Source organism: Pseudopodoces humilis, chromosome 6 (assembly GCF_049639895.1).
Source record: "Pseudopodoces humilis isolate 2021_Gansu_Grassland_sample_001 chromosome 6, ASM4963989v1, whole genome shotgun sequence".
In the NCBI taxonomy this organism is placed as follows: Eukaryota; Metazoa; Chordata; class Aves; order Passeriformes; family Paridae; genus Pseudopodoces; species Pseudopodoces humilis.
In genome coordinates, this window is record NC_142205.1 from 31523031 (window position 1) to 31624150 (window position 101120).

Sequence of the window (101120 nt, forward strand, 5' to 3'; positions counted from 1 at the left end):
GCAGAGCATTCTGGGCTTCTGCTTTTCATTTCCTCCAGGCCCGGCGGTAGCAGGGAAGATGGGGTGCGTGTCCGGCCCTCAGCCTGTGCTGCCCCTCACTGACAGTTTGGCACCGGACAACGGCCGGAGGTGGAGCAACTACCGCAAATCCCAAACGGAAAATGGCGTCCTCACGTTCCCAGTCTTCCTCCTGCCTTGCCAAAAGCCGTGGGAGCCGAGGCCCAGCTACGGAGCGGCGCCGGGTGCCGGCACAGGCCGGGCAGGGCTGCGGCGGGCCCCGGCACAGCAGCAGGGGTAGATCCGGGGCCGGCGGTGCCAGGAGCTCGGCACCAGCGAAGGCCGCGGCCGCGCTCCCTTGTGGCCGTTCCCGGGCGGGCCGGGCCCGGGCCCGCACGGCCCAGCAGGCTTGGCCCGAGCCGCCTTCGGGCGCGGGGCTGCCGGGGGAGCTGGACCGGCGGTGCTGGATGGCGCTGTGCTGCGAGCGGCTGCCGCAGGAGCCTGCCGTGCCAGGTAGCGCTCCCAGCCAGCCCGCTCCGGCCGGCAGCTCCGCGCTTGGGCCAGGTGCGGCTTCCATCTCTTCCGCGGCGGACTGCGCGCACACAAGGGTCATGCCGCCCTCACTGAACGTTTCCTTCGGGCGGTCTTCACTCAACTTTTCCGTTTTGTAACACAGCCTTCTCTTTTATCTTAGTCTTTTGAAGAACATATTAAAAGGGGACCCGGCCAGCTTCAGACCATTATTGTATTCCACCTCTTAGGGGACAGCCTCAAACGTGTGTCTGTTTTTAAGCAGAGAACCGCTCCTGTGGTACATTGGTGGCAGAAGAGGAGTTGCTGGTGAGAGAGGCAGGTGGAGATACTCCAGCACCTTTTCTGGATGGACAGCATTACTACGAACAGGTTGTGCTTTCCCTCTTTTTAGTAAATATTATAAAGCAATTTTCAACACCTTTTCACCGAAACGAGACACCTTAAAAAAACCTACAAGAGGTGCCCTATGCCTGTTTGTATCCCATTAAAATCACCAGGTGTTCCCCCTAAATATGCTTTTCCTACAGTTTCCCCAAGCATCTAGAGAGGTCTTCCAGTTCTCTCACAGGTCTCCTAAGGACCAGAAAAGCAAGCAGCAGCCTATCCTCACAGCTAACTTCCAAGCCAGGTCAGGTTTTTACATTTTACATTTTACTGCCCAAATACAACACACTTTTTTTTTCAGTTAAAGTAAGTGTGAGCCCCAACCAAGACACAGCTTTCAGTCTTTGTTCCCCACACAGGAACCGGAATTTGTTGGAATTTATTGTCTTCATGATCTCCATCCCTGCCCACTTTGGCTAAAATTGGTCATCCAAGTCTTCAAAAGTAAATGATCAGGGAACAGAGTAAGACTGCCTGGCAGGTGAACTTAAACCTCAACTTCCTGTGAAAATTAGAACTTAGTTCAGGAAGATAGAGAAGAATGTAGTACAAACACCGAGTCAGGAATTTTCCAATGTGACATGCAGGGATTCAGTACTGTTTACAGTGCAGCAGTGGTGCAGTGTAAATCAGTCTCACGGTTTGCAGCAGGAACAGGATAAGCTCACTCAGGCTTTTTTCTTTCTGGGCCCTATCCTTAATGTTTTCATTAATGAATTACCTGAGACTAACTCCATGGAACTGAATGAACAGACTCCTGTCTGTTTCACTTGACAAGCTGGCTTAGATGTCCACGATAGATATTGTTGTACATCCCGTTGTACAACAAATAAATACAAATAAATGTACAAATTTATTCTTTGAACAGGTTTTAATTTTCAGATTTTTTAATGTATGTCTGTAGTGCCTAAAAATGCACATGCTCATAGCACTGTACTGCTGGATATTAGAAAAAAACCCACTTCCTAATCACAGCCCTATGTCTTCTTCATATGGCACTAAATTCCCAGGAAGGGTGAGATTAAATGTGTACTTCTTTTTCTGATATTCATGACAGCTAGCTGTAAAAAGAAAATGGTCTTTTTTTCTTCAGTTCTTTAAAACTACAAAGTCCCCACAATCAAAATGGGCAAGCTCCCAAGACAATTAGTAGTTTAAGATAATAACTTGGACAGCGTTTATAGGGGACGATTGGTCATTGTGAGGACTTTTGACTGCTGAGCTGTTGCTTGGTTCTAAGCTTTTACAGTCTGACTTTTTTTTTAATCAAAACACACAGAAAAATTGAATTAAAAATATAGAGAAGAACATTTTAATTTCACTATTGTTTTTACTTAGTGTTTATGTGTAAAAATATTTCAGTTAGGACACCAGGCTCAGTTAACTGTTGTATTACAGTTGTTTAGCTGTAGTTTTAAATATGGTTGCTTCTTAGACTTAATGTGTAAGCAAGTACTCTCTGAGATTCATTCTTAGGAGTGAAAGTATCTCTGTTATTGCAGGTGATAACTCCATAAGAAATGTATGGCAGACATCTGATTTAGTAGTCTTAGTGAAACCAACCCTTACCAGAGATGTAAAAGCAGACTGTTAAACCCTTGAGGTGTAAGAACAGCTGGCCTGTGTTAAAGGATGTCAGGTAGATGGGTCAGGGACTCTGAGTTAGACTTTATCTCCTCAGACTAAAAAAATGGCAGTTTGTGGGAGGGGAGAGTTTGTCAGAATGGCTTTTGGTTGTATGACTTTCTTGTGGTTGTTAACCTACTGTCTCTGTTTTCTGCCAGTTCTGTGGTTGCAATTTTTTGTTCTTTGTTCATGAGAGAAATACTTCAGGTTGAAAAATTGTAAGGCTGTATATATCATAGAGTTATTGTTTGCTTTCTCTTTCCCAGGGGTTGTATGAAAAAGCATTAAAACAATTTGAAAAAATCAAGGATACAGATTTTCAAGCAATGTATCAGCTTGGTGTAATGTATTATGATGGACTTGGCACTAAAAAAGACCCTGTGAGTAATTTAGCTGCACACTTTTTATTTTTCTTCTAATATTAGCTCATCATTACTAGGAGCTTCTTTGTAAGCATGATTATTTAGTTTAAAATTAACAGCCTTTTCATTTAGTTGCATAAAGTGCAGATGTTTACAGAGCATCATTAAAGAGCAAGGGCTCTGGGTGAGGAAGTTCTCAAAAATGGCTATAATAATAATAGGAATAAAATAATACAGTAGTTTCTATTTTAAAATTAACTTTCAAGGGCTTGGTTGGACTTCATGTGGAAGCTATGTTAAAAAAATTACTTTAAATTTTTTACTTTTTAATATGCAATTTATGTAGATGAAAATAAAGTGAGTCCAAATGGAAATCAAACAATTGTATTTCAAAGCATAAAATCTCTGGCAGAAAGATATTTTCAAGGTACTTTCTATTCTTTTAGCATAGATGCCAGAGATGATTGTGCTTCTGCCAAGATTGGCAGTAATATTTTGAAATTAGACACATGAAAAATTAAATTTGCGAGAATTTGAAGAATTCAAACTGAAGAATTATATTACAATAAAGGAAGACAAAGGAATGATTTGCTACAATAAGGAGAGTTAATTTGTTGGTGAAGATGATCTTAAAAAGTGGCATGAGAAGAGAATACAAGCATTAGGAATAAAAGGGTAGATTATAAGACAGAAGGCCAAAAAAATTAACTAAAGAGTATATTAACAAATGTGACTCCTATCTGGTGCTTACAGCATTGTCAGCAGAACTGAAAACATTCTGATTGAAGTTTAGAGGTGGTTTATTTTTTTCTGTATGCCTGCATAATTACCACATTCATTCATTTGCAAAGAAACATTTTACCAAAGTTTCTTTCTTTCTTTCTTGTGCATTACAGTATGAAAGCTGAATAAAATCAAAACCTTTTATAAAGGACCATTTCTAGTGTATTTAAACAGGGTGTCCATGCTAAGTCCTAACACTGTAAATCTTATTTCCAAAGTACTTCTGAGGCCCAGCAGCTCATATGCAATGTTCTCCATCTGCTTATTTAACATTATCAGTTTTGTCCTTTATGAGTCTAAGGTATTTTAAATGCAGGTACTTGGAAGTGTACTATGTATCACTTTGCCTTCTTGTTAAGGTTGTTTTATTATTTCAAATACATTATGCAATATTAAAAAGTTCTCAGAATTCTGAAATTGAAAATTTTCCAAGTGTAGGATGTGACAATCATTTATGCAAGCACAATATTTTTGGGAAAAATCTTGTCAGTGAAGAAGAGTAATATATTACTCAGATGAACATTTACAAGGAAATGTTTCACGCTAAAAATCTGCTGGGGTCAAAAATTTAGGGGCTGTCTAGTAACCAAAGATCACTTCTGCTTTGGTATGACAGTGTTTTTCAAGCTGTCCTGACAGTATGCCTCAGCATTTCTTCAAAGGGGAAAAAAATTACCTGTCTTGCCGAGAAGTTAGTGCATCTCAGGTTATATATTTCATCCTCTTCACAGTCTGAACATAATAACTTAAATGGCTCAATTTTAGGAAAAGGGAGTGGAATACATGAATAAAATACTCAACTCTGATTCCCCAGAAGCAAGACACTTGAAGTTTGCAGCTGCATACAATCTTGGCAGGGCATATTATGAAGGATGTGGTGTTAAACATTCAACTGAAGAGGCTGAAAGGTAAGGGCAGTCTGTGCTTTTCCTGAAAAATTTTAAGATTGTGTGTTTCTTAAATGTTATTGTCCCCATTTTCTTAGGTTGTGGCTTACTGCTGCAGATGATGGAAATCCAAAAGCAAGCATAAAGGCCCAGAGTACTTTAGGAATGCTTTATTCTATGCCAAGTCTAAAAGATCTGGAGAAGGTAAAGCCCACTTGTACCTTTTGAAATAAAAATTAGTCATGATTAATTTTTAATTTCAGAGAAATAGTACAGTGGTATATTTGACTCTGAAAGTTGTATTTTGAGTAGACATTATCATCCATTTAAGCCTGTGTGAACAGATGGCCAGAATTCCTAGTTTTGACTCACTTGACACTGCTAGCTAAGATTTTTTTTTTTTTTGTAGTGAGAGTATCAGAAAGAATGATAGATTAAAGTTTTGTCAGCTTTGGTAATCTTCATATTTCAAGCAGGTAACACTGATTGGCAGCTCTGATAGTAAATGAAGCCAGTTTAAAAGCCTTACAAGGATTCTTCTTTATTTTATGTTTAAGCACTTTTTACAGGATGGTTAGTGTAAAAGCTTTTATAGAAACAATATACAAGAAAATCAGCTAAGTAATTTATACTCCCATCTTTGTGCCTCTTGTTCAGGCTTTTTTCTGGCATTCAGAAGCATGTGGCAATGGAAATCTGGAATCACAAGGAGCACTTGGCATTATGTATCTCTATGGACAAGGTACACATCAAAACACTAAAGCTGCTTTGGAGTGTTTGAGAAAAGCAGCAGAACTTGGAAACATCTATGCTCAAGGCCATCTAGTGGAATATTACTACACTAGAAAATTTTACTCAAAAGCTGCTGCACTAGCCAAAAGGTAAGTTTTGTTTTACTTTTCTTTAGGGTTCTTCATGCAAAACCAGATAAAAGAGATTTAAATGATTAATAAAGATGATGGTCTTATCTTTCAAGCTCAAGAAATGTTTGAGATAATGAATTGCAAAACATCTTTAACAACAGAATAGCCAATGACAAAATAAATACTATAAGGTTCTCAATTACTCAGTATGATAGAACTTTTCCTTCTGATCCTATAAAGCAAAACAGCCATAAAATAGAATCCAAAGCAGATGCCCACATGCAATCCTGCCTTCCTTGTCCAGTGTCTCCTCTAGGCTCCTTCCTTCACCATTCCCTTTAACCCCTACACTCAGTGTCAAAGAACCCCACAGGTTGGAAGGGATATCCGTGATCATCTGGTCCAACCTTGCTTGGCAGAAGCACAGTCTAGACACAATGGCCCAGCATTCTGTCCAGCTGAACCTTAAAAGTGTACAAAGCCAGTGAATCCAGCACTTCCCTTTACCTGCTTTTCCGTCACTGGTATGTTTCTCCCTTGGTTTTGAGCAGGCTCAGAAGCTTGGAGTTAAGCCATGGGCATCTATGCTCCACTTACTTCCCTTACCTTTAAAGGGGATGAACAAACACTTCATTGTGCTTCCAGGAGAGCATGCTTGAAAAGTTCCCAGCACTCACTAACTCCTTTATTCTCCATGGAAGCTTCCTATGGAGACCCTCCCAACTGTGCTGTGAGCTGAAGTTTACTGTTCTGAAATCTAAAACCTTTGTGTTGGTAATAACCCTCAGAGTGCTCAGCAGGATCCCAGATGCTCAATATCGTGGTCATTGCACCCAAGACTATCACTCACTGAGATCCTACAAAGTAGATTTTCTTGATTTGCGAGTAGCAAGTCAAGTAGTGCCTCATTCCAGATTTGGTTTTGGTTTTTTTGATTCTGACATTTGCTTGAAGCAGCACTACTCCACTGCTCTGTTTCAGGAACTTTATGGGTGTCCTGGGAGATGCTATATTCTTCTTGCATCTAATGCCTGGGTAGTTCAAGTCACCCATAATATCCAGATTCTGTTACCCAAAGCTTACTTAAGGAACCCAAGCACTGTCTTGTTGGTCTTTACTGTCTTGATTCAGAGGTCAGTAACAGATGCTTAAGACCTCTCAAGACCCCTCTGATCCTGGCCTAGAGGCATTCAATAAGGCTTCCAGAATTGCCATAGTTGACTTCTCCACATTCAAGGTTCTTCTTAACTCAAAGCATGACTCCTCCTCTTTTTCTTTTACAAAACAGCCTATCTGTCCATCAGAGTCCTCCTGCCACGTAAGCTGTTCCACCATGCTTCAGTTACTCCTAGGGTTGTGTGAGTTTGAGTGGGTGCAGAGCTCCAGTTCCTCCTGTTTGGTCCCCAGGCTGTGTGCACTGTCCACATACACTTGAGGTGGTGTCTTCTGGGCCTCATCCTGGGAAGCAGCTAAGGAACATTTGTTGCTGCTCTGGTTGGCCTGGTTTATTTCCCAGTTAGTTGGAACATGGCATAAGTGCAACCACTTCAGGTCCACTTCTGTATCTTGAATTAATCAAGCAGGACAAGAGCACTATTGGTGCAATGTTCTATGGCTGACGAACAGCACATTTCTGTGTATTGTTTCAGTTCACTGTGGAACGTGTTCACAGAAATGTATGAAATTTCACATACATTTCTGTGAAGATGTGCCACTACATTCAACATTGCTGTGACAAACCTCCAGAGTTTACCACTGTATTGTTAAAAGTTCAGTCTGTCAGTCAGATTATTGATTTGCCGGAAATAAGATGCAGATAGATTGACTGCTTGCACAAGTGGCACACAAAAACATGTTTGCTTTTTGGGGTATGCGTACATAGCTGCTGCTGCAGTAGTAAATATGTCACAACTTACCATCTTACAGAAGCTGCACTTTGTGTACTGTATGCCACTGCATAACAGAAGTTCTGGTAATTCAGTAGTTCAGCTATGGATGCTGTTTGCTCTACTCCATGCTGGAAAGGATTGTTTCTCTCTGGACTGCTGCCTTTCTTTCTTCTGCACTGTCAGTACATGATAACTGTTTGGTCTGGTCTAGCCTGTCTCGGTTGGAATTAATCCCCTCCAGTCAAATGCTGCATGGTAGATTGTCCAGACAAATAAAGTGCACTTCATCAGCTGCAATTGTGATTGCAGAAAATAGCAATGAAATCCCACAGTACTGTCAGAGGTGACCATTTCTGAAATAAAACACTGCAACCATACTTGAAACAGTTCCACTTAATTAGAGTTGAAGTTAGCCTTGAGGCAAAAACCCCAACAGTTCAGCCAGTAGTATCAAGTACCAATACCTTTTCTGCTAAAATTTGTCCGATGTTCATAGCAACTACGTTTGTTACATTATATACATAATGTGACTGTGTACAGTATAACCTTGCCTAATACTTAGTCAGCATTACCTACTGATACTTCACTTTAAATAATTTAGTTATCCCACACAGTTGTACTTACCAATTGCTGCAGTATTTTCTTCAAGTCAGCTGTGCTGAAGTAGAATTTTTGCCTCACTTGACTGGATATCATTATTTGCATCAGTATTCTGTAGATTATCTTTTGGAAAGGAAGGGAAAAATGTTACATATCAGGAAAAACAAGAGGTAATATATTACTGTTGTTTTATTTGAATGTTCTTGCTAAATAATAACAGTTGTGTTACTGTATTCCTAATGGGACTAAATTAGGTGATCATTCTCAACACATCCAAGTGATCTAGCAGGCAGTGATGTGCAGAGGGTCATCGAGAACAATCTTCCATAAACACTGGTTTATAGGAAGTATCTAGAAACTGAAATTACTTGCACTTTTCCTTCTTCTGTCAAGTCTGTGACTCTGACACAGCTAAAATGATGTGTAAAGAAGCATATAATTACTCTTTGGTATCTGGAAAGGATATGGGGCTTGGGGGTATCTGTTTTAAAACAACAGAAAAAAATCAATTCCCATTTAGGTATAGCATTTTCTAATATTAGTGACAATACTAGATAATTATAGCTTGATAGTTAAAACAACATTCACTTTGTCCCTCTGATTCTTAAAATGGTTCTTAGTAAAAACATGCTGAGACTAAGATGACAGCAAGCATACAGAAGAAACTAAATAATTGAGCTGAGACAGTGATAAGTAGTTTTTCTGACAGAGTTTTATAACCAGGGGCTCTCAGTAAGTCTAGGATTTTCAGATTACTATGATTTGCCAATATCCTTGTAAAAACTGGAAATTTTCAAACCATAGAATCACAGAATGGTCTGGGTTGGCTCTTTAAAGATCATCTAGTTCCAGTCCTGTGGGCAGGGACATTTTCCACTACATGAGGTTGCTCATGTAATGAAATAAGATTAAATACGGGCTTTGTCTTTCTTCCACATATAATTTCCATAAAATAATTTAATGGGAACAATTAGCGTAAAATATGTTGCCTTTTATAATTAGTATAAAGTATGGTGAAAGTGACTTCAAAAGCTGTATACTTGTTTGCTGTTTAATATCACAATATTCAAATAAGACTAGCTTAAAATCAAATACAAAATAGAAGAATCCACATAAGATACTGAATACATGTAAATTTCAGCTTATTCTGGGTAATATTGTAAATAGAAAAGAGGCATTGTCAAAGTCATATATGGTCAACTTTAATTATTGCTTGATCTAGCATTATCTAATGTAATGCTCTAAATTCCACAACAGGGCTACAAAAAATGATGAGATCAACATGCTAGCCAAGATAAGTGATTGTCACCCAACATATGTAGCCAAGGGGGCTGCTATGGCTGCTTTCTACTTAGCTAGATGCTTCCAGCTTGGCCGAGGCACACAGAAGGACCAGGATGCTTCTGAGAGGTACTATTCTAAAGTAAGTGGAGAAAGTCTTACAGACTAGTTTATATCTTGTGAAATTGAGTGAAGCCTTGGATCTGAGTCTAGTCTAAACTTGCTAATTCCTTAAGGACTCCAACACTATGTTTAAAAAAAAACCTTTTCAAGAAAATGTAGAGCGATAGAAGTGTACTGAAAACCACTGAAATAGCCTTGTAAGGATGCTATCTGCCCACTTGCTTAAGCAAGCAATATAACCAACAACAACAACAAAACCTATGGTAATCACCACAGCAAAGAGCTTGGTAACTTGCAAGATAAATTAGATAAATTATTTGAATAATTCTATACCAAATTAATTTGCTTTCTGTTATTCTCTCACAACTGAAAAATCATAACTTTTCCATATCCTTTAGATTCTGGAACAATTACAACCTTTATCAATGATACTTAAATTTGCCATAACTGATTCTCATGTTTATTTTTATACTTACATTTTCCATGATAGCTGAGAATCTACTGCTTTTTCTGGTCAATATACATGGGGAAAAAAAAAAATCACATTTTTTTCAAAGTTCTAAATTTGAAGTAAGACTGGTGAAAAATGAGCTTGAGGAAAAATACTCCTAATGGCCTCTAGAAGATTAATCTGTTGATAGAAGATTAATCTGTTGAGTAATATCAGTAATGCCTAAAGGCATCAAGACAAGGTAATTACACCAGCTGAAGGGAATGTAGCAAGTTGGCATCTGTGCTTCAGAGACTGTATGGTTTCTGTGCATGTAGTGCCCATTTGTTTCTGCAGGTACAATACTTTGGTATCCATCTTGGTGCAATCTAAATGAATGGAGAGTTATGTAAATGATAAGTTATCAAACAATTTTTATGGGTCTTTACTCAGGGAAGTCACTGAAAGAAAAGGCTCAGCAGAGCAGGTGATCTGAGTTGACATTTTAAATATTTTGTTCTCCCACTGTGAAAAATGTTATAGAGGGTAGGATGACGAGGAGGATATTATGACCACTATTCCTAATTAAGGCATTGAAGAGGTCCATCAGGATTAAATTGCTGCATGGCTCTGTAGGAGTGTAGCCCTTCCCACTGTCTTTTAAAGTGTAGCAAAACTGAAAGAACAGTATGACATACCTGAAAGAAGACTACGACCTTCACTCATTATTCACTTGCTGTACACCTGAGACTGGTCTAGGAATGTCACTAATGTCTCACTATAAAGAGATAGTTCCTATGACTGGGGTCACGTGTCTCTAAATCAATAGCAAAAGAGAAGCAACAAAATAAACAAGGAAGCTCCCTCAAAAAGTAACTTTAAAAGAGTTGTGGGGGTATCCAGGGGTTTTTTGGTACCTGGAAAATTCTCATGTTAACTGTACAATTACACTTACTTAAAGTTTTACTTGTTTTAATTGACTGCTCAGCTCTGGTTTTGGCCTACCATTCTGAGAACAAGTCAGTATTGTAAGAGATGAGACAATATGGGCATCCCTAAGGGTTCTGAAATAGATTATGGCTGTGAGTGAAACTCATCCAGTCTGTAAGCAGATTTATTTTTCCAGCTGTGGTGCATATGCCATGCCAACACATAGAATTAAAAAAAAATAAACTCAAGATTAACACTATAGTCCAGTATGCTACTTTTAAATACTTTTTTTTTTATTATGTGGCATCAGAAAAAGGATTCAAATGCAAATATGTTAACTTCTCAATACTTCAGCAAGTTGAACACCTCAGATTTTTTTACACTTAAAGACTTATTAATCTCATATTGATACCATACAATTTTATTGTAGCTATAAACCAGAACTCTGATACTCTTTGTTTTTAAAAGGCATGCCATCTGGATCCTGCTGTTGCTTCTCACCTTGAATCGGCAGCTAATCTTGGGAGAATTTAGTGTTTCTTTTAACTGACTGGTATATAAATATATTTCCTACAATAAACCATCATTAATCTCCAGAAATTATAGACTGTTCATGACTTACAGCTTGCTTTTCAACTTTCTGTAAATCATTATTTAAAGCAATTCACTGACTCAGTTTGTCTAAAATAAAGAGAAAGTAAAAAGCTCACACTCTCTAACTCAGATGAAGCCAAGACAGATTTTTTAAAAATCGTATTGAAGATTGAAAGGTTTATTAAGGACATTTCACTGGGACAGCTGTATTTTTTTCATGTCATATTGCTACATAGCACATGAATCAAAACCAAACCAAATAAAGATTGTTGTTTCCTTTTTGCATATATATTATTTAAATTTAATATTCTGAAAAGCTTCAACCCAAACTTGTTTCATTTTCACATACAGCCCACTCACAGGCCACAACCATTTTTAAAGCTTAACTTGTTAGTGGTGCTTATACTTTCTTGCCCATACTTTCTAAAGCATCTAGATTTACTTAAGATTCTTTATACATTTTACTTTTGGATCACAGAGACTTAGAGTTGGAAACTGTCCAGCAGAACACCAAGCTTTACAATTCAAACCATACCAGCTTCTAAAACTAATAAATACTACTTAGAGAACTGTGGAAAAAGGAACCCCAAACATTAGTATGGAAATATTCAGTATATGTCACAGGACAAGGCCTGTTTTCCTCAGTCCCTCATATTGCATTCACACTGCCTCTGTATTAGAAATAGTTGGAAATCTTTTGGTTAGGAGTTTGTATGTTTGAACAATGTCAAGCTGGATCTTTCATCAAAAGATACTTTGATTAACCACTAGGAAAGCTTACTGATTGCTATGGTAAGCTTGCACATATCTAAATGCCTGTTTACTTGTGAAACTTTATAAATGCAGAATTTGCCTTGCTTCTTAGGACTGTGCCATGACTTGAAAACTTTTCTGAAACTGTTGGAAGAGAAGGCTAGATGTTACTAAAAATGTTGATTCAAATAGATCATACAGACTGTATGTACCTTACAATACAGCCAGTCATAACTGCAAGTAGTTTTTCTAAGAGCACAACTGTACCAAATTGAGAAGAAAGTAATGAGTGTCAGCTACGGATTTTTGATGATGTTTAATTATTTAGATGTGCATTAACATCATATTTACATATTTTTACAGAAATTAAAAAAAAAAACAACCACTGAAGACAGTTTTCTTTCCTTGTATAAAATAAGGGAAAGATTTAAAGGTTATTTGAAATTGGGGCATTTGAATAAAACAGCCCTGAATAATATCAGGGAAGTTACCAGAATGGTTTAATTAAATGTCTACTTGATCATTCATAGAAGCAGTTCATAAGCACTAATCTCTGAACTAACATTTGACACAGGCATTCTGTTAGGACATACCAGTTTACAATACATAATTTTGACAGAGACTTCAAAGCAATGTACATATTTCTTATGAAACTAGTGTGGTCAAACTCATTGATCTGTTGTCAGTACAGCCTCATTATCAAGTGCTGCGATCCAGTTGTGATATTTATTGCTTACAAATGCTTCAAAATGCTTCAAACTACAGGAAATCTTTGGTAAAACCAAAATTGATAAAATTTTCACAATAGCTTTACATGTAGTATTGCACGACAAGGCTTCCTCAATACACAAGAAAAGAAAAGGAATGCTCAGATCCTCAGTGAGGAGATTAGAACTGTACAACATTCATTAGTTTACCACTATAAGCAAAATTTCTTTCCATAAATGTTTAAAATATCTTCTGGTTTCTTTCAGCATATATGAACATTTATTTTTCAATCTATATTTGAAACAGAGGAGTAGTGAAATATAACAATTTAAATAAAAATTGGCAGCTATACAGCATTTTTTTTTTGTCTACTCTACGACAGCATCAGATCTTTTCAAGTCTGTTTACTTCACAAAAAACTCAAGAGGAAAGAAAAATGCTAAAAATAATCATAGTCCTCAGCCCTCTATGGAAAAGAGGAAAATAAGTTTCATGTCTATTCTTGAACATAGACATTTCTCTAGTGGTCCAATTGTGCAGATTCAAACCTAAGTGGCATTAAGCTGCTCTAAATGAGCTCTCAGCTCAGGACACAGTTCAGTTAGCAGCAGTTCCAGCAAAACCTGAAAAACAGAAAAGAGTTAAGATGATGCAGGTGCTGACCAAATAAGAATTTCTTCTTCCTTTCTGTCATTTTTAGATAATCACAAATAACCTAGGCACATAGGTTTGATTACATGCAACTACTTTTCTTTCATCCAGAAGTTAGCACATGCCCTACAGATACCATGGGAAAAGTCTTAAGGAGTCAAGTGTTAAGGGCAGCTCTGTTCAGATGGGGATTTCCCACCCAGTATAAACAGGTGCTGTTCTGTTAAAGACTCCATAGCATCAAAAGCAAGCACCAGGGCATGCACATTTTCTCTGGTGCTGGGGCAGCATTGTGTGACAGGCTGCTGTCTGGAATATGCCAGAAGCACTCAGATCCAGCTGCATATTCCAACTAGTCCCAAAAGCTGAGTGGAACTTTCAGAGGGCTATCATGTCCTAACTATAAGCCAGTCCTGGAAGCTCTCCTTCTCTAAGGTATTTTCTAAGCTGTATGAAGAAATTAGTTTACATCTTATGAAGGAAGTCAGGCACATTGGATGTGGTAGAGGATCTCTTTTAGACAAAAACAATGCTGCTGTTAAACAGTTTTTTGTTATCCAAACTTAGTCAAGTGATCAAACCTAGAGCATCTGACTTATTAAAATAATAAATAAATCTCTACAAAAACACATCCCCTAGGCTTTAATACTGAGTAAGTAGAGCTCGGTAAGCAACTGGATTATGAAGTTAAAAAGCTACTTTTCTGGTTACTCACATAAAGCAGATGCTTATTAGCCTTCCTCTCTTGCAATGCATTGAACACTTTGACTACACCATGACGGGCATTTTGTTGTCCAACAAGATTCTGCAGAGTATCTGCAACAAACATTACTTCAGTTTATATTGTTTCACTCATGCTAGGCAGAACCTCTGGCCAGAATCACAGAATCATCATTCTACTACCCAAAATCATAATCTTCAAGGTTGGAAGAGACCTTCAAGATCATCTAGTTCAACCATAAAGACCAGTAAACAAAGGAGGGGAAACAAAGGCACTGCACTTCATTACCCTGTGGCTACAAGATACCCACAGTCCCTAACACTGTGTTTTAAAAAAAACTGCTTGAAGAGAAACCCTTATTCACAAGTTACTCAATAGATAATTGTGTGTACATCTTAGAAATTTTAAGTGTTCTAACATGAGATATCAAATGTCTTTTCAGTAGTTCACCTCACTGAGTCAAGTCTTATCTCACATGTCATTAAACCATTCACTTTAATATGCCTTCAGCCACAAAGACACAATTTCTACAATATTTAAAACAAATTTAGAACTAGAATTGCCTCTCAGTCTTCACAGAGGGTACTTCCCATAAGAAGGCAGTTAAGAGAACTCTAAATCAATTATTCACATTTTGGGTTAAATTAGAGAATAAATAGTGATTCAGTGTTCCATCATTCATCTAAGGTGCATTCAGCTATGTCCTAACATAGCTCAGAAACAAACAAACCAAATCAAACAATACCATAAACATATAAAACTACAGAAGGCTCTTTAGGTGAATACATGAGTATGTAACACAGGCAGTAAATGGAGAGTTGTTTACACATCAAATGACAAGTATTTTACATGCATACCTACTCCTTTTTTCCAGTAAAAGTTGATTAAAGTACCTAATGCATGGGGTATATGACATATCTAAGTGAAGCCATAAAATAGCTCATTCTCTTCAGATGGAGCAGAGAAAAAGCATTCAAGCTATGTTTAAGTGCATTTCCAAGTGCAAAAAGTAATGATTTTGATTCTTTTCAGTTAGGTGCCTTTGGGTTTATGTGATCTCTGGGAAGTCAGAAATACATAACAAGATTTCCTGTTCTGTCTGTGGGACAGGATGGAGCATCTCAGAACAGTGCCCCAGAAGCATGCTGTCTGAAAAGGCAGCTGCTCAGGCTTGGCAGATAAGGATAGGAAAGGAAAGTATTGAGGAAACCACTCCCATCTAGGATCTTCTCCTGCCCAGCCTGCAGGTCTCAGTGCCCTGAGACCTCTTATCAGAAATAGACAGCACAACACTGACAGCATGGGACAATCCTCTCTCTCCAACTCTGAAATGTAAGAGGAAGAAGTAATTGGGGTGGTGCCACTCTCCCTATTTGGCAAGTAATTCCAAGTAGCAGAGCCACATACTTGCTCACAGAGAACCAACAGAGAGAACTGACTGAGGTTCCTCGAATATTATGCACAGAAATACAGCAATTTTGATTTTGCATCCACCAATAATATCTGAATCAAAGCCTTTTACCAGTCAGGCTGGAAAGGCAAAGACTAAGACCAAAATCATCCTTATTTATGCAAATAACCATAATTTAGAACTCTACAGGAAAATAATTTGATTAACCAGTTTCCTTACTAGTTATTAAATCTTTGCTTAAGCAGAATCGAAGTGATCTCACCTGGAATGTTTTCAAGTAGTTTTTGCTGTGCTCTCTGTTTTGTCTCCTGCTTTTGTTCATCACTCTTGGCTCTTGGTGGTGGAGCTAACTTTCCGTTTGGCCAAAAAGCATCTCGAAACACACCAATGTAGTAAACAAGCATTGGTTCACTGAACATCCAGTGTACAGTGTCACGGATTTGCCTATGAAGAAGTGTAGAAAGAGAGCCCATCAGAGCTAGTCTTCCATGTTTCATCCATATTTCTTCTTTTTACTCCTCAAAGTAGTGGAAGAGATTCTTTCTCATGTAATTTTGCCAATATATCTGAGTTGATTTCATTGGCATCACAGCAGGTCATATTCAGCTCTGAGTGCTCTAGGATCTAGGTCACTCCACATACCTGACTTAGAGAAGGCTGCTTTTCAATGTAATCCACAAACATATGTTACAAATTACAAGTACTACATTGAAATATACATCAAAACTATATTTCAAGGGTGGGCACTACAAAGGCTCCGCCAGGAAAAGTCACAAAAATCAGGTAACTAATTGTAGCAAACTCCAAACTAGTTGCCTGCGGAGATGTGCCTGCTAGGATAAAAATAGACAGATTTGATAGAAGCACAGTAAGTTCCTTCACAGATAGCAAAGCACATTACTGAAGGGATTACAGATAGAGATAGCAGCCTCCTCCTGTAGCTGCACCACTCACTGTAGCCTTCAGCACCACAAGTCTAGGGTAGAGAGCAAGCTGAATTCAGTACTGCTGTCATACAGCCAAACCCCTTAAAATTGATAAACATAAAATCAACTTACATGTAAAAAGCTACACAGGAACTTTGCATGCAAGCTATGATCACACATTCTCTCCCATTCTGTCCTCCTTCAGGCATTTTCCAGTTATCAGCAGGGTATGAACAAATGAACCAATCAATTTAAAATTCAGTGAGTGGATACTGTCTGAGACCAGTCCAATTTACTGCTATATAATATACATAAGAGGCATTAAAAGCCATGCTGGCATGTGCAAATTTAGTCACTGACTGGATGAAAAACAGCTTGTTATGCTGGTAGAACACTTCTGAAATTTGTTTCTGACCAGGGATACAGCTTTCCACACGGAGGTGTTTAAAGACAGGCATTCTCATAGCTTTAGGCAAGCCTCACCTGGCAACATAAAGATATTTCACATATCTGTGTTTTCACTAATAAACATAACATAGCTGTAGATTGAGCTGTGGAAAATAAATGCAGATTATCATATCCAACAGAATGTCCAGATTATTTTTTTAACAGTTCTGCTGTCGGCCTTGTTTTCATAGAATGATGACAAATGTTCAGTTAAAGCAACAGCTACTTACTTGTTGATAGTTCTTCCAAAAGTGACTTGTACTAGTGCAATTAATGTTTTTCTGACCCACTTGAACACTAGAACAATGAAAAATGAAAAATAATGATCAAAAACTTAATAACATTACAGAACCCATGACCACGTGCAAAACCTTCCCCCTACTTCCCACTGAACCAAACCCAAACAACCCACTCCTACAGTAAACACATTGTTATAACCCTTTCTAAGATTCCATTAATTGTACAGAGGTTTTGTTTTTCTTGATTACATTCCTTGTACTGTTTGCTGTATGGTTTTTAAGTCTTGCAGATTATATAAGCATACATATAACATACATTCTAGGTTATACTGTAAATTTTTATACGTAAGAATATTTCAAGTTTATCGAGCAATGCAACTACTCAAAACCCTTTTTCTACTACAAAAAAAAACAAATGTCCTCAAACTTCCCACCCTTTTCAGATCTTAGTATAGAGTACATACAGCAGCACCATTAAAATTCTGAAAACATTTTTACTCAAACCAAGCAGTCAGCTTTCCATTACAAATAAAGGAAACAAAAGTGAGTGCTTCCTAGTAATTACTGGTAAATCTTTCTTTCTACTGTTCACCATCACAATAAAGTCTATATTTGGAAGATACATCTGTCATTTTTGGAAGGTGCCACATTTTGCAGTAGTTACCCTGTAAATAATTTTACAGAGCATCATGTGTGGCTGCACATTCAAACAGAAACAAAAATAGTTTTCTTTATTATCATAATTCAGTTACATAAGGGGGGGTGGGGGGTGGAAATCCAGTATTTAAATATACCAGAATTCTAGCATCATTTTCATTATAGAAATTGCAGAACTAAAATGCATATATAATTAATTTAAAACAAAAACATTAATCTTAGTGTCCTGAGGTGACTTTATGATACTGGTATCCCCAATCGTCTGGTTTATGTTATATATTAAGTTCTGCACCTTTAAGACTGGCTTTGAGAGCAAGAGAGGGGGAAGAAGAAGCGCGCAGTTTGTGTTAAGGAAAAACATCACTCCCACACATCCCGCTCCTGGACTGTGGTGTCTGCAGCACGGACAGACAGTGGGACAGAGCTTCTCTCTGGCTTTTAGTTAGTTCTAGCTAGCTGAGGCAGAGGAGTTCCCTGGACCTTTGTTTGTTTTTTTCCCAATTTTCTTGTATCTGTGCAAGCCTGCTCTGGACTGAACACCCAGCTAAACCCCGGGAGCTCACGCCTGTGGCCCACCGGGGCCTGGGCCTCGGCACTTTCCAGCGCCGGAGGGACTGATAAAAACCTGAGCGAGCCGAGCTACACCACATAAAAAGGACTTTTCTTCCTAGACTTGCCATCCCATCGAACAGCAAGAGGTTTTATTATTTAATATTACTCAATTTCTGTTAAATAAACAGCTTTTTCCACTTCTCTCTAAGGAATTTTTTTATTCTTTTCCCGGACCAGTTAGTGGGGAGGGGCATTTCCCTGGGGAAATCCCCATTTGGAGTTTTCCTTCCTAATTTGCCCTAAACTAAGACATATACAGTTTTTTTGGCGCCCAACGGGGGCAAGAGAAAGTGGAAAAACCTGTACTGAGTGTTGGTTGTATTTATTCTGTATTGGGATAAAGCAGTCAGTAGTAAATATGCAAATATTTAATTAAGATACTAAAAGTGTATTAAATATTAACATAATAGTGTATAATGTAATTTGTATAACATTAAAAATATTAATTAAATTATATTTCTTTGTCAGACATGTTCTATAATAAAGCCATCTTTCCTTCCTCAAGAATTCTTACAATCTAACAGCCTATTTACAAAAAGCATACTACTGTCCTTTTTTCCCTTTTTTTTATTTTTTCATGAAAAATTTAAATATATTAAGTGCAAATGGTCTCTCCCACCACTTATATTTTTATAGCCATTTTATATTGTAATTTCACTTTTGAATGAAAGCTCCAAAGTTATGAGCTACTGAAGAATAGCTTGGTTCCAAACTGGCAGTATAGATTGCAAGAATGTTTCCACTTATTGAAACACAAAAAAAATCTGAATTACAAAGTGCCCTACAGAGCCAAGAGACTCCATTAGCAATTGAGCAGGTTTACATCTTACTTCCTCGCAGTTCAAAAATCTCTCCAATCAGCATGAAACACGGTTCAGCAAGAGAGTCCTTCTTCCCATCCACCTCCTCTCCATAGTCTGACAGGTCACTGTCCTCTTCTGTTTCTTCCTAGGAAGAGAAGGACAACATGAGTATGTGCTGTAGTTCCCCAGCCTTCTTCCAGAATGGATTTAGTTACTGCCAGGCTCTGGGGAAGGAGCATAGCCAGTCCTCTCAAAAAACAGCATTAGAGCCAAAAACTGCTGCTGGCAGGATCTGGCAAACAGCAGCCTCACTGGGGAATTTGAAAACTTCCCATTGGCCTAAAGTGATGAGGGACTGCACTGCTGGAATCATCAGCACAGCTGTATCTTCTGCTTGCAGCCTTGCCTCAGTAAACACCTCAATGCTGCCCAGATTTTCAGAATCTACTGCCCTACCAACACCAGCTGGATAAAAGAAGGCTGGTGATGTGGGAGTCGTGTACTGCTAGGAAACAGGTGAGAGCTGTAAGCAGGAGATGGCACTCAACAGTGTTTGTGATTGCAAAGCCTCCTCTGACACAACACCCATAAAAAACCATTCAGAATGGGGAGCTAGCCAGCTGGAGCTGTTTGCTATGCAAACAGCTGGGAAGAAAAGGGGAAAATCTGGTTATTGCACAGGGAGAAGCAGGTAGCTGGCTCTCCAGGAGAACTGACTGCCTTCACAGCTGAAGCCACTCAGCTGGATCAGATACAAACCAGTTGTCCTTGAAGTAAGATGGAAACCAAACCCAGCAGTGGAAAGGGAACTGGCCGCTGCAGAGACAACCAGCATTAATGAAAACTAGTCCCAGGCAGAAACACAATATTATCACACTTAGTGATCTGAGCTGGAGGATAGCCGGGCACTAAAGGGAGAAGAGTTATTCAGATAGATTCCCAGAAGATTACTGGGCTGAACCACCTCAATTCTGGCAGTACCATTTATTCAAGAGTGAAGGGCAGAAGCAGGTTGGTTCTCACTGTCATGAAGATTGCTTCAGGATCAGGACTAAGACACCTATCATTACTCCTGGCAGCCAACACATCCCTCTGCTTTCCTGGATCTTCCCCTGCCCACCACCTATGCTTCAAGCAAAGCTAAAGAGAAGCAGACCTGACCTCCACTGAGGCTGGTGCAATGCCCCAGTCTCTGGATCAGAAATGGTCAGAATGATGTGCAAATTTTCTTCTTCAGCCTGGTTTTCAGAGATACCAGTCATCTCTTCCTTTCATCCTCATCATTTGATCATCTAATATTGGTTTATTTTTCTGCTATTCAGTGAACCTCCTGTCATTTAGAAAATGCAACAAGAACTGTAAATTCTTACACTGCAGTGCATTTTCTATCGAGTAAATTTATAAACCTAAAAGCCCTTCTTTCTAGATGATATCAACTGCATTTTTGCTCTGATTTGGTTTTGGTCCAGAGAGCTAAGAAATACATTCTAGAGTGAACCCTGTCCAAGGAGTTGTATATATAAAGAAAATGCTGCAGTATCTAATCCTGAAAACAACACTCAAGAGGCAATATTATTGCTCCAACATATATTTGCAAAATGTGAGATGAGATAGAGGCAAAGAGAAAGCTGAATGATAGCATTCTCTACTACAAAGTCCAAAACACAAACTAAACCGGGAATCCTCAGTTACAAAAAGAACACTATTATACCAGCTTTACATGTGGTTTAACACAACTAACTTCATTTATGACTTTGTACCAAATAATTTAATTCCAGTTTAAGTGCTTTAGGAAGGTATCCAAGATGGTATCAGTGGGGCAAGACTGAGCTGACCCAAAGCTCTTACTGAAAGACATGGGAGTCCAGGAAACAGCAGAGCTAATCCCAGACTGCCTCACAATCCATCTCCCTCCATTTTATTTCATTATTTTCACTTTAGGACAATGGTTTGACATACTCATTCAGAGGGTCTAACAGTTCCCACCATCTGTATTGTGTTGTCTTATGTGTAAGCTTAAGGAAAGAAGGGAGAAGAGAGGGAAGAGAAATGTGAAGCAGGATGGTCTTTGTCTGCATTTGCACAGTGCCTGGCATAATACACTCTACCCAAAATTAAGCTCCTAGTCCCACAAGTAATAAATAGTATTAAATTTAAACTCAGTAAGAAGTTATGTTCCAACTCCTCTGTTGCCACACTCTGTGGGCATTTTTTGCTCTACTTCCTTTTCAGTAATAGGTGCATAATTTCTGCTTTGTTTATTTGTTCTTTCTCCACTCACACACTAGTATTAAAAATTCTCTTTCCTTCTCCTGTATTTCCTAACTATTTCCTCCTACAGACTCCCATAATACAATATCTATGCAGCCTGGCTTTGTCTTGAGGATGTTTTTCAATTAAACAGCAAAATACAAATAGCTTCACACTTCAATGCTTTTATGCTACTTCTTCCTAACAGTCATTTTAGTGAAAGCACTTTGGATTTTAGAACTCCAGTACTTCTATCAAAGTATAAAACTAGTTCCTCAAACTTTCTTTATATTTATTACTCTGAAATGAGGCACATGCATTCAGCATCTAGATGCAAACACAGTATAATTTTTAAAGATAAATATATATTTCTGAGGTGCAAGACCACCTTTCTCCCTATTAAAAGGCAAGAACTGTAAAAAGCCTAGTACTGCTCCCCAAATTCAAATTATCCTGCATAAGACCTATCCACTCCAGACAGCTACAGCATGTAAGAAATTAACTGTTTCATATGAATTTTGTATAACATATAACTAAAAGCAGGAAGAGAAACAGGTCCTTGAATGTTGCATTATCTGAGTGCCATGGAATTATGGTCAATTTAGTCAACGAGCTATTTTAGTCACTAATCTATTATTCATTGCATTTTGATAAACAATGGGCTTTTATGGCATAATAATACATTCTCCAACTGGTTTGCCCACATCAGCTCCTGCATGCATTTGCAAATTCCCTCAGTAAGACTGTACTATTTTCCAATAGTTTCTTGTCAAAACTAGCTCTCCTTCAGAAGTTGTCCTGAAATTATTAAGGATACACAGCTGTTCTTGCCAAGAGAATATTCCCAAGTGAGAATTATATTTACCTGCCAAAACCCCTCTGAAATACACATGTCCAGAACTCAAAAAGTGGAAAATTCTGCTATAAAAAATAAACATTCCCACATGAATGGCAATTTGTTTATTTGTGATAGCTTACACATTTGCCTATATGCATGTACCAAAAGGCAGGAAACCTATTTTTTTAATAAATGTCTTTTCAGTTCAGAGGCTGCTCTTATTTCTGACTCTTTGTTCTCTTACAGTAAATTACAAATGACCTTTGGAAATATTGCCTGCCATTCCAATACTAATGACTCTCCCTGCTTACTTAGGATAAGTAATTAAATTTGGGAAGATTACTTTTCTACCACTTACCTCCTGATGAGAAAACAAATCACCAGGAAGTCGTTCTAAAAATGAGGAGAGTGAAAATGATGACTTCTTTCCTTGCACATCAATAACTTTGAGGTGCTCTGGGGAGGGGCTCAAGAAGGCATAAAGTGCTTCACTCTGGCAGAGTCTTTCATCAGAGAGTAATTTCTAAGAAATAAATATAGTGACATATTACAACATAGCAACACATCAATTAAATATTTCTTGTTAAGGAATATGATGGTGTTGAAGCATCCAATAATACTGTTTAAGCCTCAGCTCAGAGGTAGTGTGGGCAAAACAAGTCCCTATCTCACAAAGATACTTTAAGAACATATTTTTGAAGTACTGGAACTAATAAGAATAAAGCTTTTAATCTTAAAACTTTCTTGTTTTTTAACAGTTTCTCATTTGTAAGGAATTTGTTGTAAAGAGTTTTAGCTGAAAGTGGCAATTAATTATTCATAATTCCTTAATTAATCAAAGTTTAAATTAGCTTACCACTAGAGGAATGGTTGACTATCAGTCAAGCTCATCTCAATTTCAGCCATTTTGGACAACTTTGGTATTTACAGTATCAAAACTTACATTTGACCTATTTGTTCCAGGCTCTTTCTTTATGCAATAGAGAGGCACCAGCCTCTCTATTCTGTTTAGATATCTGTTGGTTTTGTCTTTATTTTCTTACCTGCAGAAAGTTATTAAGCTGGTTCTTGGATTTCTCCATGAATTTCTGGTCTATGGATTTGAAGGGCAGCTTGCTGAGAGAAGGCAACTGAACTTTCTTTAATGATGGAAAACACTGTGTAGGAGAAAGGAGAGCTCAATTAAGGTGTATGCAGAGAAGAAGACAGGTGGTTCAGAATGGAAATGAAGAGACTCCTTTTTGCTCTCATCTCCCTTTCACACCCCTCTCAAGAGACGTTCCATTTTCCACTATGGGCTGACACATCTAAACCCTTTCCCTTTACAGCGCATTATCTATTCCTTATCAGACAGAAAGGTTAAAGCACTGTGAAAAAGGTCCCAAACTTCTCTCTCCCCAAAAGCTATTGTTTCTAATACTTTCCTAGAAGCCAGACATAAAATCTCATTCTTACAGCAGGTTCTATGACACTACAGAGCATATACCATTTTGAAATGGGGTTAGTCCAGGAAAACATTTTTAAGGGGAAAAAATAATTATAAATCAGTTCTACAAACATCTGTTAGAGACCAGAAATATGCAGATAGAAATCTAGCTCTAAAGGGCTAAAAGCCAAAAGGCTGACATCAAAACTGTCAGCATTAAATTTTTATCATTCTGCCAAATTTTGATAGTTTGTATCTTTTCCCTCCAGGAAAAGATAGCCAGGATTCGTACCTCACTCAGTTTGCGGTGTAGGTTCTGAAACTCATTGAGCTTCCTGGGAACAGTCCAGTTCTTAGTTTCAGCTCCACCAACTTCTTGTAAACTCACCATGACAGAGTAACAGGGCACTTGTTCTCCATTCTCTTCTAAAACCTTGTGGGGGAAGAAAAACAGATAGGATAATCTCTGTTGAAAGTAAACAGTGGAACATTTGAGCTGCCAGATGACCAGCTTGCAAACTCAGTCATCAGTCCCACACTTCACTTGAGATTTGAAAGCTACATATGGAGCAATTCCCTTAATGAACTAACCTTCACCCAAAATGCTGTGCCAGTCCTGAATAAGGCCTCCAGCTAACCACTATTACACTTTACATAGTTTTGCAATGCTGTCCCTCAGCAAAGTCTCCCTGACATGTCTTCTTCAAACAGCTGACTGTATTTTGGTTTTTAAGGTACTTACCATGTAGCTTTGTGATTGCTTATCAATATTCCATGTCTCCTATCCGCATTTACCTGAGTGTTTTCCCTTTATTTCCACCCTCCCTTCCCAGTGCTTCTGCTGAGGCTCACCCACACGCCAGGCACAGCAGCTCTGCAGCTGGGTCCTGCAACAGCTGGTGCTGTTACAGAGCGATTTCTCTGCTCACTCGAGCTGTTCTCATTGCAGAGTTCATGGTATCCCTGCACTATTTCTGAGGGACTCACAACTTTACAAAAATACTACTGAATCCAACTACAGTCCTCAGCCAGAGGAAGGAGAAGCAATTAACTATATAGTGCAAATGGGAAGCAAAGTTAAACATCTTTTTTGAGACAATGGCTGCAGTGTGAGCAAACTGTTTCTTAATTTGATATGAGAATTGACATAAAAATTTCATCCTTATGTCCTATTGGTAGCAAATTTTTTTTTTACTTATTTTGAAGAGACGCCCAAATTGATTATGAAAGACAAATAAGGGAAATGCATAAAATATTTCACTCTAGAATGCTTGTCTTTATACACATGCAAATAACCAAAGGTAATTATAAAATACAACTCCCAGTCTTGTAGAGCAAAGTTATAACTTTAAAGCTTTTTTAAAAGAACATTTAACTAATTAGGATAAGAATAAACTTTAAAATTCATATAGTTATGACCTCTTTTCTGAGAAGCCTGACCAGTAGAGATCTGACCACACAATGCTATTGATCAATAATTTGACAAGCAACTACATCACCATTGTAAAGGCCATGTGGCTGAAATGTACATTCGTATTTTTAAGCTATTCAGAGCTGTACATTGATAATATTCCCTATGATACATTCCTCATAAAGCTGCACAAGGACCACTAGGAAGCCAAGTCTGAGGCCCAGATTTCACAAATCTCTGTCAAAAAGCTGCAGCAGCACTCGGACAGAATACAAAGCACCAGCCTGAATGCCTGCAAATGTGCCTGGTTCTCAGCACAGCTATTTGGAGAAGTGCCTATCTCCTGCCAGACTACTGCAGAAATAGATGCTTGAATGGCCTCCAAGATACAGGTCAGAGAGACATGGTGCAGAACAACTGGGATTGTCTGGGGCAGTCCCTGCGCTGTCTACCCTGAGCTAGATTGGATCTGTGTTTGTAGGTGACTCACAAACACCTCCTGGCTGTCCTTTTTCAATACTGGGAGATCAGTGCTAAAATTGCTGATTTGAGTCACGCCTATGATTCTCCATGCCAAATTTGTTCCCAGGGCAGGGATTTGCATGTGTAGGGTCATCTGCACAGTAATTGTCAGGAGAGAGCTATCCCTCTGAAAGCACGTTCGCAAAATGGGAGGACTTAGTACTCCTGCTTCAAGTAAGGGTCTATGTGCAGAATCATCTATATTCCAATTACTAGATGTAGACACATTACAGCCTTTTTTCAAGTATCCTCATACAAATACTGAAAATGTTCAGCATCTTAGGAATGCAAATTTTTTTATCAACTTAGGTACTTGTGAATTTGTTTTTCCAAATTAAAGAGTCAACTAGAAAACAGAAAAATGAAATGTTAGGAGGCCTTCTAAACCAGGAGAGCCAGTCCTTTGGTGTTAGTAGGCACCATGTCATACAATTGCTATCTTGAGTGAATTCAAACTAGAGAGCCCCATTCCTCTGATTCTCCCTTTTGCTAAGTTAAGCAAACAAAAGTGCTTTCAGAACCACTTCTCATGCAAGAAGTTCCTCATTCAAATCCACCCTTCTCAAGGGACACAGCACCTGCACAGCGACTGTGAAACTTCCTCATCCTGAGTGGAAACTCCCCTCCTAATGTATTCAAGAGTTGCATTTACCCTTGACAGACCTGCAGCCCACTCAAGATGGGCTGCACATCCGAAAGCCACCAGCATATCTACTGTTTCCAGCCAAAAGGTGTTCCAAGGGTCAGAGCTGAAGCCCAGAGGTCCTGCTGAACGCAAACCTTGCATGCCACACCATGACACTGCACTTCTAATACTCCTACCCAAAACATGATCCAGCTTTTTCCCAACCTTCCTAACCCTTTTCTAGCCCTGTTTCTAGGGGCTGCTGGTACAGTGCCAAGTACAGGGGGAAAAATCACTTCCCTGTTCCTGCTGGCCACACTATTTCTGATACAAGCCAGGATGCATTTGGCCTCCTTGGCCACCTGGGCACCCTCCTGGCTCATGTTCAGACACCTGTCAACCAGCAGCCCCAAGTTCTTGTCTGCTGAGCAGCTTTTCAGCCACCTCTTGTCCAAGTGTGTAGTGTGGTAACCACAAGAAACATGGCATTTTTTCACCTTATTCAGATCTACAAACTCAATTCTTATGAAAGAAATAGATTTTTTAAAAGATGTTATGCTCTGAAACAGTCTTTTTTTGGACAAGGGAGACAGAATGTCTTTTACCATTTTAAATTATATAAGGCCAAAACCATTAAAGCAAGCAGATCAAGTAAGGTTATTCAGCTCTAAGTTATATACCTGTAATGAGGAAGAGACTCACAGAATTACACAATTTGCTGTCATAGACCCCTCAATCTGCATGTTCCTGCTTATTTTTCAACCTCTACCAATCAACCAAAACACTGAGTCTCCAACGTAGATTTTTTCAGAAATATCAGGTACCAAAAGACACCTAGAGATTATATTATTTACACTAATTTTTAAAAATATATATAGTTCACAGACATAGATTTAGTATATTTAAATGACTCAAAACTCTAAAGACTTAAAGATTCAAGCTAAGAGATTACAAACAGGAGTTCAGACAGTTTTTCTTTCTTAAGTATTGTTTTTGTGCCTTCTCTTAACTGATTTAGTAGATCAGTTTAGGTCAATGACTGGCTATTACACTTTCAGGTCAAGATCTATAGCAAAATTCACTAAGCTTTTCTGCTGAACAATAGGGCCAAGGCTTTCTCTTTCTAAGATCACAGAGCTATATTCTGGGATTGGCAACTACATATTTTGCAGACATAAAAACTATGTCACCTACTCGTGCCCCCTGAAATCATCCACTGCAGCTACAATATTTCCAAGCAATTAATTAACAGAGATAACTACAACAGCCATGTTTTCTCCAGCCTACCCTTTGAAGCATGGAGCTGCAAACAGCACAATTAATGGAAGCCTATATTTAATTACCTAAGTTATAGCTAAGGCAGCAAGCAATTAAAAGCCTCTTCCAACAACCCTCTAATTTAGCCAAACCACCTTCTCCTCTGGTAATGAGAGAGATGCTGGACAGCTGTATATGGTTACATATTTGCAGAAAGCTGCCATTCTGCAATTTTTCTGCACCCAGAGTTTACCAGATTTTAAGGCCAGGTTTCAAAAGCTACAAATAACTTTAAAGAAGACAGCTTAAGAACTTTTCGGTTCTCAATAGTGTCACTTGCAAACAACATTAAAAGAAAAACCAAATGCAGATGTTTTCATATGGAGAATTTGGTTTTAAAACTGGCACTTTACATTTTTTGACCTGTTAGATTTATTTCTTCTTTTACAATGACTTTAACTGTTGACAGACCTATCACTGGCTTGCAAGAGCTTAAGACACAGCCAAATGAACTTCACAGCACATACTTTTTTCCTCCAACAAACTATTACCTCAAGAAAACTATTTATATTCATTTCAGGAACACTTTCTTAATGGCAAGCCAGTAGAAAACAAATTAATCTTTAGTTCTTTGTAGTGATACTGTCAAGAAGATTACTTATGTATGTCAGCCTACACTTACTACACAACAAGCATTTACTCAGTTCCTTTCATGGTAAGCATTAATAGAGAACCAGAAAATTGTGATACTTTTTGTCTACATTACAATTTTTACATGCATTCTACAATTTTCTACCTATGCCCAAATGGAACAGCAGAACAAGACAAAAAAAAAAAGTAAGAACTTCTTCAATTTACAGATATAAAGCACTTTCTTTCTGGGCATTCAAGCCCCTTGAAACTGTACAGCCATTAAATACAATAATACAAAACACAAGAAGTATAAGCACTGCATCTTTGAGACATAGCAGAGACACAACTGCACCCAAGTGCAATAGCATGGTAATATAGGAAGAGACAGTTCTCATGAAAAACAGCACCCCTAAGATAGCAACTTACTTTACTCAGTGCCAAAATTTGTTTATGTACATGCAGGTAATTTTTATAACTCAATTACAAGAGTGTCTGAGGAACAGAAACTCTGTGTATGCATCATAGTAGCCACTAGGGAAAGAGAAGAGGAGCTCAGAAGAGGCTAGGGTTCTTTCCCCCACAAGTAAATTTTAAGTATAAACAAGCATAAGGAAAGTATCTATACATTTTTCGTCTGCTTTTCATTCAAGTTTGAATAGACCTAGAAGATAAAAAGCCAGAAAAAAATCCCCTACCTCTCCTGAGACAATGAAGGCTTTCCACATGCCAAGATTCTCACACCACCAGTCTGTTCTTGCAATGTGCAGCTGAAGGTCACTGTGCTCTCTCTCCATCAGAGTAATTTCATCCTTCAGCTTAGAAACAATCTGCAGAGAAAAGTTTATTCATTACAATTTGTAGGAAAAATCTTGTGCAGCACACAAGCTTTATGTCTTTAGAGACACTGTTCCAAAAGAAGAGGTACAAAAGCAGAGGGAGAACAATTAATGTGGATTAAAATTTTAAAAAAATAACAAGTGAGGGAATCGATGATGCCTCCAACTTCTATAGTACACAACAATCTTCAAGGTCAACCCTCACACTAAAATAAAAAGCAAGTTACAACTATTATCATACTGCCGGCATAAAAGACACTTGAGATAGGATTATATCTTACATATGGTATGTTTTATGAGAATTTGAAATTGCCATTAATGAAATACAGCTTACTGAAGACATCTTTAGCATTTTCAGGTACACATCATGTGACTGAAGAAACTGGGAATAGATTTCATTTCTAGTAATTTAGCTGTTAGAAATCGCTCAGAAAGTTACCACTTATTTCATTTTAGTTTTGAGAAGACAAGGATTTGTTATTGTGGAAAGCACAAAAAGTAGCCAAACATCCTGCCAGTATGACAAGAGAAGGTGGAAATATGCATAAGATGTGACATTAGAAACACAGCAAAGCAGATGACACTTTTCCATTTTTAAATATGATATACCACTTAGCCAAGTTTACCAGTTCTATCACTTACACAAGTGGTATGTTCTACAGAGCTACAGGAATTCTATCTTGTTCAGAATTTTTGTCTCATGTCAGATGTAAGATATTATCCATGCAACAGCTGTATAACAATTTTCTAACAAATACCTCACTTTCAGAATAATTTTATATTTATTTGCTATCAATGCTGAGGCTTCTCTACAATCACCTTACATTGACTCCAGCAGCATCCAGGAACGTTCAAATACAGAACACGTGGTAAGATTTTTATCATAAGTAAACAGCTGTTACATTTACAAACCAAATACTGAGACTTTACAATAATACTGGACCCATTTTACTATTCTGTTTCAGAGATGTGTATTTTTCAAGACAAAGAATATATTATAAACAAAAACATACATGGAAAAACACACTACACTTTAGCAGGGGTACAATCCCCACCTCCCAAAAAGCCTAAGTATAGAAAGAATATAAAAATTATGGTTTCAAGAAAAAGAAAACATTCATGTGAATGGAGCATTATATAAAGGTTTAGTTATACAGAATCATAGAATGGCTTGGGTTGGAAGGGGTACACCTTGCAACAGTTGCAAATATTTTCAGTTTGCAGTACCCTCTGGCAGAAGAAACATGTGGAAGGGACAGAGGGAATGAAGCTAGCCAGGGTGGCCTCAAACTCTAATGTCTACTTCTTTCTCCTGGAGGTAGCTATGCCCAGAGCTGGGGCAGCACAGAATGAGTGGGGTGTCAACTCCTTTTCAGACAAGCATCTTAGCGCTCACCCTGAGTGAAGGAAAAATGTATAGAGAAGCCAGGTTCTGAGCAATGACTAATAAGCAGGTACAATTTTGTCATCCCTGGCAGCAGGATTTTAGGAAAACATCTTGGCTACTTGTTCATCTTGCCCACCATCTACCATCTGCAACTGAATCCCATTACACCTGATAAGATAGACCCAAGTGCATTTAAACAACAGGCCTGTAATATCAACACAAATAAGTTGGCCCAAGCTATGTGCAAGTCACTTGCTTCTCCTGAGTATACTCTCAGATGGCTTACCTGTTTAACTTTGCAAAGAGAAAAGGATTATTTTATGTTTGCCCTAGCCCAGAGATTTAAAGTTTCATATCCTTCAGAATTTTTCCTTTGATAACAGCGTGCTTTCTCCCAGCTCCTAATAAAGGAATCAGTCCCTCCTAAAGGTTTGGGGTTTTTTATCCCTTAGCTGAAGGAAGTTCCAGAGCTGGCACTGCAGAGGAGGGAGTTGTGCTGTGTCCCCAAGAGCCGGTGCCAGACACAGGAGCTGGCCAGCCCCCCCTGGGCAGAGCCGCAGCAGCGGCCAGCACCGGACACTGCACAGCAGGGAGGCAAGGGAGAACACCCCTTGCCACCAACAAAGCAGCAAGACCATGGAAGAGTGATCATTATTCCATGGCCAACAAAGCAATATATATCACATTCACAATTTTAGTTACAATAGCTTTTAGATATGGGGAAAACAAACAATTAAAACTAAGTTCTAGTTTCACCTTCTATTTAACAAGTTGACTGAAATAACCATCTGACGTGTCCAAAATGTGACAAGTGGATTTTACGCAAACATACACATATCCAAAAAATAAAATAAAATAAAAAAAAAAATAAAAGAACTGAAGACACTACTGGTATGTACCTTTTTGTCGGGTTTTGGTGAATTACAAATGGAATTTAGAGCCTGTTTCTTATACTCAAGCTTGTCATTTAGCTGGCGAAGTTTATTTACAGCATAACTGGCTTGTTCATTAATTCTTGTGCTGCCTTCTTCAGTAGCTTCGTCACAACCTTGGCTCTAGGAATAGAGGATTGAGGTAATTGCTACATCAATATGAGAAAAGACACAGTTATTCATAGAACGACAGAATGTTTCAGCTGGACAGGACCTTAAAGATCACACAGTTACAATCTCACTGCCATTGCCATGGACACTTTCCACTAGACCAGACTGGTCAGAGCCCCATCCAGCCTGGCCTTCAACACTGCCAGGGGAAGGAGGTGGGCTATTGTTTGCTCTGTAAGATTTTTATGTATAAGAACACTTCTCGATACAGATGAAAATGTAGGTATAACAGATATTCCAACCATCAGCAACCTGAAATGTCAGTCTGTTGTAAAAAACAAAACCAAAAATCCCCATAGACAATACCTCATTACTATTTCTACTACAGTTATTTGGCAACCATGTAAAACTGACCTTCAAGCTAAGGCTTTAGTGTAAATGAGAGATAGAGTTAAAGTTTGTTTTAAAAGCAAAAACAGCTTAGTAGTCATGATCAATATTCAGAGCCAGATAGAAGAGCAAATAGTTAGTACTGAGCTGAAAGATAATGAGGATGGGACAGCGGGGAACAAAATCAAAAAAAAAAACCAACCCATGCTTCTAACCAACAGTCCTGCCTCCCACAAACCTTCACAAAACAGATTTGTCATCCTGTAGAACAATCTAAACCAAGTCTTTTAGCTTTCTACACAGATTTTACTGCTGTTTTTATAAGTGTTAATAAAAATGTGTTAAAAGCACATATGCCTTACCCTAAATTCATACTTCATTTGCATATATTCATTCAGACAAACCAATAGCTTTTTCCATCTTGTGTACTACAGGCATGCAAAAAAATAGAAGACTTCACACCTTTCAGTGACATTCTTCTTATCATCTTCTGACATATAGCTCAGACTCCCCCTTCTTACTGTACTTCCCCAAATAGACATGAAGACCTTGAAATCTAGCAAACAGCACTCAGCTTTTACTGCTGCTGTGTTCAATGATCTTCGAGGTCTGTTTGTGACTGAGTATATCTAAATTTATCTGTGAGATGCTGAGTCTGTTCTCATGAACAGGGGTTCCATGTTATTTAATGGTATTCCAACTAAATAAACCATATCCTTATATCATGAAGAAAAAGCTAACAGAAGGAACTCTCATACTCTTGTAAATTCTGTGACTTTTAGAGGAGATAATCCTATTGTAAATTCCATCGTATCTTTTATCTTATTAAAAAAAGGGCTGAGCAGCAATAACTAATCTCCTTAGCATGATTCTCAAACATAATGCAGAAGCAGTCAGGAATTCTAGGCTAAGAAATCCATGCCCTTTTCCAGTTCTGCATTTGCCTGCTATGTGGCTGAGTAAAAACCCATTAACTCTATACATTGTCCTTTCTTCTGTCTATTCTGCACGGACTATAAACTCATAGGGTCGGAAACTTGCCTCCAAGCATGTATACAGACCTCAGCTCAGAATGTTGTCTTCTGACACTACAGTAACACAAATAATAATAATTAACAATACTGGGTGTTATTTAAAATGCTAATGTAAAGAACCATAAAAAAACCAAAACCTTACAGATATTGGGAAGCACAGAAGTAAAGAAGGAATCAAAAATGCTATTTTCAGCACAGAAGAATTAAAAGACTTTTCATGTGAAGTTCAGTGCTAATAATCAAAGAATTGCAATTAATTACAAATCAGTGAGGCTGTGTTCCCAGAGGTAGGCTACATGATTTCCCTGTCATTAACTTTTCGGACACTTAAAGCAAAAAAACACTGCTGAATCACTAGGTTTATCACAGAAATGCTAGAATACAGAATCAAGTAAACTGTATTCAAAATACCAAATTCAACAAACAACCAGTTCACTCAAAGCTGAGATCGTAATGGATTGCACTGTCTTCCCCGATTGGTAAACTGATAATGGCTTCCATTTCTGTGAGTGACACACGTCAGTCTTATTTTAGTGATCTGACACATGCAGCACCAATGCCATCATCAGATCCTCCCCTCAAAGTGCTGGATGCAAGCACTGCCTCCTTCTGCATTTCTACCTCTGACATTTATCCAAGTAGAAACACTCGGAGGTTTGTGGTGGTTTGTGGAGGTTTGTCCCAGAAACTGAAAGTGGCAACAAGACAGGAAAGAAAGAGCTTGTTCCTCTTGCAGCAGAACCAGCAGTCTGGCCCTTTCCAGATTGCTATCTTGTGACTTGATTTTCTCACATTTAATCTCATCCTTTTGTCCTCACCTCCACGAATGCACAAGATGGCTTTTTATCTCTTCAGCTATAGCACTGAAATTTATAGATGATTAACACTTGTGATGCCCACAGTGCCTCAGGAAGTAAGGACATAGACCCAAAACGCAACCTAAACCAAAACCAATCTGTATTTGCTAACAATATGTATTCTTCCAAAAACATCTAATTTCTAAGCTGTAATTTCTGATATATGGGGAGGAAAAAAACCCCACAAACTTATTAGCCAGTACTGCATTTTCCCCAAAATTTGAAAGAACACAGGAAGCTTCAGAAAGACTCTTACAATTTGTTTTCATCTCAAAGACCCTGAAGCATGGCATAGAACCATTAGAACTGCTCTATTCAAGAGATACTCAAGCAGTATATACAATTTCATTCTTAATTTGTTGTTAAAAAGGAAAAAAAAACCAACAAAAAAACCTACTTTGAATCTTGTAAGCAGACTTAGCAATATATTAGTCTTTAAGGTTTCACAGCTGACACAGACATCATATCTGGCCCATACATATCCAAGGATTCAGAGGAAGGACGGATGATACCGATGTCAAAAATCTAACTTTTTGGCAGCTACAATAGATGTTATCAGAGAGAGTACAGGTAGCCCTAAAGTGTTGTGTCAGCTTTCTTAGAAAAATCATTATCTGTGTTAGACTCTGAATAAAGCATATGAAGAAATAAGAAAGCACAACCTTCAATGCTTCAGGAAGTTCTGGACAAAACTGTTAAGAGCCATTGTGCAAAGTCTCAGTGACTGCAAGCACAAGGACACAAAGTCTTTGAAGTACCCTACTGCCATCAACACAGAGCTATCAGTGAGAAAACTAGAAAAACCATCTTGAATATTTTATCAAGGAAAAGAATACAGGGAAAAACAAACACTGAAAAGATTCATCAAGCTCTAAAAGCACTTATTCCAAGTAATTTACTTATTTATCTCTGCAGATTTGCTGATACTCAAACTACAAAGACTAGAACAACTCACCTACAGAAATTAAAGTCATTTAAGCAGTAAATACAAAAGCATTGGGTTCTGGAAAATTGTTTCTAGATAGCAGAATGCAGAGCTGCACTTCTGGATTCTGCTTATTTGTTTATTTAAATCTGGTTTTGGGCAAACTGTTACATTTCATTGAGTTCTGGGCAAGTTCACATGTAAAATGAAGACATCCATGCTGATCTGAAGCAGCAGCCTGACTGAAAGAGGCACTCAATAGTCTGAGACGTGCTCTTGTCAAAATGATCTTGGATAAACACAAGTTCCCCTGACATGACTGATTTAGACAACCCAAGGAAAAAGTCTGCCCCAAGAAGTGTTGCCATTGGCTTATTGCTTATGACATTTTGAATGCTCTGCTTTACTATTTAGAGTTCTTGTGCTAGATTTATCTTCTAACACAGCCTATTAATGTATTCAAATAATCAATAAAAACCACTAAGGTTATATTTTACATGGCTTTTCCTTCTTTTTTGTGTAATCTTTAGTACCTATTTAGTATGAAGGAAATGCATGGGAGACAGGGATAATGTCTGTGCAGAAACCTTCTGATGCTTCAGTGAGAATTTTTTCACTCAAAAGCAGAGCAGCTGAGCTTATACAAAGTATGTTTTGCATTCTCTGTTTCTAAGGAGCATAATGAAAGATGTGAAATACAGAAGGCTTAGGAATCTGAAATATCTACTTCAACTAAATTAAAATTTAAGTAGTCTGTCATTTTGTACAATTTCAATTCAAAGAGCATGTAAACAAACAAGTTTTACCAGGTGAAACTACAAGAGTGATGATATTTATAAACGAGGAAAAAAAAGAAGAGTAGTCCAAAGCTCAAGGACAGAAGATGCTACTACATGCTTTTCTCAGGACAGTCTCTCAGGTCACTTTAACTAACAGTGAAAGAAACTGTGTGACTCACCACTTCATCTTTGTCCTCAGGAGTTAGCTGAGCAGAACTTCTTTCTTCCTCCTTCTTGACTGATCTCTCATATAAATCACTAACAATGAACGAGGGGTAGTATCTGTCCTTTAGAGTTTCATAAACATCTGCCTGAATTCTGTAGAATACTTCAATGCCTTTATTTCCCACAAGACTTTGCTGTATTTCCTTATAAAGGGATTTTTCCACAGGTATTTCTCTGCTTTCCACAAAAAAATTCTGGTAAATTTCACTCACCAGTTGAGGTATTTCAGCCTAGGAAGCAAGGGAGAGGGAGGGGAAAAAAGAATAATGAAAAGATATTGAAAATATCAAGATGACTCAGGACCCAGGTGCACAATTTGAAGGATAATCAAGCTAATTTCCTATCCAAGTGTATGAGAAGACATCGGTAAACCTCTTACTGAGATTGAGACTGCTGCCTGCCTGTGCACCTCTGCTAAGCAATCAATTTTGCGAGTTAAGTATGGATATTTGTTAAGCGAAGAAACAGCTGTGCCCTAAAATTGCCAGAGCTTCTGCACCCGCTCTTTTAAATCTATGTTCCAAAAGCTGGCTAAAAGGAAGAAAAGTGCTAGAGCAACAGTGTGGTCACCATTTTAAATTCAGATGGTAAAGCTTAGCTGTATCAGCCCTCCTGTCTTCTGCTGAATAGAATCAATTCACTTAATACATGATTAGCATTAATTTGCAGGGAAAAAAGAAACAAAAAAAAAAAAAAAAAAAAAGAAACAAGAATAGAGGAAAAGCACAACTGAGGAGACATTTACCAGTAAAGGAGGCTGGATATTTTTACTGAGCACAGTAAAGAGCACAGGATTGAATTTTCCATTAATGAACAGGAAAAAGAGAAAGTAATGCAGCACAGCCCATTATCAGCTCCCTCAATTACCATCTCCCTAAATTTTAAAGAATTAAAAAGGGTTTCTCCACTCCCTCAGTAGGGCACCATGTTCTTACGTGCCTCATGGGACAATACCACGGCCACATGACTGCAGGATACTACCTTTTTGTAAGCTGCCCCTGTACTGGCAGATATATCCATATGTACATACATGTTGTTTTGAACAGGAAGAGAAAAAAATCACAGCTGAAAGGTCATAAAATTATTTCTAGGACTTTTTCCAATCATGAGAATTTTGCAAATCAAAACTTTTCACAGTGCCTGAAAAACTGTTTTCATCAACACTCAAAGCTTGAGTTGGTTGGTAATCATTTCTTCAGAGTGTATTAATGGTTCACTACTCATACTCTACAATTTGTCTCTCTGTTTACAGGATGCTTTATGTTGTCCAATAGACTGGGATAACAGCAATAAAATTACAGTGAACAAAATGTTAACTGAAAATCAATAATGAAATCTGTATTTCATGCTAGAATGAATCCTGAAGGCTTAATTGTTTCCCCCAAAAATCCACCACACTGGTCACAAACAGCAAATTTGTCCCTACAAATTCTTCCTCTACACCATTGCTTCAGAGTACTCATTGCAACTTTAAGTGATATTCTCTATCCTTGTTTCCAAGTTCTAATTCCTACTTTGTTTTAGACAAAACTCCAGTATAGCATTGTTTCTTCCCTCTAGCTGTAGTGTGGCATTCCTGGAGATACTTAGCTGCTACAGATTAGGGAGAGGTCTTTTAAAGCAATATGTCTCTTCCAAAAAGATTTAAGAACAATTTCATTGACTTGGGCTACTTGTACTTGGCAAGATGAGAAGCTTATGTACAGAATATCCAATTGGAATGTGGTTCTAGGTTTCACATGAACCGATACAACTAAAGCCTGCATGTTTTTTCCCTGGAGGAGAGGGAAATAATTCTTTTACTTCTGCATATCAAATATTCCTTTCAATTGTTGTTGTTACACCAACAAACAATAAATCATCACCACGACAGCCCACAAATTTTAATTGCAATATTATCCTTAAATATTGACATGAAGCAGTTAAAAACCCCCAAATTTCTTAGAACCCATCTTATGCTATTGATATTTTAAAATCATAAAGACATTTTCTAACATCAAGATCACAACAAACAGTGTCATCAATATACAAAGCCATGTATGTAGACTTGCAACTGCTTCCACCTTGTTAGCACTCTTCAGATTCTCCACAGACTCCCAAAGGCCAATCAAAGCCATCTTGTCCATCCTCTCCATGTAGATCCGGAAGTGTTCTCGGTATGAAGGGTTGGCCAAAATTTCTTCAAACTGAAGAATCTGAAGAAGGGAAAACTAAGAATAAAATCTGGGGAAGTGCCTAATTCTAACTCCTTTCCTTATAGGGAAAATCTTTTCACTATGCATCCCACAAACCTGTCCTAGATTAAACTATACCGACCACCTACAGTAATAGTTTTGCTTCATTAAAAAAAGAGAGTTTTGAGTACTTAGAAGATAAATTCATCTATGCTTCTGTCAGATAGTAAATACCTCTACATCTTTCTGATCAGGATACATTTCAAAGGACTAAGACAGCATTTCAAGTCACTCATGAAATGCTGTTGTCAAAAATTTAACATCTAATGTTCCTGCAAAGAAGAGGAGCCAAGCTGAAAGCTAAATGATCTGTTCTTTATTTGTTTCAAACACCAGCAGTTTTCATACCACAGCCCACAGAGCTTTGGGATGTATCTCAGTTATTCCCAGAAACACAGTGAAAGATGGAATACCTTACTGCTAGGACATTTGGTGACCAGTTCCCACTGTCATTGAAAAACATCTGTCAGGAACGAGTACGTTCTGTGATAGAATGGTTAGGGCTTTTCCTGAGTGAGGGAGGGTGTACACCAGGCAGTAAAGGAAATGAAACACAGATTTCCTGTACCCATGCAGATGCTGCAGCCTTTAAGAAGTTGCATTAAAACGAAATTATCACCTCCTTATCCTCTACTGTTTTTGTGAATCCAGACCTTTTCTTTGAGACAAACACCTGAAAACAGAACACTTCCCTGACAAAATGATGAAGAATTCCCACACTGAACCACATGAATAAGCTCTCTGAAAAACAGAACCAATTTTCCAAATACCTCATCAAAACCAAGTAACCTTTTCTCTCCAACCCTCTAGTCTTGCAGTTGAACCAGTTTTCATGTCACTTATTCAGTGCCATTACTTATATCACCAGGAACCCAAACACACTACCCAGAGTAGTCTCTCTCTCTCTCCCCCTCTGTATTACAGGCACCAACTAACTCACACATTTTTCTTTGAAAAGAAAAGGTCCTTAAGCACTGGGCCTAATGAGTCTTAGAGCAAAGTTTATTTGGTATGGAGCAAGAGGTGAACTCTGAGATTGAGGCATTAATAATTTCTCTAACATGGGTTTTCTAACACCTAATAATAATAATAAAATTCTAGTCAGCATCAGAATACCTCCCTCTTTGGGAGGACTGCTCATTTTCCTAAACCCAGTACCTGTGAAACTCTACAACTAAGTTATGTATAGGAAAAAGAGTTTCCTTGTCTCAAGCTACACATGAGGAAACCACTTACATGGGCACATACACAATTACAGGCACAAAATCAGTGCCTTAAGAAACCAAGCTAAACATGATGCTTTAACAACTGTTTTTTGTCTGAAACAGCTCCTCCGAATTTTGGGCAGTGTTTAAGTAAATTATATTTGTCTCATATGAAATACTCATTTACATCTTTAAAGTTCCCCTGTGACAATCATGTGCCATTCTTCTCTTTATCCTTTACCATACCATTATCTTCTGGACATGACTTTGGTCTTACCTTTATTTAGATATATGAGCATCTGCCTTTGCAAGCTCACTCTATAATCCTCACTGAAAAACAGAGAGTACTTTGTTCAAGCTAAGTTTAATACAGAAATGGTGATCAGGCTGTCAAAAAGAACACAGACATGGAAATTTTAAGGCCAGTCTGTGATTTAGCCTAATTACTATGCATCATCATATTTTCTATTAAATTATTTTACCAAGGACAATGATTTAAAATACAAGTGCGAGAGCATCTTCCAGACCCTTGAATAGATGTTTTCCCCACCCCAGGGCTGTCAGGTCTGAATAACTGCAGAGTTAGTAAATCACAACATGGGGCATGCGCTGTCACTTCTTGAGTGAGGGGTCACCTTGGTCTCTATGCTTCTATTATCCAAGCTATACCCACTCCAGCTGCCAGCAAGGAGGGTAACTAATAAAAAACCCCTCTCAGAAGTAACTGGGGATAAGTGCTGCTGCAGGGGCAAGGCAAGTGCAACCATCTCTCCCACCTAACAAAGGGGCCCATTGCACCAGTGCCCTATGATAATCAAAGCAGTGGTGCCTAGCAAGAAGGTTACACTAATCTCCTAATAGACATAGCACAAACTAAAACACATAAATAAATTAATGAGAAGAAAAACTTACTCTCCTGCAGAAATGATACCTCTCAAATGTTTCCTCGATTTTTCTTTAAGTCTGGACTATCCTGGAATCACTAAATATGTTACCAGTGCTATACTAAAACATTATGTTACAGCTGCAATGCCAACAACAATAGACACAAGAGGATTTTAGTTTAGAGGTGAAAAATCATAAAATGCATGTGTGCTGGTGTTGGCTGGGGTGAAACAAACTTTGATGAATTTAAGATATTAGACAAACTAAAGCCTTAATTAAAATTAATCCTTGGAAAGTTTAATTAAAATAGAGAGGCCCTACTAGAATTAGGAGTTAATCATTAGCTAATAACTAATTGTCTGTCAATCTTACGTTTGTTCAGCTGGGCTTGTAATGAGAAATGAAGGATCTTCTAAAGAACTTCAAGAATTTAAGACAATTGCAAACCAGAAACTAATTGGAAACATGAAACTAGGAGCACAGCCAGGGGTTCATTTGTCACTTTGTATTGAAAAGGTAGAAAGGTGAGAATGAGGTAGAGATATATTTCTTCCTCCCTTCTATGACCCTTCCACATAACGAGACCACCAACTCATTTCAAGGAACAAACTGCACATGCTTAATTGCTTTTTCTTAATTAGCATAAGAAGCAGAGAGTGGGCAGTAACTGAATTATGAATATGTATTTGTATTTAATGTCTCAGCAAATAAAAAGTCTCTAATGGCCTTCATTGGAGGCCGCGTGTATTAAGGGGTGACCCTTCACATTGGCCCAGCGCTGCCAATAAACATACACTCTGTAACCCTAATTGGTTAAAGAGTCCTTGTCAATTATAGTTGGATACTGATACTAGATCATATCCATATTTTAGTAAATTAGGGGTAAAGTTAACTTTCTTAAGAAGCTGGCAGGGGCTATGTTTTAGATTTGTGCTAAACACAAGGCTGGTAACATAGAGATGCTTTTGTTATTGCTGGTCAGGGCTTCCCCAGAGCCAAGGCCTTTTCTGCTTTTGGTACTGCCACACTGGAGAGCAGCCTGGGGGTGCATGGAAGGTTGGGAGGAGACACAGCCGGGACCGGTGACCCCAGCTGACCAAAGGGATATTCCAGACCATGTGACATCATGCTCAGTATGTAAAGTGGTTTGGAGCAATGGCTTTGTCCTCCCAAGTCACTGTTACTGTGATGGGGCCCTGTGCTCCTGGGGATGGCTGAACACCTGCCTGCCCATGGGAAGCAGGGAATTCATTCCTTGTTCTGCCTTGCTTTTTGTGTGGCTTTCCCTGTTAAACTGCCTTTATCTCAGCCCTTGAGTTTTCTGGCTTTCACCCTTCTGATTCTCTCCCTGATCCTGCTGGTGGGGGAGTAAGCAAGGGGCTGTGTGGGGCTTGGTTGCTGGCTGGGGGGAAACCACAACAGTCCTTTCTTGGCACCCGACTATTCTGTAGATCTTCCTTCCTTTTATGATTTAAAGAAGAAGTTCTGCAGTAATTTTTAATCCTCAGCAAAAGATCATTTTATGATTCAGTATCACCATGGATTAGAGCACAAAGCTCTAATCTATGTTGGCACATACACAGGCATTAGGGCACGTGTACACCCTCAAATCTAATATCCAGTTAGCAGATATAATCTTAGAATTATCAGCCTCCACAGCAACCCTTCAAATCCTGTTAACTCAAGAGCAGCTTCCGGGTTTGGAAAAACCAGAAGCTTTAGTGTCGCCACATCAATTCCCTGTTTCAACAGTAATGTAACTTGTATATCACAGCTGGTCACAGGATCTGCCTAAGACTTGAAAAGGGTTAGGTTTTTCTATTTTTTTTTCTTTAGTGGGCTGCTTTAACCAGCATCCCTAGCATGTGCCCACAGAAGAGATTTGTCCCTGGCCCTACAGAGCTGAGACTTGGTCATGTTAAATCCCTAAAGACAGTCATAACCTCTCTCTGGACAGGAACATAGAACAACTAGGTAATTTAGGTCTGCACAGGCACCAGGCACAGATTAGGTGCACTGAACTGTATTTCTTTGCAACACACCAGATTCCTAAACTACATTGACCTATAATGAACAGCCCAAATAAAGCCAGTAACAGCACTGCAGATGGTTGGGATGAACAGCATTTGGGTCACTAGAGGAAGTTTTCTGCTGGGATAACAGCATACTGTCAGACTGCAGAACTTCTGGTTGATGCTTTGGATTCTTTCCTTTTTTTATTTATTTGTAGAGGCCAGGAACAAATGGAATGTAAAAAGCAATACTGATAAATAACTTTTTCCATGTTGCATTTTAAAAAACTCTTAACTAATGTTTTTTCCATATATTGACTAAAATTAAAGCCTGTATTTATCTTGTTATGTTTTAAAAAGAGGCAAGTCATCAGAAGACAGTCTCTGCCACATACAGCAATGTGAATTAAATGCAATAATTATTTGAGTATCAGGAAGTATATACTAACCACATGAGGTACCTGACTATTTTACTGCACATACACTAATGTAAAAGTCCCTCCCTTGAGACTTACATGTTGACAAACATACTTCTGTCATAAGAAAACCCATCGCCAGGCAATTGGGTGACAGCAATTGAAGCTTCTTTTCTTAATATTCCCAAATTGTGTACCATGATGTATACAGACACAACATGATCTTACAATTTGAAGCTCAGAAATTGCCATGAAAATCTGGTAAATCACCAGTTAAATCAACATCTGTCCACAGATGCAGTGGAAGCAAGATCTTCTGCACGAGTTTCATGTTAGTCCTCAGCTAGATTATGAACATGAGCTCTTTTCATCTCAAAATACTCTCAGATGGTTTCCTTGCTATTTCATAGCTAGTTAAGGGTCAGACTCCAGACCCCCTCCTAGAACCCAGATCCACAAAACAGCTCCACTAAGAAGATGCTGTGACTCCATATGTGAAATCTCACAGACAAGGTGGCGTGGCAGTTGTGCTCAGCACAGCCGAGGAAAAAATCATTCACTGAATAAACAGAGACAACAAGAATTCAATTAATTACTGCAGTACTGTGCAGGCACAGTTTCTAAGAAAAAGGACTAAAACAGCACTGGCTATAAAGAGGTGCTTTATATATTACACTTAGTCAAATTGCATTTTCTCCATGGGCAGAGATTAAATCAGGATCAGAAGTAATGACATCAATAAGAGAACTGCAGATTCAGAGAGTAGCTGTGGTTTGTTTGTCTGTTTGCTTATAAGCATTTGGTTATGATTCACATATTTAGGATTTCCCTACAGAACCTGGATTCAGGTAAATTAGATGGGTGAAACATGTACAAAATCAAATGAATAAAAATCACAAGACCGCATAATCAAACAGAACACTGACAGCTCCAAATAATTCTTCTCCATATATAAGCCCATAATCAGAACATGCATAAAAGACTCTTTACCAGCAATGTCATTACTCCCCTACTATGGCAGTCAAGAAAAAGCTTTCTATAGGATGCATAAGTGAAACCAAAGCTTCTGCACTACTCTTAGATAAAATATTAATTCAAAATACCATCAAAAAATGCCCATTTCTGACTTATTTCATGCAAGTTGAAGAAAGGAAGGCAAACATACAATTTCTTCTTCAAAAGCTAGTTCTTCACTTGAGATGCTACCTTAACAGAAAAGCTGGCACAACATACTCTAAGAAGTCCAAGGGCCATCAGCTGCAACCTACTAATGTATCTGGATCTACTAAATCCCAAACAATGCCTTTCCTTTTTGCTTAGAAATAACACCAGCTGCCTTGAAATAAGAACCCAGACTGCAGCTACCACAGTGCTGGAAGAGGATGGGGAGAAGCAACAGTGCAGAAGGACTGCTTCGTCAGCTAAGCCTTGGGCATTTTTCTGTGCTCAGAAGGGGACAGCATGGCCTCCATCTCTCAAGCAGCCTCCCACAGCTTCTTTCCTGGCAACAGAGAATGAGGGACAAGGGAAGGGAGAAGAAGTTTTCCTATTTTCCACGCTGACATGACTTTAGAGGAGTTCTGGGGCTTCAAAAGCTTGGAAGAAAAACTACCTCAGATCCCACTGTTTACACCATCACCACAACAAATGCCTGCACAAGAAGTCATTATTGCTATTAATAGTACCATTAACTCAATATTGAGCTGCTCGCTGGAATATTTGCAGGATATAACCCCAGGTCAGCAACTCCCACTAAAAAACTCCACTGGTTTATGAAACATGCAGCATCAACTTCAGGAATTCCTTTGATTTTAATTATACTGTATTTTATCATATTCCCAACCAATCCCTGCCCCTATCAAGTGCACCTTCACTACTGGACTCCATTCTTGAACAATCTTATGTCCTCATGTATCCTTATACCCAGAAAAGTTCCTGACATCTCAGCAGGCATCAAAAGTGGCATCATTGGCTCACGCAGTGCTGCCACATGCTCCTGTCTCTCTTTTTTCTCTTGGCACCACTTGCTACACCCAGCTTCAGGAAAGAGATCAGGACTGCTTTGGCACAATGTATGATGCACCATCTGAAATCATGCTTTAAGGACAAGAAAGGAGTAGGGAATCATCATGTTCCAGATCTTACTCAAGAAAAACAAAATATAAAGTAGGAACTATTTATCCATTATTCTACTTTTTCTAACATGCTACTAAGTTACAATTATTATAATGAACATTAAAGATCTCTGAATGAAAAGCTATCTCCTACCTACATGAGAAACACAATCTTTTCATATTTGAATACATCAGCTACTGTGCGTTGCCTAAAGGGAACAGAGTAGATTACAAAAGAAGTCATTAAATTTTTTTAATGTTTTCAAAGCTGAGTAGTCACTTTATTTTTGTAGATGCTGGCCAACACTATAGCTACTTCTAATTCCAGACTACAGTGGTATTGAAAACCAGCATTCAGTCACAGCAGCTTTACCAATGTTTTTCTGCAACAACTGCCCTGAATTTTGTCAATTGCCTTCTCTAATTGTTTACTTTTGAATAATTCTGGATTTTCAAAACCCATACATATTTCCTAAAGTAAGTATCATGAGGGCCAGAGACATAGAACACATATGTTGGCAGTCTTATTTGAAAGCAAGTTGCTAACTTTCACAAAAGCTGCTGCCATGTCCTTATTAACTCCCTACAGGTGGTATGCCTGAAAAATCACACGTGCTTACAAGCCACTCAATCCTTTATGAAGTTTCATATTGCACAATATTCCAAGCTGAGTGATCAATGTGTCTCTTTGGGTACTTCAGTAATCTTTTCCCCAGGTAAATAAACCACGCAGCAATTAATCTCTACTTGACTCCTGGGGGAAAGGAGGGATTAACAATAGTGAGGTAACACAATTCAGTGGTAACACGTTTAGAAAGACCTTCAGACAATGTGATTTATACCTTCTGACTTGGAGGGCCATCACCTTCATCAGAAATGCCATCTTCCTGCTGATCATAAGCAGGCCCTCCCAGGAGCCTTATTCTCTTCTCACATTGCTTCTTTGCCACTGTCAGCTGATTAATATATCTCTTCACATTGCGAGCCCTCAGTAGGTCAGCTTTCATTGCTGCAGTTTCTTTTCCTTTTGAATCTAAGAATAAAGCAAATCAGAGACAGTGTTTTACAAAAGGAAAACATCATTGTACCATTGCTTCTGTGAAAAGCAAACCAGAGGCAGTATTCTACGACATGAAAATATCGTTGTACCACTGCTTCTGTGATCTGTCTGATCAAAGCATCTGCCATTCATGAATCAACTATGCTCATCAGTACAGATACTGGCAAGTTTGTATTTGAAACAGAATGATGATTTTGAAACGTTCTGCAGTGATAATTCAAGGATTTACACAAAAGAGGAAAAAAAAAAAAATCCTTATTCAAATGCATAGCAAAACCTGACCCCTCCAGCTCTCTTTTTGTAGTTTGTTGGAAGACACAGCCCAAGAGCTCTACTACAGGAAGTATGTTTATCAAATGGCATTAAGGAAATTACCTACAGCCATGGCACATGATAACACATGGAGCTGGTGGTCTATACACCTTACTGAACATAGCATTGACTGCCTGGAGTCATGAGGGACTGGGGTCTCTTCCCCCCAGCCCACACATCTTATTTGTAAACCCAAAGTTCTTGTGCCTGATGTGAACAGCACATCATACAATATCCCCTCCCTCCAGACAACTGACCAAAGTTCATTTAAAATAGTCAGATGACTAAGAAAAAAGAAATCTTACAATGCCATGTCAGGACTGCACAGTACTGTTAAAAAGTAACATAATGTGAAGATGGCAGTCAGCTGAATAAGGCTTGGCAATAGCCAGTGTAATGTTTGTGCATTCTACATTCCATCCTCTTCAGCTAATTACCAAAATAAAAAAAGAGCAGCAGATAAAAAAGCTATAAAACCCTATTGTGTGAAAATCATGTTTAATATCTGCAGGATGCAACTGATTCCCATTTATATACTAGTTTTATTTTCCTCTTGCTCTATGATAACACTTTGGGCATTTTTTGGGCCACAGCTATTGCTCAGTAGCAAAGTACTTGGCTTTTACTTGGCTCTGGATTATCTGATTGCTCAAAGATAAATAGTAAAGATCTATTCCATTGCGTTTGCAAAATATTGAATGCTAGCAAAATCATGGTAGATGAAATCAGCATTCCATTTTCACAAGAGTTGCTGTTAAACAACTACATAGTTGGGTTTGTGAATGCACACAGCAAAGAGAAAAGTTCTCAAATTATTTAAAATCCCTAATTTAAACAAGTTTCTAATACATTATGGCAACTTCTCCTTTTACAACTGTTTTTACCCTTGCATTTCCCTCTCAAAGCCACATCTAAGTAGTGCATGTATCTCTAAGTTTTGTCATTTACATACTGAAGGACAACTCAAGGTACATGGAGCTTCCTGAAGTTATACACACAATTGAGTCCAGATATTCTCTCATCATCTTTGCCCGTATTTTTAATCTCACTTGATTTGTTTCATGGATTTATGTTGGTAAGGATGCTTCCTGATACAAATACTCTTAGTATTTTAATGGATGAGTATCATTTGCATCTGAGCTGCAATATAATAGTGAACTAAAGAGATGATACTCATTGAAGCAAATGATAAAATCACATCACTAAAAAAAAAAAATAAAGCCATCTGTTTTCCTGGCATGTTATCTCCACAGGGAAGTCAACAGAGCATTTAATTTAGTGTTTCAGCTCCCTAAACAGAGGTACCAGTATTAATGAGAGAAAAGGAAAGGAAAAGACCTTAAGGGGAAAACTATGTTCTCCCTCAAATCAAAACATTTACAGCTATTAAAAATACAGGAAGAGAAGTTTAAAGTGATGATTAAACCCCAGCCTTTTCCCTGCTGCTCTTGACTCTAAGATGATTTTTAGAAGTTATCAATTCTTTCAATAGTTTAAATGTTTTGGGCTCAAATGCATACTTGAAATCCTACAGCACAGTGCAGTGATCATTCGGCCTTCTTAAAACAAAAGTACCCTTCTTGATGGAAACAAGGCATTCTTGAAGGGTTTTCAAAGTATGCATGTCTACTTTACCTGAAATCTTATCATCCTGTGACTGCAGCAGGTCTCCAGGAGAGATTAATGAGCCTACCGTTTCCCATTATTATTTCCTGTCTTAACAGAGATCCTTCAAAACATTTACCTCAGCTCTTCATATACAAAAGGAGCCACTCCACCCAAGCATCAGTCAGGGCAGTTGTAAAGATCATGCTGCCAGCCTGTTTCTGCTCCATGGATAAACAGGACTAGTCAGCATGAAAGCCTGGCAGTGACGTCCTTCACAAATAAACAAGAGGCTGATGAAAAGCAGAGCAGCATAGAATGTGGCTAATGTGCTACAGTGCAGGAAAGACAGCATGGAAGCATGGAGTAGCACTAACACTGAGCATCACTTCCCTCTTCCAAATTATGAAAGGTAAGCTAGCAGAAATCAGGAGGAGCATTTAAAGCTCAACTGGAGAAAACCAGTGATCCACCTAACTTTCTCCAAACCCTAATCTGCTTTTGAGATTTTAGAGATTTTCACACCTAAACTGCTGTGCTTTTGTCATATTAAGCACTATCAAAATGATATTTTAAGTTATAAATACTTCTCTTTTTAATCTATTTTTGTCTGATTCCACAATCACCAAAATACCAAGACAGAATTAAGAGTGATTTTTCTCATTTCTGAGTACCAGGAAAGATGATACTCAGATACCACGGCATAAACTAAATAAAACTAGAAAGGCACAAAAGGAAAGTCTCACATGCATTCACACACCCTCCAGCAAGCTTCAATAAATGGAAAATAAGTAGATTTATGCTACTAAGACACTGTTTCACCACAATGCAAGGGGAAAAAAGCGTCCTTTGAGTAACAGTAACATTGTTGCAGTTTGGGTATTTTTCTAAAAAAAATATTATTAAAAACAAACAAAAATCACTCCTTATCAGCAAGATTAGAAATATGCTACTTTGGGATTTCCTCCCCACAAACTGCTACACGCTTACCAGCAGGAACCAAGCAGAGCCTCCATCTCCAAAGGAGCAAAGTGTCTTTTACTAACTTCCTCCAAAATAATTCTCCTTACCTGGGGAAATTTTGACAGGACATGCACTACCATGAAGGAACTCAAATCCCAAAAGGGTACTGTGCACCTCTCCCAAAGGCAACCAAAAGCAATTAGTACCAAAAGCAGAATTTCAAACTCTGCTTATCAATCCACAGTTGTAGATAACTCAATTTGCACCAAACAACATTAAAATAGAAATGGTGCAGATGAACTCAAACTTACCAAGTAATCAAAGCTACGCTACCTGTGCAAATTGGTTGATTCATTTTTGCACATCTGCAATAATTTCTGACAAAACTTCCACATTGTCCTCTATATCACTCATAACTGTCTCGATTTGACCTAATCTAGAAGTATATACCCAGATACATCCCCAGAAGTATATCCTAGAACCCACCAAAACAATTCCTGAAAAATAATTTCTCACACTTAATTTTCTTTCCTCTTCTTTTTTTTTTTTTTTCCTGTGGTGGCTTTGCTACTTGAGCAGGTTTATATCAATTAAACACATCAAACTGAAGCACATATTCACATCATCCATTTTTAAGTCAGAATATGGGGCGCTCCAAATTGTCACACCAAAAAATGTCTCAAAAACTTCATTACCCTAAAGCACACTAAAGGATACACAAAAAGAATGTAAATTTGCTTAAAACAGAAAATTTAATTGTATTTTAGACCTGCATGATCCGTGTCCCCTGTCTTAGCAGCACCAGCAGAAGGCAGAGATTTCTCATTTTACCTGCAAAGTTATACATGGCGAAAGCATGAATAAAACAGAAAATACAAGTTCTTGTTCCTTTATAGCTTTGGTAACTACACATCCATGACACCTGGCAGTGTGTACAACAGCACTGACCGACCTGACCCGTCAAAGGAGCAACACATTTGCCCCCCTTCAAATTTTTTGCAAGATTTTTTCCAAGAGCCAGCACATAAAGGGCCTCCTAAATGCCATGCTTAGTATTTAAGTAGTGAACATCAATTTAACATTTTCATGTAAGCAGTAACTGGAACCTTATATATAACTTACAAGTCTTTACAGACCTCCTGCAAATCTTAGAAACCTTGAATTACAAGTTTTCAACACCTATGTAGGCCTGAGAAAGCATTTATTCAATTCTGTGAGAATGGGAGAACCTTTAGGAATAGCAAGCACTGTTCTTCTACTACCCATGGTCCAAGGAAAGGGAAAACCAGCTCTCCTGTGGTCTGACAAGAGATTGAGTAAAAAAGTGTTAAATCCCAAACACTTCTACAAACAGATCTGGGAAAAAGGACTTAGAGGGACACCATGTACAAATTAGGCACTGATCATTAGCAATGCACAGTACAACACAGCCTCCCAGTCACAGCAACAGCTGAGAAAAATAAAAAATAAGTAGCACTAAGGTAAATCTGAGCCAGTATGTACTATATAGTAAAATAACATCCACCACAGATAGCCTCTGTCTGCAGGGCCTTGCAGGTCCCTTTGGTCACATCTACCTGACCAGTCAGCCTCTTCCCTCCCTCTTCCACTGGTCAGCATCACTCCAAAACCGAGGACAAGATGTATTACCATCACTAGCAGACACAAAGGATCTCAGGAGAAATTTCCTCTACAAAGCTGATTTGAAAATCACAAATAAGAACAAATAAATGTACCACAGACTCTGTAGCCTTTACCCTCATCCACATGGATTCCCTCTGCACATATTTCTTGAGCATGACGTGTAGGCACAACGCCAGCTCTTTAAGCCTTGCCAGAAAACTGTGCAAAAATAATTGTGTATGAATGTTTATTCCTGTGTGGAGGATTCAGGTCAGGGGGAGGAATCATAATACAGTTTTGACATAATTAAGTTACATGCCATCTATAATCTACTGGAACACACAAGTACCGTTTTACTTCACTTTAAATTATCATCTTGACAAAACCCACATCACAACCCACATAACTAAGCTAGCCCGCAGCCCCAAATCCTTTTTTTAAAAGTCCCTTTTTACACCTTAACATTCAAGCCTCTTTCAGAGCCACAGCACCTGAGAGGCCTGCCCACAGACAGTTCTGTTTCTGTACCACTTGTCAGCTTTGCTTATAAAAGCAAATATCTAGAGACACAGTGGGAAGGCTCAGCAGGAGAAATCTTCTGCTGCAAGGCAGCAGATCTCTCCACACAGAAATGGCTGCTTATTCGATCTGTCTCACAATTCCTGCTTGAAAACGAGCAGTGTTCTCAACAGGGATGCTCTGGAGTCGATTACACTGTAGTGTCTGAAAAACAGTCCCATCCAGTCATCCAAGAGTGGTTTCCAGTCATGCTGTTAAGTCATGTGTAAGGTAGAGGGCATAGAAAACTAAAAGGCAAATCAAACAAATCCCTTTACAAAAAAATCCTTTATTAAAAAAAAAATCTGTTGAGAGATTTGCTCTGTGTTGCCCTAAGAGAAGGTACACACTTTTTTTGGGTTTTTAGAAGCAGCTAGTAATTGCTAAAATTCTGCTAGGATCCTGTAATAAAATATCAGTATGAGAAGAATCAGAAATGTGTCTGTTAATATTAGAATCAGTGTATTTAATCAGCTTCCTATTCATGTTACAGCAAATATCAAGTTATTATAGCAACTTACTTTTGTTGCTATTTCCCATTTGCTGCTTTTGAAACTTTTTCTTTACAAAAATGAAGATTTACTCTTGCTTCTAGAAACTTATCATCTGTCATCCATGCTATAATGCCCAATCCAGGTATTTGTCCTCTTACAAACTGCTTTAGTAGATCAAAATGCAGTAAACATTTCCAGATAAGCATTTAGAGTCCTTCAAAATCTTTAGCAGATAAGATAGATTTTGTGAAAAAAATAAAACAAACCAAAAAACAACTAAAATACTTAAAATTTAGCTTGAATCTTAATTGGTTCAGTATTTAGAATTAATCCATATCAAAAGGCAAGATGAGGAGAGTTGTTTATAGTTAAAGGTGTAGAAGGATGTGATTCTTTTTAATCACAACACATGTGACTATAGAGAGGGGTACCATCTGAAAATACCAACAGGTAGAAAAACCAAACAGAAATTAAACAAACAAAAAACCAACAAAACTACCACCAAAACCAAGCTGCCTTCTATGATCACTGCTTGAGTGATTATGACCATTTTGGAAGATACACAGGAAGACACTGTTGGAGAAGCGAAGTAAGGCAGATACATATACACACAAAATTCTGTGCATTTGTACCAGTGTAAATGAGGGAAGTAGTGCAGTGTCAGCATGCAAGGTAACAGCTTTATTTACAGTGGCCTGCACTGCTCTAAAATAAACTATCTACACCTCTGGAAACAATAATGCTGTGCTAAGTTTCTTATACAACTTTAGCAATGGCCAAAAGCAATTCTCCTGGCCACAGCATCCACCCACAACTGGCATCATACTGTAAATATCTCGCATTACTTTGTGGCTCAACATTTTAGACCTTTGACTCTCTCAGGGAGTCAAATGCAAAACTTACTGCTTAACATGAATCAGATGCTTTTGTACATTTTCATTTGCACTGTTAGGTTCACATACAGGAAGATTCAAGTGATAGAAATCTGAAAAGGAAAAAACCTTATAATGTGACATTTCTTAACTGAAGAGGATTTAATACAATGACATTTAGAAATATCTTAAAGTACTTTCTGATTTTATTAGAGCATCCTAACAGCAAAATATTTTGCCAATAGGTGGCACCAGCACTAGTTAAAAAGTGTAAAGAACCCTGACCTTACCGAGCAACAAGCTCTCCTCTCCCATCTTACTGGGCACCAACATTAAGTGCATACTTTGGTATCACCAAATAAAATAGTAAAAAGGTCAGGTAACTGTAGCCCCTGTGAGAACTCATCAGTCTGAAATCTGGTCCTCAGGCTATTCATCCTTTAATAATAGACACCTAATCTTTTTTTTAAGAAAGAAATATCTTTGGTCAGTTTTAGAGACTTAATTATGTCTCCTAAACCAATAGTAAAGGCTCACAATCCTGCTCAGGAGTACTTATTGCTAGTCATGTGGTTGTACAACACTCCTTTTTCTAAGAAAAGTGCAAATAGTAGCTAAGCAGTCACTACTACAGACTTTCGGCCCCCTCTGCTACACTAACTGCTCCTCAGGTTTTTTGTTATACCTTCTTCTATTGACAACACTGGATCAGGAAGCTCCTGTATTTCAAACTGACAGAGGCTGACACCGCTCTCGTGTGGGACCCCAGTTGAGTGCTGCATCCAGTTCTGGGGACCTAAGCACAGGAAAGATGTGGACCTTTTGGAGCAGGTCCAGAGGAGGGACACAAAGATGATCAGAGGGATGGAACCAAAAAGAAAGGTTGAGAGAGCTGCAGCCCTTCAGTACTTCAAAGACTGTAATAAAGATGGGGACAGATTTTTAGCAGGGCCTGTTGCAATAGGACACAGGGGCAATAGTTTTGAACCAAAAGAATTATAATTTAGATTACATAAAAGGAGTGTCTTCTACAATGAGGGTGACAAAACACTGAAACAGGCTGCCCAGAGAGGTGGTACATGCTCCATCCCTAGAAACACTCAAGGTCAGGTGGATAGGACTCTGAGCAGTCTAGCTGAAGATGTACCTGCTCATTGCACAGAGGCTGGACTAGATGATTTTCAAAGGTCCCTTCCAACCCAAACCACTCTATAATTCTATATCCATGTACATACTATCTACACTTGCTCTACTCTTACACTTTGAGAGCGGACATCAGGCTCAACAGAATGCTGGCCAGCAAAGTTAAGCTGCTCTAGTTGAACACCCAGGCACTAAAGAAGCAGTTGCATTTTCAGGACTCAACTTTGCCACAGGAAAAAGGAAATAGCCATCAGTAAGACTATCTCTGGCCAGGCTGGGGTCAAAGCTAAGAGATGTCCTTGACACAAAAGGCAAGAGCTCAGCAGCAAAGAAGGGACTGTCATACTCATCCAACTGCCATGCTCACACATCACTGCAGGAATGCACCATGTGCTGGGGGAAAAGATTAAAAAGAGAAAAACAGAAGGAGATTGTGCAGACACACTTTCATTTTGCGTAAAGCTTACATTTAGTTATTCACCATTAAATCCAGGGGTAGCATTACGCTGTAGCATCCAGAAAAGGAAACATCAAGATGTGATGCTAAGTAACATGGTAGTCTGTTCAACAAGATTTCAACAGTCTTTATGTTAGCAGTCAGTTGTGCTGGGCTTTTTTGGTTGGCTTTCATTTGTTTTAAGAAGAGCACCACAGTTTTTCCTCTAAACTTTTCTTTTTAAAATTCAAGAACATATTAGATTCATTATCACATTAGGTAAAATGTCTCCACTTTCTCTAGGAAAAATAAGGCACAAAACATTCGTCAGAATTAGATTTTACCCCCCTACAGTTTTGATAGCCCTCTTAAGAGTTTAGATGAACTCTTAACTCCTAAGAGTTAAGATGAAAACATGAGTGGAATAACTGAAATTAAAAATCTGCCTTAAATTTGTGTGAACAATAAAAAGATTGTATTTGCATGCCTCTGTTGGGCATACTGTTTCACATGTGTCAAGCAAAAAACATCACCTTCTTCAGAAGAGTTGGCTGTTTAATAAACAAAAGGGTCCCAATGGCTAACAGAGTCAGCAGTGGTAATCAACCCTTAAATGATATACAAGGTTACCATAGGAACAAACCAAAAATAGAAGTCCATATCATAATACAAAACTTCAGTGCACCAGCTGGTGAAATTTCTGTTAGGGTTTTTTTTGGTTTTTTTTTTTTAGTACAGGTAGAAATCAAGAGCCCATAAAAATGCAAAATCAACTTGACCACATGCCACCAACTCTATAATATTTTTGTACCTGTTCTGCATTACCAGACAGTTGTAGCTTCAAAAAGCATCTTCTGTTCAGTATATAGAAGCATAGATATTTAAACAGAGAAACTCAAGTGAGATAGATGAGAATTAATAAATAATTAACTGTAGGAACCATGTTTTGTATAAAAATATTCCCCAAATCAATTAATGCCTCAAAAAGACCAACAGTAGCACAAATGGAAATACAGGCTTAGCAAGATTTGATTTTTCATAATGTTCTCAGAGTTAAATTCCCTGTTCTTATTTTATTACTTTATGGCACAGACTTCCCATTCAATTACCTTTTATTTGAAAAATATTAATATCTATTTCTATAACATACATTTGAATAAAAAGTGATGCCTACTTTTTCTGTTATCTTGGTTTGACACAAGCAAAATATCCTACTGGAATGCACATTTAGCTCTATTTTAGAGTACAAACAGAAAGCATTATGATTGTTGACAACCTTGCACTTTCTGAAACTTCAGCATGGACCTTCAAGCTCTTCATATTGCCCAGAATTTCCCCACCCCACTGTATGATCATTTTCTGTTTCCGCATTTTTCATTACACTTCAATTACTTTTTAATGTTTTCCTTTCTGATATAAGGAACCAGAAAAAGAATTTATTTTTTTAACCTAGAGAGAGATAGAGATTTCATGAGAACCTAAAATCTTCTAGATTTATTTATAAAGAAATTGATTTTACTATCTGTTTCCTTTTTATTATGCATTGATACAACTAAAGTACACCTGCCTAAGCAATGATTTGGTCTATAATTTTGCCATTAAGATCATCTCCTAAAGATATACCTCAGTTTTTACATATTTTGAGAGCCATAAAAAGTAGTATATGTAAGAAATGCAAGTACAACTGTAACATGCACTGATTTTAAAAAGGCAGCCATTGTCAAATCATTGCAGAAAGATTTAAGAGAACTCTTTTTTGCAACTCAAAAACATAATAATAAACATAATACATTGAAGAATCAAAATAAAGTCTGACTGACAAATTATGCTGTATCATTCCTTCTTCTGTGTTCCAAAAAGAGAAGAGACAGATTTTGAAGAACAGATTATATGAAGAAGGAAGTGGAAATATGATTATTAGCATATGAATTTGTAACATAAGAAATCCCAGTTGCAGCAACTTCTGAAAATAAGTGTATCATAGATGTGACCTTCATCATGATCCAACATCTTAGATGAAGACAGGTTGGGGGGATAATCATACCATGTGAGCTTCTGGAATATTAAGAAAAATTAAACAGAACCAAAATACTAAAGGTATAGCATTCCTAAAATCTGTCTAAAAAACTCACACACACTGATTGCATATATATGGCGCGAGTTCAAACAGCTTTTCAAAATCAAAACAACAGATGTGACTTTAATGGAATCTTACCTTTCTGTCTCTTCACTTGGGGAATGTTGCTGATTGTGGTTGCCTGAACTATTTCCACTACAATTTGATACCTAATTTTAAAAACAGTAGGGAATAAGGGTGGAGAGAGAAAGGAGAAGAAAAAAACATAGTATTAATTTTTTACAATGCGTTCTTCATACAGCACACTTAAGAGTTAACAAAGAACAAAATACTTCTACTTCCTCCTCACCTAGAAACAGATTAATGTCACAGTATACCTGCAACCTAAGGAGCACTGTGCACACGGAGCAAGGAAAAGAGATTATCTTGAAACAAAAAGGAAACATTCAACAAACAATAACACTGCCCTCTTCTCTCAACTGATGGCATTGCACAGACAGGTAATAATCAGTAAACACAATATAAACTCACACTCTGAACATTAAATATAAGTTTTCTGTAGGAAACCAGGATGATTGTTCAGTTGAAAGAAAATAACTGTCTGTAAGGTTCTTCCAGCTAATCTACTCCATACATATATGGAACATATATGAATTTGTAGAAAAAACAAATTACACTAAAATATGTAAAACATCAAAATGCTGCATTCCAGGAATAATTAAAACATGTTTATAACTTAAAACTATACTACACAGTAGCAGACAGTTAATGCAGCTAGCAAACTGAATTTTAGGTAAAACTGATTTTGTAACTAATAAATACTATGCACTTAACTGTCAGTTAAGTCTTTCATAAATGTCAAGGTTCTGGTCGTAACATATCTGCTTTCAATGCACTTACTTTGGTAGCTATTAATTTTGGTAAGAAAGAAGTATTCCAGTCAATTTGCTATCTATCAAGTTAACTCTTAGATGAAAGCTGAAGCCTCCTGGAAAGGCTGCTATTTTTGTGACTACTTATTCTCCATTTAATAAGGAATGTGTGATCCTAAAAACATATTTCCCTTCTTTCATGTAAACTTTTTTCACCAACATGACTCAATTTCCCCCATTTCTCTTGTCTCCTATAACTCTTTCAGGATTGTGACTGTCTCTGGCTCTTTGTATACACAGTTTTATATGCAGGGCATACACTCACAACTATGTTTCCACATTTTTTTTCTGTAGCAAATTTTTCAATTATCGAATTGAAACCTGAAAACCTATTTGAAAACCTGTATTTTTGTAACACTACTTCCGTTTGCCATTACTGTATTTTGATTGTTTCCACCCACCACCACCAGTGCCCAGTCTGTCAGAGGAAGAACAGCCCCATAGTAAGGGTGGTGGTGTGGTGTGTAGGAAGTCCCACAGTTAATTCTCCACTCAGACAAAGACTTCCCAAGTTGTTCAGGGTAGCTTAGACTTTTGATGCATTGACTATGTGATCTGTAAATGCACTGCAATGACACTCATTCACCTCACTCAGGTGTTGTAGGCTGTGAAATCATGAATTTATCAAACAAGGTACAGACAACTAACTGCACATGGAAGGTAATTCCCACTTATCTTGCAACTTTTTTCCTTCCAGATTTATGCCCATTTGTTCACATTCACCATTTCACATGGTTTTATTACCAATACTTAACACAGCATCTTTTTTCCTGTTCAATTACTTTAAGTATGGGAGATGCTTGGAGTTACATGCCCAAAGATTCTATGTAGTCTGTTACTCCTAAGCACCAGGCTATTGCTGCAACTACTCATTGGGAGTGCTGTACAACACTGCACCACGGAAACATCCTCATGCTACACTGACAGAACATGACCCTTTTCTCCCTGTAACTGTTCCAAATATTCTAGCTGCTAGATGTTCTGTGGTTGGTGAATAAACATCTAAAGACATTTTAAACGTGATGTATTAATTTAATTTCTAAGAAGTGACTGTACTTGATAAACTGGACCTTTCATGGTCTCACATCCACATTACTTCTTTCTTCCCTATTCTTTCTTATATTCATTCATTTCTCTCGTTTCTTAGGTAAAAGATGATATAAAGCCGGTAGTAATGGTCTTTCTTACCATGAATTGTGACTTTTTGCTGCTGTAATAATAAATATCAGAATAAAAACAATGCTGATCCTGAGAGCAGAATAAAAACTATCCAGCTTATTTCCTTACCACTATTTTTTCTCAACTCAATGTTTTTAACTCAGCATGTCTCTTATCTCTGGTCTACTTCTGACAGAGAAAGTAAATGTTTCACATCTGATGTGAAAGAATTCATCTTTTCTTCCTTATTTGTAGCAGAATTCCAATTAATCCATACTGACTTCAGTCTGAGGGGAAACGAAGGTGAAATTTTACCATTTCACTTTTTCTTCTTGAAAGACAACACTCTCTGTGAAAACTTGGTAATACAGGAATAAAAGTCTGCCTCCCCTCATGACAAGCATCAAAGAAATGAAACATTAGGAAGAGTGAGTTTGAAGGACATTTGTGAATAACCATACAATGTTCCTTTCTGTGAAAGCTTTGTTGGTTTGTTTTCCTCACCCCATTCCTCTCAACAAAATCAACTTTTCAGATGGTAAAGGCATGATAGGAAAACAAACAAAAATCCCCAAAACAGCTCCCCAGAAATCAGCAACTTCCCATTTATGAAAATATTGTCTCCCCTGATTTCTCGATAAAAATTAAAGGGATATTTCCACAAAAACAGTAATTATGTTCAAGAGATTAAGTGACTAAATATTAGTGGTTCACTATAGATACAAACAAATTATGAAACAAAGTTCTCCAAAATTAATATTAAGTAGTTACTGCAATTTAAATATTTAAATATTTAAATACATTCCAAAAAGCAATGCAGAAAATCACTACAATATTTCTTCTTAAGGTAGCGCTTGTAAGCTAGGAGCAAAACAAGATTCAGAAAATCCTAGCACCATTATTATCATTTCAGGGAGAGCTGTTTGCACAGCACAGAGCTTTACACTTGCTTACAAGGAGACCCACATAACCTCCCTCTTTTCCAACTTCCTGGATGAGAGAAACACACACTTTTCACCCACAGGTTTCCACTGAACCAGCCAGAGCTTTTCCCTGCCTTCCCCACCAAGAATACCTGGCTATAATCACAAGAAAGCCTAGCAAAACTCTGTTAATGAAATCAGCCTGCATACATCAAGGAGAACCCAGAAGTCCAGGCCTTCTTGACTGTGGTCAATCAAGAGTCTGAGGAAATGTTTATCAGTGTCTCATGGCCTCTTGAACTTAGCAAGGTATTTTATCTTTATTTTATTAAATAGATAATAATGAATCTGCAAAGATAAGCATGACAGGAATGTTTAATACAAAATAACGAGTTCCCAGCAACTGTAGGGCCTTCAGATAAGTTTCCCTCCAAGCTAAGCTTACACGGAAAATTGCTACTGCTTGTGTGTGCTCTTTACCAAGATGCTATCTGTCACATTACAAGTAACAGGGGGAGGCTTAGAGTTCATGAATGCCATGCACTAGCTTAGAACAGACACTGAAAAATTATTTCCAAATAAAACAAAGAAAAGGAATTCTTGATAAGCATAATTACCCAGAATAGCATCAAACTGGGAGACTCTGTTTAAGTAAAACATGCCAGTAATTTATTTGTTATAAGAGAACTGGAGGCATTTTCCCCATTCCCATCACCCCAACAGAATCTTACTGTGCTCCTCAGTGATAAGTACACAACAGCTTATTTGTTTCTTCCTCTTAACTCCTTCTTTATAGATTTGCCCTGTGGTTCAGTGTTGTGAATTATAGCCAAGTACCACCCATTTTGTTTTTGTTTTTTTTCAATCCATATAGGGACCACTGTTTAGCTGTGTTAATGCAAATCTGCAAGCTTTCACTGGTTAATTATGAAAGCTTTGCCAAATAGACTACAGAAATTTGAGATGACTACAGGTTGGCCCATCTCTGTCTTAGTACTCCCACAGTGCTGGAGCACAAAGAGAATGGGAATGCCTTCTCCCACAGGAAATGCCCTTCAACCACTGTCCAAGAGACTGGCTCTGTATAAACAGAGGAAGGAAGAACACTGCCCCCAAAATCAAATACTATTCATCTTCAAAAAGAAGATACATTTTCTCAGACAGTTTCCATTAAAATACTGATCAGCTCAGACTGATCAACATTTTGTAGCGCGTAGAGGAACACATATCAAGATGATGGCAGTTGGACTTCATAGACTAGAAAGGAATAACCTAGGTGCAGCCAAAACCACATTATTTCATAAAGCAGATCTGCTCTCTGGTATTAAAGAATGCAATTTAAAGTGACCTATCAGCTAAAAAGAGAACACACTAAGCATGAATGTGCTTGAACAACAACAACATAAGAGTTTGGTTTCTTTCGAAACAAGCAAATCCATTAGTGTGATTATGCTAATAAATGTGTCAATTAGGTTTTAGGCAGAGTCTAATAGAGACTAATTTCTGCTCTCAGGAAAGGCACACTCTCCCAGAGTAAAGAGCAAATTTTACAGCAGATGAACAATAAGTAGCCAAGCAACAGAACCATTTCACCATCACCTAAATGAATTTTCCTATATCAGAAATGCAAGTGGTTTCAGAATCAAAGAGACAAACAAGAGGAAGTACGATGTTATTTACGAAGCCAGCATACTCCATCCCAGTAAGCCACCTCTCGGCCTGATCAAGCCAAGCCTATCTATCAGAAGTTCAGGGTCACAAGAGATGACACAGAATTCAGCAAATGTAATCAATATGCATGTGTATTTTAGATGTTGCTGCAGTCATTTGGGAAGAGAAAAAGCTGGCCTGCAGCAGCAACAGAGGTGAGTTGGGAATAGGAAAAACTACCAGTTCTGGCTGGTGGTAAGAGCTTAGGACAAACACTCCAAAAATTGTTACAGGGATCCTCCAAAGCTTTGCTCTGCTCAACAAAACCAACGCAAGGACATCTAGGGAGGTTGTACAACAACAGTATATCTCTGTTCCCTGCTTCCCAGTCAGTTGTTCCTTATCCTTTCACATAAATCAGAAATCAGAGGAGAAACAGCTGTGAAGATAAGGCAAGCATAAACAACTGATTCTTGGGCAAGCAGGCATGAGATGCAGGTAATAACTCATATTAAGAGGAAAGAAATAAAGAGAAAGAGATGAGACTAGGAGTGGAATTAGTCTAAGAGTGAGCAGTGATGCTATTTGCATTAGAAAACAAGACTCGTGATATGTAGGAGCTCAGTGATGTTTTTTCTGTTTTTAGCAAATTCTGTAGAGCTCATTAATAAGGTTAAGAAGGATGCAACTGAGAAACACATCCCTGCAATAGTCCAGGAAAACCTCTCATCCAGTGGTAAAATGTGCTGGAACTCAAACCCCTTCTTTCCATGCCACAGAATCACAGCAAGCTGCTCTGAATGCTCAGTGTCCCTAAGGTCACTAGAGTTCACAGTCACCAGACCACCCTGAGCAGTCATAATTCATAAAGATAACGAGGAGAAAACCATCCACACTAACAGGAATTCAACATATTTCATCTAACTCCACAGAGGAAAATTACAAAGAAGAGTTCAGTATGCCTTTCATACATTTCAAGCATTTATCCATTTCAACAGCACAATCATCTCCAGTACACTACTAAGCAAAACTTTTATGCATTTTCTGCCACTGAGCTAAAATGCTGATTACATTAGAGATCTAACAAATGTTGTAGCTTATCATCCTTACTATCCCTACTTCACCAAAAAAAAAGAAATCTAAAACTAAATTTAAAAAGAAAAATCACAATTCATTCAAATCTTAGTAATGTGCTGGAAAAGAAGCATGTTCAGTTTTGAATGAGCTACAGTGAAACACTAAATACCTCAGCTGTTTCAGGAACTCAACATCGGAGCTGCTGTTAATGAGCTTGATGAACTCCTCGTAAGAAGGAGCATATGTGTAGTCTTTCTTCTGATGCTCATTCATCTGTTCTCTGTACTCCAGCTGGCTGAGTAGCATTCGGTTAATGTAATCTGGATCACTGAGCAGTTCCACCACTGGTTTCAGCACTGGAGAGTAATAAAATATTATATATTATATATATATTATAAAAAAATATTTTAGAACAAAATCCTTATCTTGAAGAATAACTGCAGTCTTGCAAATGAAAACTACAGATAAAAGGCAAAAGTAAATATCCAAGTTGATAAACATCAAAAAAATCCAAAACCAGTCTTCTGGACCACACAGTACGTTTGAGATTGCATATACCTTCTTGATAAAACTGGTTATTCTATTACAGAAATTGATGTACATCGACAAAGCTGAGCTCTATTTGGAATATTCCAAGTGTTTTTGTTCTTTATGCTGTGTGCTCTGAAGTCTATGACATTATAGCCAGTATAAATGAAACTAAACTGGATTGCGTAATATACTTGGGACTTCAAAAATTTCTGAATTTGACAGTGACAAAAAATGCATACCATATCTATAAAGTGTAGCTCATAAAAGCAAACTAGAAATCCCCCAATTTAAAAAAACACACTGGATAAATCAAAGTGTAAAATAATGAATTAAATATAATATCATGATTCAGTTATAGGATCCACAGATTTAAGGATGTGCTTATTCATCTGAATGAAATATAAAAGGCCAGAATTATTCATATAATCACTATAAATAATGCCAAGGAAAACTGCAAAAGTATTCCTCTATGGAGAAATAGAGAATGAGAAAGGACAAATTGTATTTTATCCTGAAATGTGATAAACAGCCTGGCATCAAATCATGAGAGTTAAGTAAGTATATTCTTGATTTTGTGAATATAGTGTCTTACTGGCTTATCACAGAAATTAAATTTCAGAATGTAAAAGCAAAGCATCAAAGACATGACAACTTTGTAATTGCTAACATTGTACATGTACAAATGGTTAACCATCTCTTATCTTTCATCTACCTTTTGTTGCAAGTATTTCTGCAAGGACTATGCGCAAGCTGACAGACTGGACATCCTTTGAGGGTAGGAGACAATACACCAGAACTTGAGAACATTTTTGCAGAAATCTTACTTCTTCATCAGAGCTCCTCAAGCAGGAGTGCAGCAAAAAAGGTCTTGGTGGATCTTCCTGCCTAGAGGGAGAAAAATAAAAGAAGAGAGAACTTGGGTGCCACTTGTATCAGAAGTCATCTATGATCATCACTTGCTAATTGATATAATGCTGCAGCATGAGCACTGGGTGGGTGCTGTGTTGAACATGCACAGCAACATGCTGCTGGGTGAGTAAGCCCATGATGCACACTGTGTTGTTTGCAGACTTCTCACAAACAAGTTTTTGGATGACAGCTCTGAAAGAAACAGGGAGCAAATCTCCCTCACCTTGACTGTGTGCCAAATACTCTCTAGTTTACCTCCTTGCAGGTGCCAATGGTTTTCTGGACTTTTCCGAACATGTTTGACTGAACTCATTAGTGCAGGTCACAGCTGTGTCTTTTCTTTATACAAAAACTGCTGTAAAAGCAGAGACAAGGTACCACAGCAGTTCTTTTATGGCCACATGCCTGATGCGCTCCAATCCATTTTAACAACAAGGTGACCAAGCCAGTGGTTCCAGACAGACACAGTGTCACCTGAGAGGCACCACAGCAATTTACAAAGGCAGCCAAGACTGGTCATCAGTAGAAGTCTCTCTAAGGTGCAACAAAGGCTTGTATCTGTCATGTCTCATACCAGAACCTCCTCCTATTTTCTATAACATCTGCTTTCCTCCCAGAGCTGGAGGCTGCCATCCTGATTAGGTTAGGTTGCTGTTCTAGTCAACTGATCTACTCACAGAGCTACTCTAAGCCCATTGCCTCTGTTTGTGGAAAAAGTGACCAAGAACTGTATATAGTCAAACCAAATGTTTTCAGTTAGACACCACTTACAGCCAATAGTGACAGACAGTATTGTATAATAACTAATTTTTGCTAGTCAGTTCAGGAGGTTGAAAATATGTTGGAATAGTAACAACTCTGATTTTGTTCTACTAATACAATAACTAGTCTTAATCAGACTAAAATTAGTTTTATAATTAATTTTCAGAAAACAAATGTAAAGATGACATTTGGGTTTGATTTGTCTAACACCTTTAACTCAATCACAAATCAAATGTTTTGTTTGCAAACACAGATCATGAAAGGTGTTTCAATTGTTAGAGGTAAGACAGATTTCAAAACAAGTCCCTTGGAACATCTTGGATACAAATACTCTTTTCTGAGGAGTAGTGGTTCACAAAGATGACATGTAATCTTCAGTATCAACCAGTCCAGGTGGTGCAGCTGACTGAGCTCAGAAAGCTGTTTATCTTGTTCTGGTAGGATCTTTTCTCAGTGACAGCTGAATACATAACTATTTTCCTCAGTGCATTTCTACTCCTCTTGCATACTCCAGACATATCCTGAAGCCTCCTCTACACCACATCAAACATTCCCTGTCATGTTCTCCCTCAAAGGCATTCATTATTTATCCAAACTTAGACGTGTCCTAGGCAGATTACTGACAGAAAGTCTGGGTCATTTACCTACAGCCACCTCTTAATGTGGAATTAAAGTCTTCCAGACAGGTTGGTGCACCCAAAGTCAGCCACTTAGAAACACAGCCAGAAGCATATGCAAAATGCTGGCAAACAGGATGACTCACAGTGAACAGAGAATTATTAGGATACAAAAAGCTCTTTTAGATCATCAAGTCCACCACTAAACCATGTCTTTAAGTGTCACATCTACATGGATTTTTAACACTTCCCAGGACAGCCCGTTCCAATGCTTGACTATCCTTTCAGTGAAGAAATTTTTCCAAATAATGTAAACCTCCTTTGGCACAGTTTGAGGTCATTTCCTCTTTTCTTGCTGCTTGTTACCTGGGAAAGGACACAGACCCCCACCTGGCTCCAACCTACTTTCAGTCAGTTGTAGAGAACAATAAGGTTTCCCCTGAGCCTCCTCTTCTCCAGACTAAACACCCCCAGCTGCCTCGGCCACCCCTCATAAGCTTGTCTTCCAGATCCTTCCCCAGCTTTGTTGACCTTCTCTGGACTTGATCCAGCACTTCCATGCCTTTCTTGCAGTGAAGAGCCCAAAACTAATCCCAGAATTCAAGACACAGCCTCATCAATGACAAGTACAGGAACTACTGTAGTAATTCCTGTAGCTGGCACTGAAGTGATTCCTGTGTGTTAACAACCATGACACAGAGTTAGAACTAAAAGCAAATGGTGACTGCTTTTTGACCTGTGAACATACCCCATCTTTTTTGGACACCTTATTTCTGGAAGATCTTGCATAGTGATTAGTTCAAGTTATACTTTCACAGCACATGCAAAGCATTAAACAGAGCCATAATGCACAGAAAATTTCTGAACTGAGATTAGCCTTCTTAGTCTTCAACATCTATCTACAAGTCTCCTGAGGAATGCCAGTCTGTTTGGGACTACAAACACACTGGAGCATTAACTGTACCTACAGTATCACCCATGCAAGAGAAGTCTGTCTCCCTATTGTAAAAATTTATTCCCAGTCAAGACCCAACACATACAGCATTGCTGAGCTGGACCTATGCCAGGACTTTTCTGACACACAGTCAGGAGAAGACAAATGGAAAATGGAACAAAATAAATAAGCACATAGGTAAATATTTTGTTCTTACCCTTCTAATTTGTCTAATGTGTTTCTGCCTACAGGAATGCAAGGTGAGGGGAGCGGAGCTGCCTACTTTCCAGTTTACAGGCCATTCAAGAAAATCTTCACTTATTTTCCAGGAGTTATCTCCATTACCTAAGAAGATATGACTCTCTAGAACAGGTTTTCCTAGCTAAACTATACCTACATGTGATCTAAAAAGCAAAAGGGAAGATATTTACGAAAATAACAGAGAAACAAAGTCTTCAGGAAATTCAACTCTAAACAAGCCTTGCCTGTCAGTGCCAAACAGTTCTGTCAACAAATCCTGCAGTGTTCATCAGTGTTGGGCAAGAGAAATAAAAGGAAGACTGAAAGCAGGAGAGGAAGCTTGGGGGGAAGCTTAACAGCTACAGAATAAATCAATATGACAGTGATAAAACAGACAAGACAAAATGCACTGGTTTATATCCTCCTTTGCATGTATACAGGAAGCTTTACAGTTCTATTTGTCTCAATATTACCATTGACGAGCTTGCAGGGAAATACTGAGTGTCAACAAAAGGTCTGGCCAGTAAGCAGCTGCCTTTTTAACCCAGGTTTACCCTTCACTGATTGACATTAAAAAAGAGAGTAGTGAGCAATCCCAGAAGTATTAACACCACTGTTCAGCTACCAAACCATGTCTGTTTACTACCTTGGAACAAGAGCTAGGATGTCCTGATCAGGCATATTCTAAAGGCTTGATAAAAAACCTGGATCTTCAGTTCTGTGAGAATGTGGCACTGTCCATTTTGCAGAGACCAACAGGAAAAGCAGAAACTTAAGTGCAATCCACATACATGTACACAAAGCAGAGCGCTGCTACATCTCTGCAGTGTCAATAAAGATGTTAAGCACTATTAAATAACTCCAATAGTAACACAGACATTCTTTTTTTTCCTAATTCCAAACATGTATTATTAGCACTGTGTGGTTGGATTTTCCAAAGTAATCACATTTTCAGATCAGATTCCCTTAGTAATCACAGAAAACTGAACTAAAACTGTGTGCAGATATTTTTAGACAGAGCTTTAAAAGCCCAGTCAATTAGCCATAAATTCTGAGCACAACTGTGTGCAGTGAACTAATATAAATGTGGCGTTCTAGCAAATAGTTCCAAAACAGACATGATACAAGCTCTGTAAACCAGGCTCAATTAATCTCCTTTGGACAATATTCGAATAATGGCAAGTGGCAACTTAATTCATTTGTGTCTTCTTGAACAATTAAGACTGAAGTAATAGTGACAGTAGTTGTCTGTCAAGATGCAGGTGACTTCAGTGATTAAAAGCAGTAGACAGAACATATGCTCTATACAGCATTCTTATAGATCATATCCATCTTCCCTCCCCCATGAGCTACAAAGCCAGCCTTAACCTTGCCCAAATTCTTTTTCTGTAATTTTACAAAAAGCCAACTCTGAATTTTTAACACTATCCAATACTTTTATATAGGGTCAGAAAGCAAACAGATTTCCTTCAGCTGCCCCTCAAAGCACTGGAAGATTAAGCAGCAGAGTACAAATATAGATCCATAAATAGGACCTGCCAAAGTGAATTCCTTTGTACCAAGTCTGTTCCAAGCTGTACTTTTCTTTGGGAACAAACTGACACCTACGGTAACTATCCTCTGCTTGGAGGTTGCTTCATGCATTTACTGCCTGTGTATCCCACTGAGTGTCATCAGCATTAAAACTTTACCCTTTACTGCTGCAGCCTACAGTTCATCTAGCACTTTATAATGGAAAGCATAAGACCAGATTTGCTGCAGTATTCCTGAAGAGAAGCAGTTAAAACATTACCAGTCCTATAGAAGTATCATCATTTCCTTCTCATACTATAAGTAACTCTGAGGCAATATCAACACCTTTTTAACAACAATACTTCATTTCTCAGAAATACAGGACCTATGGCCATTTCCTAAGACCAGACTACCACCTGAGCTTCCAGGTTTCCCAATACAGCAACATCATGGAAATATTTTTTCCTGAGAATCTACTCTAGATATGCATATTTTTGACCAGGACCATCTGGTAATTGTCTGTATTATACAGACTCAGGAGTATTAAGACTTGGTATTTGTAGCTGGATGTATGCACCTGACACAAAGCATCTTTGACAAAAATAAGTCAGTTTGGTTTGAAATTAGGCAGTAAGTAAATTTACACACACACATCCTCACCCCTAAAAAAAAAAACCCTTGTGCCCCTCAAGAAACAGCCAACCAATAAAAAAAAAGCCAAAATGATGCAAAGCAAACAAACAAAAAACCAAACCAAGCAACCAACCAAAGAAAGCCCCAAGAGGTCTGTAAATGTAACAATTCATCTACAGGAAATTACTTAAGGGAGGGAGAGATAGATAGATTAGACAGACAGAGTTTTTCCTTCAGCCTTGACATTTCTTTCAAGACACAGCCTTGCAGAGCTCTATTTAAGTCTCAATCAGTACCATTGTGAGCTGAAGCGCACGTGCAACTCTAAATAAGTGGCATCAGTATATTGAAGATTCATCATGCATTTTCATTAAACCAACTCTGAGAACTACCAGAACCACAAGCAGGCTGCATCTCTTCATCTATATCAGCCTCAGAGATGTAAGCTTCTTGACAGTGCAGCAAAGTAAAAACTGCTTGATCTATTTGAGTCCTCTAAGACAGAAAAACAAAAATTTAGACCTTTACAACCCAGAAAAAAAGTATCTACTTAAAAAAAAACAACAACAAAAAACCAAAAAAACAAATCACATAAACCCTAGAAAGCACAACAAAAAATAGAAACAAGATACCAGAAACAGATTTATCAGGGTAAATCAGCAAGTTTTATAAGTAATTTCAACTAATGTTGCATAAAATGGTGCATAAAACCCATTATTTATACATGCCACAGTTATCTCTTTCAGGAAAAACCATTTGACACATTGTATTAGTAATAGAAGCAAAGAATTTATGAATGGCTTACAAACTGCAGTATAACCACATCAGCACCAGGATGTCCTAATTCTTATTATGGTGTCAAGGTTATAGTCAGTCATTAAGAGGAAACCCAAAGTTCCCACATTGAGGCTTGAAAACAAATGGTGAGCTTTAGACCTGCTGCTACCCATGGGTTGAATTTAATAACATGCTCAGGCTTTGGTTTTTCATGACTAATTTGCTCACAGCACTTTCATACGTAGCTGTTCTCATTGCAACAAATATCTACAGCTTCATACTAATCCCCTTGATACACCTTTCCAGAGGCTGACTGTGATAACCAGCTCTAAGTATTTCTGGTTCCTGGCAAATGGAATAATAAAAGAAAAACAAGACCTGTGGGAGGTGTTTATCCAGACAACTTGGATGCATCTATGGAATTAACCAAGTTAAATCTCAAGTGTTAAAACTCCCTCTGTATCAGTCTGCCCTTGATCAGTTTGTGATGGCATCCCCTTTTATTTTTACTATCTTATCACAATACACACTGTAATCACAAAAAAATCTGTTATATATTCTATACATGCCAAGGTATTCACCTGGGCCAAGAAAATGAAGAGTTATTTTCTCTCCTTACCCTGTCAGTAATACACAGAAAACAAAAGGAACATGATCAAAACATGCATGATACAAACTTTAATCCCCAAACAGCTTACCATACTGATCACTCAAGCAGCAATTTTCCCACAACACGTTCCCCCCCACACACTTTCCAAGATCATTGAGCTATTAACTAGAGGTTCTGAATCAGCATTGGTAGCAGCCTGCAGACCCCAAGCATTCATTTATTCATTTTGCTAAGTCATAACTTATGCTGTAAGTCTGGGCACAAACACGCACAAAAACACTTCAGTATATCCCAACAGATGCTGTGCAGTAGATAACTGGCCAGAAGCAGCCTGCAATACCCCATATTTATGTTTGCAGAAACCAATTCTTCCTCTGTCTCTGGAGTCAAAAGTGCCCCAGCTGTAGGTTAAAGTGAGAACACCCAAAACTAGAAGATATATGGGAAAAAAAATAAAATTAAAAAATAAAATATTACTAATAATAAAAATAAAACCAATGTCATTCCACCTCTTCTTTCTGGGGTTTGTTCAAAAAGCACTGTTGTCATGGGGTTCAAGACACAATAATTAACTATCTTCCAATCCCACATGTCTACTCTGCTGGACTATTCTGGGTTTATTTTCTTCCCAATGGCTAGTATGGCACAATATTTTGGATTTGTGCTGAACACAGACTGATAATATAGAGATGGTTTTGTTATTGCTGAGCAGCACTTGGACAGCATCAAGGCCCTTTTCTGCTTCTTGATTCACCCCACTGCTGAGGGTGCACAAGGAGTTGGAAAGAGACAGGTAGGACAGGTGAATACAGCTGACCAAAGGGATATTCTAGGCCAAGTGGCATCATGCTTAGTATATAAAGGTGGGGAAGAAGAAGGGGATGGATGTTTAGATGATGTTTTTTGTCTTCACAAGTCACTATTAAGACGTGATAGGGCCCTGCTCTCCTGGAGATGGTTGAACACCTGCCTGCCCATGGAAAGTGGTGAATGAAATACTTGTTTTGCTCTGTGTAAAGCTTTTGCTTTACCCATTAAACTGTATCTCAACCCACCAGTTTTCTCACTTTTATCCCAAAAGTCCTCTGAGCATGCTGGTGGGGCAGTGAGTGACTGAGTGGCTTGAGTGGGGCTATTGCTGGCTGAGGTTAAACCATGGTACCTACTTATCTAATGCAGGCAAATCTTATTTTGCCTACGCTGTACCCAGCAAAAAAATAGGGTTTTATTTATGAAACATTAATAATTTTGTAAATATTTAGAGCAGTTATTCTTAACCCAAAGAAAGGGCAAGGGAACTCCCTCTTCCTTTCATGTGGACAGCTACACAAAAAGACATTTACTATTTGTCTGCACCTTGCTTAAGTCTTTCCGGTACTGAGTGTTTCATCCAGAACAATAGCTGCTTCTACTTTCAACAAACATATCATGGTACCAGAGCCAGCCCACATTCCTGGGATCAGATAATTCCAGCTCTCAAAATGTACACTGCCACCACAGACAACACTGCACCCACATACCAACATGACCATTTCCATCATTATACACCACCTTACTCAGCTCACAGTCCACCATTGATCACAAAATGGTATTGCCAGTATTCAGCTTGCTTATATTCTAGTTAAAGTAACCAAGGAAAGACTCCTGAACAAGATATGAAAAAAAGAAAGAATAAAAGGTGTTGTGAAACATGAATGGCCGAATACTAACCTCTTTACCCTTGCAGGATGCACTTGCCTAATCCTGTTACAAATGCGCTCCTGATCTTGTACATGTGGGAAAAGAGCAGTGGCTTCTAAAAATAAATCCAAGTCTGAGATTTCCTCCATATCTCAAATTCATAAACTAGCTAATGCTGGACACAGGAAATTATCATATTCCATTTCTATACACCAAGCCAATACCAGAAATTAAATAGTATCCTATCTAAATTATTCAAAATGCCACAAATTTTCTCACTGAAAATTGACAGTTTCCTTTGAAACCCCAACTGAATCTTAAAGTACACCCCAGTGACACATAAAAGATGAAAAATTTGGGAGCTGTCTTGCCTACAGCTTGCACTGCTGTGTGTCACTTCAGACAGTTCTGCCCATGGCTAGAAGTGTCTCTGCCCTTATTTCACTCTGTAGATGTATGTGGCATGCACAGGAAAGACAGCTGCTGTTAAAGAAAGCCAGGGGATAAAACAAAGAAATGGGAAACAAACCTAACACTACAAGGTTCCTTTCTCCCAGTGCCTTCTCTCCAACTAGCCACCATGAAAGTGGACTCCCCTCTTATGAAAGAATCATAGAATGGTTTGGGTTGGAAGAGGCTTAAAGATCATCTAGCTCCAACTCCATGCCATGGGCAGGGACACCATCCACTAGACCAGGTTGCTCAAAGTCCCAGCTAACCTGGCCTTGACCCATACTTTGAAGGGAGATAAGGTCTCCCAGCACTTTTCTTCATTTCTGGCCTCTGCTGGCTATTTACCTTGAGCTGTTTATCACTAAGTGGATTTTTGATATGGTTAAGCCAGAGGGAAAGCAGGAGCAAAAGAAAGGACTGTAGCACCCTTCCTCACTCTGAAGGGTCTTAATCTATTTTTATCCCCTCAGACACCCTGGTTAATCACAGATTGAAGTTAGTCAGTGAAAGCAGAAAAGTAAAGAAATTTGTGTGTCCAACATGCACCTAGTCACAAAACACATGAACTTTTCTCTGAAAAAACAAGACATCTATCCTCCTGGGCACAGATGATTCCTTTCTGCTATATCAGTGGATTATCTGTTATCATATAGGAAAACCAAGACGAAGTGGCTCAGGTGGCACCTCCTCCAGAGACAGTATTAGAGGTATTAAAACTTCATAAGCTGCCATACAATAGACAAAATGCCCTTTACCATCATGCTGCAATATAAACTCAGTGGCAGAAATGATGGAGCACTCCAAGAGGTATCACAGCAGGATAGATACTTCTCTGTAATTACAGCCTCTGTTCTACTATACTTATTACCCAAAACTAACTGGGTTCATTATGAGATACAGAGAGAAATGTGAATGCCAATTTACATTTATCACTGTCTTTAAAACATTAACAGAAAGCAAAGCAGATCAAGAAGATCTGTGTTCCCTACCTTAGGAAGATTAATTCTTCCTGTTTGAACTGTGGCAATCGCACTGTGATTCAACACAGTAACAGCTGAACACCACACAGATTTTCACTCACTCCTGCACCTTCCCACAGTGGGATGAGTTAGAAAATAAGAAAAAAAGTATAATTTCTGACTTTGGGGTGACCTAATTGCAGCCTTCGGGTACCTGAAGGCAGCTGAAAAGAAAGGTGAAGAGAGATCATTTACAAGAGCCTGTAGTGACAGGACAAGGGGGGATGGCTTCAAACTGAAAGAGTAGGTGTAGACAAGATATTAGGAAGAAATTCTTCCCAGTGAGGGTGGTGAAGCACTGGAACAGGTTTCCCAGACAAGTCATGGATGCCCCATCCCTGGAACCGTTCAAGGCCAGGTTGGATGGGGCATTGAGCAATCTGCTCTAATGAAAGGTATCCCTTCCCACAGCAGGGGTATGGAATTAGATGACCTTTAAGATCTCTTCCAACCCAAGCCATTGTATGACTTGAGACAAAGAGTTTAATAGAACAGAAAAGGGGGGGGGGAATATAATAATAATAATAATAATAGAATATATAACACAAATTATGCACAATGCAAATGCTCAACACCTGCTGGCTGAAGTCCAGCCAGTTCCCAAACAGCATCTCCCAGACAGCTTTTACCTCATTTATATCCTGAGCACGACACCATACAGTATGGAATATCCCTTTGACCAGCTGGGGTCTGCTGTCCTAGCTATGTCACCATCCAGCTTCTTGTGTTGCCCACCCCCTCCGCCTCCTCTCTGTCAGAGCAGTATGAGAAGCTAAAGTCCTTGACTTAGCATAACACTGCTTAGGAACAACTAGAACACCAGTGTTACCAACATTATTCTCAACCTAAATCCATAATACAGCACCATATCAACTACTAGGGATAAAATTAACTTTATCCCAGTTGAAAACCAGGACAACAATATAGAAAATAATTAAAACCTCCCAAGCTAGAAGTGACATACTTTTTAGTTCTCAGTCTATAGCTTAAAATGTCAGCAGGTTCTAGCACGGTTAACTCCATAGCAGTAGGCAATTTGTACAAAACTCAAATTCTTGTTAAAACTACAAATTCTCTCAAAGAAAAAACACTATCAGAATATTTGCTGCACTTTCAAGTTTATTACATGCATGCTCACGTCACTCAGCAGCACAAATTCCATCTGTAGTGTATGAGCACCATGTCACCTTTCTGCTGACTTTGCAATAACCTGTACAAAACATTTAAGCTGTCTCTCCATCTGCTAAGAAATGGTGAGCCCTGTGCAATTTCCATACAGCCCCATGGACTTTTTGAGCAAGTTTGGATGAGCAGCATGAGAATATTCTAGTGCTTTACAACTTGCATCATGCAGCATCATGCTGCTGATCTGTCAAGCATATTAAAACCAGACCTTTCTCCTTGTGAATTCACAGCCTTGCAGTCTGCAAAAACAGTCATTGAGTCCAGTTCCAGCCTCTATAAATTGTTCAGTTAGAGCTGTTGGGTTGGTTTGGTTGGGTTTTTTCTAACCTATTATACTCATTCTTGATAGGACTTTTTTCATTCCCATATTGATGCAGTCTGTCCAGAGTTAAGGTGCATTTACTGTTTCCAAGTGAAAAAGTTAACCAGAAAATAACCAAAAGAATTTCTTTAAGTTCTACATAGTGGAAATAACATTCCAACAAAGACCAGATGAAGAGGTCATAATTCTCAGCAAGTAAGAAACCTCACCAACAATCAGCATTAATAATACTTAATAATTCCTCAATTCTAGGTCCTACATCCCCAGCTTTAAACAGAAAAACATTCAGATTTAAAACCAAAACAAACAATAACAAAAAATTCAACTTCCTCATTCTTTAGCTGTTCAAATCAAATTCTTCCCAAAAGCAAGCACTTTATTCTGATAAAGAACAAGTGCAAGCATGACACTTAAAAATCAAGGAGCACACTTAGGAGTTTTATCTGACCAAGAGATTTCTACCTCATTGCAGAGCTGAAAGAAAGTAGTACATAGAACCCACTGCAAGATCTGCTGCAAAGTACATACCCCTTAATTTCTTGTTTTCTTGAATGTAACCATCCTTTAGTGTCTTTTTTTTCCTATGCATTAGGTTCCATAAAAATTAGCTAGGATCTATCACAAATATACTAACGGTGTCTTCTAATACAGAAGAGAAAGAAGTGTCAATGGCAACAGACTAATCACTGACAGAATACAATTGTTCTTTTTTGTCTGAAGGGGTGTCAAAAATATTGGATCTAACTGTAGATAAAAACTTCACAGAATAAAATGTACAGTCTAAATCTGAATGACCAAAGTATATTCCAATTAGAATCAAAATGCAGGTAAGTGCAAATACAAGACCAAATTCCATGCACAATTATACAAATTGTGCATTCAGATGTGGGAACTGCATAGACTAAGAGATTTAAAATAACCATTTGGGTAGAACTCTCATGTTCAGGGGAAAGCTGGCTTTTTCAAGTGGACAAAGAGATCCTTGCCAAAGAAGAAATTCATTAAATTAGCAAGATAACTTAAGGAGAAAATGAAAATACAGCCAACAATTTTTCCACTATAAAAATCTTGTTACTGCAGGACAGGTCACCTACAGAAATCACAAGGCTTTGCCTCCCAGGGCTAGAAGAAATGGAAAATTGAATGGAATGACTCCTGGTGCTGTTCTGGGAAAGGTGCAAATATCTATCTTCTTGTCTGTTGACTGCGCTGACAGTGGCCCTTCCTTCCCTTGCATGTTCACAGTACTTTGCAAGAGCTGCTCACACAACCCACCTCCTACTGTGAACAAAGGATTCATGGACTAAACTGAAAAGAGTAGTGAATCCAAACTCTTAGAAAAAGGAGTCCAAGTCTTTCCTTACAGACGTCCTGAAGCCTGCTTGATCTCTAAAACTGGTAATAAGCTTGAACTGTTTTATCAGTTTCCTACAAAAGGATTATCCACAGTTTTCATCCCTTTAATTCAGCACATCTGTAAGTAAAGAGAGAAGCAGAAAGTTCCAATGAAATGCAGTTTTGTTTTTACCTGGCATTGGCTCCTTTAAGGTCACAGAAGTGTGAGAGTAAAGCTTTCACCACATCGTTGCAGACAACTTTAACTACATCAACGTGACTCAGCCTCTGTCGCAGCTGCTTGGCAATCTCCCAAAAGTCTTCAGAGAGCAGCTGGTACAACTGCCCCTCATCTCTGCTGAGTTGCCCATACCAGGACAGGATGTAATCTCTATAGCTGTAGTCAAACACTGAAAGGAGAAACAAAACAATAAATAGCAAAAGGACAAGGCACACCAAGATAGGAAAAATGTAGTCCTCCATCCTTCTCAAAAACTGGTATGGGTAATAGGCTCTACACCTTCACATCTACTTCTTGCCAAAGAAAGTCAGGTTGGCAAGGTTACAGCAGTCTGCACCTAACAGGTTACTGCAGGTCACTTTGCAAAGCAAAGCTTTTAAGTGGATTTGCTCAGTCAGGTTACCAGCCACAACCTCAGACTAATACCTGTCTCTCAGCAGTGGCTTTGGTTATATGAACTGTCATATAATCTGACTGTGTCTAAAATGTTGCAAACTGAAGTCAGCTTTCTTTACATAGGAACTGAATAGACTCCATTCCAATGTCATGGCTAGAAAGGGGAGGTGGTAAGATTTTTGGATTTCCAAAGACATATACAACACAGAGCACCACCACAGAAAGTACATTATAGGATCAGAAGTGTTAAGAGAGAACAAGTGGATTAGTGAGACCACATGAACTTCAAAAATGACTAAGCATTCCAAACCATACTAACAGGTAATAACCAGTATTACTGTAATTGCAAATCCCATGGCAACACTGTCTTCTACCATTCTGACCTTGCTTTTTGACATTTGTGTGTCACCAGTTTTACTGATGTTTCACTCCAGCAAATGTCCCTGGAGGTCTAAGAGGGAGCAGGAGATGTTCAGGGAGAACATATGAACTATTGAGCAGTTGCAGCAAGATGGGGGAAAAGCTGGGGTTGTAAGTCATTTTGCATCTACCAGAGGGATAACAAAAAGGGGAGAATAAAGTTATGTGCCTGCTAATTTGAGCAACTTCTTTACTAAACAAGATGGTTTCAAACTTTCAAATCAAAAGTCCATCTCATTTGTCAGTGCAAGCCTGTGGTGCAAAGTAATCATAAGACTCCACAGTTTCTTACCTTCCACTTTGATAGAAGTTGTTTGTTTGGTAAATTATATAAATTATTAAAATCTCCCTGGCACTGGCAACAGTGAACTAATAGCATACTATTAGGACAAAAACTTAAATATTTTCACCTGCCTTTTCAGGCAAAACTACAAACATAACCTTAATAAAAACATTTCCAGGGAAACGGCTAAAACTGATAGAAGTTTCTAGTCAAATGCTTGACAAGCAACCTTACACAAGTTTATAAAGAATGCAGCAGAGTCACTTCAATGAGTATGCTGAAATATATAGTTAAAAGCCTTTTGCTAAATAATTTCAAGACTTTTAAATTAATAATTCAGAAAAAAATTCCACAGTTCTGTAAACAAATACGTAACAGGTTTGAAGATTTTTTTTTCCCCCTAATCCAGGAGAGAAAAAAGTATGCAGAGCCATATAGCAGGATTGGAACTTCCAAAATACTTTTCTAAAGTATATGAACTATTTCACTGAAAACTCTCACCCACAAATACTACAGAGTGATAAAACAGTTATAAAAAGTAGTGGTCTTCTGATGAGCAAGCAGAGGAATAATCTGTTAAAACACCACAGAATAGAGGGAATAGCACTTTAAAATCTAACATTTTATTACTTACCTCAAGTCCTAACAATACACATTTTAAGAATCTATTTTTCCACTGCTGTTCCCATGTCCTTCTGTAGCCACCTTTTTCTTATAGCTTACTCACTCTCTTCTGTTGCAAGGTCTGAAACACTGTGGAAAGCTGATCACAGTACACATTCTTCCCTTTCATCTAATCCCTAAGAGACCAATAATTTCTCATGCGCGCTTGCAACACACTGCATTGTGGTGTTTTTTCAATCAGCCCCACTAGCAGGTAGTGACTTTTCAGATTTTACTACAGAATCCTCCTCTCTATCCTTTGCAAGGGTGAAAAGTAGCTGTTTCAGCATCTTTTGCCCAAGAAGTCAAGCCATGTTATGGAGTGGTGGCTCCTACAGAAATCTGTTCAACAGAACTCTACAAAGCAAGAGCACAAGAACAGAACTCGCATCCCAATTCCTTAAGGATATACTGTCTTTCAGACAAAATCTATTCCTAATGACTCTTAATTTATAATTATTTTTAAGCAATTCCACTCCAAAATGAGCTCAGTTTCCAGTATTCTACATAAGACATTCTTTTTCATTCCTTTTAGCTATTCATGAATTCTGTCACATTCAATGCAAAACAACCACAAAATCTATTGGCAATATCAAGTTAGAGACAAAAGATCATCAATCATCACCAAAAATCAACCATGCAATTATGAAATATTTCATTTGTGTTTAACTCTGCCAGTTACATACTTTCAACACCTTGAAAGGATTAAGGTGTTAAAAACACTGCTTTAAATCCTATTTCCCTACACCTGTGCTTTACAGCTTTCTTACTTCACATGTCTTCTGTAATTTCCTTGTCACTTCTGAACCTTACTACTCTTCCTGCATCACAACAGTACTTTTCTCTATAAAATTCAGGGTTCTTTAGAGCCCAGGATGCATGTTCAAGTGAGCAGTGAGACAACTTTTAAACAAATAAAATTTAAAAAGGATATCAGGCACAGACACTAACAACAGGCAGTTAAAGACTGAGTAAGACACTTCCTTGTGTCATCCTGGCCATGGTGTGCAGCTGCTGCTTTAGTTTCATGCCCACTGATGCAGCTGGTGCCTTTTCAGAACTCTAAAGAAATTCAGAAAATAAATATAACAATTTTATAGAGAGCAGCTTGCTCTCTTCAGAGGAGGATTCTGCTCATGCATCTATTCTCATTATTTTTATACTACGTGTTCTCTAAAACATTGAAAACAACAGTCAGAAGACAAGGAAGGAATAAAAAAATAAGCAGAACACATTCAGGACAGAACCTTACTCCCATTAACTCATCTACTACAAACATAAAACAAATTTGTTCTGATCAAATCAAATGCAGTGACCACAATGACTCTGGCACAAAATTGTAGAAACTTCTACAGTGTCTTCTAAATTCATTTAGAAGACCCAAGTCCCAAGTTGTTACAATGTGATTAAATGCCATTCCCATGTGAAATTAAGTTAAGTTTGTTCAATTACTCTTTTTAAATACCGCAAACTAGAAGAGTGTTGGGAGTAGAGCCAGAAGCTTATGTGGAGATTTAGTGAGGACACCCCTCTGGACCCTTCCTTCATTCCTAATCCTACACATGTCCTACAGTAAGTGCTATCCCTTTTTCCACATTCATTCAAAGGTTCAGTGGCACCACCAGGGTCTGCAGGTCAGACAGGCTTCAAATCTGGAATTTGCAGAGCTTCACACTAGACAGTTTTTATATTGCTAAGATTCATTATGCAACTTTATTAAAAATAAAAATCAGAAGAACAAGGATTAAATGCCTACTCTTTTTCTTAAAGCAATATTAAAGAAGCAGCATAAATATTCTATGCAAATGCAGACACAGACTTCCAAGTCTCAACAAGAAGTAACTGTTCTTTCCAGAAAACCCTGGAGAAGCCACAACCACTACATTAATTTATAGTCAAATCCAAAACACTCCTGTGACTGTATGAACAAATGAAGAAAAGGTATAGCTACAACACTGCCTTGAGTTATTCTAGAGAAACAAGCATTGCCACCTGTAAAAGAGAAATATAAGGGTAATGTGAATTGTTTTAGGATCCTGCAGGAAGAAACCGCCATAAAAAAGCCAAGAATCATTACCAGAATTCTGTGCTACTACAACACTAGATCTAACATTCATGATGGGGTTACAATAAGATATACTTTTAGAAAAATACTTTCAATAAAAAACTAACGGAAAAAGATTACAGACTACACCACAGCTAAGTACCTGTCAAAGTACTGTTCTAGAGAAGTAAATACTAAATGCTTATTTACTTATTATAGCCACTACCTTTTTCCCCTGCCAAAAGCCAGCTCAGACCAAAAACATCCAAACAACAAAAAACAATGACAATAAAAACATGAAAGAAAATTTAAAACCCCTACATTAAAGGTGGGTTTACAATTACTAATGAAATTACTAATAAATACTCTGAATATTCAGTTTTATAATTTCCAAGACATTAACATCTAAACTGAAAGAGAAAAAGGCCATTATTCACTTACTGTATTTTAGATTTCACTGTGTTTTAGTTATACAAGTTAAGAGGATGAGGTTTTATGCTTAATATTAGCTTTACTAAAATTCCTCATGGCCACTAAATCTTTACTTAGACTATGGCGTCAAAGGCTGACAAAATTATGTCTAAATGCCATCATTTCAGTGATTAGTGAACTAGTGATAGTGGTTTAAAGATTTCAGTGCTCTTATAAAGTTTGTGTTTGGAAAACCACTAGCATTTCTTGTTTTACTTCCACAATCAAATTCTATGAAGCTACCAGGTTTAGCAGGCTAGATGCTATCACTGTGCATGGATAGATCGGCCCAGTGCAAAAGGAATCCCTGACAGTCTCCCAGTTCCCCAAACTCTGGGCCATTTTTATTAAAATTTTCCTGGCACTTGTGTCTTTACTGGTCTTTTATGCAGAAAAAAAATGAAAATATATAAACAATAGAGAAAAAAATGTGTTTAAAATATCTCAGAAATGTAGTAAAATAAAAAAACCAGACAAATTTATATCCAAATAATTTTACACACACACCCTTTGACATGAGTTCTTGGTTTCAAGTGTTTGAATAGCAATATAGCAATAGCAGAGAGAACAAACTCAAATTGTTTTGCTGATATTGTGGACCAAAAAAAATTTTTGAAAACTGTTTTTTGAAAAAATTAAAAGAATAAAAAAAAACAAAAACAAAAAACCCAACCGCTTTTCAAATAGAGAGCTGCAAGAGTTACTAGCAATTCTTTTTCTAAATGTCAAAATACACATTTTAAGTTGGGAAATGAGACAGTTTTTTCCAATCTTTCTGTAATGGGAAGTACAACCTTACATCCCTAACAGAGTTAGATCCTAAGGGATCAAAACACAGACGGACAAGATCTAATCAATAGAAAGAATCTAATTAAATACCCAAAATATTTCCAAAAAGATCACCTCCAAGCAGTGTTGAAGGAAGAAAACCCACTCTGAAAGAAGAGATGGCCCTCTGGCAGGAAATATTTTAAGACCTAAGAAACAGGTGGATTTTCACAGTGGAACAATGTCACCAGTAGAGCTCTGCCAGGATTTGAGCTACGGCCTGTACTGTTTTACTTACTCATAAATGACGCAGTAAAACAGCTAAGTGATATGAAGACCATTCTTCTAGGCACTACTAAAACTGCAGAGACAAAGGCTGACCGTGAAAAACAACAAAAAGACCACAGGACTTGGAGCAATAAAAATGGAAAATGAAATTCAGTTCCTGGGAGGCCAGCTACCCTCACAGCAGATCAATCTCCTGACAACTGCAGCCTCAACCCAAAGCAGTACACGCTGTACAAAGCGGCATGAGTGTGACTGGGCACAGCCTCTCAGGAGACATCTCACCACACTACGGTGTGGATGGAATGCAGACAAGCAACAGGTAGCACTAAAGGGTATTTGTAGAAGTGGCTTATCTTCTCTTTTTGTAAGATAAATGAAGGTCAAACAAAAATCAAATCAATCTCTCAAGAGAAAAAATGAAAAGCACTGAAAAAACATATTTCAGTGTTAGCTACTTAAGTACTACCAGATGAAAAGGAGACTTGGGGTTGACAATAAAGGCCTTCTCTTTCTGCCATATTCAACAAAGAAAATCTCTTTGTAACCTTATACATACTCTGATTTTGAACACTTAGATTTCATAAAACACAACACACTGTGGCAGTCACAACTTTCCCCTACCTTATATCTACAGCTAAGACAAGTATCCTATAATTAAAAATGAAGCACCACTCTAAAGCACCAACCAGTTACACTACTTTGCTCTTAATGAAAAATAAAGACATTTAGGGTTGGGGCAGTAAACCAACATATACAAATGTTCCTTCTTGGTCATGTTTAGTGTGAGACACGTTGTGAAAGGATGATTCTCAACAATTTTATTACATGGGCTGCAGCAAGACAAGAAGCCATATAAAGACACAGGCAACTATTATCAGCCAGTGACCATCACAGGAGAACCATCGAAACATCTAATAGTTATTGAAACAGGACTGATGGTTGAAACTGAAACATGGATGATTCCTTCAGTTAAAGCAAGGATATGACTGCTATCTATCCTTCCAACTACATTAAGAGAATATGATGGGAACATCAGGAAAAATGCTGTAAAGCAAGTGGCAGTTTTAAGTGACACAGAAACTCAGGTGAGCCACACTAAACTCAGAGAGAAAGGTCCACACAGACTGGCTATAACACCAGCAAAAACATGGCATGACTAACAACAGGCAGTTCTGGAGGGGTGCAAGGTAGCTAGCAGCTAACAGTAAACCCCAGGCAAACAATTACACAATGATGAAAAACAGCGGGAGAAATCAGAATTAACCAAAGGGCTGTCTCTTCATACTCAGCAACAGCATTTCCAATATCAGATAACATTACCTATGCATCTCCAAGGTAAAGAAAAGTAAAATCTGGGTTTTTTTAAAAAAAACAAAAGACAACCACACAAAAACCCTCACACCCCAAAACTTCAAGAGGCACTAGGAGTCCAAACTGGCCCCCAAGATTAAAACCTCATTACAAATTAATGTCTCCTAGCTAAAGCATTTTGTTGAGTAGTGCATTACATCTAGACAGCAAAAAGTTGTCAAAAATTCCTGGGAATTATAAATACTTTAATCCTAATCAGTGCAAGATTGGAAACACAAAAACAGATGGTATTTTTTTTTATATCACTAGTAATAAAGTTTTATATAACCACAAACTTGTGGGGAGAAAACAAAAAAAAAAAAATAAAACACCATTCACATCAAGACAACTACAAATTTCAGAACTATCACAGGCAAAAAGTCCTGTCTATTTTCATAGAAACTGATCATTTTGTACTATAAAAAATGAACTACTGCTTTAGGGACTGCATTCAGTATTTCAAACTGATTGCATTCAGTACCTCAAGATGACTCAGTCACCTTTCAAACCTAAACCACTTCGTATGGTAGAGCAAAAAGTACAGTCTCAAAACAGAGAAGTTGGCTTCATCACTTAGGCTGGAAGAAATAAAACTAAATCTGACAAGTTTGCTCTCCAAAATTCAGAGTGAGATAGGAAGGTAAAAGCTACTCCGAAAAAAAATAAAATTTCAGAAAGGCACGAGCTGTCACAGCATAAGGTACTTAACTAAAAAATGAATCATTTAAGTAACTTTCAGCCTTACTGAGTAGGGATGGCCTCATGCATCCAACTCCATGATGACATAGATAGGTAGTGTTCCAATTTTTTCATTTTTCTACATATCCTGCTAATAGCTATTCATAAAAATAACTTTAAAAACATAACACATACCAAGGTGTCATAAGACAACCAACTCATTTAAAGCAATTATAATTTTCAAAGATACTCTCAATTTATGAAAAAGATAGGAAAAAGTGCTGCAAAGAAATCTTAAAGGAAAAGGTATTCAAAATTAGATAAAATATTTACAAAAGACTGATATACTGTATCAGCCAGAAATACAAATGTTGATTTTAGAGTCAGTTTTAAAGGCAAGAATTGCACTAAATGGGAAGACTGTATGCAACTGGCTACAGGATTTCTCAATTCAGGAAAACACAGTCAAGAATATTTAAAGTGTTATCACTTTGATTTGTGCGTAAGTATTAAGGACTATATTTCAAAGTATTTCTGTAAAAAAATAGCCACTACAATGACAAGGTATCAGTTGAACAGCAAAAGCAACATAACATTACTTATTACTGTGGTTTTCTTGAGAAGACTATGACCTTGCCACTGTATTTTATACCATGGAAAAAAATTGGGTCATATTCTAAAGTCTTGGAATATTGTGCAGCTATGGTTTGCTAAAATGACAAGAGATATTCAGACTCCAATGCACCTAAGACTCACCTTCCTTCAGTGCTTTATCCATATTGTGAGAAATAACCACTCTCCTTGACTGGATTGAATCATGAGAGCTTCCAGACCAGTTAATCTGAAATTCAAACAGAATATACATGATCAGAGGCAGAAATAAACCAAAAGTTACAGAAGGAATAAAACTGCAATTCAAGGCAATAGTACTGTATCATTTGGTTTTATACAAATATTGTCACGTCCTATGGTTAAAACAGAAGAGTTTGTCTATGTGGTTATTATACATTGTTCATTAAGCACATATTAACACTTGTGTACTGATCATTGTACACCTTGGAAAATTATCTTAAGGTTTTTTGGTAGAAAGTTGCTGTATTCATTTGCAAGACAGTGCACTGAGAATAGGACGTGTAAGTAACAGAACAACTGGAACTCTTTGATTCAGTATTTTCACAGCAAATAAAACATTTTTATAGCCTACTGTGAAAATGGACTTAATTTAGCTTTGTAAACTGCTTTTAAAACAAACGAGAAGCCTTCAGATCGCACAGTAATTTTGGTTCACATTCTTTTGGCCTTCTTCCTTCAAAGATACTTCTGGCCCTCTGCATTTTAAGCTGCTGTCCTATACAAATATTTGTCTTTATTGGAGTATTCACTCCCACAGTGTCCAAACAGGTGGGCGGATGGAGAAACATTTTTCAGGGTATAGACAAAAAGCAGTGACTCATGATGTATTCATATAGAAAGGAGTGTAATTCAAAACAGAAATAGAAACTTTTCCCACTGTCAGTCAGCTTGGAGCTCACTCTTCTTTGCAAGGAGAAAGCACTTCAGAAACATCCCCATCTCTCCAACATTCACCATACAGAGAAAGCAGTATAAACAAAGTAAAAACACTGTTTAATGCTCTTAAAGGTAATATACCATTATTTCAGCCAATTTGCAGGCCAATACTCTGTATTTTGATTTGTTTTCATCTACTTCAGATACATGCATTTAGAGTCTAACAAAGTTCATCCAACTGGACCTAAATAAAGGAGCCTATGCACTACCTTTAACAGCAAAATAAACCTTCTCAGGCACACAGCCAAGTGACAGGTACTTTCCATGCTTGAGTGCCCCCCCTACTCATAGCTTATTTGTTCCACCTTTTGGATGAATGTAGCAACACTCCCTAGACTTCTCCCAGTCACTATTCTGAGACCATGATTGTGGTCTTTCAGCTGATTTCTTCCTTCCTTCACAACACTACCAATGGCAGGAGCAGCAAGACCTCAGCATATCTGCCTCCATTTGCAGTCCCCCGTCACTATCAAGACAATAGTTAATGATGGGTAAGAACAGAGTATTTAGTGAACCACTACAGATTTCCAAGTCCTTTTCTGACCTGAACACAGGTAAAAGCTTCAGCCACACCCAGGTAAACAGCAGGAGAAAGTATTTTTTCTCTTCATAAGGACACCTAACACTATTTGTGAGGCTCCAATACATCATATCTAGCTACTAATGTTATCACACTTCCTCAACACAAAGCTGTGTAAATGCCAGTCACACCATTACTTCAGGATCTTTCTGCTTTATTTGCAGCAGGAAATGGCATGATTTCAAAAATTAAAAAGAGAGGACTCATTAAACACCCCAAGTACCTTAGGGGAAGGGATTCAGAAAACCCGATTAAACGAACTCACTCAGGGAGTTCCTAAAGATGAGTCCTAAAGCTCTATGCTCAACACACTCCTCCTTCATTAACACTCATGCCTTGGTATACATACACTTGGGTTTCTCACAAGGCTAATCCTTCTGCTGAACTGAGTCCTACCTTCATGAAGGCCAGTGACCTCAAGCTAACTTAGGCATCACAAGTTGCATCACAAACATCGCAGGAAGCGTTTTTTATGGCCTAAAAGCATCAGTAAGAGCTCCAATGCAGTGCTCACCAAATTGCTCCTTTCAAAACTAGTTTAAACACAAGCTAAACATAAACAAACTTAAAAAAAAAAAAGAAAGAAAGCAACCTTCAGAGGGGATTATAGTTGCAAGAAGGTAAATAGCTTCAGTGAATTTCCACATCACCATATTATGATCCAATCTGTGCAATACCAAAGAGCAAGAACTGATCATTTTATGCTTCAAACTTGAACCCTCATTTTAAGAACAAGGCTGACTACTACTGACTCAGCAAAATGCTGCCTCTTGAACACCAGACATCAACTCACACTTCAGCTTGCAAGAACACATTCCAATGAAAGTATCCTCTACAGCTGGTATATTTGACTTCTAAAAGGCACCATCTATTAATGTAAAAAAACGGTTGTTCAAGATGTGATAAAAAATAATGTAAAAGGTAAAAATTAATACCACCACTAGCAATAACGATGCTGCTGCATGAAAGTAATTATTGAAGGGCAAAGATGCACAGTGTATTGGACTTTCTGAGTAGTTTTCCATACACATACAGATATTGCATACAACTATGAACTGTGGAAAAGCAAAGAGCAAAAGAAACCACCTTGGCTTAAAATAAGGTTTCAACTTCATTAAAAAAACACATTTTCAAGAACAGATGAGAATCTAACATTTGAATAAACATTCATATGTATAGGAGTGATCATAAAATTGTCTGGGTTGGAAAATACCTCCAAGAGTTCAAGCATTAACCTATGAGACTGGGTGGGTTAGTTCAGGTTTAAGAAAAAAACACTTCAGGGAGACCTTACTGCTGTCTCCAACTACTGAAAGACAGGATACAGAGAAAAGGGAGCCAGACTCTTCTTGCAGATGCACAGGACATTAGGAAACATTGCAACACAGGAAATTCCCATCACAAGGCAAAACTATTTTGATCATGAGGCTTCTCAAGTATCCGAATAGGGGTGCTGACAGGCTGTGGAGTGTCCATCTCTCAATCTTCCTCATTCTGAGCAAGAAAGTGAACTAGATGCCCTACAGATATCCCTTCCAACCTGAACTATTCATGATCCTTGATGACTCTTCAGAGAGCTGTTAATTTCATGATTGATAACATATCAGACCTAAAGGTGTCTTGTCTAAAACAGCTGATCAAACTCACTTTTTCTTCCCATTTTATGAATTGTGTTTCTTGCATTTAACAGAACAAAGACTTAAGTCTTGTTAGTTTAGGTTTGCTTTCAAAAAGTACTGTTTCTGTGACAATAATAATAACAATGAATTAATTAAATAAGCAGGCACCCCCAAGTTAGAAGACATATGGAAACAAACACCTTAGAAACAACAGTAACAACCTGGTAACACAGATAACCAACATCTGTGACAACAGAAGGATTTCAGAAAACTCACAGTCCAAGCTCAGCTCTAACAGCTGAGAGAATGAAAAATACAGCATATTTCACTGGAAGACTTTCTTCCCACCCCTGACTCAAGTCAAATGGAGGGCATATGTAGAAAACAGGTTCAGCAAGAAAGCCTAGTTTTGAATGTTTTCACATTTTTCTTCACGTTATTCATCTAAGGAAAAATGGTGCTAGATTTCATAATATTTGGCAAATATTTTTTTAAATAGTTGGCATAACCCTGACTGAGCCAAATACATTTGTAAATTGATTTAACACTGTTGAAGTTCTAGTTTAGATGCTCTTCTACGCTGATTGAAATATGGCACGTTCCTCCATGAGTTCCTGACTCGTACTGTCACAGGCCTCAATAATTTATTTTTTTTTAAAATTGGTGTCAAGACAGTTGGGTTCCATTCTGTAGATTTTATTGGCAGATAATGACAGAAACCAGACTGAAACATAAATAAAACTTAAAAGGACTTGAAGGGGTAGGGGTGGAGCACATTTTGAAAGTATATGCTGAGAACGTGGTTGCTAACAAAGAGGGAGGCCTGTTTCCTGGAACAGTTCAAGTTTTCCTCAGTTTTGACTTTGCTTACAGGCTCAAAAAAAGGATGTGTGCATTTCCTGCAGACTTTTGAACAACACTCATTGTTTGATACTTTTGAAAACTATTTAAGATGAAGAAAACAACAGTCTAAATGGGCCAAGAAAAGAAAAGCCTGACATTGAATATGAAATTTCGTCTTAAGTTCAGTCTCCTACAGATACAAAAATTAAATAAATGTCATTTATTGATTTAAACTATATAAGTAATTTTAAATTAGCTCTGAAGACAAAAATAAATGTTAAGGATTTAAGAAAGTATTTCAACAACAACACTCAATAAATGGCAAAGCACAGAGAACATGGGCATACCTTCCACTACCAAGAAATTAATTTGCAACACTTGGCATCAAATGTAATTTTTAAAACACAGCAGCAGAAAGCCTGGCACCTGCTACAGGCACACCACATGCAGCTTTACTCTGCCATGGAATTAAGGCCAGAAGCAGAGAAAAATTTACAATTACCCCTATTACATTAACTCAATTACAGCAAAACTAGAACAGAGATCATGACAGATGCCACAATATAAATGGGCATTGTGGAATAGAGATGTTTAATCACTGATCTGAAAGGCTAAGACTGTGTCAAATTCAGCACACACAAATCAACCAGTTACTCATAGTTACCAATTCCTCCCTACTAACTTTCCCCTTATCTTTGTAAGACATACATTAATATCAGCCTGGACCTTGATAATAAAGAGTCACAGCCTCAAACAATACTTCACTGAACTCTCCATAAATTCATATTTAACATATGTGGATAGATATGTTCTTATTCACATATTACTTCTTATAGATTCTCTTATCCAAGCATTACTTCAACTAATGATGCAAAAATAAATTTCTGTTCACAAGAGTTAATATTTTTTAATTTATACTTATATTTACAGTCCTATTTAAGATAACATGGCAAGTATGTATGTGTCACATTCAGCATTAGGGATATCATAATTACCAATTTAAAAGTCAACATACTTAAAGCATGTTAATCCTATTATCTTAAGCATAATTATATCAATTATTGTATGATATCATCTCATTATTTCTACTAATATAGTAGCTCTTGGAACATGTAAACTGTGTTTATCAGATGGGGATCTTCCATCTCAACTGTACCAGGTTTAAAACCAGTAAAACTGTAACATTATAAAAACTTTATAATCAGGGCAGAACTTTCTTCATTTGAGATTTCATAGAATACCAGACAGATAAGAATAAGAATATGAAAATGAAACATTTCTCAGGTATTACTTTCATTCTCATCAGTACAACCAAGAAATAATGGGTAAGTTTGCATTCAAATTGCTGCTCAGCAAGAAATACAGGATTATCCTGTGCTGGAATTTTTAATATTGCCATCAAAATGAAGTCTTAAATTAATTCTCAAGGTACAGGCATAGCCCCAGTTTGCTGAACATTTCCACACTCTCCTCCTCTGTGAAGAAATGACAAGAACCCATGGTCTATACTTCAAGGCCAAAAGAGCCATATGGCATGAAAACTAAACTGCTGGCAAGCCAAAAAAACCAGCACAAAGTCATGCTTGAGCTGCAGAGTGTCAGCTTAGCAACCAAAGACAAACTTCTGTGAGGTCTATTGCTATACCCTCCCTGCCCGTGACTTTTCACCATACACACTTTTTAAAAAAATTATTATTATTAAAACATGCCAAATGAATTATCATCATTCATTTTATTACCATTAACTTGCTCTGTTTCACTGTGCATATTTAATACAGAAAAAAGTGGTATAGAATGGCTGGTCTCAAAAAATCTCCCATAGTCACAACACAAATCTGTTCTCCTCATGACTGCATAATTTCTTTATCTTTTTAACCACTTGAAGTAACAGCTTGGGAAAGGATACAGTATTCTATGTAACTGGCTCTTTCCTTGGGTAAATTCTGCTGCACTCCTTTGTAGAGAGTAAGAAACCAAGACTTGGCAATACAAGAGAACTTTATGTGATTTTATTTTCAGAACGTTTCTGATACATGTCTATACTATTTTCAGTGTCAAAGTGTACCTTGAATGCAGGATGTCTTCACTCTTGACCTTATTACAGAGGTTTTATAGCCACCCTTAGAATTTCCCTGCAAGAGACTTGGACAGTAAGATCTTTTTGAGCCCACCACCCATCCTTACTGACTTAGCAGAGCTTGATTATCTGGAGAAATTAACTAGCTCCCTATTTATGTTTTCAATCATAAAACACTGTTCATGTGAGCAGCAGTCCCTACAAAGGTAAAACCAGCCCAATTCACAGCAAAATATGAGATATCAATCTGACACAAAGTTTAGAAAACTAAATGTCAAGCACAATAAAATGCAGAGCTGACAACAACACAGGATCCAATGAAAGAAATCAGAAAGGACTGCATAACAAGACAAGAAACATCCAAATATTCATTATGATAAAAATTGTGTGGAAAACTAAGTCTGCTCACTGCTATGGGACAAAGAATTGAGAGAGTCTGAAAAACATTTCATTTCCTGAGGTCAGTCTCCTGTAATAATAAAGTTATCATTTCAAAGTTACACCTGCAGGTAATCAACATATGCAGTCCTAACAAAGTTCCAATCCTGAAAAAGCTTATAAATCCCAAATTATAACAGATGTTCCACAGATCCCTAAAAATAAACTGTACCAGAAATGTCCAAACCACAAGCCCCTGCTGAACTGTAACAGAACACTTGCACTTCATGTAACATTCCCTTAACATTTTCAAATACTCATAAAATTGGTAGAAATTGTTAAAATATATTTTCATTATTTTAATTTCAGGACTTTCCTAGTAGTAAACTCAACCAGATCATCAAAGGCTCATTGTTGACCTGCCTATAAATGAGACAGAACCAAGAACAAACATATGAGACTCTGAGTTCTGTTAAAAATGCACTAAACATATCTTCGCCTTTCCATCCAGAGACTACCCATCAATTGAAAGACTGGCAGTAGATCAGGATATCTGCTTGCAAGCCTGAGACAGTCTAAAGCGTGACAAAAGTGCCACGACCAGCTATTGCTTTTACAAAAATCCTTCAATATCAGAGCTCTAAATATCCCCTGTGCAGCCAGAGAATGGGACAGACCACAGAACATGCTTGGCTTTAGGTTTAGATAAACCCATAAATACTTTCAAAGTCTTATTAAGGCATAAAGATCAAAATTGGAAGGACTTAGGAAGCTTCTCCTCTCTTTCACTGTTCATCCAAACTATTTATTACCTCAAGAACTCTTTTGCATCCAACTTGAAATTTATGCCCACGGATGGCAAACCTTCCACTTCCCACAGCTACTGGGGCTCCTGCAGCTTCATCTCATGGCAAAAGTTCAACAGTGAAGGAAAAAAACCTCTGTGTCTTTTCTCTCTGCTTCCCTTATGTTCTTCACAAAGGGCAGAGCACTCAGCTTGGATACTATGACAGATACTCAACCTCAGTTAAGTTGTCATTCCACTTGAAACATTGGGACCATTTCCATTTCACTATGCATCCTCCTACGGCTTGACAAACAGCACTACTATGCTCCAGGATCCAGATATTTCAACGACAGCCTGGTCCAATGAATAAAAGGCTTTACCCATTCCCCCTCCACTAAAGGCAAATTCACAAAAATCCATGTTCAAGGATGGAACATGCCTTTAGGAACATAAAACATGATCACATGTAGTGTGATCTGGCTGCAGGGCCAGGACACAAGAGTAAACTAACACTAAAAATTGAGAGCTATTAAACTGTAGTAAACAATAGTGACCAAATATGACAGGAGATTACTTTTAAAGGAATACTAAAAGTAACTGACAACTGTTGATTGTACAAAACTAAAGATAGGGCGTTAGAATACATGTACACTTTTCACTGGGAAAAAAAAAGCACATTTATTATCCTTCTGTTAGTGCTGCAGACAGACGAGGTAGATCCTTCTCTATACAGAATATCACTCACTTAATCTGAATTTAAAATGCAGCACTTAAATCTAATAAACTAATCATTGTGTTTTGCATTATTTAAACGAAGTTGATAACCCAGCTTTTGCTTTGAATCAGAGTCAAAACACTATACTGAAAAGAAAAAAGAAAATCCTGTCTCTGCCAGTTTTTTTGGCAGAGAAACAACTCACACAAATGTGGGAAAAAGTGTTTTCCTTCCCCTTCCCACTAACTTGGTTAACATGGTTCTTCACATGAGTGAATGCCATTTCCCTCTACAGCCACACAAGGTAAAAGGAGTTTTGGAAGCAAACTCGAATTTTAAAGGGTTACACATGTTCTAACCCAGGGCTATGTTTGCCATGAGCAAGTCCACTGGTACTTGAGAAGTAAAAATCCCCTTTAAAACTCACTAAAGTACAATTGGGTCATCATGCCTTTTTGATGCCTTGCATTTTGCTGCTCTCCTCCAACACAAATAATCTTGTCCTAAAACAGCTCCTGTAAAGTGTTGAAAAATACCTGACAATAATATAATACACAATTTCACTGACTCATTCAATTACTATTATTTCAGTATCAATAGGAATTATTTACCAATATTATCAGTACCTGCAATTACTCAAAGTATTAAGTAAGACATTATTATGAGTTGCCCATACACCTCTCTTCCAATGAAAGACAGGTCTTTATGTGGAAGCCAGGAGACTGCCCAGATAGTTTTTGTGAACAGAGCTGTCACCTACAAAAAAACTACATTGAAAGCACAATTTCTCATGGGGATATAAATCACACAGCTTGCTTTGCAATTCTCAGCATATTTCAAATGTTCTTGCTGAGATACATGACTTCAGGAGGAAGTCTTCACCTTTCAAGTCCCAAAGGAGTTACACAATAATGGACAAAGCACAGCTTCACATTCAAGAAGATGGCTACTCTAGCTGCAAGTTCAAGCAAAATGAAAAAAAGATACCGTACCTTGCTCTTCTGAAATCCAGACCTACAACACTGCACTTCTTCACTCATATTCCTCACTTGCATGAGCATGAAAATCAACAGCACTGAGCCCTCACATGCTAAGTGGCTATACAAAAACCTCCCTCTATTCAGCACAGCACAAGGGACTCCATTCAACTTCCCTTTGACGTTGGTCAAGAGTACTCCCACTAACTTTCCAAGAGCTACGTCTGACTACCACTAGAGTAAATATTTATTCCTGAATACTTACTCTTTCCTCATTTGTTAATCCCAATGTGAAAAATCACACAAAGAATGAAAAGTGAATTGTCTAAATGTTGTACATAAAACACATGAAGACTGAGATGCAAGTCATAATAAGGTTTTTACCTCATATTTTTTTCCTAATTATTAGGCCAACAGGTAATTCATCATTCTTGAGGGAAAGAAAAAACAAGGCTGAAAAAATTATATCTTTGCTGTCATGATACTACTGGCTCACAGAAAAGACAAAAGGATCATAAGGTTCTATGAAAAAAATGAGAGTAACAACTGAATGATAGAAAAGCAGTGTAAATGCAAAAGGATGAAAAAGACAAAAAAGCAGGAAGCTTTAGTGAATGGCCTACACTTCTATATGCTGCCTATCTAGACAATATTTTCTTCACCTACATGTTGCTGAAGCCCCGATTAGAAAGTCTGCTACACATATACAAAATCATGTTCAGAAAAACTCTTCAAGAAGCTTTGCAGTCCTGAAGCCACTTTGTACCAGAAAGAAATCAAGAAAACTATAAATTGAAGGTAAAAGAAACCAAATTATGATGCCTGGAATTACATCTAAATAGAAAGGATAAAATACCACACTCCTTGTTTGGACATCCCTTTCATGTAAGCAAAACTTTTGGGAGCAGTGCAAAGAATGAGAAAAAAAATTCAATGGAGTCAGGGAGAGAGTAACAAAACAATCCTGGGAAGATTTTTAGCAGGTCCTGCTGCCTTACCAGTGAATTTTAAATACCAAATTTCAATTTCCTTCTGAAACAACAAAAACATCTCATAGAGCTACAATAAATGCAAACACTATAAATTAGACCACACAACACAACAGCAGATGTGCACTATTTACATATACAAATCCAATGGGTGGACACAACAGAAGAACATCTTCAAGAGAAATGCACAGTAACACACCATAAAAAGAAAGTGCAGATGGCACAGTAACAGAAGTGACTATTTGTGTCTGGACAGTTCTAGTTTCACTGCTTTCAGTAGGCTTATGTTTTTCAGTAGGCTTACATTTTTCACAAAGGAGGAGATAAAGAAAGCAATATATTTTATTTTTTTTTTCAAATCTTGGCTTCCCAAATTAAATTGATTTTTATGGTTCAGCTGTTTCACTAATCTAAAAGCTGCTCTTCATTGTGGCAGCAGGGAGGTTTTTATTGCTAAGTTCATATGTAGATCTTTTTTGGTACTATGTAAAAGTATGTTAACTCACCCAGATGTTCAGACAAGTGTTCAAGTACATAAATGCCACTGGACCAATGGCATTAACACTGAAACACTCTTGTAAATCTGAAAGCAACAGGAATAGCTGTTTTGATGATCAATTGATTCATTTGCATATTTTTTCTGTTTGATGTGACATAGTTACATAGTTAGTATGGCTAAAAACAAAAGCATGTAGTCCTCTACTAGAAGGTGTTTATGCACGTAACACACATTTGTTACCTAGCACTCCTATGACAAAAACCACCTGAACAATCCCTGGCTGTACCCACCTTTTTGCTTATCACTCTGTGTGTTGCATCTTACTTCTCACCTTAATGCTCATACACATTATTTATTCTTCACTTCCTTCAAAAAGCTGAGTATGATGTTGAGTGTACAAAGCAAAGAGAATGTTTAAAAAGATACTACCAATAAGACAAAATTAGTATCACACAGAGCCACACATAGATCCCGAATGCACCTTTGCAAGTTGTTTTATTCACTGAATTCAACAACCCCTGGCCAAATGATCCTTACTGGCAACAAAACTCTGCCAGTTTCCATTAAATGCAGACCAGGAAAAGCATAGTGCTCCCAAACACAGGCTCCTTCTCTCCCTAGGTCAAAGAATGAAGGAATAACCCATTATAACAGGTTGTTAGCAACTTGATTGAAAAGACAGAAAGACAACAGAAAGACAACTGTATCAGCAAGTGATTTGTAATAGGTTCTCTGCCCTGCCAGCACCCTCTGCGTTCTGCAAACTCAGCTGCATCGACTGCAGCCCCAGAAACACGTGACAGCGTTACTTACTTACTGCTCCCAAGAAGTGTACGTGTAATAAATGTAACAAACTGGGTTACCAGAACAGCTAGGCTGCACACCCAGGCCACACAAATTCCCTTCCTTTTCCTTTTTAGACGGCTCTCAGGTACCTTGACAGTACTGAAGGGAAATAGAACTTAGACAGCACAGTCTATTCATTGTTGCAGCGGTTCATGTGCTAACACACCTACAGCTCACCGTGAGGGGCCAAGGGCGCCTGACTGGAGTCACCAGCTGTAACGTTAAACACCACATCCCTGTACCCATGGCAAAGCAGGGGTGCGGGCAGAGTCTCAATTTTCAGCAGTAGTTTTTCAGGCTCATCTAGGAACAGCTCCCAAGGACTGGATGATGGGGAACAGGGGACGTGAATGGGAGGAAAGTTTCCAAATGCCTCGTGCTATCAGTCCCATTCAGAAGAACTCGAAAAATACTAAGCTGTGAGCTAAAAAGAGCTCGTGAACTAGTACATTTTAGAATAGGTACAGAAAATGAAGTTGTTTCCCTTTTGCACAGAGCTCTGCAAAGGCTTGAGTACAAAATGGCACTAGGATAACACTATCTGAAGCTGTCCAACTTCAGAGAACTTCAGAGAATTAAAGCAACATTAAACTGCCTCTTCGACCAGGTCTCTCTCTTTTACCAGTGACATTTCAATGGAAGGAGCAGAAAAGGATTCGAGACACAGCCACCGTGGAGCGCACACAGCGAACTACTGTGAGAGCATTCCCTCAATCCGGAGGTCTCCCTCGGAGCAAAGCGTTGATTTTTCCGGTGCTCCTGCTACCCTCCAACACAACTTTTGCCATTTAAAGCCCCCGTCGAGCGGCAGAGTGCGCGCAGACTCCTGCGGCCGCGGTAGGACAGCAGGACACCAGGTTCGGGTGGCGCGGCGTTCCACGGCGGAGCGAGGGCCGCGCCACCTCCGCCCCGCCGCCGGGCAGGGAGGGCGCGCCGCGGCCACCGCCCGCTCCGCTCCCCTCCCCTCCCGCTACTCACCCCCGCGACCGGCCGGAACGGAGTGACTGCGGCGAAGTCCGGCGGCGGCAGGCGGCGGCGGCCGCGGCACATCAGGACGATCAGGGTGCCCAGCGCGGCGGCAGCGGCGGCGCAGCCCGCGTAGAGGGCGAGGCGGAGCAGCAGCAGCGCCAGGCCCGGCGGCCCCCCGCCCCCTGCCCCGGCCCGTTCCTGCCCCAGGTGGACGACGGACACGGCCAGAAGCCCCAGTCCCGCCGCCAGCACGAAGCGGGATGAGCCGGGATCCTCGTCCTCCTCGTCTTCCGCCGCCTCCTCCTCTCCGCCGCCGACCACAGCGGCGGCCGCCGGGGCGCTGCGGCGGCGCGCCTCGCCGCCGGGGCCGTGCGAGCCCAACGGGCCGGGGACGGCGGCCCCCACCGCCTCGGGCTGCCCGGCCGTGCTGCTAGCGCTGTCGGCACCGGGGAACATGCTGCTCCTGGCTCCGCTGGGAGCAAGCGCATCTCCCGCCGCGGCAGCCCCCTGCGAAGGTCGCCGCTCCCGGGCCCCCCCCTCTCCTCCGCCGCCGCCGCCTCCTCCGCCGCCCGCCGCCGCCACTGGCACCGCTGCGGCCGCCGGGGGAGCCGGAGCTCATGCCCAGCGGCAGGAGGGTGCGGGGGGGGCGGGCCGCTTTCTGGCGGCAGCGCTGCCCCGCGCTGGGCGGCGGGAGCCGAGCGCCGTGGCAGCAGCCGCGGAGGCCCCGCCGCGCCGCTCGGTGTCCGGCCGGGGAGGGGGCGGAGGCAAGGGCGGTGCCTGCCGGGCGGGCGGGCCCGGGACATGTGCGCCCGCCGCACCGCCCTACGGCGGGGCCGGCTCGGTCGGGTCGTCTTGAACTGTGTTGTGTCCCGGAGGGCTCTGCTCTGTGGCGGGGTTGGAGGCGTCCCCACGCACAGGCCAGGGGACGGGTACGCTCGGACGAAACGAGGAGAATCGCCGCCGGCTGCAGTGCGGAGCTTGGCGAAAGCTGCGGAACGCCTCTCCGCTGCGGGGGCTGTAGCACGGAGGGCGGCGGCTGGACCCAGAGGGACCCGGCGTGATCAGTCCGGGTCATCGAAGCCCTAGCTAGAGCTTAGGACAAAAGCCTTGGCATGTGCATCTCAGAGATCTATAAACCCTCCTGAGTGTGGGAAGTATGCACCTGCTCCCCTCCGATCAGCCAAAGAAAGCCATAAATAACTGGACTTCAGAAATAAAAAGTTGATAGAACAGCTATGAATATGGTACGACAGTGATTATGAAAAAACACAGCCTCACCACCCCAACAGAAGCCTGTCAGCCCTCCTGTCTTTCACTATCCTCCTTCTGTTGTATATTTTATATGTTTGTGGTAGATCTGAGAACAAATTCCTGGAAGGGCACAAGGCTTGCCATATTTCAGTTGTCCTTGGGACACATGTTCATCTTGCCATATGTGTGGCACAGCTACAGCTCCACCAGATTTGTGAGTTCATAGCAGCTACTGAGCACAACTGAACTGGGAGGCCTTGTTCTTTTCAGAGTGTTTTCTGCAAAAATCAGCCTCATTACAGTGTGCAACAAGCCAAGAATTACACACTCACAAGAGACATTGACTACTTATTTCAGAGTTGTGCAAGCCTGGGTGCTCAGTGGTATTCCACAAATCAAGCACACTGAATATCAAAGCTTTCTACTACTTGGACATTTTAGCAAACAAAGGAATTAGTGTTCATTGTCTACAAGTTTCATAGTTCTTTTATTAATTAATGTTTTGTCCTCTATTGATTAATGATTCTCTCATTTCCTGTGCTAATCAGTCTGCATGCTTGGCCTTCTTTTGATTTGGTAGATTTCTTGGGTCGGTGGTCCTTGAGTCGGTGGTTGCGATCTCCTTCTGCTGGAATTACCTTTTATCAAGTTGGAACTGATTTCAGCACAATTGGTGAGTTGGGTTTATTGATTTCTCTCTTATCTTGGGAGTTCTGCCAAATGTCCTCGTGTCCCATGAACTTTTCATTCTTTGTGTCCACTATCAGTGGTACATCCTTTCCCCAAGTTTTGTTAACCTCCCCCTGGGTCTGAGATCACTGAAGCACATCAAGGCCTAAACATTAACAGTGCAATTCCACCAACAAGTAATTTGTTTTTCTAACACATGGACATCACTTAGAGCTTGCTTTTTAGCTGCTATCTGTTTCAAGGATTACATCTCCCTTCTTGATTAGTCTTGAAAGTATACAAAGATCAAACATAAAAGAGCAACCTTTTTTTAGAGAATTTTTACACATTCCACATTTTGCAACAAAAGTAGGAGTAAATGGCAATGATCTCCTTACAGAAGCCACACTGCAAGAGTGGATTTACAAGCATCCATGGCTTCATTTTAAGAAGATACCTGTAAACTCTATAGAAGGGTTTAGAGGTAGAAGTGTACTGGTAAGCATCTGCTAAGATTGCCACTGCTCTGTCAATTGAGGTGTAAAAAGAAAACAACCCTGAATTTTACTTTTTAAACACAGTTATTGTTGCAGACGTTGGAGTAGTGATTTATTTATTCATGCTCTCTAAAAAAGTTACTTCTGTCAAATGAACTCTACTACCCAGATGAAGAAAACAAATACCAATGTTCTGATCTTGTGAATGCTTACGTTTCCTTATAACTTCTAGAGTGCAATAGCACTCTAGAGTAACAGCATTTATAAAACCAGACACCAAACTTCCCTGAGCTTCTGTGATGCTAAGCAAGCCAGGACACTGAGCATGAATACTGCAGGTGTCTAAAAGTCTCTTATAGCCCTGGAACAGCACTTGTAATAGGGAATTACATGTCAGCTCATGGTGCAGAACTGTAATGGAAACAGGCACAGAACAGATTTGAGCTAGTCAGGATTCTGAGTTACAACAAACGTTTTACTCCATCACTATATTTTCTAAGCTGTTTCTAACATAAATCACAGCATCTGATGGTCTGGTGTCCATGTATACTTGCCTGTGTGTATTAGAGGTTTGCATAACAATGTATTTCCTCTCAAAATCACAAAAAGTGGTTATGAAGTGATTTTAGGTCCCCTGTTGGTCACTTATCAAAGGAGACACTGATCCTCAATCTGATCCAAAGTCCTTACAGTAACTTAGTAAGATAAAAAAACATAATTCTATTACAGTTTGTTCTATTTAATGGATATTAAATTGCACAAAATCCTTTTAAATGCTAGTTTGGACCATTCACAGAGTATCCAAAATTGGTTATTTAAGTAGCACGTCTAATGTGATTAAAGGTAAAAATCATCATATCATAATAGTGAAAATACAATTGCAATGGCAGTCCTTTCCCATGCAAATTACTATGTGGTAAAATATCCTGATGATTCACTGAAGGGCTTTGGGACCTTTGGGTTTTTTCAATACGTAAGACTGTTAAAACCAGCAGAGAATCTTGCAGAGTCTGAAAGCTTTTGGATAAGGCCCAACATGCCAGAAGGTTTCTTATAAAGTTATTTTATTCTCATCAGGTAGTAAATAGAAAGCAAATATCCATCTCCTGGCACACACTTTACTCATCAAAGATGTCAGAATATACAGGACTTTGGACTAAGTTCAAGAGCTGCTCTGGGATCTTAATAAAGATCCACACAAGAAACCAGACAGAGACCTACTGCAAATGCATTCAGGAAACTGCCTGAGCCTCTGTCAAAACTACTTAAGGGAATTGAATTTTTAAATTAACCTGAAGCAGAGCATGTAATGTTGTTAGTCCTGTGTAAACAGAGAGTAGTTTCTTACAGTATTAATTCTCAGAAGTGGAGAGGAAGATAAAAAACCCAAACCTACCTGCAGTAACAATTTAGTCCTGCAGTGCTTATGCACGAAACCACTTCTTGTCTGAATAATCCCGCTCATTTTAGTTAGGATTTACACATCATACCCTGAATTAGATATGTCTAAATCAACTCAAATGTGTATCCATAGAGCAAGAAGAACTGATCCTTTTTCTTTTAGCTCTTAGTAAGTTTCTATGACTTTTCAACCTGAGGTAAAATTCCTAGTATTTTAGATGACATCCTAGCTTCACTGAAGTTAATAGCAATTCTCAAATTTACCTCAGTGTTATTTGAACTTCCCTTTTTGTACTTAAAAAAATTACTTTTCTGTACAAGACCAAAGGACATCAATGAGGTCCATTTTCTGAGCTGGGGATTACTATATGCTCTTTCTGTAACTATTTAGTCATGGAACTAGTTTATGAGAAAAGAGATTTAAATTCTACCTTATCTGAGCACTACAGCAAATATCTTTCCTACAGAGATAAGACAGTTCTTTTAAAAGATAAATTATATCTGATTTAGGGAAGGATTCAGCATCCTCACTATTTTTCTTTGAGCTAGAAGCATAATTTATCTTAGTAACATACCCTAGGAAAAACCCCATTGATTTGTACAGTTTTGCAGCTACCTTTAGTGACAATTGTTCAACTTGCACCTTCACAGTACTGCAAATTTTAAACTTCAATGAATTTGCACTTTCAAATTTTTAGGTAAGATTAAAATGAATACTTTTCCTGTAGGCTTTTTCATATTTTATTTCTGTTATGTCAGCCAGCTCAGATCCCATTGCTATAAAAGAACTAAAACAAGTAGTCACTTCTCAATTAAAACAAAAAAAATTACATCATAGGCAAAAAAAAGAAGTCTGTAGAATGCATACGAAGTTTATATTTTTAGCATACTTACAACTTTGAATTAATTACGTGCTTTTTTATACCTGCTGTGGTGCTGCATTGCAGTTACAGTCATACCAGGAGTTTATAGAAATTTCTAAGGTTCAGAGCACAAAACTCAGAAGTGCTTGTGAACTTGTAAACCTGGTGATAAACCAGGTAAACCTGGATAACTAACACTGTTAGAAGCAATCACAGGAATCCTAGAGCAAGAGAAAGGAAAATTGGATGTCATACTTCTCAGTATCTTAAATTAACTGATTTTATTTTTTTTTGCTACACCTTTTAAGACAGTGGTATTGTATTTTGCATATTTGCAGTCAGGAACTTGACACAAAGGAAAAAATGACAAAAGCACCTATTCAGTGTCCAGTGTAAGTAACCTAAGACCTCACATGACGAGGTCAGCAAAGGCTCAGCATTTTGTAGCATTTTTTCCAAATACAGTTTGCATTGATTTTAGTTGAAGTTGTCATTATTCAACATTTCAACAGTGAAACTGAGAGAGGTGCCAGAAAAATAAGAAACACATGACAAGTATAAAAACTTAGTCAATGCAATTTGTGGAGCCTCTGTTAAATGTTGTGTAGCACAAGTAGGACTTGACTCTGGTTAACGTAGACATGTTAAGTTGTATTTCTCAAGAGATTTCTTTCTTTTCTTGTAGTGTTCTGACACATTTGCTATATGTATTTTTAAAAATGTGTGTGTGTGTCCATGCACCATACATCCATAGGTATGTGCCTATGTGTGTGTGCCAAGTGAAATAGAACAATATACATGATAGTTGATTTGTCTGCACAGCCCTCATTTAATTCAAAATTCAATATGCTTAGCAAAAAATGTGATCATGTCATTAAATCTCTTTCCTGATGAACGATGGGGCCAAAGTAAAGCTGAATTTTGTATTTTGAATACATGGATCAGTAATCTGGGAGTCTTTCTTTTCATATAATTCTTTCCAGAAAGTGCTTGAAGGTTTTATCTATGTTTCTGCAGCTATTATACTGAAATTCAAGGTAGCTTGGGGAAGGGCCCAAATCAACCTCAAATA

The 101120-nt window shown here is 38.5% G+C and overlaps 2 protein-coding genes across 3 annotated transcripts; one reads left to right on the top strand and one right to left on the bottom strand.

Annotated features, from left to right (window-relative positions):
• The first annotated feature begins 382 nt into the window (after positions 1-382).
• On the top strand, positions 383-11289 carry LRP2BP (LRP2 binding protein). Its single transcript, XM_088056191.1, has 8 exons — positions 383-510; positions 794-900; positions 2808-2921; positions 4452-4594; positions 4672-4777; positions 5231-5454; positions 9183-9348; positions 11158-11289. The coding sequence occupies exons 1-8, from the start codon at positions 465-467 to the stop codon at positions 11221-11223; spliced, it is 972 nt and encodes a 323-aa protein (XP_087912317.1). The 5' UTR covers positions 383-464; the 3' UTR covers positions 11224-11289.
• SNX25 (sorting nexin 25) lies at positions 10961-95823 on the bottom strand. 2 transcript variants are annotated; one of them, XM_005517664.3, is made up of 19 exons: positions 95377-95823; positions 83276-83360; positions 75111-75327; positions 62642-62814; positions 61568-61754; positions 55797-55867; positions 45358-45548; positions 37713-37844; positions 35604-35879; positions 31296-31451; positions 28869-29000; positions 24018-24158; positions 23343-23456; positions 22658-22822; positions 19239-19356; positions 17131-17197; positions 15790-15971; positions 14111-14211; positions 10961-13367 (listed from the first exon to the last, which is right to left on the bottom strand). In XM_005517664.3, exons 1-19 carry the CDS (start codon positions 95821-95823, stop codon positions 13293-13295), a joined length of 3030 nt encoding a protein of 1009 aa, XP_005517721.3. In that variant the 3' UTR covers positions 10961-13292. The 2 variants fall into 2 exon arrangements, with proteins under 2 accessions (XP_005517721.3, XP_014118612.1); XM_014263137.2 differs by lacking the exon at positions 31296-31451 and having other exon boundaries at positions 95377-95526.
• Between the last annotated feature and the right edge of the window lie 5297 nt (positions 95824-101120).

What these genes read in the sequence shown, in the direction of transcription:
- LRP2BP (XM_088056191.1), top strand. Translation starts at nt 465, where the DNA reads ATGGCGCTGTGCTGCGAGCGGCTGCCGCAGGAGCCTGCCGTGCCAG. An exon ending in TCAACTGAAGAGGCTGAAAG is followed by an intron (nt 4,595 to 4,671) that starts GTAAGGGCAGTC and finishes CCATTTTCTTAG; the next exon opens with GTTGTGGCTTACTGCTGCAG. An exon ending in GTCTAAAAGATCTGGAGAAG is followed by an intron (nt 4,778 to 5,230) that starts GTAAAGCCCACT and finishes CCTCTTGTTCAG; the next exon opens with GCTTTTTTCTGGCATTCAGA.
- SNX25 (XM_005517664.3), bottom strand. Translation starts at nt 95,823, where the DNA reads ATGTTCCCCGGTGCCGACAGCGCTAGCAGCACGGCCGGGCAGCCCGAG. An exon ending in CGTTCCGGCCGGTCGCGGGG is followed by an intron (nt 83,361 to 95,376) that starts GTGAGTAGCGGG and finishes TTTGAATTTCAG; the next exon opens with ATTAACTGGTCTGGAAGCTC. An exon ending in AGCTTAATAACTTTCTGCAG is followed by an intron (nt 22,823 to 23,342) that starts GTAAGAAAATAA and finishes TTTATTTCTTAG; the next exon opens with AAATTACTCTCTGATGAAAG.